Source organism: Talpa occidentalis, unplaced genomic scaffold (genome assembly GCF_014898055.3).
Source record: "Talpa occidentalis isolate TD23 unplaced genomic scaffold, MPIMG_talOcc4v2.1 talOcc4.14, whole genome shotgun sequence".
Taxonomy (NCBI): Eukaryota; Metazoa; Chordata; class Mammalia; order Eulipotyphla; family Talpidae; genus Talpa; species Talpa occidentalis.
Genome location: NW_023601433.1, coordinates 49,112,492 through 49,256,081, shown reverse-complemented (window position 1 = coordinate 49,256,081; position 143,590 = coordinate 49,112,492). Strand labels below are relative to the sequence as shown.

At 38.3% G+C, this 143,590-nt stretch overlaps 1 protein-coding gene and 1 pseudogene across 2 annotated transcripts; one reads left to right on the top strand and one right to left on the bottom strand.

The window, feature by feature from the left end:
• Positions 1–47,693: 47,693 nt before the first annotated feature.
• Positions 47,694–94,572, bottom strand: KIF5B (kinesin family member 5B). 2 transcript variants are annotated; one of them, XM_037510480.2, is made up of 26 exons: positions 93,999–94,572; positions 85,096–85,183; positions 78,434–78,507; positions 77,502–77,606; positions 77,048–77,096; positions 76,460–76,515; positions 76,281–76,368; positions 76,003–76,127; positions 74,404–74,508; positions 73,964–74,109; positions 73,186–73,334; positions 72,537–72,730; positions 71,671–71,739; positions 69,784–69,990; positions 68,023–68,166; positions 65,828–66,016; positions 65,102–65,219; positions 64,503–64,564; positions 64,300–64,409; positions 57,539–57,640; positions 56,228–56,288; positions 56,034–56,105; positions 55,769–55,873; positions 54,662–54,878; positions 54,002–54,152; positions 47,694–48,056 (listed from the first exon to the last, which is right to left on the bottom strand). In XM_037510480.2, the coding sequence occupies exons 1-25, from the start codon at positions 94,122–94,124 to the stop codon at positions 54,022–54,024; spliced, it is 2,892 nt and encodes a 963-aa protein (XP_037366377.1). In that variant the 5' UTR covers positions 94,125–94,572; the 3' UTR covers positions 47,694–48,056; positions 54,002–54,021. The 2 variants fall into 2 exon arrangements, with proteins under 2 accessions (XP_037366377.1, XP_037366376.1); XM_037510479.2 differs by having other exon boundaries at positions 54,026–54,152.
• A 23,204-nt stretch (positions 94,573–117,776) lies between these two features.
• LOC119245253 (polypyrimidine tract-binding protein 1-like) lies at positions 117,777–118,874 on the top strand (annotated as a pseudogene).
• The last annotated feature ends 24,716 nt before the right edge of the window (positions 118,875–143,590 follow it).

Sequence of the window (143,590 nt, the reverse complement as noted above, 5' to 3'; positions counted from 1 at the left end):
TGCGCCACCAGGGAGGCTCTGGTACTTTCTTTGGACTCTGAGATTTTTCAGAACTTCTTAACCAATTTTGGCTAATGAGATTTCTTAGGAACTGCCTATAAAAAATGGGGAAAAGCTGTATGTGTATAAATAGCCCTTTGATATAGTTTTGTGTCACTGACTCCAAGGAACACTTCAGCGAAACAGTAACCAACAACCTGAAGGTAAGTGAAATGAAAGGAGAAAAACACTATATAAAAGGCAGCAACAAATGCTAAAGGTCTAGTTTAGAAAATATTTAGTAAAGGCATTTCAAGTACCTTCTAAGAGGTCATTGAGCTTTTTATGATACTCATTTTGATGACTCTAACACTCCTCGGTAGTACATGCTAATCCCCCCAAAAGATATAGTAAATCTCACCAAAGTGAGATGTTTAAAAATAAAAACATAGACTCTGAAGGATCCTCTATTTCATTTATAGTTTTAATTCTTGAAATGGAGGGAAAAGAGGAACAGAACATATCCCTTCCAAATACTACCCCTTCATAAGCAAGTTCTCACATGTAATAATTTGTATAAACACTGCCACACATTAAGATGTCAAGTAATGCTTAAGGTATTATGACTTATTTCCTAAAATGTGTGTCTCTATAACTTTAAGAAAACTAATAAAACTTCTCATTTGTATTTCTACTTTGATATCATTCAGTTTAATTTTTAAAACACAATGAGCAACATCATCTATCAATCATCATTCACTAAAAGAAATACATTTTAAGAGATGAGTTGTATTGATATGTCTATCTAGTTAAGAATAGAACTTTTCCAATTCTTTAGATCAACTTTGCTACTTATTGAAGAATTTCAAACATTAAAATTATCGAGATTTTGGAAGGGGAAAAAAATTAAACTTTCAGGAAAGACTGTACTACGTCTGTTGATATTATCATGACAGCATTTAGGTAGCTGTCATGGCAACCATAATTTAATCCTCCATTAGTGTCTTGGAACATGCAGGCAAGGAGGGTGATTCAGCAGGCGGCACGCTCCTGTCCTTGTGAGTCAAGAAAATACCAATGCTCTCACTCAGCATTGCAAAGGCATCATTAAATGAGATATAAAATGCCATGATCTGTGACAATTTCCACAGAAGTAACTGTTGGCTTCAATATGTACTCCTCTAAAGTCTATTTTCACAACAAATTTTCATTTTGTGCTAATGTGAAGCCTTTTCTTTTTGATTCTCTTTTTATGCAACTCAGAACATTCTTCACTTCAATCTTTTCAGTGCAAGTTCTGAAGATAGATGTAACATTTTTTTTTGAAGATTTATTTATGCATACAAGAGCTGGGGTACAGGCCAGAGGTGTGGGGAATGAGAGGATTCACCAGAGACAGAGTGGGGAACAGAACAGGCAGATTGACCTAAGTACACTGCTGAGGGGAGCAGCGGGTGAGGCAGGAGAGGTCTATTGCGCCATGTGGGTCGCTCCCTGGCAGGCTGGGGATCAAACTTGTGCTGCAGTGGCTGCGGATAGCTTCATAGGCTGCGTCTTAACCCCTTGCACCATCAGGAAGGCCCCAATATAACATTTTAAAAAAATGCCTTACAAGTTTTATTTGAAAGTAAAAGAAATGATTGAAATCAATGGCTCAAATGAGATACTTTTTGCTTTCATTTCCTGGCATAAATATGACAGAATCTAAAATTGTCAGGACCACAGAATTCAAATCCTTAGTAAAGCTCCCATACGTTGCACATTCTATACAATCTGTGAAATCAGAGTGAATTAACCTGATAAACCTGAAACATTGAGTGTCCACAGTTTGTCCTAACAAAAGGATAAAATAGCAAATAATATAGCTACTTTGAAAAAGCACCAGAAAAGTTCTTGCCATGTAGAGCATTCTTGACATTTTTTCCTGTTGGTTAACTCTTTTTTACTAGTGTGTGTGTGTGTGTGTGTGTGTATGTCTAAACATATAGTAAATCCTAATTGGGTTAGGGGGAAATATATGAAAGAAATAAAAAGCTCTTTAAAAAGTTAAAGAAATTGGGCCTCCCTGATGGCACAAGGGGTTAGGCACAGCACGGTGAAGTTATCCACAGCCTCTGTAGCACAAGTTCAATCCCTAGCCATTCAGGGAGCTACCCTCATGGCGCAGCAGACCTCTCCTGGCTCACCTGCTGCTCCCCTCAGCAGTGTATTTCAGTCAGTCTGCCTGTTCTGCTCCCCACTCTCTCTCTGGGGAATCCTCTCCCCATTCCCTGCACCTCTGGCCTGTTCCCCAGTTCTTGTATACATAAATAAATAAATCTTTTTTAAAAAAAAGTTAAAGAAATTGGGAATGGGGGGGGCAATGGAAAATCCTCCCTTGATTTGACAAAGTTTGCCTCAGCTGTCCATCTTATAGCTTCACTAGCACCACATATTTGTATTTGGCCATTTGAAAGTATGTACAAATACATTTTCCCATAATTTCACACATGTAAGCCAACTTGCTCCCTGCCTTCTCAGTTTTTTTTTTTTTAAAGATTTATTTATTTATAACCACAATGGAGAGCTGTGTGGAGATTTCTTGACCTAATAAACATAGAGCTTCCATATAATCCAGCAATTCCACTCCTAGGTATTTACCCAAAGGACACAGAAATATTAATTCCAGAGGCCACCTACACACCTATGTTTATAGCAGCACTATTTACAATAGCTAAGCTGTAGAAACAATGCCCCAAAATAGATGACTGGATCAAGAAGATGTGGTACATATACACAATGGAATATTATTCAGCAGTCAAAAAAGATAAACACATGCAGTTTGCAGCAACATGGATGGAGCTAGAAGGGATCATGCTCAGCGAAATAAGTCAGAAAGAAAAAGAAAAATATCGGATGATCTCACTCATAGCAGGAATTTAGAAAACTTAAATAAGAGACCAGGAAAAAGACTAAACAATACAAAGTAAAAATCCAAAATCAACAAGCAACTATAAACCAGAGACATACTATGGGGGGAAGGCGGGGAGAGGAAGGACTAGAGTCAAAATAAGGGAGGGTTGCAATTGTATGGGGAATATAACCATAATGAAAATGCATACATTGTGCAAAGACGAAAAATAATGTAAAATAAAATAAATATAATAAAATATAATATAAAATTAAATTAAAAAAAAAACAACATTATTCTTGTATCACATGGGGAAAAAAAGATTTATTTATTTATGCATACAAGAACTGGGGCACAGGCCAAAGGTGTGGGGGGTGAGAGCGTTCACCAGAGACAGAGTCGGGAACAGAACAGGCAGATTGACTGAAATACATTGTTGAGGGGAGCAGCAGGCGAGTCAGGAGAGGTCTGCTGCCCCATATGGGTTAGTTTCAGGCTGAATTTATGCTGCAATGGCTGTGGATAGCATCGTAGTGCTGTGACTTAAACCCTTGCTCCACGAGGAAGGAAGGCCCTGTCTTCTCAGTTTTGATGAAGTTTCTCTGATATATTGATATTCAATTTCATTATTGCAATCCACATTTGTCACTGACTTTCACTTACATGATTAGCTAAAAAGGGTGTATTTTCTTAAATTGCAAAGATTCCAGAGACCTCTTCCTGAGCAGCTAACATGTATTTCTTCTCATGTTAATCTGTTGAAACAAGATTACATATTCTCTGTCAAACTGGTTCCACTTCATTTCCATGACCTTCGTTCCCTCCAGTGTGTTTGCAGTACTACACCAGCTGACAGAGAATGATATTGCTTTGCAAATACAAGTCAAAAAAGAGGCTTCAGTTTAAAACTTCCTCTCTCTTGTTTATTTCTTAAACTTTTAGATATATAATGTGTTACTCTTAAGTTCACATGTTGATGCCAGACAAATATATATACATATTTTAGGCTATTTAGCATATTTATTATTTACTAAGAACAAAATTTTAGCTCATAGAATAAGGGATACTGGAAATTTTCTATTAGAATTGATGAAGAAATAAAAGTAAATTATTTACTTGATAATGCTAAGTAACTTTCTACTCTCTGGTTGGGAGAAAGAGGGGGTGGAAAATTCTTTGAGGGAATTAGGAACTCCCGGGTCATTATTCTGGATGTCATTAGTTAGCAGTACCATCTTGTACAAATTTAGGATGATCTGTTACAGCCTCAGTTTCTTCTTCTGTTGAATGAGATTTGGCTTCGATGATTCCAAGATTCTGTTCATTTCTAATATTTCTTGATTATCTTTATGACCTCCAAATATTTGATCAAGGAAGTCATTTTTGAAGGTATACATATATAGATAGAATACAGGATAACTTTTTTTTTAAATAAATTTTATTTTTATATTCCCCATACAATTGCAACCCCCTTATTTTGACTCCAATCCCTCCCCTCCCGCCCCCCATCCCCCATAGAGTGTCTCTGGTTCATAGTTTTTTGTTGATTTTCATTTTCACTTTCTTATAGTTATTCATTTTCTTGGTTCCTTATTTAAGTTTTCTAGATTCCTGCTATGAGTGAGACCATCCGGTATTTTTCTTTTTCTTTCTGGCTTATTTCGCTGAGCATGATCCCTTCCAGCTCCATCCATGTTGCTGCAAATTGCATGTGTTTATCTTTTTTGAATGCTGAGTAATATTCCATGGTGTATATGTACCACATCTTCTTGATCCAGTCATCTAGTTTTGGGCATTTGGGTTGTTTCCAAAGCTTAGCTATTGTAAACAGTGCTGCTATAAACATAGGGGTACAGGTGCTCTTTGGAATTGATGTTTCTGTGTCCTCTGGGTAAATACCTAGGAGTGGAATTGCTGGATCATATGAAAGCTCTACGTTTAGTAAGTCCAGGTATCTCCACACAGCTCTCCATAGTGGTTGGACCAGTTTGCACTCCCACCAACAGTGCAGAAGAGTTCCATTTTCTCCACAACCTCGCCAACATTTGTTGTTGCTAGTTTTTTTAATATGTGCCATTCTCACTGGTGAAAGATGGTATCTCATGGTAGTTTTGATTTGCATTTCTCTGATTACAAGTGATGTTGAACATTTTTTCATATGCCTAGAATACAGGATAACTTTTATATATTTTCCTTGCATCAGAACTGTGTGCTAACAGCTGAAGCCTGGATCCTCCGCAGGAAACTGTAGTGAGTCTTTATGGGTCAATGAATTTTTTTGGAAAGATTTATTTCATTTATTTATGCATACAAAAGCTGGGGTGTAGGCTAGAGGTGCGGGGTGGTGTGTGTGTGTGTGTGGTGTGTGTGTGTATGTGGATTCACCAGAGACAGAATGGGGAGAAGAAAAGAAGGACTGAGTGAGATAACACTGCTGAGAGGAGTATCAGGCAAGACAGGAGAGGCCTGCTGTGCCATGTGGGTTAGCTACCTGGCCGGGGATTGAACTTGTGCTGCAGATAGCTTCATAGTGCAGTGACTTAACTCCTTGCACCACCAGGGAGGCCCTCAATGAATTCTTGATAGGAAGGGTTGGTGAACATGATCTCTTTCCAGACGTTTGTGGGTGAGACAGCTGTAGTTACTGATGATAGTATCAAACGTGGTCTTAGCAGAGCTGCCCAGGGGTGGGGGGGGGTGGGAAGAGGTGAGCATGGAGATCCTGGCAGAGGTGATCCTTATGGGTCACCATCTACAACTTCTTGGGACCCAGGGGGCAGGGATGAGGTGCACCAACACAGCTAGCGGCCAAGTCATCTTGCCAGGGACAGTGTGGGACTTGCAGACCTTTTTTCCTCAGTAGCCTAGCTGTATGGGAACAATGGAGAGCTTGATCAGGATAATGACACCTCAGATGGCAGCAGTTACCTCCTTGGAGCACTTAATACCAAGACCAAAGTATGTGTTATTGTTACGGAGCAACCCTGATATAAAACAGGTTGCCTGGCTGTGGGTCCTCACCCGCGCGCTTAAAAGGGACTTATTAATACTCCACTACAGGCACACACAAAAGGTTAATAAAAGGTTTATTTACAAGGGAAAAGGAATTAAGGAAATGTACAACTCAGGGAGAAAATAGGGAAATAAAGTCTTTAATGTGTCCTACCCGATACGCCGACCTGGAAACCCAAAGTCGCTCTCAGAGCTGGCCAGACACTGCGAGCTGGTGGAGAGTCAAAATGGGGGATCCCCTCCAAAGCCCACGTGTCTGGCTTTATACCAACCTGGCTGCTTAACCCCACCCTCAGGTCCCAGCCACCTTCCCTTTGGTGGTGATGGGATTTGGAGTTCCCAGTGTCTTTGGCTTTGGCCTGGGGTGGGGGTGGAGTCCGCAAAGCCTGTATGGAATTAGCTTTAGGACATCCTTTTCCCCCTAACATTATAACGCTCCATGACTACAAATGCCTTCAACCTGGCTTGTTGACCAGCTCGGATCTGCTTTTGCAAAGGCATAATTGTCAAAACTTCATCCTTGCTGGACATCCCCGGAAAAAAAAAAAATCGATGATCTCAGATTTCCTTGATGGCCAAAAAAAAAAGATCAACCTTCCAGGAACTTGATCTCCATGGCCTTGAAGTGGGGGGTTGTGGGGGGGGGCAGTTTGGTGGCGCGGGGGCAGTTTGGTGGCGGGGATCCCTGGCCTTCTGCCTTGCCTTCGTGAGCTGCTCAGCCACTCCAGGGCAGGATTCCAGGAGTTACCCAGTGAGACTCCCTCCTCCGCGGAAGCCAGGATGGGATAGCATTCCAAGCCTCCTCACCCCTCACTGCCCCTCCCCCAGTCTGGGCCCCCGGGCTCTGGGCCCTGGGGCTTTCCGCTCACCAGGGACACCAACATTATTCGCCTTTGGTGTGTTATTGGAGAAGTTTGACTTATCTTTTAAAATAAGATTTACTACAATGTAATAATAATGTTCTTCAACCTCAAAGTATTTTTGCCTTATTATCTTTTTAATATCCCTTGGATAAGAAGAGAATAATTAACCCCATTTTTCAAATAGGGGAATGTAAGGAGGTTTTCTTAATTAACCAAATGGAACAAAAGCATTTAGGGAGCCATTATCAGCTTTTTAAGGGTGTTTTGTTTTGTTTTGGCGTTCTAGTTGCTAAATCCTGCCATTGCCCCTAGGAGGCATGTATTTTGGGGTCTGGGTTACTGGTGCTGAGAACAGGTCTGCTTTTCCACCTTTCCTTCAAGGCCAGTGCATTTATGCTCCCTTCTTGTACTTAGTGTAGCTGTAGCTGTAAGAAAAATTATACACGGAAGTACCAGCCTTTCAGGAAGTGGCTACAGATTAAAGGATAACACCCCATGTTAAATTAAATTAAGTCATAATTAAATCATTTCAAAATATGTTCCTGGAATGGTAGCATTTTGTGGAGTTACCAGGGCTTCACCATGACTCATGCAGGATGTATCCCTGTATTATATACTATGTTAATAATATGTTGTTTTGAAAAGAGGTCAAAACTTACAAAATGCAGTGTAAAAGTAAGTACTGGGTTAAGAAAAGGAATAGAACCATTTACTACAGAAACATGAACTGTTGATTTGAGTGGAGTGCTTGATTTGAACAGCGAAGACAAATACATCACATATCTTCCTACTTTTCCTGGTTTCCGCTTCACATTGCTATTGGAATGCAGGGTCTGGAATGACTTGAAAGGGAAGGAATTCTACGACTCTTGCATACAGAGGGCATTTCTCTGGACAGTATGTGTTAGTCATCTTTGTAAACAGGGATAATAAAGACTCAAAGAGAACAGATAAAAGACTTAAGTAAACAATTCACAAAAGAGGAAATTCAGTTTAGCAAACAATAGGGAAAGAGTCCAACTCAATAATAATCAAAGATATGCAAATTAAATGCTACTGGGAGATCATTAAACAAAGTGGTTGTGTTTTTATGATAATACAATGACATCAGTGTGAAAGCTGCTTCCTTGTATATGGCTAGTAGCAGCATAAATCCATTTATCTCTGTTTAAAAAATATTGGCAGCAATACAAATAAAAAAGCATTAAAATATTTTATGCTTTTTGAACTAGTACTTTCACTCTTGGGAATCAATTCAAAGAGTGTTTAGATATGGGAAGTATTTTGTATATACTAACTTGTTCTCAGTGCTATTTGTCATACCCGAAAGGAGAAACTGAATATATGTTCAATGATATGCTAAGTATGACTCATTGTGAAGCCATTAAAATTATTTTATTTTTTCTAATCAGGAAAATACACATTATCATGTAATGTTGTGACAGGGTGGTCCTCAAGAAAAGGGGAGGTTCCAGGTTCCCTGCTCCACCCAAAAGGAGGGTGGAGTTGAGCAGGGAGAAGCTGGAGAGGAACCTGGAGAAGAAAGGAACCTGGATAAAGAACAAGAAGGAGACCTGGAGGAGGCACATGGAGCAGAAACTGCGCTTGCTTTTTGCGTAAAGAAACTGTGCTTGCTTTTTGCCTCTGGACTGGATGGGACAGATGTGGGTGAGAGACCTGTGGGGAGGTTAACAGTAGCAACTTTTACCTTATTTTTATTTTGCTCTTTCCTCCCAAACTTGTATAGCTGTTTCTGACCCTTTTCTAATGCATGGGTCCCCGCCGGAAGGTGCTTTAGACTTGTGGCAGGATTTCGGGTCTGCTTTGGGCCAATCCTGTTTGGGTGGACATTTACCCACGAGGGAATGGATAACTTCGGGTGCTTGATTTGGAAACTATATTCTTTGTCTTTTCTGTATTGCACACTAATTGTATTAAATTTCCTTTCTATTGGGGGCCTCCCCGGTGGTGCAGCGGTTGAGCTCTGGATTGCGAAGCTGCCCGCAGCCTCTGCAGCGCCGGTTCGATCCCCGGCTGCTCCCCGGCCACCAAAGGAGGGTCCCACATGGCCCGCAGACCTCTCCTGCCGCCTGCTGCTCCCCTCAGCAGTGTACTTCGGTCCTTCTGCCTGCTCTGCTCCCCGCTCTGGCTCTGGTGAATTCTCTCACCCTCCTGATGCCGGAATTGCCAGGCCTAGTCTCCCAGCCAGGAACGGATCTCAGGCTGCAGGGCAGCGCTGAGTCCCAGCCACTAGACCCCCCAGGGTTGGTGTCTCACGAAGCCGCAGCAGGAACTTCGCAGACGCTCAGGCAAGCAAGCAAGAAGAGGCAGGTTTGTTTAGAAGAAAAAGTTTATTGAGGAGAAAAAGAGCAGAAATAAAGTGGGACTCCCAGGCCAGGGAACCAGGCCTGGGAGGGGCAAGGAAGCCAAAGTGGAATTGTGTTTCAGGGAATATATACCTTTTTTCCCTCATTATTCTAAAACTTCACCAGTCTCTCTGTGATTGGTTAGTTCTCGGCTGTCTCACTTAATCTGCTACTGAGTGCGGGATCTTCACATTCCTTATCTAACAGCTTTCTCTTTTCCCATTTGTTGCATCTTTAAATTTATGGCCCAGTCTTCTGGATGGGCATCCCTGCATTGAAGTTAAACAGCTGCCCTTCTAATGTGACCATAAATTAAACCACTCTCCATTTCTCCAATCTCCGCCTCCCTTTACCACCTGAAGGAAACCAGGACCAGCATTAACAATGTTGTCCTTGGTCCTGGCATGTTTGTTTTTCCTAATGCAATTGGTTATATTTCTTTGGTTGTCCTTATCTCTGAAGCCTCCCTAAATTCTTCAGAGGTCCCCTCCTGCACTGTCCCTAAAACTGCCTAATAACCCTAGCTTGCCCTGTCTCACTCCCGCGCTTCTGACTGTACCCAGTGCATGTATAAACAAAAAAAAACAAACAAACAAATGAATGAATAAATAAATAAATAAAACATGCCTCTATTAAAAAATAAATAAATAAATAATAAAAGGAAAATTTGAATTCCCTCAATCCCATCTCCCACTAGCACCTCCCATTATTTTACCTTTGTGTTTTTATTTTATATACTGTCTTCACCTATATTAAATAGTTAATTATGTGTTTACCCAAACAAAAGGAAATGTTCCTGTTTCCTTATAAGTTTTTATGAATGTGCAATATTAAACAACTTTGTTTAAATTCTTTCCAGTTTAGGGGCCTCCCTGGTGGTGCAGGGATTAAAGTCTCAGCACTATGAAACTGTCACCAGCCACTGAAGCATGAGTTGGATCCAGGGTAAGGGAGCTAACACATGGCACAGCAGACCTCTCCTGTCTCGCCTACTGCTCCCCTCAGCAGTGCATTTCAATAAATCTCCCTGTTCTGCTCCCCACTCTGTTTCTGGTGAGTCCTCTCGCATGCCACATCTCTGACCTACACTCCAGTTCCTCTATGCAAAAAAAACTATGGAATTCTACTGTAATTGTGGAATATAGTACACTGTGGATTATTTGCATGAGGTAGTGTATCATTGGGTTGGATCTGTATGATACCACCTAAACTCAATGCCAAGTAGGTATACTCAATTAGTGAGATTTTGAAAGACCAGTGAAATGTCAGCAGAATTCCTGATGGAGACATGTTGAAGGGGAGCAGAAATGGCTTGCATCAGCACTTCCTGCAGATTCCAATCCTTCTCTTTTTTCTTAAAATACTTTCTGAATTTGTGATTTCTGCTGGGAACATACACATGTCTTTTGGGGCTGAATTTGATTAATTCCACTTTAATATCAATGACTTCACTCTATCAGCTGTTCTTTAACATATGATTCTGAAAACAAAAAATGTAACAAATGGTGCAGCTTATTTTATTCCTAATTTTGCAGTAATAAATTAAAGATGAATGTTGTGATCCCCTTTTCATGATGGTTGTCGTTAGCATCTAGTGTACCAGATTTAGCAACCCATTATTTGTTGTCTTCTGGGATTCATCATTTTTCCTTCATTACAGCATTGTGAGCTAACAGCCCTGTTAATGCTCACACCCTCTGTACATTCCTTTCATGCTGCTCACCCATTATGGGTTATTGCCATCTGCTGGAAAAACAGGGTTGACTACCAGATGGTAGTTTTGAAATTTCCGGAAGTAAAGTGAACTCATTTTTATCAAGGAGAAATATGCATTTATTTGTCTCATGCATATGCTGGGGTTCTAAAACAACAAACAATTTTTATTCCATTTCACTTAGGGGAATATACAACAAGAGCATTTGCTAAATAGATGAGAGATTTTATATAAAGATCGCACAGAAAGTTGGTCCACATTTTAAGTCACCGTATAACTATAAAGCAAAAATGAGAAAACAAACACAGCTAAAAGGTCTGCAATATTAGATATTTTCCACTTCTAAATTCTGTAATAGCACTCTTTAGTCATTGAGCAGTTTCCAGGTATTACTAAAAAGAAATTTATTCATATTCAAAAGTTAGCAGTCATCAAAGTGACAATATAACTATAATTCAAAAATAATGAGGAGTTTCTGTTTCCCAATTTTTTATAAGATTTACCAACTCTATCACAATTTTCAAAAATCTAAATGAGATAAGATAGCAGATCTGAATTCCACAAAACTGTGAACATTATAAAAGATAAAAACTGGAGAGGGATTGATGAGACATAGTCACCAAATTCTTGATTGGATTGTGATTATGGGAAAAGAAATGGATAATTAGAGAAATTTGAATTTGAGTTCTGTATTAGCTAATATTATGTATCAGTTTTAAATTTCTCAGGTAGGATAATGGTGCTGTGGTTATGTAAGAGAATGTTCTTTTCTCGGAAGATACAGGATAAATGTTTCAAAGTGAACCTTACTTTCAATTGGTTGAAAAACATATAGCATGTATATGTAGCAAAATATTAATAACTGGAGAATGTAGATGGGTTTATGGATATTCATTGTCCTTTTTTTTTTTTAGTTTTTCAATAGGCTTCACATTTTTCAAAATAAAAAGTCAGGGGGAAAATATCTAAAACTGAAGATCAGAATAATCTTTTTAAAAACTTTAAAGGATGATGTGGTTCTTTGTCAGCACATAATACAAAATGTCACTGATAACCGTGAATAATTGACTGAGTATATCATTCTAATCATAGGCCTGTTGGTTTTATTACTAGATGTCAGCTTATGCGTAAGATTATTTAACATGATCAGACAGCATTGAGCAGTTTCTGCTTCCAGCCATGATGATACAATAGGAACTGGATTTATACTTTTGTCTTTTGGACCAAATATGTGAAACTGTGATTTCCAGACATTGGACAATAGGAAGCTCAGGACAGTGTTCCATAAGAGGTGGAAAACAAATGTGGTGAACTTGGTATTATCTGGGCTTACTCTGTAGCATTTCAAGCTCAAGGAGCGGGGAGACCTAGAATTCAGGGTTCCCTGAGTTGAGGTAACAAGTAGAAATTGATGAGTCAGCTTGAAAGTGGTTAGAATTTGCGAGGCAGAGTACTGGAGATGAAAGAACACTACAGAAAAAGAGCTTCAGAAAAATGGAAAGGGTTCCCTCTTGTCTTTAGGTGAGTATTGATCAGCACACACCTGTAAAGAAATTGCTTGAGGCTAGAGAAATCTCCACTAGAAAGGAGAAGGCAGGGCAATCCTTAAAGATCAAACAGATTTCGGAATAGTTGGTCTTACCACCAGGCTGAATGAAAACCTTATAATTGTGACATTTTAGCAGTAGACTAAATTAGCAGTAGACTAAAGTTTACTTTGGTTCATTCTTAAAATCCTTTTTAAATATTTTTTTTTTTTTTTTGCATAGAACTGGGGTATAGGCCAGAGGTGTGGGGGTTAGAAAAGAGTGAGTTGATTCACCAGAAACAGAGTTAGGAGCAGAACAGGTGGATTTACCAAAATATATTGCTAAGGGGAGCAGGGGATGAGACAGAGAGGTCCTCCCTGGCCAAGATCCAACTCAGTCGAGGTGATAGCACTGAGACTTAACACCTAGGCCGCCAAGTTGGTCCCTCCTGTCTAACAAATTAAAGTAAGCTTTCAAAGAATCAAATGGTGGGCTCGGGGACCTCCTTGGTGGTGCAAGGGGTTGAGCACAGCACTGTGAAGCTATCAGCAGTGTCTACACTACGAGTTTTGCTGCAGAAGGCCTTGCTGCCCCAGCCAGATAAGACACTGGCAAGCAGCTAAGAAAAGGGTCTCACTCCGTGGGGCCGAAGACTTTTAAAGAGCCTCACACCGTGGGGCTGAAGATTCCTTGTGCCTCACACCCGGGGGCTGAAGATTGAACATCCCTTTGTTTTTTGTTCTTGGTTATAATAAGAAAGAACTTCTTAGTAAATACATTGGGCAACAAATTATATGTATAAGAATATGGTAAGTACATGGCATGGAGAATTATTTGCTTAAAAATTAAACACTGAATAATTTGGCCCACTTGACAATGGGAAATAATTATTGTGCAAGGGCATGCCTGATAAGCAACCCAGAGCTGGCCACAATATTCCTTATATGGAAGTTCCATAAAGAAGCCTTGTAATGATTCATAAAGTTGATTATGCTAGGAGGTTCTAGGTAGAAAAAAATTCTAATAACTGATAACCAGGAAGCAACTGGTCTCTAGCTGCAGGCCATGTAGATAAAGGAGTCTCCTGATTTTGTGGCCTTGGCAACAGGGATGTACCAAGGACTATTAGCTGTTCTAGGTAGTTGTTTAGGCTGAAATAATGAGTCTAAGTTTTAATTATCTATTAACTTTTAAGGTCGCTTCTTTTCTCAAAACACGTAGGCGCCAAAATGTCTATGGGAAAGGAATGTACTATTGTTTCTGTTTTGCTTCTATGCATAAGATGATGCAATCCCACCACTTGCCTTAATGTATAAATAAAGACCCCCTGAGACCCTCAGCAGGAGATTCTTTCACCAATATAAGAGTGTCTGTGTCGGCCTCACTCCTCAAGTGAGGAGCCCTCAAGTTTGGCCTAGGCTGTCTCATCCTTTCAGGGACACCTGACCCGACATTTTGTCAGAGCAGGTCTTCTACAGAGTTTGCTCCCCTGCTGGCCAGGGAGCAACCCACATGGTGCAGCAGACCTCTCCTGTCTCCTCTCCATGGCTCCTCTCAGCCATGTATTTCAGTCAATCTGCCTGTTCTGTTCCCCACTCCGTCTCTGGTGAATCCTCTTGCTGCCCACACCTCTGGACTATGGCCCCATTCTTATATGCATTAAATAAATCTTTAACAAAAAATAAAATAAGTGTGGTTAGAAAAGGGAGGCAGGGAGTAATAAATACAGTTTTATCATATTTGATGAACATTATATACTCTCAAGATCCCATATTGCTCAATGAACCCAAGAACAACAAATATAATAGTTTACAAAATTTTATAACTAATTGCTTAAAACCAGTAATAAAGAGGGAAAAAAATCTTAAAATCAATCAGAGAAAAAAGACACATTAAATATACCTCTCAGTGAAAATATGAAAACCAGAAAAGGATAGAGCAATATCTTTAACTTAACAAAAATTAAGGAAAAAGCCAACTTAGAATTTCTTTACCTGTTGAAAATATCTTTCACAATGGAAAGTGAAATAAAGGTATTTTGAGACATACATATAAACTCTAGTATCAAAACAGTATACTATGTCACTGACATATATTATATATATTATAACATATCAAAGCAACATCCTTTGATATGTTTATTTGTTACAATATTATCACTATTGAACTAATATTTATCATATTACATTATAATTCAATATTGCTTTCTTTAAAAAAAAGATTTATTTTATTTACTTATGCATACAATAACTGATATAGGCCAGAGGTGCGGGGAGGGGAGGGGGTGAGAGGATTCACCAGAGACAGAGTGGGAAGCAGAACAGGCAGAGCTACTGAAATACACTACTACTAAGGGGAGCAGTGAGTGAGACAGGAGAGGTTTGCTTTGTCATGTGTTTAGCTTCCTGACTGGGGTTCGAACTCATGCCCCAGTGGCTGATGATAGCTTGATAGTGCTAAGACTTTAAACCTTGCATCACCAGGGAGGCCTCCAATGTTGTTTTCTATTTTCATTACACTATTTATTAGATCTCTATGGCCTATTTACTACTTATTATAATTGACAAGCCAAAACACCACCAATCTTATTCCCTGAGCCCCATTAACACAGGAAGGAAAAAATGAGAATTTATGAAGCCCAATGTTCTTTTCCCATTAATTTTTAATTTTCTATTCATATTAACAATGAATAACAATAGTACAAATAGAATAGTGAGACAACTATGTCTACCCAATTGTATTTTGTTTATTTATTTATTTATTTATTTATTTATTTGGTTTTTTTTGTTGTTTGTTTGTTTATACAAGCACTGGGTACAGTCAGAAGCGCGGGAGGGTGAGAGAATTCACCAGAGCCAGAGCAGGGAGCAGAGCAGGCAGAAGGACCGAAGTACACTGCTGAGGGGAGCAGCGGGCGGCAGGAGAGGTCTGCGCGCCATGTGGGACCCTCCTTTGGTGGCCGGGGAGCAGCCGGAGATCGAACCGGTGCCACAGAAGCCGCGGGCAGCTTCGCAACCCAGCGCTCAACCGCTGCGCCACCGGGGAGGCCCTACCCAATTGTATTTTTAAGCTAAGTAACCTTATCTTGAAGTTAGTTCACTTTGTATAGTAATTTAGTGGAATGAATTAGGCAAAAACAATCTGTAGTGATGAAAGAGAAAATGGGTCATCTGGCATGAAAAACTTTTTGCACATTGGCAAGTAATTGTTAATATTCATCAGGTGTTCTTTGAGTATCAGTCACTGTTCTGAACATTTTACTCATTATCTTTTAAATTTTACAACACATTTAGGACTATGGATTAATATTATAAGCATTTTGCAGATGAAAACACTGAGGACTTGAGTAGATCAGCAAGTTGTCCAAGATCATACAATTGATTATTAACAGAACCAACATCATCCATGCATGGATCATTGAGATTTAACTATGAATGATGAAAACAATGCCACTCATTATCAAGGAATCTTAAAAGAAGGAATTTAAATATACTCTGAATCATAAGGGGTTGATTTTTGCTTCAATTGTTATTTTTCTTAAAGTTCTAGTATATAAGTAACTAGATGAATAAAATAAATACAGGGCTATTTCAAAGATTGTGCTTTCAAGGTGACAGGTTTGAACTTAGTAACATTAGGAAGATAACTTGCCATTTTTCTGTGAATGGAGGTAAATATTCCCACTCTTATTTCTCCTTTGAATTGATGTATTATTTGTATGATTTTTCTTTTTAAAGAATATTATAATGATTTGTTAAGAGTCTCCTGACTCTGTGTGTGTGTGTGTGTGTGCACAGGCAAGGTCTGGAGACATTTTTGATTGTCACAGTATGGAGGAGAGTGAGGAGTCACTGGCATTTAGTGGGTTGAAGCAGGATTTGTTGCTAAACGTCCCGTAGTGCATAATCACCCCATAACAAAGAATGGTAACCTTATTAAAGTGGATAAATCCTTGTGTGTGTGTATGTGTTTGTGTGTATGTCATATGTATACAAAAATCATTCTAAATATAGGGATAAAAACAGATGATAATTTTTAGATGACACTGTCACTGTTTTCAATTGCGACATTGACCCTTATTCATTTAATTATAGTTGATTACTTCTAAATTCTGGCTTGATGAGGGTCTGTAATTATATATTGAGGCCCTATTCTCTGTCAGGTACCATGCTAGATATGAGAGGTAGACATCATTTCTGCCATCATGGAACCTGGTATATTTTTCCAAAGAGACTTGAATGTTAATTGTTTTTTATTAGCTTAGTGTAGACTATTTCTAAATTTTCCAAAAACTAGAGAGTGTACTGTTAGCAGTCTTAGCTTAAGATACAAATATAAAATTAAATTAAAACAAATTAAATGAGATTAATGAAACTGGTCATTGTTGTTGAAAATATTGAAGAGGGGCCTCCCTGGTGGTGCAAGGGGCTAACTCTCAGACTACGAGGCTATCCACAGCCACTGCAGCACGAGTTCGATCCCTGGCCTGGGAGCTGATTCCAAGGCACAGCAGACCTCTCCTGTCTCACCCACTGCTCCCCTCAGCAGTGTATTTCAGTTAATCTGCCTGTTCTGCTCCCCACTCTGTCTCTGGTGAATCTTTTTTTTTTTTTTTTTTTAAAGATTTATTTATTTAGACAAGAACTGGGTACAGTCAGAAGCGCGGGAGGGTGAGAGAATTCACCAGAGCCAGAGCAGGGAGCAGAGCAGGCAGAAGGACCGAAGTACACTGCTGGGGGGAGCAGCGGCAGCAGGAGGGGTCTGCGCGCCATGTGGGACCCTCCTCTGGTGGCCGGGGAGCAGCTGGGGATCGAACCGGCGCTGCAGCTGCGGCGGGCAGCTTCACAACCCAGCGCTCAACCGCTGTGCCACCGGGGAGGCCCTGTCTCTGGTGAATCTTCTCACCACCCCCCACCCCCACCTCTGGCTTGTACCCCAGTTCTTATATGCATTAAAAATCTTTATTTTAAAAAAGAAAAAAGAAAAAAAAGAAAGAAAAAAATAAAATTAAATTTAAAAAAAGAAAGAAAATATTGAAGATATGAAACCATTGATTTTTCTCTTCTTTCCTTCATGGAATAAAATCTCACAGATGTCATTGCTGTTACTAAAAATAACCATCTGTTAGGACACAGAAGAACATGACATTTGAAATTTTTCAGTGGTCTTTTTTTTTTTTTTCACTACAACTGTTTTATTTTACAACAGTGTTTTGTAATTTGTAATATGCCAGCACTAGCCTTATGCATGGGTGAAATGAGTATAACAATTTAAAAGCATTCAAAATATTTACGCCTGTTTTGCTAGAAATTCCAGTACTTGAGAATAATTTCTTTGGGTAGGTATTATGTCTTCAGGAGTTCTTTATTAAAATGTGGTTACTTCAGAAAGAAAGGAGGGAACATAATAAAAAATAATGTTTGCAAAACATTTCTTAGATTTACTGCTTTGGGGGAATTAGAAAACCATTATGTTGACCTGGAAAGATGTGAAGATGGGAAAGGCAGATTGTTTACAACACAGTAGATACAATATTAGATATATATTAAATACACTTTGTATGTAATATGTGAGGGCAGCAAATACACTTTGAGCTGTGTGGTTGCAGATGATATTTATCATTTTACTTGTACAGACATACACATATTTTGTATTTTTTGCAGTTAACATGTCCTATTGATGACAGTTTTTTATGAAATTAAAAGAAAGTACTAAGTAATTCTCAAGTAGGTTTAACTGCAAACTACACAAAGTAGGGCCTCCCCGGTGGCGCAGCGGTTGAGCGCTGGGTTGCAAAGCTGCCCGCAGCCTCTGCAGCGCCGGTTCGATCCTTGGCTGCTCCCCCGCCACCGAAGGAGGGTCCCACATGGTGCGCAGACCTCTCCTGCTGCCCGCTGCTCCCCTCAGCAGTGTACTTCGTCAGTCTGCCTGCTCTGCTCCCTGCTCTGGCTCTGGTGAATTCTCTCACCCTCCCGCGCTTCTGACTGTACCCAGTGCATGTATAAACAAAACAAACAAATAAATAAATAAATAAAACATGCCTCTATTAAAAAAAAAAAAAACTACACAAAGTATTTCAGAGATCTGCGGTAAGGGTGTTTAGGTGAATATATTTTAGCATAAGAAATCATGTGTAAGGGCATCCCTGGTAGCACAGGGGTTAAAGACACAGCACTATCAAGCTATCGCCAGCCACTGCAACATGAGTTTGATTCCTTGCCAGGGAGTTACCGACATGGCACAGCAGACCTCTCCCATCTCACCTGCTGCTCCCCTCAGCAGTGTATTTCAGTAGATCTGCCTGGTCTGTTCCCCACTTAGTCTCAGGTGAATCCTCTCACCCCCTGCACCTCTGGCCTATACCCCTTCTATGCAAAAATAAATAAATAAAATCTTGAAAAAAAAACTTATATAGGTTATAATGCACAGCTAGAGATTGTGTTATGACTTTGCTTTGAGTCAAGGAGAGTTTCACCACATGAGAGGAAGAGAATGAAATTGTTTGCTGGGCAGTTTACAGTTGCATTCTGCTCAACATGTTCTGAAACACACAAGACATTTTTCAAAATTTATGACATACTGAAAAGGTTTCATGCTCAAAATAAGTAACTAAACCAAATGCACAGACACACGCCAAACAATCTGCAACATTGCTCAACAGGAAGACTACAAGCAGACATATAATTTTCTTTCCCCACTGGAAAATACTTTTTATTGAGATCCCACCAACTGCAGGGTCTGTTACTGACATTGATCTCCTTTTTCCTTTGCAATTTAGTCTTTCTTAAATAGTCCCATGAGGAGTGCGGCAAGACAGTGGCATGGTGAGGGCACCTGGCTTGCCTCCTTTGTATACTTACAACTGGATTGTAGCAGAGCAAAACCAAAACCCCCTAAAGTGAAAACAAATAACCACAGTGCATGCTAGGAGCAATGGTCTAGTCGAAAGGGATAGGAGACTCTACATGCACTGTGTTACAGAGATACAGGATACAGGTGAAGTACAACCCACACGAGGGAGTGTAAACTGCTGGCCAGAACCCCCTATCATGACTGACACAATGGCACAGCCCAACATCTGGGACTCTTGAATCCCAACACTGCACTGGATAAGGGGGCATACAGAGTTGGCACCCAGCACAGGCAATCTTGGAGAACTTTAGGGAGGGGAAGCAGTGTGAGGATTATGGCTTTAGCCTGAGGCTTTCTTTTTTCCTTATTTAAAGATTTATTTATTTATGCATACAAGAGCTGGGGTGCAGGCCAGATTGGCAGTGGGTGAGAGGATTCACCAGAGACAGAGTGAGGAACAGAACAGGCAGATTGCCTGAAATACACTCCTGAGGGGAGCAGCGGGCAAGACAGCAGAGGTCTGCGGTGCCATGTGGGTTAGCTCCCTGGCCGGGGATTGAACTTGTGCTGCAGTGGCTACGGTCAGCTTCATAGTGCTTCATCTTAACCCCTTGCACCACCACGGAGACCCTTTGAGACTGAGCTTTCAATACAGAACAACCTGAACTTGGAAGGGGACAGATTTAACACATTAGATTATCTGTGTCTACTCATAGGAAAGGCTTCCAAGAGAAACTGAGGCTGGGACATTCACAACACCTGCCACCTACTTCCCTCCCCTCCCCACCAGGCCCCCAAAAAAGGAAAACAAATGAGCACTTGAATAAGCCAGAGTTTATACAACCTGCTAACAATAGGAGCAAACACGCCAGGATAAGGCTCTGTGCTAGGAAAAAAAGAGAATAACTCCCACCGTGTGACACCTTTTCAGCTCTAGTCCATGCCCAGTGCTGCATGTAATGCTCTAAAACAGCCTAGAGTGGATGCTTACATGAGACTATATGAGCCACTTAGACCAAGGAGCTGCCTTAGAGGAGCGGATCACTGTGGGATGGACAGTATATGATTAAGTGAAAAATACATCGGGAAGACAGATCAATATATATGTACCAAATGAAGGAACATTAAAGTAGATAGGTCGATTACTATCAAAACTGAAATCAGACATTGGGAAAAACATACTAAGTTGTCCCGATCATTTTATGATCGGGTCTTGAAGGGTTTCCACATAGCCACACTGCCCACCACCACTATGAGCAAGACATCTCCACAATGGGACAGCCCTGCAATTTCCTTCTTGTCAAGTTGGATCCTGGCCACATCTCAACAATGTGGGCCATGCCATTCTTGAAGCTCAGGAAGGCTGAGGTGGGTGGACTTGATTGAATTATCCTTGGTGAAGCTCTTCAGCTTCACATGGTGCTGACTGTTGTGTTTCTTGGGCACAAAGCCCAGGACCCATATCTAGGAGAACTTCCTGTGTGACTTAGCTCCTTCAAATGCTGTAGTAGGAGCCAACAGATACACTTCTGACTAAACCATTTTTGTTGAGACCACTGATGATTGTGCTAATGACATGTTCAGTGCAAAATAAATGCAATATGAGAACTTTAGATGATAGAAATGTTTAAGTTATACCCTATTTTTGCAGATAACTTTATAAAATCCTCTAAACAACCAGTGAAGATTGTTCTGTTTCATTGTAGTTATATAAAGTGTTTCATTTCATTAAGCATATGTTGAATACATGCTGTTTCAACTATTTTAAATTTGCAGATTCAAAGATGAATCAGCTATTATCTGTGTGCATAGGGCCTAGAGTTCAGTGCGGGGAAGCAGACTGTATGGTGTGTGTATGATGCCAGAGAGCACAGAGGAGGGATGCCATGTGGGCGAGGGGTCCAGGGAAGGTTTAGGAGAAGATAATACTGGAACCAAATCTTGCCAGGCAGGTAGAGTGCAAGGGAAGGATATTTCAAACTGACATAAAATCACAAAAACATACAAGAGCCCAGCACTTTAAAACTACAAATAGTTCCAATGGATGGAATTGAATTTCCACTTCTGGTCAAGATAGAGTGTTAGGGACTAGATTTACTCTCCCAGCTGAAATACTTAAAAAAATCAAGAAAGTATAGAAAACAACTGTTTTGAGACACTGAGCTCCAGGAAGCAGTGGACAGTGATCCCTGCAAGAACGGAAACAAATGCGCCCTGTGATTGTTCTATTGAAACAGTGTTAGAAGGAAAGTGCCAAGACTGGGGGACAGGTCACTGTCTGTGGGTTCTTCTCTGTGTGCTCACAATTTCAAGAAACCATTTAGGTTCAGTGCTGGTTGCTACAATAACAGGGCTTATTAATAAAGGGGGGTTTGGGAAAAGGAAAGAGTTTGTAAGGCCACAAATGGCTGTTTCGCTCTCAGGTCTGCAGTGTTCAGTAGTGCAAAACGAAGGCCACTCATTCAAGGTGCCACAGTCCCAGGCCTCCCTGGTGGCACAGGGGTTAAAGTCTCAGCACTATTAAGCTATTGCCAATCACTGTGGCGTGAGCTCGATCCCCAGCCAGGGAGCAAACAGGCCTCTCCTGTCTCGCCCGCTGCTCCCTTCAGCAATGTATTTCAGTAGCTCTGCCTGTTTTGCTTCCCACTCTGTCTCTGGTGAATCCTCTCACCACTCCCCCTACCACATCTCTGGCCTACACCCCAGTTCTTACATGCATAAATAAAGTAAAAGTAAATAAATAGGGGGGTGGGGGACGGGGAAAGGAGGGATTGGGGTCAAAATAAGGGGGTTGCAATTGTATGGGGAATATATAAAAATAAAATTTATTAAATAAAATAAATCTTAAAAAGATGGCAGTCCCTTCCATGAGAGCCCGGGACTGGCAGCATGCAGACAAGCTGCATACCAAGGTTCAGCTCACGGTGGCAGCTGGATACTGTGCTATTAATATGGCATCACAGCAACCAGCAACACCTATTGGAAGGCTAAGCTGGTCAGTGCCAGCCACTGGACAAGACAGCACCAGAGGCAATAGCACCAGGAAGTGGTGCTGGAGGGGTAGCAGCCAGCTCTCAGAGGTAGATGGACACAGTGTTTGGCTACAGATCAGCAGTGCTGATGGTGCCAGAGTACAGTCACATGTTATAGCTCTTTGTGAGCTAACACCACAGCACTGGGCACAATGACACTAAATTCCCATGATAAAGAGAAGCCCAAGTAGGGAGGAATAACCTGAAAGTTGGTATGAACTTATAACAACAGGCAGAAAATATTAATTTGAGAAAAAAACAAAATTTTGAAAAAAATCTAAGGTACATTTTAAAGATTCATTTCCTCATTCATTCATTAAACAGTTATTGTGGATCTACCATGTGGGCAGATGTTGTGCTATATATGGGCATGAAATTGTCATTAAGAAGGCATTTCTTTTTTGAAGAATTTCCACACTTCCTCTATAGAGGCTAGATCAAGCTACCCAGCAATTCCACTCCTATGTATCTATCCAAAGAGCACAAAATTATTAAGAAGGAAACCTGCACTCCTGTTTTTATAGCAATTATATTTACAATATCCAAGATATGGAAACAACCTAAAACCCCCAGAACAGATATGTGGAGGCGTTCCTGGTAGCACAGGGATTAAAGTCTCAGTCCTATCAAGCTATCGCCAGCCAGTGCGGCATGAGTTTGATTTCTGGCCAGGGAGATAACCCACATGGTGCAGCAGACCTCTGCTGTCTCGCCCACTGTTCCCCTCAGCAGTGTATTTTGGTCAATCTGCCTGTTCTGCTCCCCACTCTGTCTCTGGTGAATCCTCTCATCCCCCCACCTCCCGCACTTCTGGCCTACATACCACTTCTATGCATAAATAAATAAAAATAAATCTTAAAAAAAAAGTAGTACATAAACACAATGGAATACTACTTAGCAATCGAAAAAGATAAATTCATACCATTTGTAGCAGCATGGATGGAACAGCAAGGGGTTATTCTAAGCAAAGTGGGACAGAAAGAGAACAAGAAATACTGGATGGTTTTATTTATAAGTAGCATCTAGAGAAACTGAACAAAGGATCAGACAAAGACAAATTGTAAAACTGACCCTTGAAAGCAGACAGTAGATCTGAGACACTCAGGAGGGGGTGGTGGAGGAAAAAGAGAGAAGGAAAGTAGGTAAGAGTAGGCCAGGAGAGCACAGTGGACCGTGTGGTAGGGCTGTGGCTCTTTCATGGTGGGAAAACTATGGTGACTACACCTGAGGGGAGAAATCCTATATTGTGAAAAAATAAACAAGGTTGTTTAAAATCAAACCCAAAAATTAATAAAAGGCATTTATCCCTTCTTTTAGAGAACTTAAATGGAATTAGAAGATATTCTAGGGGGGGGGGGGGGTGGGAATTGTATGGGGAATATAGCCACGATGAAAGTGCATGCATTCTGCAAAAATGGAAAATGTTGTAAAAAAACATAAAATAAAATATTTTTTTAAAAAGAAGATATTCTGAATCTTTAGAAAAGCAAATTGAGGATGAAAAAATGAAGTTGTTCACAAAATAAGAAACATGTGAGGCATAACAGTTAAGCTGATAAAGCAGAAAAATTTAAATATATGCAAAACAGTTAATCTCAGGGAAGGCTATGATGGTTTTGTTAAGGGAAGCTAGAATATTTGGGGCCACATCTATAACATCTGGATATGTTAGGACCATTTTTTGGGTAAGTGACAAAAACATAGTTCAAAGTATCTTAAGGCTTAACTGAGAATAGAGATGCAGGAGATGTCATAAGAACATGCTATGCTCACTCACGTTCCTCTCAGCTATGTTTTATTCTGTGTTGGATTCATTGTTGTTGTTGTTGTTGTTTTTTAAGATTTATTTATTTATGCATACATGAGCTGGGGTACAGGCCAGGGGATGAAAGGATTCTCCAGAGACAGATTGGGGAGCAGAACAGACAGACAGACCGAAAGCACTACTGAGGAGAGCAGTGGGTGCGACAGGAGAGGTCTGCTGTGCCATGTGGGAATGTCCCTGGCCTGCCAGGAATCAAACCCACATTGCAGAGGCTGCGGATAGGCTCACAGCACAGCGCTCAACCCGCTGCGCCACCAGGAAGGCCCTGTGTTGGATTCATCGTAAGAATTTTTTTCATATGGAGCTCAGGTGGTCTATATATAGGCATGGGAGAAGAAAGAAATTCCAATTCTCTATATTTCATAGTACCTGTGATCTTAGGACACCATTTTTCACTTAGCACTCAGGTCAATTTATGAAAAACGATTCTGAATGGCTCATCCTGAGCTCACTCGTGTGGCCAAAAAGTTGAAGTTTGTGACTGGCCAGGCTGGGGGGTACCACATTTGCTTACCCAAGAGCCAGGGTGGGGGTGAGTAGTGAGCTTCTCAGAACCACACAGACTGAGGAATGAGGAAATCATTTCCCAAACAGATGGTACGCATACAAAAAATAAGAACAACCATCTACTTCCTTTCTAGATGATCATAGACTGATTATGGTTATATTAGGGACATCCAAATAATCCTGATTCCTGTCTCCTTGTATTAACATCCTGTGTAATTTCCTCCCTTTTAATGTGGGCTAGAGTTAGTGTCTCACTTCTAAAGAAAAGATTATAACAGAAATGATGTTATGTCACTTTTGAGATTGGTTTATGAAAGACTTCAGTTTCCATCATAGATGCTTTCACTTTCTCTAGCTCAGATTGTTTATTCTTGGAGAAGCCAGCTACCATGAGTCAGTCAAAGTAAGTGAGTTTGGAAGTGAATTTTCTAAGACTGATAACAGCCAGTTATATGAGCTTGGAAATGGATCTGCCCCCAATCTAGTCTTTTTTTTTTTAATAGATTTATTTATGCATACAAGAACTGGGACACAGGCCAGATGGGTGGGAGGATGAGAGGATTCACCAGAGACAGAGTGGGGAGCAGAACAGGTAGACTGGCTGAAATACGCTGCTGAGGGGAGCAGTGGGTGAGACAGGAGAGGTCTGCTGTGCCATGTGGGTATCTCCCTGGCTGGCCGGGATCGAACCTGCGCCACAGAGAATGCATGGCTTTGCTACACTCAACTGCCTGTGCACCAGGGAGTCCCCAAATCTGGTCTTTAAATGAGACCACAGAGCAGGTTAACAACTCAACTACAGACTCATGAGAGATCTAAAGCTAAAGGCATCAGCTGGTCTGTGTCTATATTCTTTATCTACAGAAACTGAGTTTTATGCATTTTTGTTGTTATGTCACTAATTTTAGGGACAATTTGTTAAACAGTGATAGAAAACTAATACACTAGAGTTGGTATAATAAAGTAATATTTTTAAAAAGATTTATTTATGCATACAAGAACTGGGGTGTAGGCCATAGGTGCAGGGGGTGAGAGGATTCACCAGAGACAGAGTGGGAGCAGAACAAGCAGATCTACTGAAATACACTGCTGAGGAAAGTGGTGGGCAAGACAGGAGAGGTCTGCTAAGCCATGTGGGTCACCTCCCTGGCCTCAGATTGAACTCATGCCTCAGTGACCGGTGATAGCTTGATAGCACTGAGACTTTAACCCCTGTGCCACCAGGAAGGCCCCCTAAACAAGTAATATTTTTAATCTTATGTACAAATTACAAAAAATAGATAAATACATACAGGGTCATACAAATGAAACTGTTAAAGTGTCATATGTTATTTCTGTTATGTGTAAATACTTTCTGTGGTGAATGTGAAGAAAACTAACATTGCTCCTTAGATGAAACTATAGGAAATTATTTTTATCTGTGAATAGATTGAATACATAGAAACTGAATTGTATCTTCGTTATTAAATAAAAATCTTAAATCAAGATACAGCAATTACGTTTTGTAAGTAGCTAAGATCTAGACTACATTATTTGGTTATGTACTGAATTGTTTCTCTAAATTTTTAATTGTTCGGTTGAGGTTTTCAATTGCAATTTGTGGTTAGAGAGTCATTTTGCTAAGTTTTCTTCGACTCATGTTAAAAGATCTGAAAACAAATAAATAGAAGATCTGAAATGAATGACCATGAAGTAAAGGTCCATAAGGCTGATATGACTCTATCATGGAGATATGTTTATGTCTTTGTATTTGTAGGTTACCAAAGTATCTCTCCCTGATGGAAAGTCTAAAAAAAATTCTCCAAGGGAAAAAGAAAGAAGACTGAGTCCAATATCATAAGAATGTTTATTGTAGCCAATTTTCTTCAGCAGCAACTTTACAGTAAAAGAAAAGATATTTTTAAATTTACAAATCTATAAACGTGAGTACAAACACCAGACTAATGTAGTGCCATAAAAAAACACCATGTATAGTGTGCAGACCTCTCCTGCCGCCTGCTGCTCTCCTCAGCAGTGTATTTCGTCAGTCTGTCTGTTCTGCTCCCCACTCTGGCTCTGGTGAATTCTCTCACCCTCCAGCACTTCTGACTGTACCCAGTGCTTGTATAAATAAATAAATAAATAAATAAATCTTTAAAAAAAAAAAAAAAAAAACCATGTATAATCTCTGAAAACTGAGTAAGTAAGTAATAAAAATGTTGATTAACTTCACCTGAAGTTCTTATACCTGCTACTATCTTCAGCAGTGAATAGCTGCCCTAGGGCATTTTTAACTTACATATAACGTTGAGTGGGGTTTTTCTATGATGATTGCCCTAATATTTCAGCAAATCTTATTAGCAACTAATTACCATTTCACTCTGTCATCACACAGCCCTCATGCTGCTGATGCTGTAGCTTTATTTCTTCAAATATGACAGAGGGAGTTCCCAGCAAGATCTAAAGTTGCTTTTGATAATTACATAACACAGGAAACAGCACTACATTTGCTATTATTTCTGTGAGACATAACTGTATCCAGACAATTAGTGCTGTCAATGTAGAACCAAAACAAAGTGGATTTGCTTGTGTATATTAGGAGATGAGTGTCTCAAAGTCAGCCTATGAATGTCTCTCAGCTCCTTATAGACTCCTTTTTTTTTATAAGTTTTTTTTTTAATAGAGGCATGTTTTATTTATTTGTTTGTTTGTTTGTTTGTTTGTTTGTTTATACAAGCACTGGGTACAGTCAGAAGTACGGGAGGGTGAGAGAATTCACCAGAGCCAGATCCAGGAGCAGAGCAGGCAGAAGGACCGAAGTACACTGCTGAGGGGAGCAGCGGGCGGCAGGAGAGGTCTGCGCGCCATGTGGGACCCTCTTCCGGTGGCCGGGTGGCAGCCGGGGATCGAACCGGCGCCGCAGAGGCCGCGGCAGCTTCGCAACCCAGCGCTCAACCGCTGCGCCACCGGGGAGGCCCTAGACTCCTTCTTTTAGGGACTAGAAACTGGACCCTTTACTTGAAATTCAATGAATACTTATAATTCATTACTCATTAGCAGTTAACTCATTATTTTATTTTATTTTACTTTATTGTATTTTATTGTATTTTATAGTGGTAACATAGGTTTACATGATTGAGTTATCTCATTTTATGATGTGAATGTCTTCATCCTAACCAATTCTCATTCATGCTTGAGAAACTTCTATATTTTATTATCTATTATTTTTATTGAATTGGATTTTTTCGTTCTCTTTCCTTAAATAGCTTGGTATGACTGTTTTGAAGCTGTTTAATTTTTATTGCTTTTCATTCATTTGAAGCTTTATGAGAAAAATTGTATGAATACACACACATATACATAGTCATTAAATATGTCTCCTTTTTGCCTGCAGTAGTAGGGAAAAATCCAACATTATTGACCCCAAGGAACTGAATTGGTGTTTGTGATAATGGCTGCTTTGCAGAAGGCATATAACCATTCACAGGACTTGAAGATAAAACACAGTTGATGTCCCATCTTCTCTCTCAGAGTCAAAAACTTTGATACCTTAGCCCTTGAGTGGTTTATAATAGATTACACAGAAATTGAGTGATTCTGTGCACACCACCTTGATTTCACATTAGAGAGCCAAGGTTTTTATTAAATTCTAGATAAGTCCACAGGGAAATGGTTATAATGTATGATTAGAAGCCTATATAAAGTAAAAGACATATATAGAGAGAGTCCATAATGGTGAAAACAAATAATTTTGCTACAAAAAAGGGAAAAGTTTGCAAGTAAAAAAATATATACTGTAAAAAAACTGAAAGGCAATGAAAATAAAGGAGGGCATTTGCGAAATATATGACAAGAATTAGGGATAAGTTTTTATGCAGAGAGAGTTTTTTCCAACCACTATGAAAACAACTTAATTTCTGTTTCTTTTCCTATTCTGGGAATAGTGTCTCACAACAAATGGTCCTGTATTTACATACCACTGTACTGTAGACTACCCTGTAATACAATCTCTAGTAAAACTAAACTGTCCTGAGGCCCCGGTTAAAATTGTTTGCTTGATACAAAGACGAGTGCAAGAGTACCAAAATCCACATGTGGCATGTGTCTGGGACAACTTCAGGGGGTTTGTGCTGTTAGATCTAAAGTTCTTATGAGATTGTTGAAAGCAAAAACAAAACAAAATAAGGCATCTGGCACATTCATGGCTGTTGAATGTGTCCGTGACAGGATCAAGAGTTCTTTTCATATTGAGGAGCAGAAAATCACTACAAAAGTGTTGAAAGTACAAGCATAGAATAAAAAAGTTAAATTTAAAAATGGAGCTTTTTTCAATAATCAAAAAATCATTAGACTTGTTAAAAATTATTTCTCCTGTGGCTACATAGTTAGAAAATAGATTGGCATATTTTTACCATTTGGAGATATATTTGGGGTGATTTGACTTAAAATATAGCCTACATGTTATGTAAGGAATTTCTGGGGGGAAGAGTCTGTGGAATCCAAGGGAGGTGAGCAGTTCTACTTTGGAGCCACCAACTTGCTGTTCAACCTTGGGAATACCCAGTAAGCCACATGCCTATTACCATGGTATCAATACTAGCTGAAGCACAGTGTTATAAAGAATAATCTAGATAATCCCTGTAAAGTGTTGAACTCAATGCCCAGTACTTTCCCTAAGTTTCATTAAGTTTTTCTTCAGCTTTTTGTTGAGTAATTACTGTATACCAGGAACTCTGCTAGTGGTTGGAGATATATCAATAAACAAATCAAACATCAGTCTCAACCCTCTTGGGCTTAATTAGAGGGAAGCTAGAATTACAATGTAATACAAAATATGCCAAAATTAAAAATCAAGACCTATTTTTACCATTTATATTAGTAAAGGTTTTCTGATCAAGATAATTCTCAGCAGGTGTAGTACAAGTATGGGGGAAAATACACACTTTAATATATCTTTGGAGTCACTATAAGTTTTTTTTAAGATTTATTTATTTATGCATACAAGAACTGGGGTACAGTCCAGAGGTATGGGGGATGAGAGGATTCACCAAAGACAGAGCGGGGAACAGAACAGGCAGACTGATTGAAATACAGGGCAAGACAGGAAAGGTCCGTTGCGCCATGTGAGTAGCTCCCTGACCGGCCTGGGGATTGAACTCATGCTGCAGAGGCTGTGGACAGCTTCATAGTGCTGTTCTTCAACCCCCTGCACCACCAGGGAGGCCCTGGAGTCAGTATAAACTGATGCAAAATTTCAGGAAAATGGTGTATCAAAAGCCTTCACTTCTCCAATTCCATTTTCCTGACTTATCCTAAGAAAATATTCATGGATTACCTGAGGTTTTCCCCATGAGAAGGAAGTTATAGGGTTAGAATCTGAGCTGTGCAATTGGACAAACCTAGATTTCTAGGTTTGTTCTGTATCTATTAGCTGTGTGGCCCACAGGTTTATTAGAGGTTACCAGTGATTGTGTGATCCTAAGCAAATATTAATAATATTCATTCACTATGCTCCTTATCTATGAAATAATAGAGTTTACCACATGAGACATTGTGAGAAGTCAATGAGAAAATGCAGATGAAGCACTTAGCTTTAGGTTGATACACTGGAAGACTTCAATATACTTTAGCAAAAGAAATAAAAACAAAGGCCTATTTAACTCAGCATTATTTACAATGATAAAAAGTTAAATAGAAATCACCTAAGTGATTTACAATCATGATGATATACAGCATGAACAAAATAATGGGTAAAAATCACATGACCACATCAATATAGAGAAAAGATTCGAGAAGATCCATCATATATTTACGATGAAAATGTTCAATGAAATTGGGGCCTCCCCGGTGGCGCAGCGGTTGAGCGCTGGGTTGCGAAGCTGCCCGCAGGCTCTGTGGCGCTGGTTCGATCCCCGGCTGCTCCCCGGCCACCGGAGGAAGGTCCCACATGGCGCGCAGACCTCCCCTGCCGCCCGCCGCTCCCCTTAGCAGTGTGCTTCGGTCCCTCTGCCTGCTCTGCTCCCCGCTCTGGCTCTGGTGAATTCTCTCACCCTCCCGCGCTTCTGACTGTACCCAGTGCATGTATAAACGAAAACAAACAAACAAATAAATAAATAAAAAAAGAAAACATGCCTCTATAAAAAAATATATATATATATATATAAAAAAAAGAAAGAAAATGTTCAATAAAATAGGTATAGTATGAATGTACCTAAACATAGTAAAGCCACAAAGAAACCCATAGATAACATCATATCCAACAATGGAAAAACTAAGTTTTTTCAGACCAGGAACCAGACAACAAAGCCCATTACTATTCACCTTAGTACTGGACATTCTAGTTGGAGCAGTTAGGCAAGAAAAAGAAATAAAAGTATACAAACTGAAAAGGAAGAGGTAAATTTGTCACTGTTTGTGGATGACATGGTATTACACATAGAAAGTTGTAAAGACTCCACCAAAAAACTATTAGAAATAATAAAAAATGGGGTCTCCCTGGTGGTGCAGGAGTTAAAGTCTCAGTGCTATCAAGCTATTGCGGCCACTATGGCCTGAGTTCAATCCCTGGCCAGGGAGCTAACCCACATGGCACAGCAGACCTCTCCTGTCTTGCCTGCTGTTCCCCTCAGCAGTGCATTTCAGTAGATCCACCTGTTTTGCTACCCACTGTGTCTCTGGTGAATCCTTTCAGCCCCCACACCTCCTACCTTCTATGCATAAATAAATCTTTTTTTAATTTAATTTTATTATTTATTTAATTTTATTATTTATTTAATTTTATTATTTATTTATTTATTTTTAAAGATTTATTTATTTATTTATTTATTTATACAAGCACTGGGTACAGTCAGAAGCACGGGAGGGTGAGAGAATTCACCAGAGCCAGAGCGGGGAGCAGAGCAGGCAGAAGGACCGAAGTACACAGCTGAGGGGAGCAGCGGGTGGCAGGAGAGGTCTGCGCGCCCTGTGGGACCCTCCTCCAGTGGCCGGGGAGCAGCTGGGAATCGAACCGGAGCTGCAGAGGCTGTGGGCAGCTTCGCAACCCAGCGCTCAACCGCTGCGCCACCAGGGAGGCCCCATTTATTTATTTATTTTTTTTTGTGGGACACTCGCCGGTGGCCGGGGAACAAACCGGCGGTGCAGAGGCTGCGGGCAGCCTCACAGCCCAGCGCTCAACCACTGAACCACAAGGGGAGGCCCTCTTTTTTTTTTTTTTCAAAGAAAGAATAAAGGATACTCCTGTTTGTAGATTGAATTTACATTGTTATAATGGTCATTTTATCTATATCAATAAACAGAATCAATGCAGTCCCTATCAAAATCCCAATGGCATTCTTCACAGAAATAGAAGAAAAATGACTAAAAAATAAAATTAATGAACAAAAAATGGGAATTGAAGTTTGTTTTTAAAAGATTTATTTATTTGTGCATACAAGAACTGGGGTACAGGCTAGAGTTGTGGGTGGTGAGAGGATTCACCAGAGACGGAGTGGGGAACAGAACAGGCAGATCAACTGAAATACACTGCTGAGGGGAGCAGTGGGCGAGTCAGGAGAGGTCTGCTGCACCATGTGGGTTGCTCCCTGGCCAGGGATCGAACTTATGCTGCAGTGGCTGTGGATAGTTTCATAGGTTGCGTCTTAACCCTTTGTGCCACCAAGGAGGTCCGGGAATTGAAGTTTTAAATGAGAAAATAACAGATTCAGGGTGCAAAAAGCTCAATAGAGGGCCTCCCCGGTGGCGCAGCGGTTGAGCGCTGGGTTGTGAAGCTGCCCGCGGCCTCTGCAGCGCCGGTTCGATCCCCGGCTGCTCCCCGGCCACTGGAGGAGGGTCCCACATGGCGCGCAGACCTCTCCAGCCACACCCACTGCTCCCCTCAGCAGTGTACCTTGGTCCTTCTGCCTGCTCTGCTCCCCGCTCTGGCTCTGGTGAATTCTCTCACCCTCCCGTGCTTCTGACTGTACCAAAAAAAAATTAAAAAAAAAAAAAAAAAAAAAAAAGCTCAATAGATAAGATTTAAAAATTCTAGGGAAAGCTACAGAAGCAGATTACACCAAATAGAGATCAATTCAGTGAACTTAAAAAGAGTAATATGCAATGGATGAAAGGTGCAAGGTGGAAGAAGAGAAAAGCACGCAAAATTTAAAAAAAACAACAACAACAAAGAGACATTTAGAGAACTATCTGACTCTATTAGGAAAGGCAATATAAGGATAATGTGGTATCCCAGAAATGGAACAGAGGAGGGGGTGTTAGAACAAAGTGCTTATTCAAAAAATAGAGGATTCAGCAGCAAGATGGAAGCAGAGTGTAGAGACCAGTTTTGCCTCCTTCAGATACTCAACTAAATTGCAATGAAACAAAACTAAATCTTCCTGAGGGGAAAATGGACATCCACAGCACATACTAGGCACAATGTCACAGTAGGAAGGGGCAAGGCAAACATTAAATAACTTTGTTTATAGCGATAATGGAGCAGTAGAGCTTACAAGAGGGAGGCTGCTGTGCAGAGCACCCTATAGCTGTGGACTGGGGCACACAACAACAGTGGAGATTTGAGAGACCCAACTCTGCACTGGATGAAGGGGTGTACAAGTTGGCACAGGACAGAGGTTGCACAGTTAGAGATGTGCAGGGGTAAGGGTGCAGACCAAGGATTACTGACTAGAGCCTGATTCAATATAGAGCTCAAGGGGAGATATTCAAAACACCTGCCACACCCCACCCAGGGCTTACCCAAGACAAAGAAACACTTGAACAAACTAGAGCCCAAGTGCTGTCAATAGTAAAAGCAAACAGCCCAGGATAAGCCTCTGTGCTAGAAAATGGAATAACTCCTGGCTTGTGATCAGATATTAAATATAATCTGTGCTCAGCACAGCATCTAATGCTCCAAAATAGCCTAGAGTGGAAGTGAACACGAGACAATCTTATCGAACACGAGACACTAAGACCAAGGAGCTGGCCTAGAGAAGGGGATTACTGTGGACCCCCATCTCACAACTCTGGAGCAAGTTCAAATACCTGAGTTTATCTGACATGATCCTTTGGTGCCCTACAGTGTGGTGCTCTTTGTACCTACTACCTCTTGCTGGCACCAGAATACTACAGCAGATGCAAAGACAACAGTGTGCAAGTCTGTCCTATTACGACCCATAACAAAATTAAATGAGGTGACAGAAGAACACACTACATATGCCAGAGCAGACAACAACAAAACAAAACCTGGCAGTAGCCCCAACCCAGAAGAACTGAAGATGACAAAAGAGGAGTTCAAGGTAGCAGTTCTAACAATGCTTATGGAACTTAAAAAAAAAAAAAAGGCATATATAAAATAACTGAATAAAGAAAATATGAGGAAGCTACAATTAGAAATAGCAGGAGTTAACATACAAAACAACATAGTTGGCGGCCTCAACAGCGACAAACAAGCAAAGGAGATAATAAACATGAAAACACAATGTTGGAGAACACACAAATAGAAAAACATTGAAAGAGTATTATAAAAAATTAAAACAGGGCATCCTGGTGACGCAAGGGGTTAAGCACTGCATGATGAAGTTGTCCACAGCCTCTGCAGCACTAGTTAGATCCCTGGCCAGCCAGGGAGCTACCGACATGGTGCAGCAGACCTCTCCTGACATGCCCACTGTTCCCCTCAGCAGTGTGTTCCAGTCAGTTTGCCTGTTCTGTTCCCCACTCTGTCTCTGGTGAATCCTCTCACCCCCCGCACCTCTGGCCTGTACCCCAGTTCTTGTATGCATAAATAAATAAATCTTTAAAAAAAGTAAAGCAGTGTAAGTCCCCTGGGGACAACTTACAGAGAAATAACAGCCACATCATGGATGTCAGGAGAAGAGAAAGAAAAAGGCATAATTTTTTAAAAAAAGAAACAGTTACTGAAAACCATGTCAATCTGGGGAACAAATCAAATACTGTGATCCAAGAGGTCCAAAGAATTCCAAACAAAACGATAGCAGAGGGGCCTCCCTGGCAGCACAAGAGGTTAAGACGCAACCTATGAAGCTAACCGCAGCCTCTGCAGCATAAGTTTGATCCCCGGCCAGGGAGCAACCCACATGGCACAGCAGACCTCTCCTGTCTCTCCCGCTGCTCCCCTCAGCAGTGTATTTTGTCAGTCTGCCTGTTCTGTTCCCCACTCTTGTCTCTGGTGAATCCTCTCACCACCCACACCTCTGGCCTGTGCCCCAGTTATTGTATGCATAAAAATAAAATAAATCTTAAAAAAAAAATGATAGCAGGCACACAGATACACACACACCCCGAGACACATTATAATGAAGTGGCTGAAAACCAACAGTAAGGACAGACTATTGAAAACATCAAGAGAAAAAGGGGTAATCTATAAAGGAACACCAACCGTTAGCAGACTTTGGTAGAAACATTTTAAGCTCAAAGGGACTGGATGGAGATATTTTAATACTTCAAGAAAAATAATTACAGCCTGGAATCCTTATCCAGCAAGCATAAGATTTAAGACAAACAGTAAGGAGCTTCACTAAAGAGTAAAAACTATAAGAACTTATTACTACCAAGTCACACATGAAAGAAATTCTACAGGCGTTACTATAAAGCAGTGTAAGAATAAATATTGTGGGAAAAGACACCTAACCACTTAACATGGAGGAGGAAGAGGGGGAGACTAACAAGTCCTTCAGAACAAGTCAGAGTCCAGGCCATCAGATGGTCACACTCCTGTTATAGGGCAGCCCCGATATTGAACAGGTTCCTGGCTGTGGGTCCTCACCTACATGCTTACAAGGGACTTATTAATGCTCCACTACAGGCACACACAAAAGGTTAATAAAAGGTTATTTACAAGGGAAAGGGAAATAAGGAAAATGTACAACTCAGGGAGAAAATAGGGAAATAAAGTCTTTAATGCGTCCTACCTGATCCGCCGACCTGGAAACCCAAAGGCACTCTCAGAGCTGGCCGGACGCTGCGAGCTGGTGGAGAGCCAAAATGGGGGACCCCCAAAGCCCACGTGTCTGCCTTTATACTCACTTGACTGCTTAACCCCACCCTCAGGTCCCAGCCACCTTCCCTTTGGTGGGGATGGGATTTGGAGTTCCCAGTGTCTTTGGCTTTGGCCTGGTGGGGGGAGGGTGGAGTCCACAAAGCCTGTATGGAATTAGCTTTAGGACACCCTTTTCCCCCTAACACTCCTAGCCCATCAAATATTAATCCCAGTAGAATGCTCAAAAAATTAATAGAATTATCACATAAGACAATAGAAATGAAATTTAAACAAAACATAGCCAGAAATGCTCAAAAGTAAAAAAGATGAACCCAAGAAACAAAAAAATGACAGGGACTGCTTATGCGCAATAATCCCCTTAGATGTGAATGGTCTGGACTCACTGGTTAAAAACATGGAGTGGCTGAATGTATTTCAAAGCAAAGTCCAACCCTCTGGGTTTTTTTTGATTTGTTTGTTTTTTTATTGCTGTTTTACATCCTTGTTAATATTTTCACAGTGTAGGATTTCCCCCGTAGGTGTGGTCACCATGTCTGTCCCACCACCAAAACACACTGTTCTCACCCCTGACCCCCTCCCTCCTGTCCTTGGTGCCTCAGCACGTGGTTCTGCAATCTGAGCCCAATCTAGCCCTTAGACTGGAAAAGCAAGTCTTTCTCCTTTTGTTGCCACTGCAGAACCAGGTCAATCAGAGATGCAGTTTCTACTTCATTCTGCTACTTCTGGACTTGGATGAAACCACACAGCAAAGATGGGTTCTAACATCCCAAGTGACCACCCAGGGCAGTGATGCAACTTAGAAGTAAGGGGCAGGGGAGGTGGTGTCAACCCTGCATGGGGAAAGTTTTCTCTCACTGAATACTTCCTAAAGCCTTTCTCCCCCCACTTCCCCAAGGCTTTCTTGATGTGGATTATATCTATCCATATTTATATTAGAAATTAAAACTGAAAAAATGTTGACTATTAATTGACATTAAACAATAATTAAAAACTCATGACATGCAAACATATATAACATAGTTTTGTTTTTTTTTTTTAAGATTTATTTTATTTATAGAAGAGCCAGGGTACAGGCCAGATGCGTGGGAGCGTGAGAGTATTCACCAGAGCCAGAGCGGGGAACAGAACAGGCAGACTGATGAAATACACTGCTGAGGGGAGCAGCGGGCAAGTCAGGAGAGGTCTGCTGCACCATGTGGGTTGCTCTGGGGCCGGCGGGGATCGAACCAGCACTGCAGAGGCTGCGGACAGCTTCACAGCGCTGCGCTCAACCGCCTGTGCCACCAGGGAGACCCCATAACACAGTTTATAAAACAAATATATTTTCAAAAACAAGAAAAATTTCATTACATACTTTTGTAGGTCTCCCTAATATCTGATTTAACAGAAAGCCCAATTCTCATGTCTGCTTATACATTCACCCTGTTGGAGTATTTTGTTTTGTTTCAAATTGATGAAGATAATCTGACCTCAACAGATGTGTCATTGGGAAAGAAGACTTTTTTTAAGATACCTGGATATTCTTTGATATTTTGCTACTCATCGTGGCCAAAGCATCAGCAGCTCTGGTAACTTTCCAGGGAAGTTAGAAATGAAGATTACTGGGGCCTACCCTGTGGCACAGCGGGTTGAGCGCAGCACTGTGAAGCTGTGTGCAGCTTCTGCAGTGCCAGTTAGAGTCTAAGCTGGCCAGGGAGATACCCACATGGCACCGCAGATCTCTCCTGTCTCACCCGCTGCTCCCCTCAGCAGTGTATTTCACTCAGTCTGCCTGCTCTGTTCCCCAATCTGTCTTTGCATGTTGGTGTGGTACTTCGGTGGAATAAATTATTAGAATTGGAAGTGCTGAATAACAGGCTATACATATTTAAAATTTTAATAGATATCAATATTGATAAATTATCTTACTTACATAACTTACATACTTTCACCAATTTTATATAATAAACACTTACATAAAGTTTACTGTGTGCTTACCAGGCAACTGTTCTAAGGTTTTTACAAATTCTAACTCACTAATAATATATGAGAATACCTATTTCTATTTATATCTTTGCTAACTTACTTTATACCCTGGTCATCTGGTAAGCAGAAAATACCTTACTATTTCAAGTTGCATCTCTTTGATTGACATTTAAAATATATTGTCTTTATTTATTTACACACAGAAGAACTGGGGTACAGGCCAGAGGTATTGGGGAGAGGGTGAGAGGATTCACCAGAGAAAGAGTGGGGAGCAGAACAGGTGGATCAACCGAAATACCCTGCTGAGGGGAGCAGCAGGCGAGACAGGAGGATCTGCTGTGCCATGTGGGTTAGCTCCCTGGCCAGGGATCAAGCTCATATTGCAGTGGCTGCCGATAGCTTGATAGTGCTGAGACTACCCCTTGCACCAGGGAGGCCCAAAATATCTTGTCTTTAAATGGTCCATTTATGTCCTTGTTCCATTTTTCCTTATGGACTATAATCCTCCCTTTTTTTTTAATAAAATCTTTTTTTTTTCAGATTTATTTATTTATACAGGAATGGGGGTACAGGCCAGAGGCGTGGGAGAGTGAGAGAATTCACCAGAGACAGAGCATGGAGCAGGACAGGCAGACAGACCAAAAACACTGCTGAGGGGAGTAGCGGGCGAGACAGGAGAGGTCTGCTGCACCATGTGGGTATCTCCTTGGCCTGCCGGGAATTGAACCCACACTGCAGAGGCTGTGGACAGCTTCACAGCACTATTCTCAACCCGCTGCACCACCTGGGAGGCCCTATAGTCTTTCTTTCTTAGATTAATTTCTAAAAAATTTCTTTATCATATGTGTGACAAAAGTTCAGTTGTCACTCATATACAATTCTGATATCTAAAAACTCTGAAAAGTATGATTTTTAAAATTGGTGCAAACTCATCACATCCTATGACCTCAATTAACAAGAAGCTATTTCTAGTTTGTTTTTTTTATAGTCCTCTTAATGTAGATAGTGGTACATTTTGCTGAAGAAAAACTCTGTTTTATTAAAAGTAGTGGACAAGACCTCAGGTGGCATCACTTATACACTGTTTATTATCTTTTCTAAATTTTGAAAAAGAATCTCTAAAAATATTTGTTACTAATAGCTTCAGGTAAGAGACTTAATTTTATTTATACACAAAATATTTGTTGAACAAGTTTCACTTTTGTACTTGTTGAATTGCAGGTGACTATAGGGTCTTAAAGTGGAAATGGCCTGCATGCAACTGGATACATGACTTAGAAATTTAGGGGTGAGATTAGGGTTAGAGAAGCAGATTATGGATTTTTGGAGATAAAATTGTTAAAGTCATGAGAGTACGTGTCAGAAAGCACTCATTGCTAGATTGCAATGGGAAAGTGACAAGGTAAGTGTGAAGAAGAAAGCATAAATTAGAGCACAGGTATGATTCTTCTCGGTTGTGACCAATAACAGCATCATGCATGACACAGTGGCGTATGCTGTCTGTCGAATTCTCGAGGAGCTATTGTCAGGTATCAGATTGAACTGGGTCTCTGGAGTGTGTGTGAGGTGGGTAGGAAGAATCTTAGATGGTTGCCTCTGTGTCCAGATTCAGGGATCTAGACCTAGACACTCCTTAGTAACCAAATATCTTTTTATCAGCTCTCTTAAGTCTCCAGGGCTTCCCTGGTGGAGCAAGGGATTCAGTCTCAGCACTATGAAGCTGTAGGCTACAGTTTAATTCCTGGCCAGGAGCTTACCTACATGGCACAGCAGACCTCTCTTGTCTCACCACTGCTCCCCTCATCAGTGTATTTTTCAGTAGATTTGCCTGTTCTGCTCCCCACTCTGCCTCTGGTGAATCCTCACACCTACCCACACCCACACCCACACCTGTGGCCTACACTCCAGCTCTTGTATGCATGGATAAATAAAATACACCTTAAAAAAAATAACCTCTAGGTTTCCTCTTTTAAAAGTGCTGGTAGAGTCTGGAGCCCTTTCCTAGCCTATCAGATTTCTGTGGGCCAAACCTCCAGCATGTGGTCCACACCTTAAATGAACAAGGTACTCATTAGAGGTTGGTCCTCATCATGGATACGGAGCCACAGGAGGCCACAAAATGGAGGCTTTGTTTCTTCCTGTTTATTCTTTTACAAATAGGCCTTGTGTGGAACCTTGATACGAGTAGAAAGTATCCCATAGATAGCCACTTTCAAAGAGGGTACAACTGAAAGTTTAGGTCTGTTTGCTGTAAAATATTTACATTTGGTGTCCTGTTTAGGGGAAGAAAAATCCATTTTTCATTTTAATGTTCTCAGCCTTAAAATGTGTGCCTTTTGTTCATTCTAATTCGCCTACATCTGCATAAAACAAAAGTTCACTTTCAAAGTAGTATGGAAGGGAACTGTGCACAATTCCAGTTATTGTATAGAAAAACTATGTGTCTAACTTTTTATTCAGAGTGAAAACAATATATCCAAGATGTTAGCGTGGGTGTATTCTGCAGATCTCTTTAAGGAGAGACAAGATCGCTCACTCAAGAAACAATGGGCATTTGTTTGGGGTTGCTTAGACTTAGTTACATTATTTTTTAATTTCAACTATGACTCTCAACTATTAAGTGGGTGAAAAGATGAGCTAATTTCTTGAATATTTTAAATTTTGTCAGTTTCTAATTTTACCTACAGTGAAACATTTGGAAGTTTATGATGTTAACATTATTCCAGCAAGCTGATAAGAAGAACATTAAATATTTCAGTGTAGATCATGACACAAATTATCTCCAGTCCTGAGCTAATTTCGGTGGATCTTTTCTCTAAAAAACAAAAAACACTTCTGTTCCAACACTACTGAATAGTACACTTGAAAATGGTTAAGATGGTAAAATTTTATGTTTTACCACAATCTGAAACACTTTTAAATCTTTGAGTTTGGAAGCATTGATTCAATGAAGAAAGTAAACTTTCAATAACATTTCAGTTTGAGGCTTTTGGATATGTTCTCATATAAAGCCCGTGATCATGGAGGCTTAATTAAAAAAATCCTTCATGGGCCTCCCTGCTGGCGCAGGTGGCTGAGCGCCCCACTGTGAGGTTGTTCGCAGCCTCTGCAGCGCAGGTTCGATCCTGGCCGTCTGGAGAGAATCCCAGATTGTGTAGCAGACCTCTCCTGTCTCGCCTGCTGCTCCCCTCAGCAATGTATTTTGTCAGTCTGCCTGTTCTGTTGCCCGCTCTGTCTCTGGTGAATCCTCTCACCCTCCCGCGCATCTGGCCTGTACCCCAGCATTTGTATACATAAAATAAATCTTTTAAAAAAAATCCTTCAAATGTTTTCTATATTTTTTTCACTTACAGAATCATTTTACCTAAAAACATGAATTTCAGTGTCATTCTTGCCCAAGGACAACATTAATATTACTACTACTGTATAATACTACTTATTACATTACTACAAAATTTAGTAATAAGTACCACCAGAGCAACACTAGAAAAAATTGCTTGGCATCACGGAACTATGGGGCAAAGCAGGCCTAAGAGTCACCTTGAGCTTTTCAGGTATCTTCAAGGAAGAGTCAAGTACTTGATGACAATATAAAGCTGAATCCTGATGTTAAATATGCTCTAGAAAAATCAAAAGGAAAAAAGTGATCCCCTCCCCCACTTCACCTTGTTCTCTCTCCAGAGCAGCCACTTATTTTTGTTCCTCTCCAAATCTCAGCTATTTATTCGTTATTCAAGTTAAGCATATCAGTTGCCTTATTATGGAAGATGAGGATTGTGCCCTTTCACCACCGCCAAAACACACGCACACATAAATACACACACTCCTTGTTCCTCTTAATAAGGTCATATCATGAATTTGGTTAATGATCTGTTTTCATTATGATAGCAATGAAATATGCCAACCCAACTGAACCATGTAATATACAACATGGAAATATTTTTTCTTAGAACCTTTGTCAGTAATTTTTTTTTTTTTTTTAAGATTTATTTATTTATACAAGCACTGGGTACATTCAGAAGCGCGGGAGGGTGAGAGAATTCACCAGAGCCAGAGCGGAGAGCAGAGCAGGCAGAGTGACGAAATACATTGCTGAGGGGAGCAGCGGGCGGCAGGAGAGGTCTGCGCGCCCCGGCTCCCGGGAATTGAACCGACGCTGCAGAGGCTGCAGGCAGCTTTGCAGCCCAGCGCTCAACCGCTGTGCTACCGAGGAGGCCCTAATTTTCTTTTTTCTTAATGTCCTTTCTACCCATCATTTAGTCAGTCCTAAACTATTCAGTTATATAAAGCTTTACCTTCAAACACATCAATTACTCCATCCAACTTGTCTTTGAAACATATTTTGATGGCCATTTGACTGCCTCTAATAATGTACTGTAATCAAGAGTCATCTTGGTGAGTTTTCTTTTGCTGAACTTTTGTAGGACCCACCTTTTAGTTTAAGCCCTCATTTTGTTTGAACAATAGCTTCTCAATAAAGGGTACACAAGAAGTAAAATTTGAAAAATGAGCAGAGGATCTAAATACTTTTCCAGGGCCTCCCTGGTGGTGCAAGGTGTTAAGATGCAACCTATGAAGCTATCTGCAGCCACTGCAGCATGAGTTTGATCCCCGGCCAGGGAGAGATACCCATATGGCACAGCAGACCTTTCGTGACTCGCCCTCTTCTCCCCTCAGCAGTGTATTTCAGTCATCTGCCTGTTCTGTTCCCCAATCTGTCTCTGGTGAATCTTCTCACCCCCCACACCTCTGGCTTGTACTCCAGTTCTTGTATGCATAAATAAATAAATCTTAAAAAAAAAAAAATCTTTTCCAAAGTCACAGAGATGGCCAGCAGGCATATGAAAAAATGCCCAGCATCTCTTATTAGGCAAATCAAAACAATTATGTATTACCTCACACTAGATGAAATGGCTGTTATCAAATATACAATAAACAAGTGTTGAAGATGTAGAAAGAGGAAAACCCTTGTACATTGTCAGGAGAAACGTAAACTGGGGCAGTCATTATGCAAAGCAGTATGGAGGTGGCACGACAACAAAAATCCCGTGATATGACCCAATCATCAAACTTCTGGCTATTTATCTGAAGAATACAAAAACAACAATTTGAAGACACATATGCATCCCCATGTTCATTGCAGCATTATTCACAATAACCAAGAACTGGAAATAACCTGTTTATTGACAGATGAATGGATAAAGATGAGCTATGTATACACAGTGGAATACTATTCAGTCCACTCCAACTTCCAGAGGTATCTGATGATACACGCATGAACGATTTGGGATTCCGTAAGGGGAGGATATTGGTTTGCTCAGCATTCCCCACTGTTCGCTTAGGAGTTGCTTCTAGGGTCTAAACTGCTTTCTGGTTTCCCAAATGTTATGGCTCTTATCTTGTTCTTCGTGGCTTTACAAATTGTCAGCATTTTATATTATCACTGCACATTTGTCCAAACTGAGAAATTAACTGGTACTTTTAACAGGCTTCAACATTCTTTTCCCATTTTTATTGTTCCAAAATCCAAACAAGGATACCACTTTGTATTTAATTGTCATGTCTCCTTAGTCCCTTGATTTGTAAGTTTGTTTGTCATGATGATGAGTACTGGTTAGACATTTTATAGAATGCCCTTCCTTTATGTGGTTATTTTTCTCAGGATTAGATAGGCTTATTGGTTTTGGGGAAGAAAAACACAGTAGTAAAGTGACCTCATCACTTATCAGAGGTACATAAGCACATGAATCACTAATAATCATTTAAGGTAAAAAGTTCAATGATGGTTTTCTTTTGTAAGGCAGAGCTGTTAGGTAGATGAGGCTATTCCAGAACTATTAAACAGGTTTGCTGATAGCAAAGGGGATAACCTCCCTACCCCCCAACAAAGGCTTAACTACTAGAAAACAGATGGACACAATTATCATAAGCAGCAGGGCTGGATCTGACCCAGTTATGGATATGGCTAAATATTATGTTTAGGGATAACACAGATGGAAAGCCAACAAACATACTATTCACCTTTTATCATCAGAGTATCAATGATGGAAGACAAGGCAACAAAGACAATTGCTCTAGTAAAGTCGTAACTCCTTGCCCAGTGACCTGCTCCTGTTTCCAAACCCCGAACATAACAAATGAAGAGGTTGGGTCCCAGAGAATCTTGTGACAAGTACAGAATGTAACAATTTTCCGTCCTGTTCCAGAAGGAATTATATCCATTTACTTAACTATATCCTGTACCTGTAGAAAGAGAAATGACCAAGTATTTTGAGGGAGCATCTACTGGATAGTGAGAGTTGACACTGATACTGAGCAATGTGAAGCATCATTTTGGGGGGGGAGCACATGGGAGCACAGTAATAAATGGAGTCCTGAGTTATAAACATATATGTAAATGCTTGGATTAAAACTGCACAAACTGTCATTTCTGACTCTGTATATGTAACTATAGTTGAACATACTTGGTAACTGACATGATTCCTCCCATGCATCTTTTGGGACACAGGCTATTCTAGAGGACAGACAGAAGTCTTAGTGCTATATTCTCTCTTCCCACAACCACCAGTCAAAAGAGCAAACACTGTGCTCTTTTCAGACTAAGAGAAGGCCAAAAGCAGTTCACATCCACATAAAATAGGCAACACTCACACACAATTTTTTCCCGTGGTTGTTAACTCTTCTGCCTAATCAAAATAGTCTGATCAGAGATCAGAAAATCTGGTCATTCCACAGAACACCACTTTGCTGCTGTCAAACACACTGAGTTGGATGACAGAAATGTTCAGTGGAGACCCGGGTAAAGGGCCACTTCACTGGAGTGTGGGAAATTCGAGTTGTTTCTGTTTAAACTCCTCCAAAAAAGGAAAAAAAAAAAAAAAAAAACAACTGATTTGAAGGCTCACTAACACACTTTAAAGAGATAATAGCCAAAACAAAACAAGGGGCAAAAATATACAACCGGTTGCCAGCAGAAGATGGGGAAGCAACTCATTTTAAGGCTTGCATTAATGAGAATCTAGTACACACCCTGTTTTTCTGATACAGGCTATACCACACTTGGTAAACAAATAGAAGGGCATTTCTCTATTGCAACTACAAATGAGGGAATGAGTTAGCATCTCACCATTTTGTAACCTCTAATAAATTGATGAACCTATGCATAGATCATCAACGGTGGCTAATAATTCAGGAAAAAACTAGACATTATATGCCATCTGATGCAAGGATACCATCATTTATGTAGTAATATTGCCTCCCACACCCTGAAAAAACAAAATCTGAATCTGATTAAATATGTATCTAAAGCACAAAGGATAGAAGAGTATGTTCAATATCAAAGGGGTGCAATAAGCACAATTTGGGAAACTCAACAGGACATATAGCCTGTTTTCTTTATAATTACATGGGAAAAAATGGAGCACCTGTGAGAGTCTATTGCAATAAATGTATTTTAACTGGAACTTAATATAAATTTCTACAAAAATTGCAATTGTTTATTAGTAAACTATTGTTTTGGGGATGTGGTTAACAAAATCTGGTGTTTAATGAAGTTTATTTTAAAACATACACTAAAATATCTGAATAAAAGCATAGGATGTCTGGGATTGCTTGAAAATAATGTGGGGAAGAGGAGCATAAAAAAAGGTTAAGAATGATACAAATTAGTCATGAATTGAGTTTTGTTGTTTACTTTTATATGATTAATACTTTCTATAATAAATAATTTAAAGATTTTTTTTAAAAGCCCCAATTATCACTAGAGTTTAGGAACAGCCATTTTTTCCCTCCAGCTTAATGACCATTGAGAAAGCATTGAAAAACAAACTTTAATACTCCTTATATAAGTTAATAAAACAGACTCAGATGAACAGAACCATGTAAAGTAAAATAACATCGGTGAGACAATTTGTTTCCATTTCTTAATTCTTCAGCCTACATATTTGAAATCTGCTGACCAAAGAGTATGCAATACATTAGGAAACAAAATATACCTGAATATAATGACAATTAGTCACTGTTCTGTCAAGACAGAAGGCCACTTAGCTATATAAAATCAACCTGACACTTCACTGAATAAGTTTTAAGAAAGTCATTACATTTCAAAAAAATTTTCCTCTTTATTTAAACATAAAACACATTTACAGCATGCAGGTTAACTTAAAATTACATGGCGTCTTCCCAAACCAATTCTCTTTTACTATACTGTTAAGTATTGGAAATATACCATATTCTACAGGTGAACTCTTCTATCACCTAAAGTCAAATTGAGAATTACACACAGTGGTTTTAAGTTAGCAAATAATTTAATTGATCACCATGAATAAATACTACTTTATTTCATTGAGACTCTCTTTTGAACCATTTATCAGTATCATTCAGAGGAACATTAATATATTCAGTCAAAAAGACACTGCAAATTGAAATAAGTGTCAATGTTCTAGATGATCAGAAGTTTTCATTTATAAGAGTAAGTGCTGTGTTTAATGACCTACCATAGCAAAAAGAGCAGTTTACTGAAAACAAATTTATGAAACTCTTTGTACAGTTTGTGAAAGTTTGAAATTATAAATAGAAAAGAACTGTTGAAACAGTTTAAAAAATCTAACATTGTGTATTCTGAACCACATGCTAGTTATAATTCATTGTTTGCTACACAGCACCAATACCTGTGTGTGATACATCTTACAAGAATGAAACTACCATATTCAGGCAAAAGAGAAAAAAATTTCTGCTTCGTTTAAGAATATTGCCAAAGCATGTTTTCATTTGAAAACAAAATATAAATGTCTCTGAATGCAGCCAAATACTTCACCATTTAGAAAACTATATCCGTGAAATATGCTGTAGTGGTTTTTTTTTTTTTAATTTTTTAGTTAACTATAGTACTTCAATCTTGCCACACCAAGGTTTCATCTAAATTTTTGGAGTGTTTGTTTTGATCTGTCTTAAAAGCAAAACAATCATTTTAAAGGTGCAGACTATAACAGCAAGGATTTTTGACTGTTAAAAAAATAAATAAATTTATCTTTTAAATCAAAATTATTACAAAAGTGGAAATTACAATAGAAATAGAAAAATAAGCCAATTATGATTTGAGTCCTCTATGACTCCAAATTTAATACAAATATCTTGTGTATAAAACTTTTTCAAAAAGTTAATTCTGCCAGTCAGATCCTAACACAGAACTTCCAAGCTCTCCATGGACTAAGTCTGTAACCTTAAATTCCCATTCTCTGCATATTTCTGCTAACTTAGTTGCAATCACCACCCCGCCCCCCAACTGATGAAGCAAAAATTGAAATCTCTTTCCCTAATACTTTCATAGCTTCCTTAAACAAAATGTTGATCTGATTTTATCATGTGAGGAAAAAGTGTCAAAAATAGGGTTTATCAGTACTAACTACAATATTACGGGCTATAACCAACAAAATAATTTAAGGATTATTAATGACTTACAATTTACTATTCTTAGACAAAAGAAGAAATAAATTATAGTTTGACTTAGTGTAGCAGGTTAAAGACAATTCAGGGATTCCAGACCAAAATTTACGTACATATTCATAAATTTGTCCCACCCAATCATACTTTTCTCAATTTCCATATACAGATTATAAATTTAGATTAACCAATACAATATTAATAATATAAAATTACATTTAACCTTATAATATTAATTCATATTATCATATTAAGATGAGAAATTACTATCTGTCCAATTCTTATTAACTTTTATTAACTAGCAGGCTCAAGAGAATGAAGCAGGATATTCTCATTTTATCAAGCTATGTTGATTACAGAATCAAGAAGAGAAATATAATTCATTTTCCTCAACTGAGATTTGCTTTTGATAATGTGAAATAATCCTATTTCAGATAATTCAGCAACAGGCATTTCAGAGATAATAATTAAGCAGCCTTGCTCATTCTCAAATGCCTAGTTAGGCAGTTTCAAGGTTTCAGTGCTCAAATAGTTTTCAGAAGCAAACTCCAGAGATGATACAAATAATTTTAACTCTGAACCCATTTCAAGGAATTTTAAAGTACAGTACTGACAAGATATATTTTTGTGAACATGTAGTGTTGCAAGTGGTAAAATTTGAGACGTTTATCTAAATGTTCTATTTTCCCTAAAATAAGGAAGACATTCTAATAAGAAAAATAAGAAGCGGCAGCATTTAGGTAATTTAAAATGAGATTAAAAATAAACACACACACAAAAAACAAGTACAAAAAGCACAATCTTATATATGGTAGAGTGAACTTGGCACAGTGAAGACAAAAGACACAAAGATAAACTGTGTAAATAAATAGGGCCACAGTTGTAAACCGTCATTTTCCCATCCTAAGACGCCAAAATTGCACTCTAGTTGTGTTGGGAAGCAGCACAGTTTACAAGAAGAGTGTGTAGGAAACAGCTGTACAGGCCAGGTATAATTTATACATTAAAAAAAGTTATAATTCTACAATTCCCAGCGGGTTATACATTGACTGATTCTATTTGATATTATGTCCTCTTCATACTTCAATTACTTTCAACACCTGAAAATGGGAGAAAACAAAGAATATATTTGTATTTCTATAGAACTTTTGAGAGTATCACAAAAAGCAGGAATAAAATGAACGAATAGTTTAAAAACATTTAGCCAAGGGCCTCCCCGGTGGCGCAGCGGTTGAGCACCAGGTTGTGAAGCTGCCCGCAGCCTCTGCAGCGCTGGCTCGATCCCCGGCTGCTCCCTGGCCACCGGAGGAGGGTCCCACATGGTGCACAGACCTCTCCTGCTGCCGCTGCTCCCCTCAGCAGTGTACTTCGGTCCTTCTGCCTGCTCTGCTCCCCGCTCTGGCTCTGGCGAATTCTCTCACCCTCCTACACTTCTGACTGTACCCAGTGCTTGTATAATAAATAAATAAAATAAATCTTTAAAAAAAAAAACAACTCAGCTATCTATCTTTAAAAAAAAAATTTAGCCAATAGCTTTGACCATTTTCTCAAAAAATAAAAAAGATGGCAACATGATTTGATTTCTTCTTTTATTTACCTCCAAAAATAGGGCTGTTTATGAGCAGAATAATGTTTAAAAAAAGGCAGGGACATTGTTTAAGACAACGATTACTATTAGCACTGCTATATACATGACAGTTGTTTAACCAAAGGAGCGGGGAGGGGTGGAGAGAGAGGGATAAACAAGAGGTACCTTTGACAGACAGATGATGAAGCATCATCTTGGGAGGATGTGACCTAGAGGCATTCTTATATTAAACTGCCTAGTTACCTATGTGTTTAGAAAACTCAACTTGTTCAAAAGATTTTGCAAGCTAGGCCGTCATGTAAAATGAGGTACTGAGGATATTAATATTAATATACTGACATCTTTCCTCAAAACAAACTCAGTGTTTTGAAATTTTTTAATAATGAAAAATCTCGAAAAAATATTTCATTTTTAATCTATCACTTAAATAAACTCATATACTCCCCAATCATGGTTTAAGACTGACTGATACAAGAGTTAAAATAAAATCACTATCCCTTAGAGGACAATGAAATAAACCTGTAAATCATCATCCTCTTATAATACTTTGAATCTTGAAAACCTAGTTTATAGTTGGTTAGTTATCTCCCACATGAACGAAACTGCTGTCATTACAATGGCATCAGTATTCTACTTTTATTTTTATTTTTTAAAAAAGATTTATTTATTTATACAAGAGCTGGGGTACAGGCCAGAGGTGCAGGAGGGTTAGAAGATTCACCAGAGACAGAGCGGGGAGCAGGATAAGCAGATGGACTGAAAGCACTGCTGAGGGGAGCAGTGGGTGAGACAGGAGAGGTCTGCTGCACCATGTGGGTATCTCCCTGGCTGGCCGGGAATCGAATCCGCACTGCAGAGGCTGTGGACAGCTTCACAGCTCTGCACTCAACCTGCTGCACCACTGGGGAGGCCCTATTCTACTTTTAAGTTAAAGCTTAAGCTACACAAAGGACTTCACCTAGCCTTTCTGTAAATGAGATATGAATTCAAAGTTTACATATGAATTTTAATGTGAAGACAATATCCAAAAAGGATGAACCTTTATCTATAGCTGTATTTGTTTGCTGAAAAATTCCATTACCACCCTCCACTTCCAGAAAGGGCAGCTTATATCTACAAAATACCCACTCAGTACTAGGTAACAACATCTTAAACTTCTGTAATTCTCAAAAGCAACTTCCATTTTCCTAATAAAGGTGCTCAAAAAGTTATTTTACCAATGGGGGAAAACACAGTCACCTGGCAGGAAACCTAGCTATTGTATGGGCTAACCTATGTGGTACAATATTAGGCACATATTACCTACCATGTAGTCTTATTCAAAATGTTTATACTGAATCTAATACTTTCAATATATAGGGGACAGAGGAACAAATCAACTACTTATAGATACAAACCCATTTATTTATTTATTTTTATTTTAAAAAGTTTTATTCCGCAGATTTAGAAATTTGAGATTTTTTTTTAATAACTGCAAAAGAGGGCCTCCCCGGTGGCGCAGCGGTTGAGCGCTGGGTTGCGAAGCTGCCCGCGGCCTCTGCGGCGCCGGTTCAATCCCCGGCTGCTCCCCGGCCACCAGAGGAGGGTCCCACATGGCGCGCAGACCTCTCCTGCCGCCCGCTGCTCCCCTCAGCAGTGTACTTCGGTCCTTCTGTCTGCTCTGCTCCCCGCTCTGGCTCTGGTGAATTCTCTCACCCTCCCGCGCTTCTGACTGTACCCAGTGCATGTATAAACAAAACAAACAAACAAACCAGCAAACAAATAAATAAAGCATGCCTCTATCAACAACAACAACAACAACAACAACAACAAAAAACTGCAAAAGAAATTCAGTCACACCTAATGATTAACTAACAGAATGTAGTGGTGTATTATCTAAACAGAAATTGTGCTGATGTGCCATAATAAATTGTCTATTAGTAAAAAAATACACTTTAGGGCACAGCATTGTTGATACAAACACATTTAAAAGGTAGTTTCTTTTTTTTTTTTTTAATAGAGGCATGCTTTATTTATTTATTTATTTGTTTGTTTTGTTTATACATGCACTGGGTACAGTCAGAAGCGCAGGAGGGTGAGAGAATTCACCAGAGCCAGAGCAGGCAGAAGGACTGAAGTACACTGCTGAGGGGAGCAGCGGGCGGCAGGAGAGGTTTGCGCGCCATGTGGGACCCTCCTCCGGAGGCCGGGGAGCAGCCGGGGATCGAACCGGCGCCGCAGAGGCCGCGGGCAGCTTCGCAACCCAGCGCTCAACTGCTGCGCCACTGGGGAGGCCCCAAACACATTTAAAAGGTGGCAAAATAACTGTCCTAATCTCTTCAGTAAATCAGTCATTAAAAAGGGAGCCTATTCTAGATTAAGAGACATAAGGAATATAACCAAATGCAAATGATGGTCCTGCACTGTACCTTGGTTTAAACAAACCAGCTGTAAAGGACTTAAAAAAAAAAATTACATTGGCATTTTGTTAAAAGTATTTTGTTTAATGTGATTTACTGTGTCTACGAAGGAAAAATGTTTTAATTTAGTGATTAATAGGTTATGAATTCCTAATTCATTTTTCTGCTGAAGAATCTTAAAAGGAGTCAAAAAAATGGAAGAAATTCTTTTTAAAATGTAAACTGTTGAAGTTCATAAAAATAGAATTAACAAGGGCCTTCCTGGTGGTGCAGCGGGCTGAGTGCCACGCTGTGAAGCTGTCCGCAGCCTCTGCAGTGTGGGTTCGATCCCTGGCTGGCCAGGGAGAAACCCACAAGGCGCGGTACACCTCTCCTGCCTCATCCGCTGCTCCCCTCAGCAGTATCTTTGGTCAGTCTGCCTGTTCTGCTCCCCGCTCTGTCTCTGGTGAATTCTCTCACCCTCCCTCGCCTGACTGTATCCCAGTTCTTGTATAAATAATCTTTTTTAAAAAAATAGAAATAACAAGATTCAAATTTTGAAGCAATCCCAAAGTCCATGCTTCTTTCACCTCATAACTATCGTTTAAATCCTATACTGTGTAGAGGGCCTCCCCGGTGGCGCAGAGGTTGAGCGCTGGGTTGAGAAGCTGCCGGCGACCTCTGCGGCGCCGGTTCGATCCCCGGCTGCTCCCCGGCCACCGGAGGAGGGTCCCACATGGCGCGCAGACCTCTCCTGCCGCCCGCTGCTCCCCTCAGCAGTGTACTTTGGTCCTTCTGCCTGCTCTGCTCCCCGCTCTGGCTCTGGTGAATTCTCTCACCCTCCTGCGCTTCTGACTGTACCCAGTGCATGTATAAACAAAACGAACAAATAAATAAATAAATAAATAAAACATGCCTCTATAAAAAAAAACAAAAAATCCTATACTGTGTAGGGCCTCCTTGCTGGTGCAAGGGGTTAAGATGCAGCACTATGAAGTGATCCACAGCCACTGCAGTACAAATTTGATCCCTCTGTCCAGGGAGGTGACCCACATGACAAAGCAGACCTCTCCTGTCTCATCTACTGCTCCCCTCAGCAGTGTATTTCAGTCAGTCCTCCTTTTCTGCTCTCCACTCTGTGTCTGGTGAATTCTCTCACCCCCCAATATCTCTGGCCTGCACCGTAGGTCTTATATGCACAAATAAATAAATCTTAAAAAAAAATCCTATACTACGGGCCTCCCTGGTGGCACAGGCGGTTGAGCGTTGCACTGTGAAGCTGTCCGGAGCCTCTGCAGCACGGTTCGATCCTGGCTGGCCGGCCGGTGAGAATCCCACACGGCGCAGCAGACCTCTCCTGTCTTGCCCGCTACTCCCCTCAGCAGTGTATTTCATCAGTCTGCCTGCTCTGTTCCCCACTCTGTCTCTGGTGAATCCTCTTACCCTCCCACACATCTGGCCTGTACCCCGGTTCTTGTATAAATAAATAAATCTTTTTAAAAAAATCTTAAAAAAAAAAAATCCTATACTCTGTAGACAAAAAATTATGTTAAAATTATTAGATATATGAATTCTCCAGAAAACTGCTTAATCCTCTACTCAAACTGAGACAATGTTATATAAAATGTCTAAGTAAAAACAACCAAGATTAAAATAAACTGACTTTAGTTTCTGACAGAAACAGTAATCATTTGTTTTTAGCATCTCTCTATATATCTGGGACTTCCTAAGGCTTAAAATCTGAGCTCCTGTCATGTGATGAAATACTAACAGATTATTAACTAATATATCATGCTATACAAGAAAATGATAAGCTAGAATAGCAGAATACAAAGTAGAATACGTATAACAAGGATAGTATGTTATTAGATTATCAATAGTTTAAATCCTTGTATTAAAAAATTGTAATTTGTGGGCCTCCCTGGTGGCGCAGCAGTTGAGCGCTGGGTTGCGAGGCTGCCTGCAGCCTCTGCAGTGCCGGTTCAGTCCCCGGCCTCCGGGTGAGGGTCCCACATGGCCCGCAGAACTCTCCTGCTGCCCGCTGCTCCCCTCAGCAGTATACTTTGGTCCTTCTGCCTGTTCTGCTCCCTGCTCTGGCGAATTCTCTCACCCTCCCGTGCTTCTGACTGTACCCAATGCTTGTATAAATAAATAAATAAATAAATCTTAAAAAAAAAAAAAAAAAAAAAAAAGGAATAATCACACAGTCAGAGGTGAGCTATGGTGCTTTCCTTAAAAGAAAGAAAAAAATTTGTAAAGAAAGCACTCAAAATCTTCGCAATACATTCAAGATATACTGGATGATATCTCTGGTTTTTATCTTTGACTTTATGATATTCTTTATCACCTTGCAGGGAATAGCTATTAATTGTACAATTAAAAACAAATACAAACTCATAAATCTATTAGAAAGATCAGAGTAGGCAAATGGGAAACAATTCATTAAAAAAGAAAATATAAGTGGGTACATAAATATGATAAAATCTAACGTTATTAATAACTCAATGAGATATTTATTTGGAACTCATATATTCTAAGCTTAAGAACAATATTCAATGTTACAAAGGTAGAACAGAATGGATTAACCCTTGGCTAATATGAAATTTGGTGTAGTCAATCTGAAGAGCAATGTGTTCACATTTTAAGAGCACTTAAAATGCTCACTTTCCTTCTAATTCCAGTTCTGGGAAAATTCTGGAAATAATTTCAAAGGTGAGGGGCTGTAAAGACATTTCACACTTCAAATTTCATATATGGAAATTTCAATTTTGGGAAATTTCAAGTATGGAAAAATTAACATACTTAATTACATGCTCCATGAAGCAGATAGTTATAAACCATGGTTTGTTCAAAAGCTCTAAAAAATCAAAAAGTATGTTAGGTTAAAGACATTAAGAACACAAAATTAAATATATAATATGAGCTGAATTATGAAAATAGGTAAGAAAAAATTCTTAATTTTATAATCACATACTTAAAAATCATGGTACTAATGTGAGAATCCAAGAAAGTGCTTAATGACCAATGGTGGAACATTTCCATTTATAGCTATAACTCAAAAGCCAGATACATTACAAACCTGTAGGTAAAGTGTAAAGCTTACACTTGTTTGCCTCCTCCACCTCGTACTGCCACTGGCTGGCTATTCTGAACAAATGCACCTCCTCCGCGAATTGCACCTGGATGAGTTGGAGAAGCTGCTGGATGCTGCCCGGGACGAATGGGTTTAGCTAAAATGAAAAATAAAAAAGAATTTTAAAATAATCTTAAAACACTGACTGCAATGACTTTTTAGGTCTCTTTATTCACAATTTTCCAAATGTTGTTTTATTTTGCCTTTTTGTTTCTCAGTGAATTCTCTTTTCTTTTCAATTATGTATTTTCTTTAGGATCCATACAATCCTTTGCTTATTCAAAACCTTATTCCTGTTTCAGTGTTACTCTTGAGGACAAAATACTGTTTGATGACTTGCTTTCTTTGCTTTAATAACAATGCTCTATATAGCTTCTTCTGTCTCTAACCATTTTTACTTGCTTGCCTAGTTCTTATTTATTGAATCCTGTTCTCTTAATGTGGTTACTCCTCACTTCTGCCCTGCTCCAACAATAGTACTCTTTGCTAAATTAGAAAATAAAGACAAATGCACCATAACAACACATAATGAATCAGACTGCTTTCAAGTACATGACAATATTTAAACATAGGAAGGATTAAAGGTTTTAAATGTGTTCTACTAACCAATTTGTGCAGAATGTCCTCTTCGGGCCATATTCTTTGACCTGACTGCTTCCTTTATACGATCGACTTCTTGCTGATAACGTTTGCGATCACGGGATGCATTTTCTTTGGCTTCTTTCAGTGCTGACTCCAAAGCTTTCACTCTCTCTGCTGTAGCTCTTAGTCGCTTTTCCAACTTAGGAAGCTCACACCGAAGATCTGCATTGTCACGTACCAACTAAGGCACATCAAGAAAATAAAGATGCTAGCTTTAACAACATGATCTGAGAAAGCATGAACATTTCATAATTTCTCTTCAGAAAAGTAAATTTTAAGTTTTCCATTTAGATAGAAACATGCAATGGGGTGTGCGTGTATATATAAAATTGCACACATTTCTCACAAAGATATAATTTCACTTTTCTTTTTGGACATGGGCGAAATGTTCTTACCCTCTATGAGGCAATGATAGTAAGTTATAACACAGTGTTAGCTCTTTTCAACAAAACACTAACCTGGTGAAATGAGTATCATTTTATATAGTGAGACCCACTATATAAATAAACATAAACTTGGTAATAAGCTCTTTAATAACTGCTAAGAACAAAGGCTAAAACTTCTTTTACTTTATTCTAGTGCAAATATCAGGTTTACATTAGTGAAGATATAGAAAAACTGTATTAAGAAACACTGCAATTATTAAATCACTAAGTCATATTAAAAACAGAAAAGAAGCAAAAGCATTACTTTCTAAAAACTATGAATTGCTCAAGACATTTCATATTTGAGGCATTAAATGTAAAAATAAAAGTATTTTAACTACAAAGACTTGTTTAGCAGAGACAAATTATCATGATAAATTAAGAAAACTGACATAAATGAAATACTAGGAAAAAATACATTTTATTGACCTTAGAGTTATACTAGACAAGAACAAGCATGATAAGGTTTTAAAAACATAAACTCCCCTAAAAACTGTTGGTGGTTTCTTTATTTAGTTGCTTGATCAAACAATGGAAAGGCTCAGGGTATGAAAATTCCTTAGGACTCTGATTCAAATACTTGCCATTCCTCAATTCTTTAATTCTTACAATGTTGCAGCTACCCCAAAATAGCCTTTTTAATTACCTGTTTGTGCACTTTAGTGAGCTGTTCAAGATTATTTTCAAGAAAGGAGATTTTCTGTTTTTGAGCAGCACTGCCTCCGGTGTCATCAGAATCAATTTCAGCACTCTAGAGAAGGTTGATAAATACAATGAAAAAATTTAAACATCTAAAAAAACTAAGTTTACACAAAAATTGACAGTAAAAATTTATTATTTCACTTACAGTACAAAGAATTAGAGACAGCAAGCACAATTTATACAATTCCTATCCACTACAGTTGTATTACCTTTTTAACTCTGGTGGCGAGGTCCTGAACAAACAGTTTCCTAAGGTTATGTAAAGTCTGAAGTTCTTTTGCCTAGAATTAAAAATGGCAGTGATTTTGGAATTCAGAGTTCAAATTAGTATAACAAAGTTGAGGGTTGAAGGGGAATCCATTAAATGCTCCCCAATCCTATTGATTTTTCAAGTTTTCCTTACCACTGTCTCTTCCAAACCCTTTAAGTCTTGTCTTGCTTGTTCTCGTCTATCTTGCATAACTCTAAAAAAGTGAAAGAATATACAAAATATATTTTCAACTTTGCATAAAATCCTAGCTTTAAGCAGAAGAGTTAAGTCAAAATTTTTTTATTTGAAAGGATCAATTCTTTTTTTTAAAAAAAGATTTATTTATTTATACAAGCACTGGGTACAGTCAGAAGCGCGGGAGGGTGAGAGAATTCACCAGAGTCAGAGAGGAGCAGAGCAGGCAGACTGATGAAATACACTGCTGAGGGGAGCAGTGGGCGGCAGGAGAGGTCTGCGCACCATGTAGGACCCTCACCCGGTGCCCGGGGATCGAACCGGCGCTGCAGAGGCTGTGGGCAGCTTCGCAACCCAGCGCTCAACCGCTGCGCCACCGGGGAGGCCCAGGATCAATTCTTACATTCAAATAAAAAAATGTTTGCCCATGTATCTTTCAAATAAATGTTGGTCTTAGAAGCTTCATCTGTAATTTATTTATATTTTAGAATATGCCACATATAGCACATTACATATACAGCAAGAGTGCTGAGACTGGTTTTGATGACACTGGAGGTAGCATTTATCCCAAATAATTCTGACTTAACTGGGAATTACAGACACTAAAAATTATCAGAGACTAAGACATTTTACATTAAAATTATTATAAACAAAATTATGGTAAGATTTAGGAAAATCTCTGTAAAATCAACTGAGATGGTCCAGACTGTGTGACCATCCAATAATAACAGTTTATTTACAAAGTGTCTCTCATAAATCCAAGGTATGTGAAAAATTATGATCACAACATTTTACCTGCCCAGATTCTAGAAAACTGGATATATGACTATACTCTGTCAGTAAATTATAAAGAATGTCAAAAACCTGTGCTCAAAGGTAATATTTAATCAATAATATTCATATATATGCAAGCTCAAACTTGACAAAATTTCAATTTTTGTGGCAGATTCTGAAATGTAAATTATTTTAATATCAGGTTTTAGGATTATTTTTGTAATGGAGCTCAAAGTAATAGGGTAGCATAGAAGCAGCAAGCAGGCTCATAAACAAGATTCTGACTCTTGACCAAAAAAGAAATGAAAGACTTTGCTGTCACTAAACTACAAGAATGTATCACAAATGTTTGGGAATAAATCAACTCAGAAGTTTTAAGAAAAATATCATTTAGCAATAAAAAGTAAAGAGTGCATCCAACAGATTTATGAAAATCAATGCCTTCAATCCTGATTTACTTTTAAATTTTAAACCTGAATTACAGCATTTACTTACGTAAGTTCATGTAGTTTTTTGCTCTTTTCTTGATCTACACCTTTCAACTTCTCATGTTCTACTCTCAGACGTTCCTGCTCTAACATCATTTTCTGGTTTTGGCTAAAAAAGGGGAAAAAATGCAATATCAACATCATTATTTTCTGAAAGGCATCATTATGATTTTAGAGGTAGACCTCTAATTTCTAGAAATTCTGTGTTTCATGCATACGGTTATAGAGTAGGGAAAATGTCTTCAAGGTAAACTTGGAAAATGTCTATTAAAATAAACCCTATAATTTCCATTAAATATTTTTGTTATGAATATTAAAAAAAGGAAATGACGGAAATCATCTGGAGTAGACAGGGGTGTTCTTTTATAGTAGTGATTAAAGTTCTTTTTACCAATAGTTACATCAAAAGACCTAAGAAACATCTTTAAAAATTTAACCTTAGGGGATTAGTTCCCCAGCAACCTGTCAGTCCTGGCCCAGCCACCATGGCTACTGGACCCTGGCTCAGGTGTGTTTCTGGGGAAATCTCAGACTCTACAAGTCCCCAGTTGTTTACAACAGTGGGAAGGTGTGCCTACACACAACAGAAGTTCCAACTACAGCAGAGCAAACCAAAAACAAACAAAAGGGAGAAAGAAAATGGTCAAACAAGTCCTTAGGGGAACAATACACCAAAGACAGAGAACAAGAGTCCAGAACCCAATTACAATGACATGGAAGAGCTTCTATTCTTATCAGACACAGAATTCAAAATTGTGAGACTTAAGAAAATCAAAGAATTTGAAGAATACAAAGAAAACTCAACAACAATACAGAGATATACAAGAAAACTCAGTTATGAGGAACACAATCAAGGATTAAGATGGAAACTGAAACTTTAAGAAAAAAACAAACTGGAGGATGTTAAAAGATAATGGAGGAGAAAGCTAAGGAAGTGGAACAGACCAAATGGAAGACTGAATGATGATCTCAAAGACACAAATGAAGAAAGAATCAAGATAGAAAAAAAATGGACAAACTTCAAAATTATGTGACACCAGGAGAAAAAAGAAAGGAAATATAAGAATTAAGGTATCCCAGAAGGAGAGGGAAGGGAACTGAAAATCTATTTCAAGAAATGGAAGAAAACTTCCCAAACTTGCAGAAGAAAATGAACATAAAATACAGGAAGCTAAAAGAACACCAACTTACCTAAATAAAAAGAGACCTAGAACAAGATACACAATAGTAAAACTGCCAAGAGTCCGAGACAGGAAAAATAATGAAGCTAATGAGGGGGAAGAAGCAGATAGTGTATAAAAGAAGCCTGATTAGACTAACATAAGTCTTCTCTGAAGAAACACTATGGGCTACATCAAATTAAAGAGCTTCTGCACAGCAAAAGAGACAATAACAAAAACAAAGAGAAACCCCACCAACTGGGAGAACATTTTTGCATCCAACACTAATGATAAAGGACTGATCACAAAAATCTGCAAAGAGCTGATGAGACTCAACAACAACAAAGAAAATAATCGAGTCAAAAAATGGGCAGAAGAGCTAAAAAGAAACTTCTCTGAAGAGGAAATGCAAATGGCCAACAGGCATATGAAAAAATGTTCAACATCACTTGTCATCAGGGAAATGCAAATCAAAACTACCATGAGATACCATCTTACACCAGTGAGAATGGCACATATTAAAAAAACTAGCAACAACAAATGTTGGCGAGGGTGTGGAGAAAAAGGAACTCTTCTGCACTGTTGGTAGGAGTGCAAACTGGTCCAACCACTGTGGAGAGCTGTGTGGAGATTTCTGGACCTACTAAACATAGAGCTTCCATATGATCCAGCAATTCCACTCCTAGGTATTTACCCAAAGGACACAGAAACATCAATTCCAAAGAACACCTGCACCCCTATGTTTATAGCAGCACTGTTTACAATAGCTAAGCTTTGGAAACAACCCAAATGCCCAAAAATAGATGACTGGATCAAGAAGATGTGGGACATCTATACCATGGAATATTACTCAGCATTCAAAAAAGATAAGCACATGCAATTTGCAGCAACATGGATGGCGCTGGAAGGGATCATGCTCAGCGAAATAAGCCAAAAAGAAAAAGAAAAATACCGGATGGTCTCACTCATAGCAGGAATCTAGAAAACTTAAATAAGGGACCAGGAAAACGAATAACTATAAGAAAGTGAAAATCAAAATCAACAAAAAACTACGAACCAGAGACACTTTTAGGGGGGCGGGGGTGGGAGGGGAGGGATTGGGGTCAGAATGGGGGGGCTGCAATTGTATGGGGAATATAAAAATGAAATTTATTATTAAAAAAAATAAAATTCATTTTGATTGATAAATATTTAATTAATTGTTGAAAGCAAAATAGTAAATCTAAAAATCAATTATACAAAATAAAATCTACACTATTTATTTTGAAACTAAGGATCTTAGTATAATTAAAATGTATTCATGTTTTTATTGTTCAAAAAAAAAAAAAAAAAAGAAACACTATGGGCAAGAAGAGAAAAGCACTGACATATTCGACACAGAGGTAACTAACTAGTTAGATCAGAAACAGAATTCAACCATCTTGCTCCTTCTAGGAAATGCACCTAAGTTTAAAGAATAAAGACCGAAAGTAAAGGGTTGGAAAACAATTCTACAAGCAAATGGCACCCAAAGGAAGGCAGGAACCACCATAATTGGACTTTCTGCTAAAAAAAAGTAACAAGAGACAGGGATGGATGCTATATAATAATTAAGGGAGAAATACATCAAGACATAACTTTCAATATTTACTAAGAAAGGAACATAAAAATTCATCAGACAATTACTACTAAATCTGAAAACAGACAATGTGTGGTTGGAGACTACAATACCTTACTCTCACCAATAAGAAAAGAAAGAAAATCAATAAGAAAATAATTAAAGACACAATTGCCCTAAACAAAGAAATAGACCAAATAGGTTTAACAGACATAAATAGGCACTACACCCTTAACAAGCCAAATACATATTTTTCTCAAGTGCATGTGAATCATTCTCCAGGACTGACCACATACTGAGTTATAGAACAAATATCAACAATTTTATGAAGGCTGAACTCACAGCAAGCATCTTCTCTGATTATACAGGTATTAAACAAGAACTCAACTACAAAAAGCAAGCAAGGAAATTCTCTAATACATGGAGACTCAACAACCCATTACTACTGAAAGACCAATGGGGCCAGTGAAGAAATCTACGAATTTAAAAAAAAACAACCTTGAGACAAATGAAGAGAACAAAACCTTCCAGACCACAGCAAAAGCAGTACTAAGATGGATATACATAGCAATATAGGCCCACATTTAAAAACAATGAGCCCAAGGAAACAATCTAATCTCTCATCTCAAGGACTAGGAAAACAAAAACTCAGAAATCAGAAGGAAGGGAGCAATAAAAATTAGAGGAGAAATGCAAGAAATAAAATTTTTTAAAAATCCAAAAGCACAATGAAACCAAAAACTGGTTCTTTGGAAGAAAAAAAAAGACAAATTTCTAGCTAGATTCACAAAGAAAAAAGGAAAAAATCCATGCAAATAGGATAAAAAAATGAAAGTAGAGAAGTACAACAGATATGGCCGTAATCCAAAGGATAAGAGATAACTATGAACATTTCTATGCAAACAATTTCAACAATCTAGAGGAGTTGGACAAATTCTTAGAATTACAAAATCATTCAAAACTGAAAAGGGAATAAACAGAATACCTGAAAAAACCAATTCCAAGCAAGGAAATTGAAATGGTAATCAAAACTCTCCCCCAAAACCCAAAGTCCAAGACCAGATAGGGATTATAGGCAAATTCTACCAAACACTCAAAGATGAACTAATACCTATCCTGCTCAATCTCTTTCAATATTGAAGATAAGGAATACTTACCAAACACATTTTATGAGGTCATCATCACTCTAATACCAAAACCAAACAAAGAAAACACACAAAAAAAAGAACTAAAGACCAATTTCCCTAGTGAATGTAGATGCAAAAATCCTCAATAAAATCTTAGCATACTGAATACTAATAATACAAGAATTATATTAATGTGGGATTTATACCAGGGATATAAGGATGGGTCAACATTCAAAAGTCAATCAACATAATTCACCACATCAACAAAATATAACCATCAAAAAACAGCAACAGATACCAAGAGTATTTGAAAAACTTTCAACATCCATTTATGATGAAAAGCCTTCAAAAACCTGGGATAAATGGGACATATATTAATAAAAGTCACATATAATAAACCTACAACCAGCATCATTCTTAATGGTGATATACTGAGAGCCTTTAGACTAAGATCTGCTAAGTATGCCTGCTCTCAACAACTATATAACATTGAAGTTCTAGCTAGAGCAATTAGGCAAGATATAAAAAGAATTCAAATTTAGAAAGAAGTAAAGCTATCATTATTTGCAGATGACAGGATAATATAGAGAGCCCTAAAAAATCCACAGAAAAACTAATTACAATAATGAACTAGTTCAGTAAAATGGCAGGCTACCAAAAAAAAAAAAACCCCACACAAAAATCCGTTGTCTTCCTATATGTAAACAATGGGCTACAAGAGTTAGAAATTAAGCAAACCATCTCATTTATAATCATATCAGGAAAAAAAAGGATATCCTGGAGTAACCTAACAAAGGAGGTGAAGGACTATACAAGGAAAACTTTAAAATGTTGATAATGGAAACAGAAGACAAAGAAATGGAGACAGCCCTTGCTCATAGATCAGAAGACTAAAAGTCAAAATGGCCATCTTATTCAAAGCAATCTATAGATTGAATTAATATAGTAATAAAAATTTTAATGGTGGGCCCTCCCTGGTGGCATAAGGGGTTGAGTCTTGGTGCCATGAAACTTATTGGCAGCCACTTAAATATGAGTTATATGGCCAGGGAGTGAACCCAAATGGTGCAGCAGACCTCTCCTGTCTAGCCCATTGCTTCCGTCAGCAGTGTATTTCAGTCAATCCACCTGTTCTGCTCCCCACTCTGTCACTGGTGAATCCTCTCATCCCCCCACAGCTCTTGTATGCATAAATAAATGAAGTAAATCTTTAAAAAAATTTAATGTTATTCTTCAAAGAAACAGAACAAGTATTACTGAAAGCTATAATAATTAAAACAGCATGGTACTGGAACAAAAACAGGCACAAAGACCAATGGAATACAGCTGAGAAATAAATCCACACACACATTGACAGCTAATGTGATAAAGGAGGAAAGAATATACACTGGAACAAGGAAAACCTCCTCAATAAATGATTTTGGAAAAGTTGGAATACCATAAGCAAAAGAATGAAACTAGACCACTACATCACACCATCTACAAAAATCAACACAAAAGGGATAAAATACTTGGATATAAGACCTAAAACCATAAAACATACAGGAGAAAACATAGGCAAAATGCTCCAAGACATAAACTTCAAACATATCTTCATAGATTTATCCCCAGTAGTAAGGAAAACAGAAGAGACTATAAACAATTGGGACTACACTAAACTAAAAAGCTTCTGCACAGCAAGAGAATGTAACTGAAACAAAGAGACACTGCACAGGATAAAATATTTGCATAGCATACTTCTGACAGGGGGCTGATATCGAAGATTTACAAAGAACTTAACAAAAAGAAAATAAAAAACCCAAACAAAAAATGGGCAGATGAACTAAATACACATTTCTCCAAAGAAAATAGACAGGCCAACAAGCATATAAATAAGTGCTCATCATCACTTATGAGAAAAATGCAAATCAAAACAAAAATGAGATACTACCTCACACTAGTGAGAATGGCCCATATCAAAAAGATCAGAAACAACAAATGCTGGTGAAGGTCTGGAGAAAAGGAACCCTCTTACACTTTTGTTGTTGGGAATGTAGACTAGTCCAGACCCTATAGAAAGCAGTAAAGAAATTTCTCAAAACACTAAAACTGGATTTGCCATATTGACTCAGCAATTCCACTCCTAGGTATCTATCCAAAAAACACAGAAAACTCTACTTTGAAAGGAAATGTGCACTTCTATGTTTATAGCAAAACTACTTACAATAGCAAAGACAGGGAAACAACCTAAAGGCCCCCCAAAAGGTAAGTAAATAAAAAACATGTGGCATAAATACACAATTTACATATACACAATGGAATATTACTCAGCAATTAAAAAGATACCCACACCATTAGCAACAACATGGATGGAGCTGAAAGGGATTATACCAAGTGAAATAAGTCAGAAGGAGAAAGACAATTACTTCATGGTGTCACTGATGCATTATACAGAAAAACCAAACAAAGGATCAGACAAAGACAAACTTTAAAACCAACATTTGAAAACTAACCAATGACTTTGACTTTCAGAGGGATAAGGGGAGCGAGAGGGATGAAAACAAGGGAATGTAGCAGATAGAATTCAATGAACTGTGGTGAAGGAGTATGGGTGCTTTGGTAGAGGGAAGGTTACAGTGACTATACCTGTGTGTGAAATCCTATATGGTCAAAACACTACCCAAGGATGTAAAATAATGGTATTTCAAATACAATTAAAAAAAATTTAACTTGAAATTTAGATGAATATTCACAAATAAACTTATTTTTCACATCAAATATTATAATTTTAATGAAAAACACAGGCTTATAATATAGCTACATTGTCATCCTAAACATATTATTTCTTTCCTTTTGCCTAAGTAGTCATCTTTCTTAGTTTCTAAAATCTTAAATATATGCTTACTCTTGAAGATCAGTGATAAGTTTTTCTTTTGCTTCAACTTCATCTCTCAAACTGCTAATTTGTTTTTGATGAGTTTCTCGGTGACTCTGAATCTGTTGTTCAACAGCTTGCTAAAATTATTGAAGGAAGATGTTATGTTAGACCATTCAATATTAATAAAGATGGATTACCACCATTGAAATTTAATGTTACTGCAAACTTACCTTAACTTCATTTGCAGTCTGAACCTTATTTAAGTGCTCTTTTTCCATTTCATGAACTTTCTCTGTGGGTATGAAGAGGAAACAAAAGAAGAAATAAATCACTAAATTCTTCATATAAACCAAGAAGCAAATGGGTTTTGTATGGGTATATATTCGGGTTTTATATGGGGATACAGTCCTTAGCAGTACTTGACTTTAAATTATCCAAGTGCCATGTAGTAAATCTTGCCCTCAAATACAATGACAACTGACTAAGTACTCTTGGTTATGATATGTTTTGACATCATGATTCCCATAATTTATGTGCCTATCTCTGAAAACAGACGGGGAAGGGCACATTAGAGAAATAAGATAGCATTCCATATTCTCCATGTCAAGATTTACACACACACACACACCCTTAATTATTTTATGGGAAATTCTCAGATTGGGCACTTTCTTATTCAAACATATTCAAAAGTATGTTTCAAACTTACACAAAAACATTATTTGCTTCCTGTTCCTACCATTTGCAAACAGTGTAAGTTAACTATAATTATACTAAAGTTAAGAAAAAATTAACTCAAGGATATAACTCAGAAATAACTGGAAGCTAATACCTTGTGCTCGAAGCTGGACTAATTCTTCACCAAGGGAGTCAACAGATTCTTCCAACTGCCTTTTCTTTTGTTCCACATTTTGAAGGTATTCAGTCAATGATTTGATTTTGGCTTCATGCTTTTGGGGAAAATACATTAACATGAAAGTGGGAAAAAACCCTCACCCACACAATTTGTTGCTACTAAGTATATTTTAAAGTTTTATGGATATATCTAAATGTACAATACATTTAAGGGAAATGAAATATTCAGGGGCCAGATTTATAATAAAGAATTTAATAAATGAAAGGGTCATCTGTGCTGTTTATTACATGTGCAAACTAAGGTACCGAAGGCTAAAATATGAGATAACCTAGTCTTATTGTTACATCCATCTGATGCTACCTTCTACCCTTCATCTGTAATTCTCATCTTGGTGAATGGCTTCAACCATTCAATTTCCAAAGCCAGAAAATTATATCTGCAGTTTTCTCCAGCCTAGAATTCTAGATTCTTTAATGGTCACATCAGTCATATCTTTCAAATATACTTCAGTATTTACCATACATGTAACGCAGCTTAATCATTCTATTATTATAGTAAAGTAAGACTAGAGAAAACGGAACGAATTAACCTCCCATTTTGGTTTCCAAAATAACCTAAGGAATTGATTTTTCTTAAAACTTTAACATCGAATAAAATGTATATACAACCAGCCAAAAAATGAAGAAACTTCGTAAAACATACTTGAGAGATACGAAGCTGGCATGCTGCTAATTCCTTTTCATTTTCTTCCATTTTTTTGTTGCTCTCAGTCTGTGTACCTTCTAATTGTTTGCAGCGTTTTACCAGTGTTTTTACTTCTGATTTCATTTTGCTAATGTACAGTCTTGCAACAGTAAACTCTTCATCTATCATGCCAGTTCCTTCAGGCTGCTGTGAGAAGAAGCAAAATAAAAAACTGAAGACAAAAATCCCAGTGTATTTCCCAATTAGACTCTAAGGATCTTTAGATGGCATGGAAAGAATGACTTTTAAGTCACTTTATACTCCTTAAATATCATGTAGTCACTGAATTTTAAGTACAATATTCAGTGTCAAAAGTAAATAGAACTTGAGAAGAAAAAAAAACAAAACCACTATTTTTTATACAGAGGTCATGCTTGTTCGAAAAAAATAAAAAAATAAATACTGTATAACACTGGAGTATACAAGATAAACACACAAGAGGCAATAACTTTCCTATACAACAGCAACAAACAAGTGGAATTTGAAATTAAAAAGACACAATGCAACCTAGCACCATAAAAATCAAGTATTTTGGTATAAATGTAACATGACACGTGCAAGATGTATACAAGATAATTAGAAAACACCGAGGTAAGAAATAAAAGGAAGAACTAAAATGAAATATTCCAAGTTCATGGATAGGGAGATTGAATATAGTTAAGATGTCACTTCTTCCCAGTTTGATCTACAGATTTGATATAATCTCAACCAAAACCCCAGCAATTATTTTGTGGACAATTTGTCAGACAAACTGATTCTAAAAATTTATATGAAAGGTAAAAGATCTAGCATAGCCAACACAATACTAAAGAACAAAGTCCAAGGACCATCACTAACCAACTTCAATATTTACTCTAAGACAGTAATTAACGACGGTGTAGTAGTGGCAAAAGAACATTCAAGTAAGTCATTAAAACAGAAAAGAGCCCAGAGGAGTACTGCATAATTATATTCAAGTGATCTCTGACAAAGGGTCAAACTTAAGGAAATGTAGATAGGTTCTTCAACAAATCATGCTGGAACAAAAGTGGTCCCTTCACATGTAAACCAGTAATTCTGATAGACTTTCTACCTTTCAGAAAAACTAAATCCAAGTGGATCACAGACCTCCATGAAAACATAAAACTAAAAAACTTACAGGAGCTAATACAGAAGAAAATATGTTATTCAATCTAGGATAACATGTCACCTAATCTAGTTGACCTTGTGCTTGGTGTTTTCAAATAGAATGCCAAAAATACAACCCTTGAAAGAAAAAATTGTAAGTTGAACTTTGTCAAAATTAAAAATTTCTGCTCTGCAAAGATGTTATGAGAATGAAAAAGTAAACTACAGACTGGGCAAAATATTTTCAAAAGACATAGCTGATAAAGAGTTGGTAAATGGTAAATCCAAGGTTAATATTCTACTTTGTTTGAAATATTTCATAATGAAATTTTATTTTATTTTATTTTTTTTTAAAGATTTTCTTTTTTTTTTTTAAATTTATTTATTTTTTATTTATTTATACAAGTACTGAGTACAGTCAGAAGCGCGGGAGGGTGAGAGAATTCACCAGAGCCAGAGCGGGGAGCAGAGCAGGCAGAAGGACCGAAGTACACTGCTGAGGGGAGCAGCGGGCGGCTGGAGAGGTCTGCGCGCCATGTGGGACCCTCCTCCGGTGGCCGGGGAGCAGCCGGGGATCGAACCGGCGCTGCAGAGGCTGAGGGCAGCTTCGCAACCCAGTGCTCAACCGCTGCGCCACCGGGGAGGCCCTCATAATGAAATTTTAAAAGAATGAATTAGCAGAGCTCATCTTTTACCTTTTCAAACATTTAAAGCAACCACAGCCAATCTTCAACCAAACTAATCTTCACTATTGTTCCAGTTATAAACTTTTATGTATAGTAATTCATTAACGCAATTGCTAAATAAATTGTAAAAGGACAGAACAAGCCATGGGGTCTAAATACATGCTATTTACTGACTATACATACTTGAAGGTCCCTTATTTCTTTCTCTTTTATCTATTTACAATGAAGTTAAAACATGTACTACATATGGCTGTTGCAGAGATGAGAGTATATGAAAAGAGCTTTATAAAAAACCAGAACTAAACAAAAGTATGAGTTTTGTACAAATAATTATACTTAATATTTGATTATAACATTTACCTTCACATCATTATTTCCTACTGCAATTCCTATTTCTGCAAGGTCTTTCAGTAAAGATGCCATCATCTCAGCTGCTCGTTTTTTCTGGTGGTTGGTCATTTCCTTAAGCTTCTGAAGCTCAGCATCTATACTTGCTAAAGTTGCCTAAGAGAACCAAAAACAAAAAGCAAAGTTAAGTCTATTAAATAAAAGATGAATTCAAATATTCACAGGTATTTCAAGTTTTTACCCAGTACTCACAAATCCATTATTTTTCTAATTTCATTTACTTGAACTAGCTACTGAGTGGACTAGCAATTATTATGAGTTAATGATGAGTTTAAATATTGTAATTATAAAGTTCCAATAGTTGGTTACTAATAACAAAGTCACCACAATTTTGAAAACTCAAATCCAATAAACTATTTATTATGGCACAAATCAGATCCTGTATTTGAATACAATTTTTAGACACTATCTTTTAGTAAAGATTTTTTTGGTCATTTCTTTAACTTTCTGAGTATCAGTAAAGTGTGTTCACCCAGTTTAATATATAATACCAGCAATCTTTCAAATCTCAAATGTAATATGCTTCTACCATAAATGACTAGTTAGACATTTTCTCTATGAAAATGTAATACTGTAAGCATATAAACACATATGGAACACTGAGGGTTTCTAATTCCTATTATCAATATAGTGCTGATAGATTTCAGCTTCAAAACTGGAGCACAGAAACAACTGTCTTAAAAACCAAAATGAGTGACAAAGTACCAACTGAAAGCTTGAAGAGTATAAGAAACTCCTAATGTTCTTCCAATCATCTAATAGGCCTGCTAATAATGCAGCTTGTTATGCGTTATAAAGATGTCTTGATCTCTATGATATTAAGTCATAACTTCAAGCTAAATTTGGAAATTGGAAAAGGGAAAATTAACTTTTCATTAGGGCACAAAATCTTCTTAAAATGCTATTTTATCTATTTTTATTAAATAGGTGAACACTGAAATAAGCACTGAGCATTGATCCCGAGTCCAGCTACAGATACTGAATTCTAAACAAGAAGTAAGTAAAAACAGGATGATGCTGAATGCATCAGTAAAAATCAGTTTTGTACTATTTCTGGCATCATCTTTGAAAGATGGCTATCCCTCCTTGTAACCATGACAGAAAACTTGTAACAAACAGAAACCCTCATTTACTGAGGAATCACAAGAAAGATCCTACTACACTGTTTAGGTATCATTCCAGGTACTGGGAATAAAACAGAACAAAATATAAGTTATATGAATGTACATACCCATATGATTTTCTCTATTTTTATGTGCACATTTCTTAATCTGTACTTTGAATAACCACTAAAAACTTTACTGAGCAGCTAGAATCTAATTTTTCCCTTTAAAGTTATAATAGGGCCTCCCCTGGTGGCACAGTGGTTGAGCGCTGGGCTGCAAGGCTGCCTGCAGCCTCTGTAGCACCGGTTCATTCCCCGGCTGCCGGCGAGGGTCCCACAAAAAAAAAAAAAAAAAGTTATAATAATATGAGGAATAGCCAACATGTCTTAAAACAGCATTTTATTACATAATAGATCTTTAAGATCTAAAAAGATAACCCTCCACCCTCTACCTCTAAGGCTTCATATGTAGGAGGAAATGAAGTTGAGACTTGAACTCTTGAACAACTATTATCAATTTTACATTTATATAGCAATCAGCAGCTTGGGTAATTTTTCAATTATGAATACTTGTATTAAAGAATTAAGAAAACAAAACTATATCTTACTGATTTCTGATTCAGTTCATCACTAAGCAATTCATATTCTTTAGTTTTGTCTTCAACTTCCTGAGACTTCTGATCATAATTGACAGCAAGTTCCTCTAAGGCTTGTAAAACTTCTTTTACTTCTTCTTTAGAAGCATCATTTTCTGCTTGAAGGCGATTCAGCTCAGCTTGCATATTATCTTGATCCCTTCTGGTAGATGCCAGAAGCTACATGAAAAAGTAGAGTTACTAAACTTTTACCAAAAGTACACAGGTTAAAAAAAATGTATTTGTCCCACATTGTTAAGTACAAAGGGAGTGAAAAGTAGACATTCGTTAAGTGTGGCAACATTCATTCAATAGATTTACTCAATGTCTAATATGTACAAGTGAGACTAAAAATGTGGGAGACCGGAAGGAAATCCAATACCGTGCCCATGAAAAGCTTAGTAGAAGAAAAGACATGTATGTAATTAAAAGTAATACAAGAAAGAATGTGAGAGCTAAAGAGGAGGGACAAGAAAACAGATAAAATGCTTGGTAAGTATTTGAAAAGAGGGGATATTTCTGTAGGGTATTCATGAAGAATGTGGCGGCAACAGGAAGATTTTAGTCATGTGGAAATCAGTGTAAAAGAAAGAAAAAGGTGTAATGGATTCAGGAACAGTGTGCATAGAAAAAAGATATTAGTAAACGTCTATAAGATTTGCTCAAAAGTTCTGTTTCCTGGGCAACAAGGGATGGCATCTAACCTGTGCCTCAGTAAAATCTGGAATCAGCATATAAAATTGAACATGAGACTACTTGGCAGGATATTACCATCCAAGATCAGTGGCTTTTAGTTGAGGCATTTGAAAACTTTTGTGATTAATAATAAAGAAGCAGAATACTAATGTAACTTAGAAGTAGGGGTTAGAGGTATAGCTCAGGGGTAGAGCATTTGACTGCAGAGGTACTAACTAATAAGACAAAATATAATGAACAATCATGCACATCACTAGTGCTCCCTTGAGAAACAATGCTATAGTTAAATATAAAAATGATCTGATCAGGATCTGTTTGACAGATGGTGGCTCTCTCATTGAAGTTGTACAGTCTTGGCCACCCAACACCTACAGCAAACCTTAAGTTAAGAACATTTAAGAGATATCATCATGCTGTGCCAAGTGAAGTAAAATGAGAGTTGAAATTAAGTGACAAATCAGAGAAGAGAAATTTAGAAGAACTAAGATGAAAATATAGATGACAGACATGAATAAATTAGATGAAGACAGAAATGGTGAAGTAAAAAATAATTTCATTAATATTTTATTCTCACAATGAGTCTTACGTAAAATTATGCAATTATCAACAACAAAGTCAATGGGATTCAAAAATATTCTTTAATAGTCCCTTTATAACCTGTATTTCTGTTGAAGTGAATGAGCAAGAATAAAACATTTTTACATTTCTTCCTTCATTTTGTGTGTAAATACTTTCACTGAGAGGAAGTATTATAGTGACTTCAGTCTAATAAGTCTTTCTCAAGGATCAGTAAGAAGTCTTGAGAAAAATTAAACAAAACTACTATAATTCAAAGGCAGCAAAGTAGAAGACAGTTAAAGAAAATCAAATAATGTTTTTAAAGAACTGTTTTATATTTAAAAAATAAATACCACAAAAAGTTCTACCTTCCAGTTAGAACTCAAACTGAAAGCAAAAACCCTTAAGAAGTCAACCTTTGCTTCAATCCTATTATGTAGAGATCTCAACAGGGTATCTAGATTGAAACATGCACATATTCAAAAGAATTTAAAATGTACTACTAGTATATTCTGAGTTCTGTAGATTTTCTCATCTTTTATGTTTAAAGGATAATTACAAGCTACGAAGTTTTTCTGGAAGCAATATTGAGGGCATTCAGCTTACCTCTTCCTGATCTAACATTTGTGTCTTCAATTTCTCTACCAGCTGACTCTGTTGATTAATTTCTTCATCCTAGAATTTTAAAGAAACAAATTGAGAGTAACGCAAAACCTGGTTTCAACTGTTTTCTAAAACAAATTTTAAGATGAAATATTTCAAAACCATTTCTCCAAATTCAAAGTTTGTTTTAAACTCAATAATTCTGACTGGATGGAATTACAAGAAGAGGAGCTTATGTTTATGAAAGCTATTCATTAAACAACTTAATGAATGTTAAAATTAACATGTTTAAAGATGCTACTGAAAATAATATCCATGCATCCACTTTGAACCTGCCCTCTGGTTAAAAGTATGCAAAACATACCACCTAAAATTCAAACAAAAACAGAACTAGAATCATGTTCTTAGTTTCTTTATATTCTTATTTCCCTTCCTCTTTTCATAATTTGCTATTTTTTATAATACTAAATGATATAATTAAAACAGGAAAATATTTCCATTTTATTTTGTTTCCTCTAATCTCTTATACGAGCTTTCTTTACAGTCCTCCAAGCCCTGATTCTAAGAGGTCATTTTGCTAAGGTTCTCAAATGATCTAATGACTCATTTCCTTTAGGAATTTTCTTTAAGTTTAAAAAGTGGGGGGGTAGGGTGGGGGGGGGGGGAGAAAGCTATGCTTCATACATAGGTTTCTACAAAGAAACCGAAATTATGATACCATATCTTCTGTTAATACAGTGATTTTTAAAAGGCTAACAGATTTCAAAGAAAATGTACATAGGCAATGAGGACACCCTAGTATTAAAATTAGAAAATAAAAACACCCATGTTAATATTTCAAAATGAAAGAGAATATGACCAATATTTACTTTGTCATCAAGTTGTTTGTACAATTTAGCAATTTCCTCTTCACACTTTCTTCTTTCAGCATCAGTAAAGTTTCCAGTAACTCCAATTGTAGCTGCTGGTTTATCATTGGTAACAGTAATATCTTTATCCACTGCAAAAGCTTCCAAGTTGGCTTTCTCTTTGTCAAACTGTTCATCAATAGGCACTGTCTCCCCTAAAATAACAGAATGAATAATAATTTCAGAAAAAAAAAAAACAAAAAAACAAAACAGAATCATTAATAATCAAGAGTATTACTAACTTCAATTTTATTCTCTTTCAGGAGTTCTTACTTTCTTATCCCTGAGAATTGAAACATTTGAATAATCTTTGACTCTTCCCATCACCTAAATTCAGTCATCAAATTTTATAATTTTTGCTGCTTTCATCCTGATCTAGACACTTTGCCATCTTGTGACTTCTATAGCTTCCCAGTTGTCCTCTGTGCCATATTTATTATTTCAGGTAAATTCAGAATTTAAGGTAAAAGACTTTATTTCTATATGATGATCCCAAATGTTTAAAAAGTAGAAATGGATATACTTTGTAACTTTCATTTATAGTCTTATCAGATTTGATAGTTGAGTTGTTATTCAACAATCTCAAAATGACATATCCTTCAATAATTACCATTACGCCATCTGTTGAGTTCATTTTCAAGCCACTGAATAGTGTTCCGCAAGGTCTTATTTTTTTCTTTTTCTCTTTCATACTTCTTTTTCCACTGTTCTGCAGTTAACTCAACATTGACACAAACTGTATTCTTAATTGTTTTGGCCCTAAGAGAGTAATTGGGGGAAAAAAGGAATGTGACTAAAATTGCTTAACTTATTTTTGTCCATTATATCTTTGACTAATTACTGAGATTTGCAATTAGAATAGTACATATTCGCAATCCAACCAAATTTGGGTTAGCCTAACATCTGCAAATAGCTTTTTAAAAAAAGTAAATCAAAAACTTGATGAGAACAAAGAACGATGGCCTACATTTCCAATTCGTTTGTAAGGTTGAATTAGAAATTATTGTTGATCAAGTCATCCTTACTGATTTTCCTAAGGTAAACATTCATGTAGATTATCTGAACCTATTGCATAGGCCAACAGGTTTAAAACAGGATTATATTTGTAATCTGTCAGGCTTTTACTTTACTAATTCAAAGGCTTATTTCTTTTAATGCTGAATTAAAATTTCTAATATACAAAAGTTAATATGTGACTTTAACATGTACTAAAACTTAATTCACACAAAAAAAATGAACCTTGCTTGTATCATGTGTCTCAATTTAAAAAGTTGTAACTAGCACATACTAACAAATGCACTGATTTCACTAGTTATCTGACATTTTCCTAGATTTAACAAAGTATATATATATATCTACACTTAGATTTTATTTTCTTTCCAACAAACCTTTGGCCAAACAGCAGTGTAGATTTTGTTTCAGATTCATTGTATGATGATGGAGAGCAGCAAATTACAATAGTGGTTCTACAGTTGCCACCTAATGAATCTTGAAGGATTCTTGTCATTTTACTATCTCGATATGGAACATACGTCTACATTCAAAAACAAACAAAAAAAAAGACGACTAATGGGTTTCAATGTAACAAAATTTGTTAAATGTTACTTTAAACAAACTGAGATTTAATAAATAAATCACGGATATAAAGTTGTTTTAGCTAGGAACTAGGATATAAATACCAAAAAATAAACGCAAAAAAACAAGTAATTCACACATATTGACTCCAAGACAGTCAATCTTTTACTCAGTGACTCACACATACATACACATCTGTTTAAGTAGCTCTCCATATAAGTACATCAGGAAAATAGAAGACATGTATACTCACACTACCCTCAGCCAAGGCAGATATTACATTCCCAAGGGCAGAGAGTGATTTGTTGATGTTCTTAGCTTCATCTAGCACAGCACCTTCAGCTCCAGTTTTACTAACCTATGTAAGATTTCAAAGGAATGAATAAGTTTTATCCTTTTTTTTTTTTTTTAGAAAATTTCTCAAAAGTTTATTATTCTTTGAATAGATATACATGAAGGTAAGTGCCTTTTTGTTAAAATGCCACTAAGATGAACTACCACTCAATTCTACATGTGTGCTTAAATAAAGATGACCTATTTACTGGTTTTATGTGATATAGTCATCTCAAAAGTTTAGAGGCTATCAATACTCAGCAAAAAGAAAGAAAATTAAATGCTTCAAAACTTCATTTGCTGGGGCCTTCCCAATAGTGTAGTGGGTTGAGCACAGCGCTGAGAAGCTGTCTGCAGCCTCTGCAGTGCAGGTTCGATTCCCAGCCAGCCAGGGAGATTCCCACATGGCGCGCCAGACCTCTCCTGCCTCGCCAGCTGCTCCCCTCAGCAGTGTTTCAGTCAGTCTGCCTGTTCTGCTCCCCACTTTCTCTCTGGTGAATCTCTCACCCTCCCACACCTCTGACCTGTACCCCAGCTATTGCATAAATAAATAAAAATCTTTAAAAAAAAAAAAAAAACTTCATTTGCTGAATGTTTAAGGTACCAGTATTTCTTGAACATTCCTAAGAAACAGATCTAGTGCTAGTCATTTGACAAAAATGCGATTAAGGAGATACCAAATTTTATTTTTAGTTTGTGCTCTTGAAAATAACTAATTCCACATTTTACTAATTTTTAGTCCCCTTAACTACATTAGAAATGAAGAACTTTTTAAAATTTGCTAAAGCATAATATTGATGCAGTCAGAAAACAGACCTAGTTTATATACATGAATTTCTTTAAAAGAAAAATGTAAATGTTAAAGATAAAAAGTATTTATTTATTTGCAATGTTGGCTGAAGAAATGACCTCTCAAAATTCACAAAATTAAACAGGGTTTGAAAGATGTGTGTTAAGACTTGAGTAGGAGGGTATGGGTATGTTCTTTTAACCATAAGACACAAAGAACAAAAAATGCTAATTCCCGTCCAGTGGCAACAGAGGTCAATATTAAAACATTTTAACTTATTCTGACTTTGACATAAACGAGACTCAGATTACAGAGGACTGTATAATAAACAATCATCCAAAGGAAAGAAATAAACACAATCAAACCAGCAAAGAGTAATGGGCAATTACCAGTTTTCACAGGGAGCTCACTGCCAATATGGCTAAAGTAATTACCAAAAATTAGAAAAGGATATCTAATGAAATCCATAATGACATATGCTGAACAACTTCTCAGTAAGAAAAACAAAAAAAACTCCCCAAAACATTAAGTCAATGGAAATAACGGACTTTGGCTCAAATGGTGGTAATCTGCAATTTCTGTAATTATAAACTGGAGTCAATGTTTGTAACCAAGAAGTATTACCAAACCCAGTTTATTAAAACTTTTCAACACAACGGATGTGTTAAGTCCAAATTCAAGCTACTATGCTTATAAAAATACTAAGATATCAAAGTATAAAGATTTTACCTTTTCACTACCAGCTAAGTCAACCAGATAAAGTTTTCCACTGAGTTTTTGTTCCGTTTGTGTGTTCTCTTGCTTTACATTAATAAGAAATATACTGTGACTCCTAGAGCTGTGTTCATTCATATCTGCAATGAAATTACACAAACTATAAATAAGCATGGCTTTCCCTAATAGTTTGTAGAGCATAATTTTACACAAGACAAAAATTACAATTAATCAACTTGATAAAAGGTATTTTAAAACCTTTTTTACCTTGTGTTAATAAATATTTTACTTACTTGTAACTGCTACATGTCTGTTGGATTTTCCTTCATCTATGGTATCCATAACTTCATCTGGACTACAAACAAAACGCTCTGTACACCCCTGTGAAATAATTTTAAAAGAATGTCAATTACTTTTAAGGTACTTAAAAATGGCTTTGCAAAACAATCATTCTATATTATTTCATAAATACCTTTACATAGGGAACTCGGTTTTTATCTTCATGAACTGAAAGGTTGGTTTTTGAAACTGAAAAAGGAAAAATAGTAACATTAGAAACATTTTCCTGAACTCTAATGCTGATGATGAAATAGCTAATTCAATTGTTTCTTTCCCTGACAGCCTAACAATAATGGTAAACTTTCAAAAATATGAAATCATTATTAAAGCAAGATTCTATAGAAATAGGAAATTTAAATGTGGAAATATAAAATACAGAATACAGAACCTACATTTTGGAAATAAGTCAGAGTGGTTCAATGGTTTGCCAAGGACAAAATATCTGACAGCTAACAGAAAACCAGCACACAGACCTGGGTTCTCCAACTCCAGTCCAATGCTCTAATTACTATTTAAGAAGTATTCATAAACATGTACCTTTAAAAAAGTCATTCAATGTAGTAAAAGGCATTTAACTAAAACTTGAAAAGAATTTCTAAATGTTTCTAACAATTTAAGTCAATTTCACATAGATTACTAAGAAATAATGGTCTCATATCTGCTACTCAAAAAAAAAAAAACCTTGCTTTTGAAAATGATAAAAGAAAAATAATTCACTTACCATCTAATAGGTCCCTTATCTTATCCAAATATATTTCAAAATATGAAACCTAAAGAACAAAGAAATAAAAAGATGAATGAATTAAAATTAGAAATAGGCAACATTTAGGCAGGAGGACAGAGCTATTAACAACTCAGTCATATTTCATATTCTAAATAAACCACTTAATTAAAAAGCAATTTCAAACCTTCATTTAAAATGAATTAGACTAGTCATAGTAATAACCTTAAATTCTCTAGTAAAACTGTCTAATTTTACAGATAAGGCAGCTAAGCAAAATAGACTTGTTAAAGAAGGCTAAGCAAAAACTAACTTAAAGTCATCTAACTGATTTTTCAGCTACAAGTGTCCATAATTTTTTAAATATATTAAAAAAGGAAGACAACATTTATTATTTTGGGGAAAAGAATTATTCTAGATATAAAATACAGTTTTTTCCCCCAAGGATTTTTACCTTAATATGAAATTCCAAATTTTCATCCATGGAGTAAATATAATTAAAAATATCTTGCACTATCCTTGGAATAATTCCCATGCCTTCTGGATCATGAAGTTTACCCTAAAACAAAAATAAAGTCAGACTTCTTAAACAATAAAGTATGAACTAAAAACAAAAACTTTCAATCAATAATTTAGTCAATATAATATAGAAATTGCAATTGTTGCCATTTTTTGGTGAAAATAGCTCTATAAATAACTAAAAACCTAATGCAATTATTATCTCCTTTTCTAAATTACACATACTGTATGTCAACCTGAGTTACCAACTGATCTTAGTTTCTTATTAATTATTAGATTTATATTATCCACTCTTCTAAATGAGTGGATAATAAAGGAGAAAGTTTTAGTTCATTTTCCTATAAATCTATATTGTTCCAACCATTTTGAGTCAACTTTATGCAAATGTCAAGACTGTCCCTGTTCTCTATGACTTTATGAAAACCAGTAATACGAATTACACTAAAATAAGCAGTCATTTACTCAACAGTATGATGAAATAAACAATAAAAGCAGATCACAGAAAACTTTTGTTTTCTAGAAGCAAAGATTAAGCAGCTCTATTATTAATAGCAGCACTGATAATTTTGGAGACATTACTTCTTATCAAAGAGTGACTGGTATTTGGGACCAAGTAGAGAAGGAAAAAATTAATTGCTCTGAATAGAATTGAAAACACATAAACATTCAAAATTTCCATTATTCCTGTTTAATTGTAAAATGTTTCCAATTCTGTGGTTTGCTAACTGATGACACAAAGCTAGATATGATTTCAAATAACGTAATTTCACTAATCAAACTCACACAAAGAAATAATTTCACAAATAATGAATGGCTGTATTGTCTATTACTGAAAACTATATCCAAGCACAGATTATAAAATGTTACCTCCATTGTGTGCGTCTTCCCAGAAGATGTTTGTCCATACGCAAATATTGTCCCATTGTATCCCTCAAGTACATCTATAGGAAAAGAAGATATTTATGCTTCAAGGGATTTTTTTTTTCCTTAAGCAAGATTCAGATGAAATTACCTAAGAATGCCAGAAAACATTCTAAAAAAATTCATACACATATTAACCCTGTTGCTTATGTATGCATAATCAGCTGCATATTTGTGGGAAGAATTGCGAGGACTCAGATTTTCTTTACACTACATCAAAGCCTACATTAAAATCAAAGTTTAGTGCATGAAGGATTTATAAAGACATTAAAGAAAATAAAAATATATTTAATACCAATTTTCTTAGTGATAATTCATCCACAGTTACACTCTCTCCAGCCCAGATAACTTTCATGATCAACAAGAAACAAAATTTAAATTCTGTTCCTTAATACCATCTCTTATGTCAGTGTACATCTCAAAAGTTATTACATCGGTATTCCAAAGTTTTATGTGACTTAAGAGAAAAATAATGTTCTGCCAAACAAGTGAACTGCAGAATTTAATAAACCAACCTATGACACCTATGCAAATAACATTAACTAGAATTCAATATATTCCAGTTTTGTTCCTATGAGGTAAAATTTACATATGATGAAATGTACGTATCTTAAGATCTTCAAAAATATGCAACAGTGCCCATCAATTTGAAAATTCTGTCATCAGGTAAAACAGGCACTTTTTGACCTTGCTCTTTCTTTGCTTTGTCACAACATCTCCAACCATCCTTTGCCTCACATTACTTTTTTTATTGGTAAAAATGGTCAAATTTGACAATATGAAATGTTATAATTTTATATATATAATTTATATAACTTTTAAATCATACCATAATGTATCCAGTTCCCCAACATATAGTACTCTTCTCACATGAGCATGCATTAGCACAAATCATCTCTCTGCCTAGAAGATACACCTCTCCTTCCTACTCTATGTTTAGCCTTCAAGATCGGCTCAGGCTTTACTTCTTCCTCCACCTTATCTCTATAACCCATCCACAAATAAATCTGGGTAAGAGTACAATCCTACGTTTTTACAGCATCTGCATTTACTCATACTTATCACTGTAAATTACAAATGTCAATTTACTTTTCTGCCTTTCTCACCAATCTATAAACTCCTTGAGACCAGGACTGTGTTTAATTTCTAGCCTAGTGCTTGACATTTAGAATTCTAATGCTTGTTGAATGATTATCATCATCACTAATACAACAGCATCTCTCTAAAGCCTCCCTTCTCTTTTTAAATATACTTTCGCTATTCTTGTGAGCAACAGGGAAAGGCAGCATATGGAGAAATACTACATTTTTCCCCACACTTTGTAAATAAGAAAACCAGTAGCTAAGCATACCACCTTCTAACTTCTCTGCCCTTCACTTCCTCATCAGCAAAAATGTCTGCCTATAGAAAGGTTGTGAGAATTAGAAATCATTATATAAACTTATTATTGTTAACACTTAAGAGTGGACAGCATGCCAGGCTGTAACAACTGTTCATGTATTAATGCATTTAATTCTCACAAACCCTATGCAAGATACTATATTACCATTTTACAGTTGAGAAAACTAACTCAGAGAAGTTAAATAATTTGCCTATAGTTGCACAGCTATTAAGATGGATACAAATCCACGCAATCTTGGTTCCAAAAGTATGCTCTTTACTTCACTATATTCTCAAGGAACATAGGAATGAAAATAAGTATATGCACATAGTATCTGGAAAAACGAAGGATGGATACAGTGGTAGACAGTCCAGGTCCAGAAGCTATGGTGGGAAATTGGGGAGAATCTATGAAGGCTTGGTTCATAGCAAGTACTGAATAAAGGGTAACTACTTCATAAAGAAGAAATAAACTTGCAGATAATTCAGAACTCAAAAGAGAATTCAAATGGATAAGGCTTGTTCAAAAGAAAAACTCTAATAAATCTATAAAAAAAAGAAAGGTAGTGAATAGCCTTACACATTATGAAATGTGTAGGAAATTTATTAAACAATGAAACCCACTAGACTGCCAGGGCCAGGGAGTAGTAGCTGCTTTCAGATTATTCCTAACAGCTTGCTCATCAAACCCATATCACAGAAGAAATTATCATGACCCATGATTGTTCTGATCCTTCTCTACCAAGAATTTTTAACAATGGCTTTCCATCTACTCTGTTGGCCACTGAATTGTCTTAAGTCCAATCTACCATGTACTTAATTGGTTTCTAGTCTTCACACCTCACTTGGAACCCACCATTGACTCTCTTCCCCTGTTCCTTAAATCTCTGTATGTATTGGTAACACTGCCACATTCATATCCTTGATTAGGACAAGTTCTACTACCTACAACATCCCAGCTACCCAAAAAGGTACAGGGCATTTAGATAAAGATTAAAGGAAAAAGTGAGGGGCCTCTCAGGTGGCACAAGGGGTTAAGTTTCAGCACAATGAAGCTATCCACAGCCACTGTAGCCATTGCAGCACAAGTTCAATTCCCAACCAGGGAGCTAACCCACATGGCACAGCAGACCTCTCCCGTCTCACCTGCTGCTCCCTTCAGCAGTATATTTCAGTCGATCCGCCTGCTCTGCTCCCCACTCTGTCTCTGGTGAATCCTCTCACCCCCCACACCTCTGGCCTATACCCCAGTTTTTGGATGCATAAATAAAATAAATCTTAAAAAAAAAGGGAAAAAGTAATAGCCAGGTGAAAATTTTCCAATATATTTAATAAATTACAAAGCTGGCATAGATATGGGAAATACATAGGGCCTCCCCTGGTGGCACAGGTGGTTGAGCACCTCACTGTGAAGCTGTTCGCAGCCTCTGCAGTGCCGGTTCAATCCCGGCTGGACGGCGAATGTCCCACTTGGTGTGGCAGACCTCTCCTGTCGCACCCACTGCTCCCCTCAGCAGTGTATTATTTCATCAGTCTGCCTGTCCTGTTCCCCGCTCTGTCTCTGGTGAATCCTCTTACCCTCCCACGCATCTGGCCTGTACCCAGATTCTTGTATAAAATAAATAATCTTAAAAAAAGAAAAAAAAAAGGGAAATACATAATGACAGAAAGCTTCTATTATAACAAATACTTGAACTTTTAATTTTGTAGAGTGAAAATATCTTGGGCTATGAGGAATCCCAAACACAACTAAGGTTGAATAAAATTAAGAAAATAATTTTCTCTCTCAGAAAATGGAAGAAACAATTAGTAGTTCACAACTACTGTGTGCTTACTTTGTACCAGGCCCTGGGTGAAATACATTTTCATGGATCTATAGTAAAAAAAAATCCTCACAGCCCCTTATTCTGAAGAAGAGGAAATGGAACTTAGAAGGGTAGATAACTTGCCAAAAGTTACAAGCTAGAATACGGCAGACCCTGGATTCTAATCCAGGTTTATTTAATTCTAAAGCCTGTGCAACACAACTTGCAAAGAATGAAATTGCTATTCAGAACTCAGTTCTGAACTGTAAAAAAGAAGCAAAATTTTGAAAAACAAAAAGAAGTTTCAGCAAAAGAATGACATTATATTAGAATTTTAAACAGTAATAAAACAAAACAAACATTAGTAGAAACATGTACCCTTCAGGGAAATAAATTTCTAAGAAAGGTGGATATGAGATTTATTCTGAAGAGCCCCTATATCTGAGGATGTACAAAAGAGATAAACTTTTCTGTAACAATAAAAGAAAGGCAGGAGTCCAGGATAAGTGAGTCTTATAAAACAAAAACAACACTAAAAAGCCTTTAAAATATACAGAAAAACAAGTCAATGAGTAGACCTGTACTGCCTAGACTAGAAGACAAAATATTAACAGATACTCCTTTCATTACCATTGCCTACATGATCCTCAAAACGGAACACAGAATAAACACTATTGAAAAAGACTTTAAGGTTCAGGTAAGACAGACAGCTGAGGAGTGGTCTGAAAAACATCCATGTTTCTAGTTATTTAAGAGAATTACATTTTATAGATAAAAGCTTCCCAGCTACTAGGGTAAATTTCAAAAGCCACAGAGAATGAAGGTATGACTAAACTTGTCATTATACTCATTTTCGAAAAGGGAAAAATGACAGGATTCTGAGAACTACAGATAAGTATACCACCATTTCATGTAGGAAAAGCTACAACTGAACTAATCTCATTTTCTGTTTGGGAGGGTCACTTAACTGGTATTTGGGGACATATCAGTCATGTTCCATGCTTTCATAAAAGGATTCCAAGTTTTTCATCATACTTTTGTAGACATGTTGACTAAGAACTAGACAACTGTGTAAGTAAAAGTATCTGAAGTTCGCTGAATACCCACTGTGATTTAATTAACTACCAACAACCTTGCTCAGTTTTTAGAAGAAAAGACTAAGGATCATGGCCCAGTAAGCCTTTTACCAATGACTAAGAGCAGTACTTTTCAAACTTTAATGTCATTAAAAACAAACAAACAAACCCTTCAATGTCCTCAACTTCCCAAATATACTAATAGCCAAGATCTCTATGTAAGGTTAACTATAAAAACAAAACCCAAAATATGATCAAGAGTTAAAATGAACAAAATGAAATTCGCACTTTAAAGGCTTGCACTCAAGATAAAAACTCTTGATATTCAAGTGTGGATTAGGGTTTAATATTGACTGCACCAGATGTGAAAAAGATCTACACATTTGAATTGTTCATTAGTTCATGAATAATGTATTTAAAAAACTAATGTAATCTTAAACTGCACTGATATCAAAAGTATATCACAACTAAAAAGTGTAATAAAATTGTTCATGAGGGCCTCCCTGGTGGTGCAGCAGTTGAGCGCTGGGCTGTGAAGTTTCCCACAGCCTCTGCAGCGCCAGTACGATCCCCGGCCGCAGGCAAGGGTCCCACATGGCGCGACATATGACAGACCTCTCCTGCCGCGCCCGCTGCTCCCCTCAGCAGTGTATTTCATCGGTCTGCCTGTTCTGCTCCCCACTCTGGCTCTGGTGAATTCTCTCACCCTCCCGCGCTTCTGAGAGTACCCAGTGCTTGTATAAATAAATAAATCTTAAAAAAAAAAATTGTTCATGAACAATCATTCGGAAAACTATTTGATGTTTACAACAAAAGATGACAAGGCCTGTTCCTCTTTGCTGCAATCATTAACAGAACCACAAGCTCATTCTCCCTCACTTTATCAAGATTTCAGCATCTAATCCAATGTCTATCAGTAACATACCTTATATTCTTTTTAATGGTTTCAATATCCATGTAGTTAGATCACCTCATTAAAATACCCTGGCATCTGAGATCCTTAACACAATTTTCTCCATGATCTTGACCTTTACTCTTTATAAGATGCCAACTACATAGTTAGACTTTAGACCTTTTCAATACTAACAGCACTGCCTCCATAATCTTAATGTTTAAGTATCCATCTATTAGACCTGATAGTGTCCTGATCCCAACAAACCACTGACTCCACTGAGACTACAATACACTAATCTTAGCATTTTTTTCACTGTCCTTCAATCCCCCACCATTCTCCCATCTACCTTAAGATTCCATGGCTCACCATTATCACCACTCATAACTACCTGAATTCTCTTGTCCTTTCCCTCTTTTGTAGTCTCTGGCAAAACCCCAAAATGGGTAATTTCAATACTTCTAGGAGCTAGTCTCAAGTGGGTCCTAAATCTGCCTGGCAATACCGCCATTTTCCTTAATCCAGTCACCTCTATGCTACTGATAGAGGTTTTCAAACCCTTTCCTAGAACCTCCTCTGCCATTCTTACTCTCTGTGGTGATTTTGCTTCCTTAATGCACAGACAAGTCAGAATTAAAGAGAACATCTACATTTTCCCACCATCACATTAATAAACCTACTTCTGTCCATAAACTCCACCTTTTCTCCTGTTACTGGTGAGTTTTCTGTGTTCTTCCATAGAAGGAGCACTTTTTAACAATTAGAGGTGTCACAAAACAGAATAAATCATATCACGAAATAATGATTATTTAACTGTAAGATCCCTTTGATAAAAGGATTTCTATAGCAACTGAAAGTAAATCTAGATAATCACTTAACTGTATGCATTCTATGATTTTAGAAAATATAAAATAATCTATGATTTTAGAAAATGTAAAACTGAAACTATAAATTAATGGTATTAACTGGAACACACATACTTTTCTCACCCATGATAATCTATGCTAAATTCCTCAATGGTTTCTCTGATGACTACAAGATAAGTCTCTGGGGAAGAAATTGCAATTAGAAGACTGATGGACTGCAATTTTCAATCACTTTTTAGAAACTTGTCTAGCCATTTTGTTTTCATTCTCATGCTGCTGTATTTACAGAATTGCTACTTAGAAACTCTTCTGGGAATATCTAATAGAAATTCCATCTTCAAGAACAAGTGTATAACACTAAGTCTTATAACACGTTCACTAGATTCTGGATATGTTAGGTCAAGGAATTTGATAAAGGTATGTTTCCTAATTATATTTGACCATTTATTATTTGAACAACTTCTTTCTGCAATAAACTAAACACAAAAGGGCATTAAAATGAAAAAGAGAAACAGGAGATAAATGGCAAAGATCTGAAACATAATTTCATTTATTTATTGAGATAACTTAGCAGGTTAGATATATTTACCTTTAACAATCTTCTTTGCACAGTCATTATACACCTGCTCTTGAGATGTGTTTGACTGGAACACCCGATCAAATGCATAAGGCTTGGACTGAAAAACAAAAACAAAGGTTTCAACTACAAAAATGAATGGTGAATCAACATTCTTAAGCTCCTTTAAAGATGCCATCAATTATTTAACCTTCAAAACAGGATATCTTCTGTGCATTAATACATGTCACAAAATCTTTGTGGAATGTAACTTAGGGATCACCAAATACAAATCCATTACAATAAACTCCACAAAACCAAAAAGTCTGCTTTAGGCTTCGTTGTATTTCCAGGGCTTAGCAAAGTATTCAGCACTACTATGGTAGACACTCAAATATTGCTGTGTAAATTTTTATTAATTCAATGAGTGTCTACTCTGGCATAATATCTAATACCAGTATTATCTTGCAGATAAGGAAACTAGAATACTTCAGTATTCTAGTTACCAAAGTTGATAATGACAAAATTAAAATTCAAATCCAAATCTCCTATGTTTCAGTTCAGGGTTCTTTTCACCATTCTATTCAGTTTTTTTTACTTTACTGCAACAGCTTTTCACCATTCATGTCAATGAACAAATATTTACAAACTGTGAGACACCATGCTAGAATGATGACCAAAATTCACTCTGCTTGAGTGAGGCAAAAGTAACAGTGGGGCAGACATACAAATAATTAAATGACTCATGCAACTAAGTACTATGAGAGCACTTAGCAGAACTTGAATCTGGGGGTAGGCATAAATATATCAAGGAAACACTCTAGAAATGGTGTTTAAGAACTGAAGAGTAAGTAGCACATAGCTCCCTGTTGCTCTTTTCAATATTAGTCATAGGGAGTGTAAGCTATGGGGAAGTAGTCTGAGCATTAAGAATAGGATTCTTAAAGATCCTAAGACAGAAAAGTAGCTCCATAGCTTCAAGAAACCAAAGAAAGTTGTTTGAAATGTAAGGAGCAGAAGTTAAATGCAAATATCAATTAAAGTGAAAAAGGCAAATTTTTAGTGTTATTTTGAAAATAGTTTTGACCTTGTGGACTTCCAGAAAGGATCTTGGGGACTCCATCCTGGGGATGCATTTAGAGAACTGACGATGTAATATGAGAAACAGGGGCATAGAAGGAAAAAAATATCAAGAGTACAATGTCTATGTAAAAATCAAGGGAAAAATTTTTCAAGGAAGGAGTAACCATGTCAAACAGAGCTGTGAGGTCAATACAAAACTGAAAAGTACCCATCCAGTGACAAAGATCAGATTGGAATGGTTGGAAAAAAAAAAATGACAAAACAAAATTTTGCTATGGGTCTAAAAATTTTTTCTAAGAAAGATCTTTTTTTAAAGAGGGACAAAACAAGCTTAAGCTAGTTTAAGTGTTGGCAGGAATAATCTAGCACTAGTAGGGGGAAAGTCAGCATCTAAGAGGGTCAAGGGGATTCTGGGTATTCGCAAGTGTCAACCTGTTCTCTAGTCTCTTTTATTTTTTAATTTACTTAATTAATTAATTTATTTATTGTGGGATCCTCACTGGCGGCCGGGGAACGAACCGGTGCTAAAGAGGCCGCGGGCAGCCTCGCAGCCCAGCGCTCAACTGTCGTGCCACCCTCTAGTCTCTTTTTTTTTTTTTTTTTTTTATAAATTTTATTGTTATATTCCCCATACAATTGCAGCCCCCCCATTCTGACCCCAATCCCTCCCCTCCCGCCCCCGCCCCCCTAAAATTGTCTCTGGTTCATAGTTTTTTGTTGATTTTGATTTTCACTTTCTTATAGTTATTCATTTTCCTGGTCCCTTATTTAAGTTTTCTAGATTCCTGCTATGAGTGAGACCATCCGGTATTTTTCTTTTTCTTTTTGGCTTATTTCGCTGAGCATGATCCCTTCCAGCGCCATCCATGTTGCTGCAAATTGCATGTGTTTATCTTTTTTGAATGCTGAGTAATATTCCATGGTATATATGTACCACATCTTCTTGATCCAGTCATCTATTTTTGGGCATTTGGGTTGTTTCCAAAGCTTAGCTATTGTAAACAGTGCTGCTATAAACATAGGGGTGCAGGTGTTCTTTGGAATTGATGTTTCTGTGTCCTTTGGGTAAATACCTAGGAGTGGAATTGCTGGATCATATGGAAGCTCTATCTAGTCTCTTTTAAATGAAAGGAAAGCAGGTATTACAACAAAAGCAATTTGGACCCCAGAAAAAATTTCTTAACATTATAGAACACTACCTAGGTCTTAGTTATAAAAGGTCTTTTTAGCAGGGGGATCGAACTCCAGCTTCTGTACGCATAAATAAATAAATGTTTAAAAAATAATAAAAAAAGATCTTTTCAGAAACTATACCCCACAATCTCCCTTCCCAAACCTGAGATAACAAGAAAACACGCCAAAAGGGTTATCCAAAGCCATCCCCAATTCTCCTTTACCTAGCCACCTTCCTCTAACATAGGTTGGAAAACTATCCGATCTTTCCAACTAGTGGCTGCATGACCCAGTTCTGGATACTAAGTGGTGGTCTACTGGAAAGTCTCCAAAGAGGATTTTTGTTTTCCTGATAAAAGAGACCACCTCAGCTAAAGCTGCCCTTTCTCCTTTCTGCAAACATGACAAATATAATGATGAAATTTAATAGTTAGGATGACAGAGGGTAACAGAGCCTGGGTTCTTGAAGTAGCAGCAGTAAAGGTCTATCTCCAGGGGCCTCCGGTGAGGCAAGGGGTTGAGTCTTAGCACTATCAAGTTATCCGCAGCCACTGCAGCACTAGTTTGATCTCCAGCAAGGGAGCTAGTTCACATGGAGCAGCAGACCTCTCCTGTCTCACCTACTGCTCCTCTCAGCAGTGTATTTCAGTTGATCTTCCTGATCTGCTCCCTAGTCTGGCCTGCATGCCAGCTCTTGTACCCATAAATAAATCAATCTTAAAAAAAAAAAAAAAAAAAGGCCTATCTCCAGACTTTTGTTGCATGAGAAATATAAACCTCTTATTTATTTAATCTACAATTAGTTGCTTTCCCTTTCAGCTAAAAGCATTCCTAAAAATATATATTGTGCGGCCTTCCTGGTGGCACAAGATGTTAAGAAGCAGCACTATATCCCTGGCCAGAGAAGTGACCCACATGGCACAGCAGACCTCTCCCGCCTCGCCCGCTGTTCCCCTCAGCAGTGTATTTCAGTAGATCTGCCGGTTCTGTTCCCTACTCTGTCTCTGGTAAATGGTAAATCCTCTCACCCCCTGCATCTCTGGCCTGCACTCCAGCTCTTGCATGCATAAATAAAAAATATTTTTAAAAAATACTGTTAATGACCTCACTTTGGTGTCAACTGAAAGTATGCATCTAATTGTCTATTATTCTTTGAATAGATATACATGAAGTTAAGTGTCTTTCTGTTAAGATGCCACTAAGATGAACTACCACTCAATTCTACAATGTGCTTAAATAAAGATGACCTATTATTTTACTGGTTTTATGTGATATATTCATGATAAACAATTTAGAAAATAAATACAAGCACCAAAATAACAACTATCACCAACAGATAAACCATGCCAATACTTTTTCTATGCAAGATAAAGTACTTTTCTCTTACTTACCCAATAAACATTGATTTTGGATGTATAAAATATCAGTCAGTGATAGATGAGTAGCACAATTTAGTAATATTCAATTAGTCCAGATTGTATAGCTCAAATAATAAGAGAATAAAGCTGAGTAGGGTCTTGAACACCCAGTTAAGAAGCTGTATACTAGAGTCTAATATAAGTGATCAAGTCATGTTAACTGAATTTAAGTGGACAAAGCTTCTAGCCTTAGAGAACTCACAATTTGGCAGAGTCAAGGAGAGGTCACAACTAGTCAAAAGCTAAACAATCCTACCTTCCCTTACAAGAAACAAGAAACCGCACAGCAAAGGCAAACTACCACTATAACCTTACTGGGTAACAACAAATTATGAAGACAAGTGAATCCCTTCAAAACAACATAAATACTAAAAATCTTATCAAAATAAAAAATAGAACACACCCTGCCGAGTTTTTTTTTTTTTTTTTTTTAAGATTTATTTATTTACACATACACGAACCGGGGTACAGGCCAGATGCGCAGGAGGGTGAGAGGATTCACCAGAGACAGAGCGGTGAAATATACTACTGAGGGGAGCAGCAGGCGAGACAGGAGGGGTCTGCTGTCCCATGTGGGATTCTCGCCGGCTGGGATCGAACCGGCACAGCAGAAGCTGTGGACAGCTTCACAGCGTGGCGCTCAACCGCCTGCACCACCAGGGTAGGCCCCCACACTGCCAAGTTTTAAATCACATCCCCACTTTTACATCAATAAAAAAAAATTGAAAATATTTGTCTCACTAAGTGAGACATCAAAATAAAGGGTAACAGTGCTCAGAAGCCCTTTATACAGCTGTTTATAATAGCATTACTCCACAGCAAACAGGCAAACTACCATTACAATCTTATTAAGTAACAACAAACATAATTATTATGCTGAGAATGACCAATTATTTTAGAATTTATATCATTATCAAATAAAAAATTAATTTGCACTTAGCATTAACTTGATTCATTTTAGTCTTGATACTAAATTATAATTTTTATTAAGGCAAATGCTTTGATCAGAGATCTGGCAGTGATGAAGTTACTAAGTAACCACGGCTTTCTGGGAGGAAAAACTAGTATTATAGAATGTAAAAAATATTTCTAAGGGTCTTGAAACGTACATTATGTAGCCTTTATTTGTATAGATCTTCAGATTTCAATTTTGCAAACTCAAAGTCACAAGATACATTCACATCTAATTCAGGCTTTGAGGGGCAAAACCAAACAGGAGGAACAAGTTTATCTGAATTGTAGCCATACCTCAGATTTCTTAAGTGAAACGGTTCTTGTTTGAGTTTGTACAGAGGTTTAAGATCCAAATTTGGTTATGAGGGACAGACACCCTTGTAGGAGGGATATGCCTGTCTCTGGAATTCTAAACTGTGTTCTTTATATCTTATTAGGTTTTCCTTAGTTTGACACTGACTGTGGGCTAATACCCAATTAGAAAGGTATGTGATGGTTGCTCCTTCTTTTTAAAAATCTCAATCTTGGGCCTCCCTGGTGGCACAAGGGGCTAAGATGTAACCTATGAAGCTATCCCAACCTATGACGCTATCGGCAGCCACTGCAGCACAAGTTCAATCCCCACCCAGGGAGTGACCCACATGGCACAGCAGACCTCTCCTGACTCGCCCGCTGCTCCCCTCAGCAGTGTATTTCAGTACATATGTTTGTTCTGTTCCCCACTCTGTCTCTGGTGAGTCCTCTCACCCCCCACGCCTCTGGCTTGTACCCCAGTTCTTGTATGCATAAATAAATAAATCTTTAAAAAAAATTTCAATCTTAAGGTAATCAGAATCAAATCATCATTCACTTGAAAAGGCCAGTGTTGTGCTATGGGCAAGAGGAACTTGGCAAAATGATCTAAGTAGGTTTATTCTCAAATTTCAATGAAATAAGTACAACAGCTTGCTTTTGGTTCTGGCAACCTCTATGGTATACCCTATAAGGAATGATGATTAGTTACAACAATGTTTAGTAAAGACATAACACTTGGAAGGTACCTATTTTATGATATATAAATAGCTACAAAAGTAATTTTGTCAATTGATTTTTTTTCTGATGTCTTCTGCAGGGTCATTTGACTACATACTTTTTCGTGGATAACAAGTTCTCTTATTTAAAGCAAATAGATTCTGTGGGCCTTCCTGGGCACAGGGGTTAAGACTCAGCACTATGAAGCTATCAGCTGCGCAGCCACTGCAGCAGGAGTTTGATCCCTGACCAGGGAGCTGACCCACATGGCACAGCAGACCTCTCCTATCTGGTCTGCCGCTCCCCTCAGCAGTGTATTTCAGTAGATCTGCCTGTTCTGCCCTACTCTGTCTCTGGTGAATCCTCTCATCTCCACGGATCTCTGGCCCACACCCCAGCTCTTATATGCATAAATGAATAAATCTTAAAAAAAAAAAAGCAAATAGATTCTATTTGTATAATTTAAGTGTTTTCATAAAATACTCATTTTTCACTCAATATGTAAATTACCAAACAAAACCAACTGTATAAAAGGCTGCAAAACGCGCAGAGAAACACTGTAAGACTTGCCTGCCATGGGGGTCACATTATATTAAAATCACTGACTATATGAGTAATAAGGAAAGTCTGGACAAAGGATTGAAAACTGAACTTAACAGGGGACTGTGGTGATGGTGCATGGGTGCCTTGGGGAAGGAAATTCTATGGGAACTCAATTTAAGGGGGTGGGGGGAAGCAAATATTGTCTAAAAAATGATAAATGTTAAAATAAAAAAAGAAAACTGAACTTAGAAGAAAATAAAAATGCTTAAAAATTACTTGAAAAATGAAACCTCAAAAAAATTAATAACATATACTATATGTGAGAAATTTATTTAAAAATGAACTCAACATATCAATTTCCATTTCTTAAGGTTGCATCACTTAGCTGTAATCCATTTTTGCTTATATCCTGAAAATAAACTGGTAAAGTTCAACTAAATGTTCATTACTATTCAAAACTCAATCACCTATTCATTATTCCTAGTATTGTCAATTAACTTACTTATGTACATCACTAAGGAAACTTACACAAGGAAATTATACAACCACTGAATTTCTTTTCTTTTTTTTTTTTTAAAGATTTATTTATTTATTCATATAAGCACTGGGTACAGTCAGAAGCGCGGGAGGGTGAGAGAATTCACCCGAGCCAGAGCGGAGAGCAGAACAGGCAGAGTGACACTGCTGAGGGGAGCAGCGGGCGGCAGGAGAGGTCTGCGTGCCATGTGGGACCCTTGCCCGGTGGCCGGGGATCCAACCAGCGCTGCGTGCAGCTTCGCAGCCCAGCACTCAACTGCTGCGCCACCTGGGGAGGTCCAAACCACTGAATTTCTTTATAGTAACTTAACACAAAGGAAAAAACCTAGAATACATTTGTGCTTCCTGTGGCAATTATTTTTTAATTTTAGTTCTTACCCCGCATTTGATATCATATTGGGGCTGCATTTGTGAACCTAGCCTTAATACATTTTGTGAACCTTAAGTTCTAGCATTACAACAAATAAATTTTAGTGAGTGATACTTAAAGACTTGTGCAAACACACACAAAGTATCTCGGGAAGTAATACATTCTTCATCCAAGTCTAAAAGGAAAAGTTTTGATGTGTCAACCAGTGTTGAAGCTGAGTAATCACAAAAACTATGAGAAACTAGTGGCCTCATGTTTGCCAACTAACAATCCAAGCCTTGCAAATTTCCTCAGGTTTCATGTAAAATATTTCATTGTAAAGGAAAAGGATGACTACTTCTGTGCTTAACTTCTCCACCTTCCCATGTCACTTACAGCAGAGTTTATCTCACCAACATTAGTAACAAAGAATCAGCCTCACAAGAGTGACATGTTTGCCAAAAGCCTAAGAAATGTGGAGCCATGATATTCATTTTCTAAACTATGGAACCATCTGCATGAAAACTCTGAACAAGTTTAATACTGTCTTACAGGCCAATGCTTTTAATCATCAATGTCCCATCTGCTCTAACCTCTTTGTCGAACTTGCAAACTAAACTGCCCAAATATGTTAAATATGGAAAGTCATCAGAGAAAAAGTTAACCTTAAATTTTTTTACTATGACAGCAATGCAGAAAAAGTTCTGCCACATGGCATTACCAAGAAAGATGAAGTTATTTTTTAGGCACAATTCCTGGCTTTGTATACATAGCTTACCCATTTTAATCTCCCTGGCTTGGAAAAACTATTTACAGAGAGCTTTCAATATCAGAGACCAGACCTCAAAAAAAAAAAAAAAATTAATTTTACATACTGGTCTCCTTGACACTCATCAGCCAACTAGTTATGTAATTCTTTACCACAAAGGAACAATATCTCACAATTCTTGGGATCATCAAAACAATTTCCTTCAGGACAGATCCCAACTGTAGAAGTAGGAGCTAATACCAACAAAAAATATAGTTCACGCATCAAATTTTATCTTTACAAGTTCACTTTTGCAATATTTTGACATACACACAAAAAGTCCTAGACTCTGTCCTAGACTGTAACCCCCTAAAATCCATTAAGAGTGAGATTATGGCTCTTTCTAAGCACTTACTTGATTCAGTGTGAATTGGCTTGATCTGCTAGATTAAAAAAAAGGACCACTCCAATTTCAAAAGAAAACATTTCTTTTTCTAGTTCTCGATTCGCTATTCGTAATTGTAAAACATAAAAATTCACCACTCAAAAAAGTGGGAGGCACAGGTATTATTCATAGTTGTTCACTAGTTTTTCCTCCTATCAATACGTAGTAATTTTCTTTGAAAACCACGTCTCTCTTCCATTCCCAGTACCGTTAAGGCTGACCGCCTCACTCAATTTTCTTATAGAAACTTTTAACTTACATATTGAATGCATGGTAAATTTGGAGGCAGCCACAATACCAACAGCATCAGCAACCGTAACCTCACACACACGTAAACAAACACAAGCAAACAAGCACTAAACTTGCTCCCCGGACAGTTCCTCCAGCGCCCCAGGTGGGGGAGTGTCCCAGACGGAGGCAGGCGCCTCCCGTCTCCCAGCAGTGAAAACCTGCGTGGGGGGGAATCCGGGAACACCCGGGGAGCCGCGCAGGCTCCCTCCTCCGGGTTATCCCAACAGACCAGCCTCTCCCGGCGGGTTGAGGCCAACACCGCTCCCTCTCAATTCTGCATCCCGCCACTTCCCGTAACTCCAGGCCCAGCCAGGCCCGAAGGAGCTGGTCAGGGGGGCGGGGGGCGGGGGCCGGGGGGGGGTGCACGGGGCGGGGGTCACTCACCGCGATCATGACCGTGTCCTCTCCCTGAAACTTGGCGACGTACTTGTCGCCGCGGTTCACCTCAGACTCATTGAGCGGTCTGAAGCGACACATCACTTTGATGTTGCACTCAGCAGGGTCCGCCATCTTCCTCGCTGCCGGGGCCGGAGGCCGGGAGCCACTCCCCGCCGCTTAGTCTGAGAGGAAGCGGGTGCGAGCCACGGGCGTGGAGTCGCGCAGGCCTAGGGGGTCGGCAGTTGGCCGCGCTGAGCTTCTCCGGCGAACGCGCGGGGGGACCCGGACTCGAAGCACCGGCGCCGGCAGCCCTCGCCCTGAGCCTCACTTCCGCTCCATCATGGCAGCCATGGCGGCGGCGGCGGCACCGGCGCCGGGGAGCGTCCGCGGCTCCTCAAGCTTTCCCCCCACCGGCCTAGGCAAGCTGCGGGGGCAGAGGGGGGGTCTGGACCCCGGTAAGGTGGCGCCCTCCTTCTTCCTCGGAGAGACTGGGCCGGGCCCACCGTCTGTCCGCCCAGCTGTGGGCTCCCCGAGGTGCCGGTGCCGCCCGAGCGCTTCTGAGGCCGCAGACGGGCAACTGGGCGGCGGGATGGGCGGTGCGGGAGGAGCGCGGCGCAGGCGCGGTGAACCCGGCGCCTGCGCGACCAATCCGCGCGCGCGGCCGCCGAGCCGGAGACGCTCCTCGCCCGCGGGTCGCAGGTTCAAGTCCTACTGGGCGCTCAGCGACGGGAGTAGTTCTGGACGCCGCAGCCCTGCCAGCCACTGTCCTGCTTCAGAAATCCCCGAGAGCCAAGGCAGACGGGCTACCTTAGTTGTATCTAGTTGTAACTATTTTACATTGTAGTTTGTTTGAAATACTGTATTTCTATTAAGTGTTTGTTTTCTATACAGTCTGGAGAGAAAATTGATTCATAGTCCACCTTTTAAGAGCGCTTTGCCCCCCAAAAGGAAGATTTGAATAAAGGGTGGGGCATGGCTCTGGTTTCGGCAGTTGCTCTTTCCTGAGAGAGTGGGTTGGAGAAACAGGAATCAGAAAGAATGAAGGAAATTTGTTCTAAGGAATGAAGAAGGTTGCTGAAGAAATGTGGAGCACTAGGGTTGAGGTGCTTGAAGGATCGCATTGATTTTGAAAGTCCAACATCCTGCTACTAAAGATAGGAAACTCCCCAATCTCGACACTGAAAGAATGAACTGAAGTGTAAAGATGTCTTGAAAAGCATGGGTGTCTTTGTGGATTATGAGCCTAAATCATTCCACAGTTGATCTCACCACCTATTTTTAGAAAATGAATACCATAAAGGCTCTGTAAGTGGAAGAGGCTCTGAGGTGCTGTGGAAGAACTGCTAAAACAATTAGGAACAATTCCTCTGGCTCCCAGTATTCAGTTGTAGAGTGAATATCTCCACTGCCCTCTATCTTCACACAATGTTGCTATTACTTTTCGAAATTGAGCCATATTCTTTTTTTTTTTTTTTTAAGATTTATTTATTTATTTATACAAGCACTAGGTACAGTCAGAAGCACAGGAGGGTGAGAGAATGCACCAGAGCCAGAGTGGGGAACAGACAGGCAGACTGACGAAATAAACTGCTGAGGGGAGCAGTGTGGGGCCCTCTCCAGGCGGCTGTGTTACCGAACGCCGGCCTCAGTTTCCCTTAGCCAATAAAAGGAAACTAAGTTTGAGGAAAAGGAAAGCGGTTTTATTTGTCGACAAATGAGGAGGGAGGCAGACTCATGTCCGAAAAACCACCGTCCTGCTCTTTGGCAGTGGGCAGGGGTATTTATACAGGGGGAGATGGGTAGGCATCCGTGAAGGGGAGGGGGAAGGGGTCCGCACAGAGACAAGTGGGCGCCAGCTCAACAGGGAGATGGATGGGTGTCAGCTCATTCATCTTAAGGGAAGGGGAAGGTGTCAAGGCACAGAGACGGTGATCGCCAACTTGTTTTCCTTAGGGCGAGGGGGAAGGGTCTACAGGGAAACCGGTGGGCGCCAGCTTTTTTTTTCTTCCCAAGGGGAGGGGAAGCTGCAACAAATGGGAAAGACAAGTCATCAATCCTGTTAATGCTAGATAAGGGGAATTGCAAAAAATGGGGGAAAGACAAACTTGTTAACTGTATCATAATCCCCACTCTCAGTTATGACCTTCCATTTCTATGGGAAAAGGGGCGTCGTGTCATCTGGCTGCTTCCTGCTGAACAGGGTCGTCGTGGTGGGGGGGTTTACTATGGAAGGCCTGCACTTATTGGTGCCATAGTTCCCGACATAATGTTAAGGTCTTGGTGCTGGTGTGGCAGCGACAAGATATACAACACAGCGTAGTCCTAAATGTAAGAGGGATTACTTTTTTTCTTCCTCAAGATGATGACATTAAGGCTATAGCCCTCACTGGAGAGGACCAGAAAATAATATAGTTACGGAAACATAATTTTTCTCTACCCTCATCCCAATTCTGTAAAATAGTAAACCAAATCTAATTTTAACAATTTTCCCTATATTTGCATAAACTTATAGGGCAGAGTAAACAAGTAGAGTGTTGTTGGCTTTGTTGAAAATTCCACAGGCCTTAGCGTGAGCTTTTTAACATCCAGTCCATGCCGGCTTTATCAAAGTCACAGTCTCACCAATCTTCACCTGAGATTTCCTCTTCTCAAGGTTCCCAGGACTTTTTCCAGGGTTTTCCTCAGTCCTGTCCATGGAGGCAGCTTCCTCATTTTTCATGGAGGTCTCTGGAACCCAGTAAGCAAGGTGACAGGATCTTCTTGGCTCGCTCTTCTCAGCTCAGCACGGTTTATTCCCAGAAGAATTTCAATCAAAGCCTTTTAACAAAACATGTTTAATTTACCAGGTTAAGGAGAAATAAATAAAATTCCCTATTGAGATTATGCAAAGATAGACATTGTCCTGAGAAGTACAAATATTGCTTATAAATTTTTGGGATGAGACAAGAGAAAAGCAAATGCTTCAGTTTGTTCATAAAAAGATGCAAATTGTCATTGTTAAGATCATAGCCCAGCTTAAAGACAAGGTTTCTGGAGACCCAAAAAACCAAAACATTAAAAACTAATTTTTTTTTTAAAGTCATGAAATATTATTCAAATCTTCCTCAGTGTACTTTCCATATATTAAGTCTCCATCTTCTGTTGGTAATTTTCATAAATCAAATTTTTATAGGCTCAGTAGGTCTTTTCAGTTCCAAAACATATCTATATTGTCAGTCTCTTTTTGTGAGTTTTTTTTTAAAGACAAAGCTCAGCAAATAAACTTTAGAAAGAACAAAAACTCGAAAATGACCATACCTAAAATCATGGCTTAAGGTAAAAGACAAGGATGTTTGCTCAGTTTTGTGACAAACATACACATACATATTTCAGTATAATCAGAACCATCCAATAATATTATACCAGAACATACTAGGTTTTAAAAATCGCATATATTTTAGAACACTTTAATCAATTTTATATATGCTGAAAAGGTATAACTTTTTTCCTCAATGACAATTTTTATGAAGTTTTAACATTTCTAGATTGGTCCAATGTGTTTTAGCATTTTGCTATAAGGAAAATAATTTATTAAGAGTCCTAAGATGCATCAAATAATTTTACTTGATTCAAAAAAAAACTTTACCATTTTTGAAATTTGACTCCAAGAAAAGTTTCTTCACAGGCTTAATAATATATACAGATTTTTATAAAACAACACTAAGGTACCCAGAGTGATAACTAGAGGTTTTTAAAAGTAGATATATTTTCACAGTGCTCAACAATGCTGACAGGACTATATTTTTCAGTTTACCAAGTCCAAGGGTAAAAGAGAACCAAGATTTCAGATTACCTAAACAGTTTTTAATTTGTCATCAAGAACTAGTAAAAGCAGTTTAAGAATACTTGAGCCTTTACTGAAGATGGAAAAGAAATTAAATTTTGGTTTTACGTAAGTACACCACTGATAATAAATTTGAATATTCCTAAAGCAAGTCATTCTAGCACATAGCATTTTACTAAGATACCTCTCTCAGATCTGCAAAGCTTTAACACCTTTTTTTTTTCAAGATAGGTATTTTGTTTTGACACTAAATTTTTCAGACCTTTAGCATATTTTTTTACATACATATCTTAACACAATCTCGCTTTATTTGCATTTAGAGTTACAACATTTTAGTTTTTAATTTTTAGATTGTAAGACTGTTATAGAAGACTTTTGTCTTTATTTATGCCCACAGGCCCAGAGATCTTTTTCCAAAGTTCAAGCCCCCAGCAATTAGGCAATAGAGCATCCATTGCCCCAGCAGAGGCACATTCGCACTTTAAAGCAAGCAGGGAGTACTGAAGCTGGAGACTCCCAAGAGGTCATCTGGGGCACACAAGTCAGGCGCCTGGCCAGAGAAAGTCCATCAGTCACTCCCTGAAACTTTTCGTCCACTCAGGCCTTGTCCCAACAAAACTTCAGCTAATTAACAGGCAAGCCTCACATTTTTTACTTTAAGACATTGTTAGAGCTGTTATGCTATTATTCCTTTGTACTGGATAACTCATACATAAACACATGTTTTATTTTTTCCTGGATGATAACAATAAAGTTTTGTTTTCCTACTATAAGAAGCAAAAATACACCAAAAGCTCATCAAGCAGTCAACAAACTTTCATTATTAAACTTAGTAAATCCTTAGTTTTATAGGAAAAATATACCACCATTTAAATAATGATAAGAAGAACAGAGATACCAACTGTAGCTCTAGTTTTTCTTAGGATACGAAGTTCAAATTGCAGAGTTATAAATGAAACAAATTTATATACCAGAGGTTTTTCTTTTTTTTTTTTCCTTGGCTAGGACAAGGGAAGGAAAAATCAATTAAGTTGCTTACCTGGGGAACAAAGGTATTTCTTTCAAGGTAAATAAATAGCGGGCCAGTCTTTTTAGAAGAGAATTTTATCAAAAAGAAGTCCAGCTATAAACAAAATCACACTTATCTCTGTTAACATAGACCAGGTCAATATTTTTTTTTTTTTTTTTTTTGACCACTCCAAATTTTTTAAAACACATTTAACATACAATAAAACTTTTAACTCCCAACATTATAAATCTAAGACATATGTGCTTTAATTAAACCATTACATTTTGAACTAGTTTTTGCTTACCAAAAATTTTAGATCGCGATCTCAAAATTTGGGTTCTTTTCTATTAGAATTTATATAGGCGCCATTTAAAATGATTTTTAACACAGTAACCCTTCAGAGACAGAAAAACACAAAGGCAAAGACATAGACACAGAGATCTCTTTCATTTAGAATTTTGGCCATTTGCACTAATTTTTAGAGATAGTTATTTTACCAATATTTCTGACAACACTGACAACAATTATTAATTTGCTTTTTAATATATTTTCTAACTAACTCCTTCAGATAAGAAAACATTTCTCAAGTTATATTTGTAAGAATACCTCTTAGGTCCTAAAGAAAGTGGGGCATAAAATTCCCTATCAGTTTTCTAAGGCCACATATTCCTTTAAATTCCTAGAAGAGATATTGGATGGGTAGACAGTTTCACCAGAACTATATCCCTTTCAATACAAAGATAGACTAATTCCTAAAACAACTTAAGTTTTCAAGTTAAGTTGATATAGCCATCTAAGTTCTGTTGTGTTTTTTTTTTTTTTTGGTTTTTGTTTTTGTTTTTAATCAAGGAGGTTTCCAATAAGAGAGATGGAAGTTAAAGTCCTTACATGTTCTAATAAGCATCCCATTTTAATCACTTTAAAACCTCTAGAACCCAAGATTGGAACCATTTTTAAAGACAAGCATAGGAAACTCAAATTGCTTCACGGAGTCCTAGTTTCTGTTTGACCTCACGGATGAGGCCTGGTCCTAAGAAAGATAGAACATGGGCCATGAGATATACATGGGCCACGAGAAGGACAGCAGAAGAGGCAAATTAAGATCTTAACTTGGCAGCTTATTTGTTCTTAGATTCTTACTAGAAATTTGATAAGGAATATTATTTACAGAAACCTACTATGTAGTTTGATTAGTAAATTGATTATTTTAAGAGACTTAGATTTTCAAGGAAACCTAAAATTTTATGGTCAATAAGTTTAGAAATTTTCCAACCAACTAGCAAGCTTCCTTTATAGCTAACTAGAAAGTCCAAAGTAATCTTGATAAAACCATCTGAGCCTGATCCCAGAAGTCTCAGCACGTGATCAGAAAAAGCCTGCAAATTTAGAGGAAGAAAACACCTCCTTAAAGTGGAGAACACTCTCTTCAGCTTACTTTACATCCAATTATTACAGTGACTGGTAAATACTGAGTTAGGTATCTGACTAAAACATAAAAAGCAGAAAAAATACCAAATTTTTAAATTATCCAAGACCTGATTCCAGATACTTGCTTGAATTCCTTACACAGGCACAAAGATCAGATTCACAAATCTATTTGCATAAAATGGGGAAAAGGTAAGGTAAGACAAGAATAGAAAAACTGAAAAAGAGGTGTCCACAAGACCAAAAACCTGGCTCACAAAATGCCAAGAGCTGGAGGCCTGGGTAGAAGGGATTAGCATAGCCATTGACACAGGTATGGAAACCAAGATCCTCAGTCTCCAATGCCTAGATTACAAAGCATAACACCCAAGCAGGTATAAAGATATGGAGATTGGGCCTATTGCAGAATTGGGCCTATTGTAGAATCTCTGGTCACTTTCAGATTCTACATAATTATCCAGAATCAGCAACTAACCCGAAAGGCTCACAAGGGGCGAATCCCTCCCAAACAGAAGACAACTATATCCGTTCAATCTCTGCACAGGCTCTGGAGAGCACTCCGTCTGCCCACCTGTGCCTAAGTAGCTTCCTCTTTTCACCAACCCTCTCCCTCTGCAGGGCAGCAGCCTCCCTGCCTGCCCATGACCTGTCTCTCTGGGGCCTCTCCTCACTGACCTCCCTCAGCGGAGGTCACTCTCCTCAAAGCCACCCACCTGCAACCACGCAGGCCTCTCTCAGCAAACCTGTCCCTCCTGGGGCAGCTGTTCCTGCCCGCTTGTGTCTCCTTTACTTTCCTTGTCCCCTTTCCCTAATAAACCTGCCCTTTCAATATAACTAATGTCTCTGTCTCGTGGAGAAACTGGCCTGGGAAGCTTGCTGCAGGTCCCTGAAACAGGAGCTCTGGCAACACCTTTCCCATAGTGAACCCAAAGACCCCGCACTCCAGACCCACTAACTCCAAAAACAACATCAAGTAGAAGTCCTGGTCCAAGCCCAGTTATCTCTCTGGAACAATTACAGTCCTTCCAGCCATCTGCCAATGTCCTAGAAGAGTCAGAATAATCTTAGGTTGCCTAAAGCCAAAGCATCTGGACTGACACTGAATGTCAGGGTAAGATTTTAGCAGAGCATAGATAAAAGGAGCTCACAGGTGAGCCAGCCAAAGTGGAAAAGGAGAGTATATTGCCTGGCTCTTGTGCTAAAAAAAAAAAATCAGTCTGTTCCCCACAATCAGTTTTTCCTGGGCTCCTGCAGGGAAACCGTGATAGGGGTTGCTTCTTAGACATAGGTTTGTAGCTACAGGTCGACCACTTAGTTAATATTTTCCCCAAGGGGCTTTTAGATGGAACAAATACGGCACCTCTCATAAGTTTAACTAAATCCCTGGCTTCCAAAAACAAACGGGAAACTCCAAATACCAAATACCAAATAGATATCAAGTGACAAAAACACCAAATGTTTCCCAATTCCCACTCAACCGGGCCTAACACACCAAAGAGCGCTCCAAATTGAGGGAGACTCATAGACTCCCTCCCAAATGAGGAGACCTGAACTCCCTCCGCGAGGGGACTCAGATTCCTCCCGAATGTGTGAAGGCCAAGGTCTTGGCGTGCACGCCAGGGGAACTTACACCAAACGCCAGGGGACCGCGGTTTTCCATCCAGTTTCCATCTCCTCAAAGGTAAATCCAGGGTGCAGAGAAGAGCTGTGCCTCTCCCGAGGAGGACTTGGGAAGTTCCCCGGAGGAAAAAGAACTCCGGCAGCTGCTGGGACTCTCCCTCATCCTCCTGGAGAGAGGGCGCTCCCTCTCAGCAGGAGGGTCAGGATGCCACCCGGGATGCCCAGGCCCCTCTCTGACAGCACAGACCAGCATAGATAGGTGAGCCCTGGTGCGCAGCAGCAGGCAACAGCTCCGTCAGTTGGAAGTCAGAGTTGGGGTTGGGAGAGCCGAAGTGGCATCCACCTCCTGGCTGGCTCGCCAAAATTGTTACCGAACGCCGGCCTCAGTTTCCCTTAGCCAATAAAAGGAAACTAAGTTTGAGGAAAAGGAAAGCGGTTTTATTTGTCGACAAATGAGGAGGGAGGCAGACTCATGTCCGAAAAACCACCGTCCTGCTCTTTGGCAGTGGGCAGGGGTATTTATACAGGGGGAGATGGGTAGGCATCCGTGAAGGGGAGGGGGAAGGGGTCCGCACAGAGACAAGTGGGCGCCAGCTCAACAGGGAGATGGATGGGTGTCAGCTCATTCATCTTAAGGGAAGGGGAAGGTGTCAAGGCACAGAGACGGTGATCGCCAACTTGTTTTCCTTAGGGCGAGGGGGAAGGGTCTACAGGGAAACCGGTGGGCGCCAGCTTTTTTTTTTCTTCCCAAGGGGAGGGGAAGCTGCAACAAATGGGAAAGACAAGTCATCAATCCTGTTAATGCTAGATAAGGGGAATTGCAAAAAATGGGGGAAAGACAAACTTGTTAACTGTATCAGCTGGGGATGGAACCGACGCTGCAGAGGCTGCGGGCAGCTTCGTAAGGCAGCACTCAACCGCTGTGCCACCGGGGAGGCCCGAAATGAAGCCATCTTCTAAAAGATTCAAGTTGATTTATTTACTGTAGTAAGGGAGAGCTCACACCATGGCTTTGGTAGAAGTGTGGCCTGTTAAGGGGAAAGGATGTCCTGAGCAAACTTCACAAATAGGTTTTATGTACTCCGCCCCCACTCCAGACCAAAGATATCCAAGACATCAAGAACTACATAGCCCAGAATATCATCATCACTGAATGGAGGATTACTGGGAACTGAGGGTGGAGTTAAGCAGTCAAATTTGGTGTATAACCAGACATGTGGGCTTAAGGGGGCGTCTCTTGGTTTTTCACGGGCTCTCAGTGTGCTATAGGGATTCCAGCTCAGCAGAACTGGTAGGATGCATTCACGAATTTATCTCCCTCTCTTCTCCCTGAGTTATTTCTTCATTTCCCCTTCTTTTGTAAATAAACCCTTTATTAACCTTTTTGTGTGTGCGTGCAGTTGAATCTTATTATAAATGCCTTTTAAGTGCACAGGTAAGGACCCACAGTCAGGTAACCCATTTTATATCAGGGTTGCCCTGTAACATGGAATTTAGGTAAAATTTAAGTGAAGCAGAGCTGCAATGTCAGATCTGGACTACAACTGGACCCAAGATCCTGTTTCATTAGAAATCCCAGTTAAGATGGAGGTGGAATGTTGCCTTCAGAAACCCCTCAGCACCAGTCAAGTCTGCTTTGCTTTCCTCCCCGGGGAGAGTGGGATGTCTTATTCATTTTGATATCATTTCAAACAGTAGTTTCTGGTAGTCTGTGATTTCATAGAATAAAGTTTTCAGTGATTAAGAAAGCAGTAGTCTCTCGAAGGAAGTTTTGGCAGGTGGGCCACCAGTTTTCAAACTTTGCCTAAGGATCTCATGAAGTTTCTCTCTTCAGCCTTCTGCTCTTTTCTCTCTGGGCTCACTTCAACAATTGCTGGAAATTCTTATCTACAGCCTTGATCTTTTCACCTGTGGGACATTCCCATCTCTTCAGTGGTTTTGTAGTCTCTTTTGTTTAAGATGCTCTACCTTAACTTCAAAGGTTGCTCAAATTTAATGTTCCAAAGATGAATTTAATTATCTTCTACTCCCACCAATACTTAATTCATTACTCAACTTTCCACCTTTGATGTCTAATATCAGCATTCTCCTTTACTCTCAGCTACATAAACTCAAATAACCTGTGACTCCACTATGTCCTTTACCCCTAACATGGAGAAGAAAAACATAATAATATATGAAGTTTTTCACCTTCTACTCTATCATTCCCATTTGTTTCTCAACTCAGAAAATCTAAAGAATGATTGATCTAGAAGCAGTGATTTTCAGATTCTACTTCATGGAGTAGAGGTTCCAAATAGTTTATTCAAGAGATTTCATGATTTGGGGGAAGGAAAGGAGGTGGATTGAAGGGTCCAGGGATGAAACTGTGGGAAACTGATACCCAAGTTATTCCTGTTGCTTTTCAACTCTTGCCTTTTCCTCCTGCACAGTAAATTCTAGAAACTCATACTTCATGAAAACAAAATCCAGAAAGGGAAGTATCTGCAAGAGTCTTCTGCTTTCAGATTGACATACAGATTTTTCTGGACAAAGGTTCACAAACAGCCTGACTGCCTAGGACCAGGAAGGAGAAAAATGCTATGTGAAAAAATATTTCTAAAAATTGTCCTGTCAGATTAGTGATGAATATATCAGGCAATAGTGCTTAAGAAATACTTTAACAGGGAAACAAAAGATTGATAAACAAAAGTGGTTAATCCTAGCTTTTCTTCCAAATATAACAAAAATTATATAACGTTAGCAGTGAAACAGTAAACATATTTAGGAGTAGAGTTTAAGACCCTTAACATAACTTTTGCTTATGAAAATGTGACTGGTACGTTCACCAATACTAATTTAGAACAAATTTCCACTGTGGAATTTAGCTTTCAAAGATAGTACTCCAATGAACCATACCTACATGGATTCACACTGTTGTGTAGACTTTCTTCTTAAATCTGGCTGATCCCATGAATTCACTTGTAACCAGTATAAGGTGGCAAAAGTGTGACACTGCATTCTATCTAAGATTAGGTGAGAAGGTTTGTTGCTTCCCCTTTGATCTCTTGGAACACTCTTTCTAAGGGCTCTGAACCACCAGATAAGCAGACCAACTACCCTGAGAACATCATGCTGGAAGACCTTCTATATGTGGGCTCACTCTTCAATAGTCCCAGCTGATCCCAGTCTTCTAACTAACACAACCCAGGCACCAGACTTGTAAGGGAAGCCACCATGAACTGTCCAGCCCACTACATCTACCACTGAATACCAGCAAGTAATGTCAATTGACACCCTTGGAGCAGAAGAATCATCCTGCTGAAACCTGCCCAAATTCCTGACCCTTAAAATCATGAGATTGTAATAAAATGATAATTACATTCATTATGTTACTCAGTTTTGAGTAATTTTTTTACATAACAATAGGAGCCTCTAATAATCACCCCCAACTTGAAATTTAAATTTCCTGGAAATAAATTTGTAAAATGTTACTTGTGTATAATAGATATACTTAGATCGAATTGTATTTTAGATTAGTTGTAAATACTTGGAGGTGGTCTAATATCATAACCTCTGTTTATAACTACTATAAGAAAATTTATATTTAATGTGAAATGATTTTTAAATGGGTGTTTAGAATAGGAAATTATAATATTTGTCTTTTTCAAATGTGTACAAGAGACACCTGTTCCTGCCATTTCCACTACCCATTCCTAATTTAAGGCTTTACTTTTTCATTCCTAGATGACTGCAATAACTCACAGCGTCTTTCCCATTTGATCATTCAGTAAATATGAATGGAGTGCCAGCTGTGAGCTGGGCACTGAGATAAGTCCTAGGGATATAATAGTGAAAAAGACTAAATATTTGCTGCCATATCCACTATTTTGCATACAATTTTCAGTTTAAATTTCCTAAAACATTGCTCTTATTACATCGTATCAACAATTCCCTTTTATCTTCTCAAGTTCAAATTCCTCTATTTAGATCCAAGACTTTCTATCATTGGACTTCCCCATATCTAAATAGGATTTCCCCACTGCTCCACAACTTTCTTGATTCACCACTGGCCTTTTCCCTAAATTCTCTTTTAATTTTCTAATTTGCAAGGTCATTCTACTCCCACCCTGAGTATCTCTGCTTTATGTCTCCATTCAAATGCTATTTCTTTTTCTTCAAATCCCACTTTCACCAATTTTTTTTTTCAGAATGAAATTATTTCACAGGTCAGACAGAAAACCCTGCACTGTGTAATGCCATAAATTTTTAGATTATTTAATTAAAAATATGTAAGAATATATTTATAAGAATGATACCAGTTCACAGTTTAAAAGCAGAATTGAAACAATGAAAAACAGAGAAGCTCTTGCTCCTTCCTCTCCAAATCTTGTTTTATTATTCAGGGCAATAACTTTAATTCTTTTAGCTATTTCCTCTGGTCTTTACCTCCATATCTCAAATAATATTCTTGTACTGCTGCTTCTTGATTTAGTAATTCTTAATTATTATTAAATGAAGTTACAATGCTTTTATACTGCCTCTCAATTAAATTAGCACACATTTTCTTTTCCTTATCTCTCCAATAAATATCTATCCCTATTTTTAGTTAAATTAGTATATAGTTTTTACAGTCTAAACTCACGGTTTAGTCAAATGGTGCCTATCTTGTACATTGTCTATCTTACACAATTTTTTTTTCTGGAGTTAATAATTGCCTCATTCCAACCACCCAGTTGTTTACTATTGCCATGTCCTATATTTCCACCAGAAGTATAAAGTTACTCTTGATATTTGACGGCTTTTTGTTGCCATCTTATAGTTACTGTTGTTGTTGTTAAGAAGTCTGATTCCTTTTGAGTCCTGATCATTTGTATGTAATGTGTATTTTTCTTCCAGACTTCATGTTTTTCTTACTTTGCATTTCCTTGGTTTTCTGATTTCGTCTTTGGAAGATTCTCTTGAGTTTAGCTTTAACTCATCTGTGGGTTGTTATATAATTTTAAAAAACAAAAATTACAGATTTGAACATCTAATTGTATTTATTAAATGATTCATGAGTTGGGCAGCATCCCATCCAGATGCTGCAAGGGCTTACACAAAATGGAGAATAGTCATAGGCAGAAAGAGGGCGGAATAAACTTAGTAGCAAAAGAAAAGATAATTTCAGATAAAATCGTCTTTCTTGAGTGGAAGGGAGAGGGGATCTTGTCATGCAGATTACCTTACTGATGCTGATCTAGAAGCCCTATAATGATTGCTTTAGGTTTATACTTTTGGGAGAGGTTGAAATGACAATGAGATTAGATATTAAATTTGGGTGGGGACCTGGCATATATCACTCCATTTTGGATCTTTAATTTCGATTTTAATAGAAATTATTTAAAAAAATTTTTAAATAAAAATATTTTAATAATATATATTTAACACACATATGTATGGTAAAATTTCTTTGATATGCTAATTTCTTTAGTATGAGGGTCAGAATATATATACATATGTGTTTTTCTGAATTTTCTCTAAATGGATATTTTTAGTGAAATTTGTTCTTTCATAAAGCAATATCTTTTCTTATTCTGAGTATCTGTTTTGTTTTGTTTTTCAGTTTCCTTTTGTTTTTTAAATTTTCTCTATGGTTCGTTTTGGTCTCTGTCACTCAAATTAAAGTTTTCCTCAAATGTGTGGTGGTCCTAGGTATTCTAACATATATAAGTGAAAAACTAAAACACTTATTGGAAGCTTTGTGTATGTAAGGTTTATAGACTGATGGGTTTCACCTCTGTGTGATTGGGCAACAACCTAGCAATTTCATTAGGGAAATTTTAAATGTCACCTTGGGTAGACATCTCTTTGGACTGGTTAGTTTCCCCAGAGAGGAAATCTATAATTTCTTGTGAGGTGAACATACTTGTGGCAGTTTTCTTTGAGATAAATAGGACTGGATGATTTCAACATTTAGTTTATAAACTTTTGTTTAATCTCCCTGTTTTCATTGCGGTAACTCACCACTCCAACTTTATCTGGTATTTCTGCATCTCCAGCCTCTCTGGCTCATCTATCCAGAGAGTGAGACTTTTTACTTACACAGTGCAGGCGGAGCAGGCAATCCTCTTGGATTTTGGTTTGGGGAGACACGTCCCTAAAAAACTACCTACTAAATCTTCCTATTATCAGCTTTATCCTGTAACTCTGCCTCCTGATGTCTACAATTCCTCAGTCTTCCTAGTATTTGTGGATAACTGACTTACATCTTGGCTTTCTGCCCTGCAAGCTTAGGTTTTTGCATTCTCCAGACTACGTAGGCAGTTACACATTTCCAACATTTTACTGAAATCTTGTTTTCTAGTTTCCTTTATGAAACTTGTGACTTTAGCACTTTTTTTTTTTTTTATTGGAGTGTCAGGGGGATCAAAAATAAATGTGAGGGCCTCCCCGGTGGCGCAGCGGTTGAGCGCTGGGTTGCGAAGCTGCCCGCGGCCTCTGCAGCGCCGGTTCGATCCCCGGCTGCTCCCCGGCCACCACAGGAGGGTCCCACATGGCGCGCAGACCTCTCCTGCCGCCCGCTGCTCCCCTCAGCAGTGTACTTCGGTCCTTCTGCCTGCTCTGCTCCCCGCTCTGGCTCTGGTGAATTCTCTCACCCTCCCGCACTTCTGACTGTACCCAGTGCATGTATAAACAAAATAAACAAACAAATAAATAAAATAAAGCATGCCTCTATTTAAAAAAAAAAAAAAATTAAAAAAAAAAATGTGAATACTCAACCTACCATATATAATTGGCCACCATTAATTGGCCTCTGGCTGTTTAAGTGTGTTATAACCCTAAGAGTATAATAAGTTCCTTGAGGGCAGTAACTGCATAATTTTTTTTCTGACAATGTTTAGTTTAGTGTTCAGGGTCTCATAAGTGCCAATAAAACTTGTGCTGATTGAATTGCAATTCAGGGTCTCCCCGGTGGTGCAGTGATTGAGTGCTGGGTTGTGAAGCTGCCTGCAGCCTCTGCAGCACCGGTTTGATCCCTGGCAGGGTGAGGGTCCCACATGGCACACAGACCTCTCCTGCCACCCGCTGCTCCCCTCAGCAGTGTACTTCGTCAGTCTGCCTGCTCTGCTCTGCTCTCCACTCTGCCTCTGGTGAATTCTCTCACCCTCCCGAGCGTCTATCTGTACCCAGTGCTTGTATGTATAAATAAATAAATCTTTAAAAAAAATTGCAATTCACTGAGTGCATGTCAACGTGAATAATTACCCAATAAGGAGGTCTTAATCCAGTGTGGGAGGTTAGAATAAGTATAAATCACAGGGATAGATTCTATTAAATCAGTGCCACAAGAACACAAAGAATGAAAATTTGAGGGAACTTCCTCACTTTTTGAAGTTGATATCAAAGATGACAGTCAAGATCTTTTATAACAATTGTCAGATAATTTGGCCGAATATGCCATGGTTTGACCAGGTATGTTCTCGTTATGTCTTCCATTCCCCAGGTTTCATTATTATTCAGCAAGTCAATCCAAATTAACACTTAATTGTTTATAAAGAACTTGTACATAATTGAGAAAGCAGAAACTGAAGAGTCTCTCCTATTTATTCATATATTCTGTGATTTGGCAAGCTAGTTAATTTTATTTTTAAAAAGAAAGTATTGTATATATTCTATGATTTTTTAATTTTTTCAGACTCTGCTTTAGATTAGCAGAAATGTAGTTAAGTCTGTACTCTTATGATTTAGTAGACTGACCTGTAGGAAAACCAGTAGGAATTTTTTTTCCAGCTATCCATCCACTCAAAGAAAAGTAATAGAGCAATTCTAATCTATAGTTGTCTTTAATCCTACAAAAGAATGTTGCATTTGTCTTACATTGGATTTGATGATGAAAATCTCTGGAAAGAAATTTACCTGTGAGGGGTTAACTGGGGAGTCCTCTGGACAATACCGTTTGCCAAGGACATAAAGGAAGCAGAGTTAAGTAAGAAATTGAACTCCGATGAGGTTGCAACAGAGAACTGAACTGGTTTTATGTGAAAGAATACAGTGGAGCAGGAATTGATACAAAGGGCTAGTCATTGGATGCTGCCTGCCCCTGGGAAAATGGCATAATCTTAGATGAGCGGGCTCCCTTCCTCAGAGAGTAATTCCCAGGAAGGCTGTAAATCACCATCAGCTTTCGCTACAAATGGGAGACTTGAGACCTTAGGTGGTACAACATAGCATCCACTATGCCAATGTGGCAAGACACTTTATTGTCTTTATTGTCTTTATTGTCTATTTCTACGAAGTCTTGAAATGAATATATTGAGAATAATGTGCCTTTCATGAGCTATCTGGTCCTTTACCCAAACCACATGTCTGAATAGCTGAATTGAAAGGCAGACAACATGAAATTCATTTCCAGTGAAGACTTTCCTAAAGTTCAAATACTTCCAGATTTTCTAACAGGTAGGCACAATAAACTCCTTCTAAGTGCGTTTCTTAATGTTGAAGAACGTTTGGAACCTTGAACTTTGATGTGTCACTGCTGCCTTCTTCCTTTTCAGTTCTCTTCATTACTGTCATTCCACAAGATTAGATGTCAGGACAAAGCCTATTTAGAAAGGTAATGAAATTTTCACTCTTAGTTTGTAGGCGCTGAAGTATGGTAATTATCAAGAAGATAGTCTGATATTTTATGATAGACATCTTAGTTATACCTAGGATTAAAGTAAGAAATTCTTTAAGCTGAGAGGTGAAGCTTCTTTCATCCTAATCCTAATCATGTTGTAACATGTCTATTCTAGTTAAGTCTTTACAGGAGCATACTACCTTAATCAGGACAAGTGCAACCTCACCATCGGATTTCAGTTATACAGATATGTAAAGTACTTAAGTTGTATATACTATGGCACACGTTTACTATAAACACAAGTTTATAAAGATTTTGGACTTTTTCTAGATCCTGGAACTGTAAATATGGGTAGCAATTAAATAGTACTGGCAGTAAACTAGTGTTATAATGGCTTCTTTGCTATATGAACCCTTTATTCACTACATTAAAATGGATGTTATTGTTCCATGCTTTGAAAAGTGATTTGTACTCAGCACATTTGCGGTTGGTAGTTCTAATGCTCATGAGAATAAAGAGCTGCTTTTATTATTGATGAGTGAGGAAACCACTAGAAGGAAAATGTGTTGGTTCATTCAAATGAGCCATAAAAATAGAGATTTTAAGTAAGAGGAATCTTTATTATTAAGCATTTCTTTTCTGGCAACACTTCATCTTCTTGTTTGAAAGATTATTTCGATTTATGTATTGAAATAAAGGAATGAGTTACTATGCTATATATTAAGTATAGTAAGCACAGACAAAATGAACTAGTCTTTTTGTGGGAAGCATACACTTTTTACATTAGTTATCTATGTAATACAGAGTCTACATAACACATAGTAATATGAGGAATATTTGCCAAGTTTCATTTTACTTTATGTATTCTTGAGGAAAACCCAAAGATTTACTGAGCACTTTTATTTGTATTATCCCTCTGACTTTTAGTAGTCTTATAAAAAGGTAGACTATACTAAAATGTAAATACTAATGTTTATGATAAAGTGGAACAAAACACGCTTTGATTGATTCAGCAAGTATAAATGGAAACTCTAAGTAGGTTATCTATAATTCACACACAACTTTTCCATTTCATCACTGGTGTGCTGAGGATAAGCACATGACTTACCAGCATCAGAGTACAATGTGTGTCCTGACTACAAAATCTTCAAATCAATATGCACAAGTAGTTCAAGGTACCTTTTGCCAAATTTCACTCACTGTGAAATAACTTCCTCAGCTTTTTCAAGGATATAAGGGAAAATGTGTGTAAGGCTTGGATAAGTTCATAATACAATTCGTTTCCTATCTCTTTACCACTCACACACTATATAGAGAGGGATATGTAACATATATACATACACCTATCATGCACATATCTGTGATGTATATTTTATATGTATATTATCTGTTACTTGAGATCAATCTTTTATTTCTAAACATTATTATTTCCTCCCTGACTTCCTACCTTACATCCTGTTCTCCATCCCCCTTGTCATAGCCATAGGAAGAACAAATAGCCACAATTTCTGTTCCTATAAGTTTTGAAAGGAACTCTGTTAGCCACTGAATGAAGTCTAGACTAAATTCATAGTACTCATCATTGAATTTACTTATACGCAGTCAGGAGAGTTTACTTGTGTGCAGTCAGGAGTCAATGTGACAGTTGCTTTACATCAACTGACTAGGAACAGGACTGGACAAAGGACTCAGCTACCTGGCTCTTAATTGCTAATCCTTGGCAAGAGCACAGATCACAGGAATCCCGCAATGCACAGTATATCTTCCAGTACTGAAATCTTTATTCATATATGCTTCATTCAAAAATATTTATTGACCACCTAGTAGGCACCAGCTCCTTGGGTTACATTAGAGAGAAAAAATTAGACTTGTAGCAGCTCAGTGGAGGAGTCTAGTCTATGAGGCTAATTGAGTCAGGAATCTAAATTTTTTTTTGGTCTCTCTTCCCAGCACCACGTGTTAAATATTTAATTATTTCCACTACTTTATATTACACGAAGATTCCATATATTCATGGGTGTATTTCTGAGCTCTCTATGGTTAAGAATTACATTGATTTATTTGTATACTTCTTCACCTCTAATTTTGAAATTTACAATAAATTCTTAAAAATAAAAATAGAATTTTAAACTTATAGAAAAGTTGGAAAAATTTTATAATGAACCTCTGTATACCTACCACCTAGATTCTATATTCAATACCATTTCATTATACTTTCTTTATCAGGTATCTATCCACCTCTCCATTACTCTATTAATTTACCTTTTGGTGCATTTATAATTAAATTGCAGACATCGGTACACTATTCCTAAATACACCATTGCATTTTAAGAATTATTTTTATTTTATAGAAAGTTTTTAGTTTTATTATTTTCACAACTGATTTTTTCAATTATATGTGTCAGAAATTTTGACAATTGCCTACTAAAAATGTGAAAAATGAAAAAAGTTGACCCCTCAAAGACTTCCTTAGTCAAAAGTAAATGGAGCTTATGCTTATCTCATATGTGGGCTGCTGATTCTAGACCAAGTGGAGATTGGGGGAGTTCAGATAACTTTACCTTGATTACCTGCTTCCTGGGAGCTTCAAAACTGTGATATTTGTGAAGATTCAGCTTCATGTTGCAAGAGGAGGAGGCTTAAATTTATCTCTGAGGGAAAATGTCTCTTGTTCTCATATATTTTGAAAAATATGTTAATGGATTTTTTTGGTAAAGAATGATCCCATTTTATAAGAAAATGAAGAATTATGATATTCTGAGTAATATTTTCAATATTCTTCACTGTTGGAGTTACATCCCTGCAAATTATGATTTCTTTAGGGTAATATTTCTTAATATGCTTCTGCTCTTTTCTGTCCTTGAAAATTACTGATTATTCATACATATGTGCAGTGTTTCTGTGTGTTCATGTTTAAACTAAGATCAAAGTACCTGGCACATAATAAGTCCTCAATAAAAGTTAATTATTATTAATAATAAAAGTGCAGAACTATCATTCATACAGAATGATATCATTCATGTTTTGGCAGAAAAGGAAGTGAGCTTTTAGAAAAGTTGAGACATTAGATATAGCTGAGATATAGGTTGTTAGAAAACATTGTTGCCTTATCCACTCATTTCTGTGGTTAGTAAATTTCCATAGAAGCAAATGTTCACTAGTGCGAAATTATTGGATAAGGATTTCTGCTTGAGTTAGACAGGGAGACAAAGGAAAACTTTGATAGATGAGAGGGTGCTGGAAGTCAGAAAAGATTATGGGAAAGCATAATTTTTCTTGTTTTTGGTATCTTTTATTATTCTTTTCATTCCTTTTTGTTTTTATTTTTAATTGTGATCTACCAAGCCCTCTACTAGCCCATCCTACCTGTTTTAATTTGCTACGGTTTCTATAACAAAATACCGTACACTGGGTCGTTTCAACAACAGAAATTTATTTTCCCACAGTTTTGGAAATTGGGGGTGCAAGATCAAGATATCAGCCTGATTGGCTTCTTCTGAGGCATCTTTTCTTAACTTGCTATCTTCTCAGTGTGTTGTCACATCACCTTTCCTCCATCCCTGAGGTCTATGTATGTCCAAAATTCCTCCTCTTAGCTAAATAGACATTTCTCCAAAGAAGATACATAGATGACACAGAGGTACATGTGAAAAAAAAATGCTCATCCTCACTTATCACAGGGAAATGCAAATCAAAACCTTAATGAGATACCACCTCACACCTGTGAGAATGGCCCACATCAAAAAGACCAAAAACAACAAATATTGGCGAGGATGTGGGGGAAAATGAGGAAGGCTCTTATACTATTGGTGGGAATACAGGCTGTCCGGCTACTCTGGAAAACAGCATGGAGGCTTCTCAAAAGATTCAAAATGGATCTAGCATATGACTCAGCAATTCCACTTGTAGGTATCTATTCGAAGAATAAAAACACTAAATCAAAGGGATATGTTCACTGCAGCACTATTTACAGTACAGTATTTACACTATTTACTATTACAAACTATGGAAATGATCTAAGTACCCAAAGACAGAGCTGATCAGGGAGATGTGGTATATATACACAATGGCACACTACTTAGTAATAAAAAAGAGATAAACAATTGTCATTTGTGACATGGAAGGAACTGGAGACGATTATGGTAAACAAAATAAGTCATAAGGAGAAAGACAAATATTGGATAGTGTTATTTACATGTGGAATACAGAGAAACAATAGAAAGGATCAAATAAAGTCAAACCAATAACAAACTCTGGAAAACTTGACTGTAGAACTTAGGCTACCAGAGCAGTGGGGGGAAAGTGGGGAAAGATCAAAACAGTCAGGAAGCACATGGACTATAGTAGAGGATTATGGGTATTTTGTGGGTGTGGTAACACTGAAGGGGGAGATCCTATTCCTCTAAGTATATGCAGTGATGTAAACTGATGTTATCATAATTAAAAATAGCTCATATTAAGTAAAATGTAGAAAACAATGGCATATAGTATAAAGTTTGTGTGTGTATAGTTTATGTTCTTTAATTTGAATAAAACAATAAAAAATAAAAAATAATAAGACTTTAATAAGTGTTATTATATTTAATAATATACTTAATAATATTTTTTATTAGCAATAAAAAAACTTTCCTCTCCTTATATAGACATAAGTCAGGGCCTCCCTGGTGGTACAAGGGGTTAAGTCTCAGCACTATGAAGCTATTCACAGCCATTGAAGCAAAAGCTCGATCCCTGGCCAGAAAGCTAACTCACATGGCACCACAGACCTATACGGTCTCACCCACTGCACCCCTCAGTGGTGTATTTCAGTCAATCTGCCTGTTCTGTTCCCCACTCTGTCTCTGGTGAATCCTCTCACTACCCCCTGCACCTGTGACCTGTATCCCAGTTCTTGTATGCATAAATAAATCTTTTAAAAAAAATAAGGACATAAGTCAGATTGGATTAAGGTTTCTCTTAAAGGCCTCATTATAACTTAATCACCTCCTTAAAGACCCTATCTCCAAATGTTGAATCATTATAATTGACATACAACAGTATGTCAATTTTACCTAAAAATAACAACAAAATGCTATCTCCAAATATAATCATATGAATTTTGGGAGGGACATAATTCAAACCATAACATTTTCCAGTGGTCTTATCTTTCACTCTACTAGCCACAGTGCCACATTTCTCACACATTCATCTCCAAGCTGTCCCATGCTTGAATTAGGAAAAGTAAGTAAGTTAAGAGTGGAGTTTTCATAGTAAGGATATGGATTTTATACATATTGAGATAAAGTGTCATGGGGCTGTCCAAGCTTGTATAGTATTGTTGGCATAGTGAGCCTCCAGGACTGATGATAGAATTTGGGACTTAGGTTACAAAGAAGGTTCAGTAGAAGAAAACAAAGTTGAAGGTTGCAACTTCCATTGTCAATTTGTTTAAGAAAATGTCTTTCTGATTACATCAGGTTTGTGGTGATTGAATGTAATATCAAACTTTATCAGAAAAAAGCAAAATTGGAAATTTAAACAATGAAGTAACTCTTAGAATGATGTATATGGTAAATATATCCAAGGGCAACTTTTTGATGCTTAAATAGTTTTTTTTTTTTTTCCCACTAGACATTGTCTGTGATGGATTTTGCACTTAAAACATTCAAAAATAGTTACTTCTTTGAATAGAAAATTTCAGAATAACAGTTTGTAATTGATATAAAGAAGTAGTGGGGTGAGTTTCTATGATTTTGTTACCTGACATTTTGTCCCATTTAAGTGTACATGGGCAACCCCCACTTTCCATAGGACTATAAAAATGACCACAGAAGCTACAACCACGCAAAGTGATTTTAATTACCCATGGGAAAAAGTTGTTTCATGTTCTTAAAATATTTAGTCAAACATTCAAAACTATCAGTTATAGAGGTATAAAAAAGGGAAGATATTATAAAGCTAATTTAGTACATGACAATTTAACATGTTAGAAACAATAAATTAAAGTGTTTTATTTCTTTATAACAAATTGATTAAGAAGAGTTTGGATAGTGCTTGTCTTCTTGTCATGTTACTAGCAGTATGGAGCAAGCAACTTTTCTATGCCTTGGTAAATGTCACTTTCTTTCTGCAGTCTCTTCATGACTCTCTTTGGAATGAGTTTTTGACAACCTCACTTCCTCTGGGACACCTTAATCCTTTTCATCATGATCACTTTCCTCATTTTTGTGAAGGCACTAATGGCAGTTTGGTCACCATTTCCACTGTCAGCTATTTCTGCTATAACTCATATATACTCTGTTTAAATTTCACTTGTAGCATTCCCACTTTTCTTCTATTGCTGTAATTTCGCCTCCAGTTGATTAATTCCTTCTCCTCCTCCTGCTCCTTCTTCTTCTTGTAAAATGCTGTGAGTTTACCATTGAGAGACAAAGAAGCAACACAACCTGACATTTTGCTCTGTGTGCATGAGTGGAGTAACAGATAAGCACATCTGCTATTTATAAAATAATGTGGATTGAAGATCTAGTTGCAGGTGCTTTTTACAATCACTCCCTATATAAGGTATGGTAACTGAAATTTGAATCCTGTTGTCGAAAGGCCGCTGTTGTTTATCTAAACATTGGTAACTGAAATTCATGCACTTAAGAAATGTGCAAGGCGAAGGTTGCTACATATACTTCTATTGGAAAAACTTCCTCTTAGACAAAGTGTGTTTGGCCACTTTATGAGGTGTTTTGGAAAGCTCAGATTGAAATATTAAGAACTATGTCATGGAGTGTAAACAGACACCGTTTAGGAAGGTCTGAAATCTGAAGGATTAGACAGATCCTAATACACTGCTGGGTGCTCAGAAAACAACAGCGAAATCTATTCTACAGAACTGTTACACAGTCATTGTCATTAACACTTTCTTCCTAGGATCTGCCTGAGAATCGATGAGTATATATGGCACAGGCAGGAATACCCTAGATATTATTAACGACCGGAAGAGCAAGAATGCTTAACAGTACAACACTCCCGTTTAAAGAATCATGTATGAAATCGTGTTTTCTTTTTTAATTTAATAAATAAATGATATAGCTTCTCCATTGGAGTGATGATAATTATCCCTTCTCCACAGGTGAAGTTTTAATAATTAATAATTAAAGTAATAAATATAATAAAGTAATAATTAAATTATTACTATAAATAAATATAATAAAAATAAAAATATAACAGTTGGTGCTTAGGAATTTAGGAGACATAGAATTAAGTCTTCTCTGTCTTAAGTGGTTCCCAAACTTGGTATCAAAATTCCCTGAGTTTGATTCCTGCCTCCACTCTAGCCTCCTCCCTCTGTGAGCAATGAGTGGCATTGTCCTAGATAATGCAGTTGGTACCAAGAGGGGTTGGGCCAACTTTTCTCTACCTGTGTCACTAATGCAACTTTTATCACGAGCAGGAACTCAGCCTCCTGAGCAGAGGAAAATGGCAGCAAGAAGTTTAAAGGTGACAACAGAAGTATCTATTCTCCAGAGTGATCCACATCCGGAATCTCCGCAGCAACGTTACTGAGGTGAGGTCATCTCCCTGAGGTGGCTCTTTGGAAAAGGGAAAAACCAGGCCTGCATCGAGATGAACACAGAGGAGGCAGCCAACACCATGGTGAACAACTGCACCCCCATGACGCACGTGCTCTGTGGCCACGCAGTTCTTCAATTACACGGATCTCAATACCAACCGCTCCCCAACCAGGCACAGATCCAGGTAGCCCTGCAGGCATGAACTTGGTCCAGTCAGGAAACCTGGCCCTGGCCTCCTCAGTCGCTGAGGTGGATGCTGTCATGGTGACACCTGGCCAGAGACCACAGCTCAGCATCATTGTGGAGAACCCCAACTGCATGGTGACCCTGGATGTGCTGTATCAGATCTTCTCCAAATTTGGCACAGTTCTGAAAATCATTGCTTTCACCAAGAACAAGTTCCAGGTGCTGAGTTCCCAGACTCTGTGAGCGCCCAGCATGCCAACTTGTTGCTGGACATGCAGTATAGCTACAGTGCATGCTGATATTAATAGGTCAACTTGTCCTACCGGTAACGCCTTCTGAGCTAAGACACCAGAGTACAAGTTGAAGCTGGAAAAGCAAAAGAGGCAAGAACCCACATGTGTTTAGTTATAAGCCAATGAAGGCTATTTAACTCCTTCCTTAGTTCCTAGTGAGCCCTCATTCAGGAAGTCAGGTTCATGGCATCTGGGAGTTGTAATCCTTGGAGCCTGAGGTCTCTGCAGTGTGGCTACTGAGGTGGAGTCTCTAAAAAGATTAGGGGGTGGGGTTCATTAGGGACTTCATTCACGGCTCAGAGTTTTCTCTTTATTGTTCCTCTAATATGACCACCTATAACAATTAAATATTAAAGTCTTTTCTGCCTTGTGTGTGACCACTGGGGTGAGTAATTCTTTCTGTCCTATGTATAATCTTATCACTTTCTGGGACTTTTCCATAGTACTTTGTGTTCACCATATTTACTCACAAAAAGAGTCGATGCAAATATATATCCAATCTCTAGATGTAAACTTAATGTAGATGTAAACTTAATGAAAGAACAAACACATTCTCTCCTTTAATTATTAAAATCGATACAAATAAAACATATCTTCTTATAGTTACTGGTATTTTGTGCTATAATTACCTTTTGCATAATTTATATTGATACTTCTTTTGGGACATCATAACTCATGGCCTTTCATAGATACAACTTGTCCTAATTAACTATATGAACAATAACATTTACTATTCATTTAGGCTCTGTTTCATAATGAGTCTGTTTAAGCAAGTTGTTTTGCCCTTTAGCCCTGTTTCTGGCATTCTTTAAAGGATTTCTTGCTTTTTGGCAAGACATGATGTACCCAAACCATCTTAATTTTTCTTGCCCTGAGACATGGATTCAGGTCCCCTTCAGGAGCCCTTTCTTCTTCCAGTAGAAAAGAGTATAGGGATAAAAAGTGGTGATAAGTGAATGTGCACTGTTGCTGAAAGGCCAAATTTAATAATGATAGAACTAGAAAACATCTCTTTTTTAAAGCCAAAAGTTCACACTGATTTTCTCATTTTAATATATGTCACTATGCTTTCCTTATCTTTCAGTAGGGAGTTTCATCATTGTCTACTTGGGAAAAGTCACTTCTTATAATGAGAAGGAAAAATCTCATTTCAACTACTGCAAATTCAATTCAAAACCACACCCAGTGACACATTTAACATATTATTTATCTACATAAACACAACTAGAGCATTCTGAATTTTCAGGTTCAGAAGATCCTCTCTGAAATCATGGTTGCTATCTTAGTTGCATGAACCATGGTTTCATTCTTTTCACTCTATTTTCTAGGGACCCTTGGAACAAAAAGAATGATGATTTTTAATTACTCAAAGATTGTGCTAAGGACTCTCAATTCTCATTTAAAGTGTTTGTGCTGGGGAAAAGGATGTCCTGAACAAAGTCCACAAACATTGGTTTTATGGACTCCACCCCGACCCCAGACCAGACATCCAAGACACAAAGGACTACAAATCCCATAATGTCATCACCACTGAAGGGAGGATTTCTGGGAACTGAATGTGGAGTTAAGCAGCCAGGCTTGGTATGTAACCAGACAAGTGGGTCTTGGGGGTCCTTGGTTGTTTTTGTTTTTTTTTTGCCCGCTTTCAGCATGCTATTGGGGCCCCAGCTCAGCAGAACTGATAGGATGCATTCACCAATTTATAGCTCTCTCTTTCTCCCTGAGTTATTCCTTTCTTCATTTCCCCCATTTTTTGTAAATAAACACTTTATTAACTTTTGATGTGTGTGCCTGCATTTGGGTGTCATTATAAGTCTGTTTTAAGTGCATGGGTGAGGACCCACAGTTAGGCAACACATTTCACATTGGGGTTGCCCTGTAACACTTAGATTCATATGATTTTGAGTTTCTTGATCATCCTAATGACTAGATGCTCTGACTCATCCACTTGTTTCTTTCATAATATTGAAAATTGAACACCTCCATTTTTACAGCATGCAATTTACTTTTATTGGAATTTCTTGGGTAATCTCCAAATATTCAGGTTACGTGAATATTTAGTTACATTCTGAACTTGTGAGCTCTTCATTTCTGTGAGTTGACCAGATTGGGAACTCTACTCAGTTTGTCAAAACATACATACATTGAATTTTATTATACTCCCAGCCCAAGTATAAATAAGAAAAGGGTATTTGAAAGTGTAAATTGTACTTGTTTTCTTTAAGCCAAAAGTTAACCTAGCCATTCAGAACCAAGAATGCAGGTCCACAATATACTTTTTCTGGACCTACCTGGTAGTGCAAGGGGTTAAGTACCAGTACTGTGAAGCTATTACCAGCCACTGCATAAAGAGTTTGCCAGGAAGCTAACCTACACGGCACAGCAGACCTCTCCTGTCTTACCCGCTGCTCTCCTCTGCAGCGTATTTCAGTAGATCCACCTGTTCGGCTCCCCACTCTGCCTCTGGTGAATCCGCTCACCACCCCAAACTCTGTCCTACATCCCAGTTCTTATATGCATAAATAAATAAAATAATAAATTTAAAACTATACTCTTAATAGCTAAATTAAGACCCTGAATTTGTTGTTGCACATTCTCAGTAGGTGGGTAGAACATCCACCGCTTACAGAACCAAGAATGTAGAAAATGACACTTAAACACACTACAAAAAAAAAACACCCAAAATCACAGATTGTAAAGTAGGGATGGCTTGTAAACCACCAATGGATGTGTACAGAGGCAAAATCATTTGCCATATACCAGGCTTATTATTTATGTTTATAAAACTGGTGGTAATATTTAAAGGGAAAAGAATATTTAAACTTAAGGCTAGAAGAAAACTGAAAGAACTCAAGCTAGGGATAAAACGGCTTAAAATCATTGTTGAGGCCATGTTTGGGCCAAAAATACACCCACAAGAGAGAGATGTACACAAGGAAAAAGCAAACTTCTCAAGACTTGAGACAGAAAGATTAGGCCACATGTCCTGCAGACCTAATGCTCTTATGGTGACCAATGCAAAGAAAGTAACTTTGGGCTGGTTAACCATGGGTGTAACATGGTTAAGCATGTTGGGCACCAAACTGTTACAGGGCAACCCTGATATGAAATGGGTTGCCTGATTGTGGGTTCTCATCTGCGTGCTTAAAAGGGACTTATAATAATACTTAACTGCAGGCACACACAAAAAGGTTAACAAAGAGTTTATTTACAAAAGAAGGGGAAATGAAGAAAGGAATAACTCAGGGAGAAAAAGAGGGAGATAAATTTGTGAATGTGTCCTACTAGTTCCCCTGATCTGGAATCCCTATATAGCACGCTGAGAGCTGGTGAAAAACCAAGAGACCCCCCAAGGCCCACATGTCTTGTTATATCTGGTTATATACCAAGCCTTGCTGCTTAACTCTGCCCTTAGTTTCCAGCAACTCTCCCTTCGGTGATGATGACATTGTAGAATTTGTAGTCCTTGGTGTTTTGGATCTATTTGCTCTGGGGTGGGGGTGGAGTCCATAAAATCTATTTGTGGAATTTGTTCAGGACATCCTTTCCCCCCAACACTTTCATTTATTCACTAATTCACCTATTTAACAAATATTTACCAAGATCCTTATGTGCACATATCAGTAATTAAGAAGCATAGGGATTAAAAGAGCAAAGTATATTCTGTACATAGGTGACTTTAGGTGTTATATAATGTGACTGAATCACAATCTAGGGACAAGTCTTGAAGAAGGACAATGATTTTGAAGTCAATTGGAACAAAACAAAGGGCATGAGATTATTTACACAAGTTACTAACCCTGGATGATATGAATGTATCAGTCTGAGTATCAACTGTAACTAATTGTTTTTGTGACTTGGAGAAACATAATATGAAGTTATTGCAATGCTTTAATGACAGAAGCATTAACATCTGGGGAAAAAAGCTGGAAAAGACAGGGTTTTGCCAGTCTATCTTTAATACTGACTAGGGAAGAGGAAATGATAGACCAGCATTTCTTATCGACTCAGAGCTCTCCAGAGAGGTTAATAACATTTGCATAGTACTTAAGTTTAAAAGTAACTTTGTGTACATAATCTCTTTCAACATTCACAATTGCTGATAAATTTGGTGTCATTAGCATTCCTGTTTTAGTTGTGAAAGAAATGGAGTCTGGGAGGCTGCATGCAAGTCTTTCCAAGATCAAGCTGCCAGTGAGGGATAGAATGAAGAGTGAGCTGACTTTAAGGTGAGTGTCCTCTGCACTGCCCCTTAACTATATAACAGAAATCAGCGCTCAGTTAATGGGATACAAATGGTTTTTCAGCAACACCATTTTCTTCTTCTGACTCAATGATTTGGTCTCTTGGGAGAGACAAACCTCCAAAAAGTAATCATTGCACTCAGAACTGGCTCCATGGATGTGTAAGGTGTGGTATTTTCACAGGATAGGAAAGAACTTACTCTTCACTTAATGCTTTGTGGTCACTGTCTGAAACTTTTAATGATTTTGAACAAGAGGCCCAATATTTTCATTTTCCACCAGGTTCTACAAATTATGTTTCTGGTCTTGACTGCACAAAGGATGGCAACCAGCTGGGCATGGGTCTCTGGGTAATCAACCAATGCCTTGGGAATTTGAAGGGCATGTGGAATTTGGAAATTAAGACAGGAGAGGAAGTGGAGGACAGATTTGCTAGAGGAAACACTTTGGGGAAGGTAGAGTGATATGGAAACAAGGCATGTGTTCCAGAGTAATACCATCTTGCAAGTTTGCTCCCATTGGTTCATTCCAAAATATCACTTATGAAAGAGTTGTTACAGCAGCTCTGTATTTTAATCATTACATGTCTCCAAGGAAACCATGACTAACTCTTGGCCAAGCAAAGAATGTGGTGCTTGGGATTATCTTCATGTGACTGATAATTTTTATATACACTTTGAACAATGGACCATGCTATACTGGCTTGTCAATTGGCTTAGCACAAATCTCAAGTTATGATTTGCATATGGGTTCTTTGTTGGGGTCTTGATTTTGGTTGTCATGACTGGTTATGAAGTAGAATGTACCACTGTGGATTACTTCCTATAAAAGTCTTCAATTTTGAGACTCAAATGAACTTCCCTGTACACAAAAATTTCACATATATCCCGGCTAATTCTGTAAGAGAGACAGTGCTCCTATGTGACCATGGATGAAGAAGGACATCAGAAGTCAGTGCAGAACTTCTCTGTACTCCATTGCTGCACATCTATTCCTTGTTGTTTTTGTTCATCATCCTTTGCTGTAATAAATTTCTGCCCGAGTATAATCTGTCATTGAGTCTTGTGAGTCCTTCTGTCAAATCACCAAACAAAACACAGTCTTGGGCCTCCGTGGTGGCACAGGGGTTAAGTCTCAGCTATTGCCAGCTATTGCCAGTCACTGTGGCATGAGTTCTACCCCCCAGCCAGGGAGCTAACCCACATGGTGAAACAGACCTCTCCTGTCTTGCTCACTGCTCCCCTCAGCAGTGTATTTCAGACAATCTGCCTGTTCTGCTCCCCACTCTGTCTCTGGTGAATCCTCTCACCCCCTGCACTTCTGGCCTACACCCCAGTTCTTGTATACATAAGTAAATAGAAATAAATCCTTAAAAAACCACCACAGTCTTACTTAACTTCAAAAATAGTCTGTGTGCTATTTTCTGCTTTTGTGGTAATTAGAATCATGTGTTTTTGTGGAATATCTATTTCATAATACTAAAAACAGAGAATGACAATCATTGTAATGATAAATTCTAGTCCCAATATATCATTTTCCTTAAATTCTTTTCTAAATTAAAAAAATTGTCCATCTTACTGAAGATATTGGAGAGTCTGATGGGATTTGAAATGATGTTTAAAGATGATAATAAAAAAAAAACCTTCTATAATCCAGATGTCATTTGACCATTTGGAGAGTATCTTTCATTTTGGAGACATGTGCACTTGCTAAAATAGACTTGGAGCAGCTCATAGAGCACATGCCATTATGTCCTCTTGGATTGATTACTGCCATTCTTGCTTCTCCAACATTCCAGAGACACTGACTCATAGATTACAAGGGTTTCAAAATTCTATCACATACTTCCTTGCCAACCATAACTCAATTTTTATTTCTGCAAAAGCATTGCTTCTATGAGGTCACAGTTTTATTTTATAATCCACTTAGTTAAAAATAACTAGGGTTAAAATTCCTCTAAGTTGTATTTTTGTGTACTTAGTGCTTATAATACTGGTTAAGACATATAATTAGAAATAATTGAATATTTAGAAAATGCAATTAGAATTACTTATTCTAAATAAGAAAAACTTATTTTGCATGTCTTCAAAGTTAATTTCTTTTAATCCATCTCTTGAAGGATGCTCTTATTTAATTATGAATACGGTTATTTCATCCTTTTCAAACCTTTAATTAAAGTGTCTTATTGGCTCTATCTATCTATTCATCCTTGCCAAATATCTGTATTATAATTAGCTCTTATAAAGGTAAATTTCTGTAATGTAAACTTTATCTTTCATCATCCAACTGAGGTTTGTATAGAATGTCATTTTGTTTGATCTTTCAGTCTTCCTAGGAATCAGGCATTATGAGAGGGGAAGGAAATTGTTACTTTCATGTGATCATTTAAGGAAAAACTGAAGTTAATCTTGATACCTCGAAGTTCAAAAATTTTTGAAGGTTTTCCATTTCCAGTTAAATGAAGTTTAAATCAGCTTCTATGATTTTTAATATCCTTTATAATCTGCCCCATCCTACCTTCTTTACCTCCTTGCTTACTGTTTCTTAACATGGGCATTTAGCTTCTCATTGTGCTTAGAACAATGTTGAGTACATATTAAGTGTTCAATAAATGTACATTTATTAATGGAATTTTAAAACATAAAAACAAGTATCTTACTATATTACCAGTAAGATAAAGAAAAAAATATATTTTTTAAAGATTTATTTATTTATACAAGAACTGGGGTAAAGGCCAGATGTGCGGGTGGGTGGGAGAATTCATCAGAGACAGAGTGGGGAGCAGAACAGGCAGATCTACTGAAATACACTGCTGAGAGGAGCAGCAGATGAGACGGGAGAGGTCTGCCTTGCCATGTAGGCATCTCCATGGGCTGCGGGATTGAACTGGCACTGCAGAGGCTGCAGACATCTTCACAGTGCTGCACTCAACTGCCTGCGCCACCAGGGAGGCCCAAAGATAAAAATATTTTTAAGACAATTGGGAAAATTTGAACTTTGAGTATTTAATTTTAAGAGGTTATTGTTACTATCTTTGGGAGTATTAGTGATATTGTGTTTGTGTTTTTTAAAAAATCCCTATTTTACACTAAAATGTGCATCTGCAAAAGGCATTGAGACTGAATTTGGAGACAGGGTCTTCAAGTAGCTAATTAAGATTAAATGAAGTCATAAGAATGTTGTCTTAATCCAATAATGCAAGACAGAAAACCTTTGGACAATAACCACTCTACTCCAGTTACACACCACCAAGAAAACTGTGCTTTCAGCAAAAGAGACAATAACCCAAACAAAGAGAAACCCTACTGACTGGGAGAACATTTTTGCACACAACACTAACGATAAAGGACTGATGACAAAAATCTACAAAGAGCTGATGAAACTCAATAAAAACAAAGAAAATAATCCAGTCAAAAAATGGGCAGAAGAGATAAAAAGAAACATCTCTGAAGAAGAAATGCAAATGGCCAACAGGCATATAAAAAAATGTTCAACATCATTTGTAATCAGGGAAATGCAAATCAAAACTACAATGAGATACCATCTCACACCAGTGAGAATGGCACATATTAAAAAAACTAGCAACAATAAATGTTGGTGAGGTTGTGGAGAAAAAGGAACTCTCCTGCACTGCTGAGAGTTGCACTGGGAGTGCAAACTGGTCCAACCATTATGGAGAGCTGTGTGGAGATTTCTTGACCTACTAAACATAGAGCTTCCATATGATCCAGCAATTCCACTCCTAGGTATTTACCCAAATGACACCAAAACAGTAATTCCAAAAGGCACCTGCATGCCTATGTTTATGGCAGCACTATTTCCAATAGATAAGCTATGGAAACAACCCAAATGCCCCAAAATAGATGACTGGATCAAGAAGATGTGGTACATATACACAATGGAATATTACTCAGCAATCAAAAAAGATAAACACATGCAGTTTGCAGCAACATGGATGGATCTAGAAGGGATCATCATGCTCAGCGAAATAAGCCAGAAAGAAAAAGAAAAATACCGATGGTCTCGCTCATAGCAGGAATTTATAAAACCTAAATAAGAGACCAGGAAAAAGACTAATCAATACAAATTAAAAATCAAAATCAACAAGCAACTATAAACCAGAGACATACTATGGGGAGGAGGGGGAGGGAGGGTCGGGAAAAGAAGGACTAGAGTCAAAATAAGGGGGGAGGTGCAATTGTATGGGGAATATAACCAAATGAAAATGCATATTGTGCAAAGATGAAAAAAGATGTAAGAATTATATACAATAAAATATTTAAATAAAAAAACAGAAAAAAAAAAAGAAAACTGCTTTGCCTTCACTCTTACCAACAATGTTGAATAGGAAATCCAGACTTCCCAGGTTTGCAGTAATGAGATACCTGCTGGAGTGGTGTCACTGGAAGTTTGGAGAAAAGTCAGGACTTTCATTACTACCCAGAGGTAATGAGTCCTCCTCTCATGGTCTATTACAGGAGACATCTCCTGAGGAGCAGTAAAAAGGCCTCCCTGTGTTGTCCAGCCAGGGTGGTATTAGTGGAAATCTACAGGGAACTGGAACTTCCACGCCTGTTCTGCAGTAATAAGTCCCTCCCTCCCGGATGTCAGGGCAGCACAGTTAGAAACCTGAACTTCAATCCCCACCTGATGATAAAGACAAAATACCCTTCCTTCACCAGCAGAGATGTGTCAGAGAAGCCTGTTAAAATAGAAGATTTAAATAATATCAGAGTTCAGCAATATAAGATTCCAAATGTCCAGGCTTCAATTGAAGTGCCCCACTACCCCAAGCACCAGGAAAATCTCAACTTGAATGAAAAAAGACAAATAATAGCAAATATGACACAGATGTTAGCATTATCTGACCAGAATTTTTGAATAGCCATCAGACAAATGCTTCAATGAGCAATTACAAATGTGTAAATCAAATGTAAAAAAGAAGAAAAAAATCTAAGCAAAGGGGCCTCCCTGGTGGCACAGGAGTTAACCCCTCAGTGCTATCAAGCTATCACCAGCCATTGCAGCATGAGTTCAATCCTTGGCCAGGAAGATAAGCCACATGGCACAACAAACCTCTCCTGTCTTGCCCGCTGCTCCCCTCAGCAGTGTATTTCAGAAAATCTGCCTGTTTTGCTCTCCACTCTGTCTCTGGTGAGTACTTTCACCCTCATACCACTGGCTACACCCCAGTTCTTGTATGCATAAATAAATAAAACATAAATAAATAAAATTCTGAGAAAGAAATAGAAACTATAAAGAACAAAATGGGAATTTTAGAATTGAAAAATCAATATGAATGAGAACATGAATGGAAGGATTCGGTGATATAATACAGGGATAGAAGAAAGAATCAATGAACTGGAAGGTAGGAAAATAGAAATTATCCAATCTGGATAATTATTTCAAATACATTTTTTAAGTGAATATAGTATATACCATGATCACATATGAATGAAAGGCAGTAGATGTTCTTAAAAATTAGTTTATGTCTGGGCCTCCCCAGGTGGCACAGGCAGTTGAGCACAGCTCTGTGAAGCTGTCTGCAGCCTCTGCAGCACCAGTTCAATCCTGGCTGGCCAGCGAGGGTCCCACATGGTGCAGCAGACCTCTCCTGTCTTGCCCGCTGCTCCCCTCAGCAGTGTATTTCGTCAGTCTGCCTGTTCTGTTCCCCACTCTGTCTCTGGTGAATCTTCTCACCCTCCCACGAATCTGGCCTGCACCTAGTTCTTGTATAAATAAATAAATCTTTTTTTTAAAAATTAGTTTATGTCTTAATTAGGACTTTTTTGGTTGCAAGTGACAGAAACTTGAATGTAACCAAGTTTAAGAAAATAAGATATTTATTAGCTCATATAACTCCATGTTTAGTTTTGCGTCTCTCTCTCAGTTGTACTCACCTTATTTTGGAATAGTTAGATCTCCTCCAAGGAACATAGCTAAGGAGTACCAATCTCAGAGATCAACATCCAAGAACAGAGGAGTCTCTTCCCCATTTTTTAAATATAACATCGCAGGGAGGGTCACTGATTTGCCTGTTTTGTTTTGTTTTTTTCATAAGTCTGCCCCTGGGCCAATTTCTTTGAACAAGAGGTGGGGTGTTGTGACAGATAGCCTTGCTCTCCTTCTCCTCACCCACCAAGTGGAGTTGGAAAGGAATTTATGTTAACAGAAGATAGAAGGGATGCAGGGCAATCAACACATTCAGTGTCCACAGCAGAGCATCCAGCTGTCATGCAGGGATTATGGAAATGAAAAAATGATAGGATTTTAAAAGGAGAGAAAGAGCACAAAAGAACTAAATGGAAGAGGTAGGAGGGGAATAATCAGAAAGATATTTGTGAGAAGCGTGGCCCTTGGCCAAAGCTATTCCAAGTCTAGCAGATGAACAATGCAGCTTTTAGGGAGGTATTTGAATTAAGAGTCAAAACAATTTCTTGGAACTTTAAAAAACTTTTTTGAAAAGTCATATCCCCTTTTTAAATTTAGAAACCGTAGCAAATTGTAGGAGGATACTAAATATGAATGATTTAATTTCTACTTAGAGGAAAGACAGGATGAAAATCATAGGAAACTCTTTTTTGCTACTTCGCCCAATTTTCATAATAACAAAAAGCTAAAAGAGAGCCAACTGAGAAATCAGACAGATAAACAGGCAGAAAAATAACAACAAAAGGAAGAAACTGAGTGGGAGGTATGTCAATAAAGGGAAGATTTTTGAAGACCATCTCGTGTTATTTCAAGTTTACAGCTATAAACCAGAGACACACTACAGGGTGGAGAGGAAGGAGTAGGATCAAAACAAGGGTGGTGGGAATTGTACGGGGACTATAACCTAGATGAAAACGCATACATTGGGCAAAAATGAAAAATGATGTAAAAAATATATAAAATGAAAAAATGAAAAAACAAATTAAAAAAAAAGAAAAAAATTCTTGAATTTAGAAGTAACTTGTATCAGAGAAAATGCTACTGGACTGAAATCCATAGGCCTTTGTGAAGAGGCTGGGTGTGCTCCTTCTGGCCAGCAACATTCTTGTTAAATGGCTTGGTGGAAGAGCTCTAACTGCTTTCTCATATCTCCCAGGTGTGCAATACTCTGCTGTTAACAGGTTGCTATAAGGTTTCACAGCTATACGAAGTAATAAACAGCAGGGTCAATGGCTTCCTCTTAAATTTTTTTTTTTTTTTTTTGCTATGAGCTGTGTATTTACAAATACAAGCATAAATAACAATTGCCTATATGTTCTGACCATATAGCACCATGCTAGACCTTTTCATTTCACTACAACTACCCTATGAAGTGCATAATATTAGTATTGCCACCTACAGAGGAAGACACTGGACTGAAGAGACAGTATTCAATTATGGGTCTGAGTTCAAAGGTTGCATTCTTAACTTCTCCTACATCTTCTGCTGAAAAAGGAATTCTAGCTGTATTTCCCCAAGTGCACTGAATCTGGTATTTTACCTGTATACAACTCATATACAGGTGAGGGGTGGGGGTAAATAATTGTAAATTATATTACAATACATTCTGATATTTTCATTTCAAATACAAGTTAAAGTTCTAATGACTTGCTATTGGGTTATCAAAACAGAGATTAACAGTCTTGAGTCACCGAGTAATTTATTTCAAATTTGGCTCCAGCACCCATTGCCAAGTAATTTCAAAAGTGGGCCAACGGCGTGGGAATGGCTTGAATGACGTCATTATTAGGCAACATGATTCCCACCCTGGGAGACTGAGGCCTGGATTCAAAGGTGGTGCTTGCCTTTTGCCTCTTGCCACACCTCCACCCCATCCCACAGTTCAGATGAAGTGAGTTGTTCCTCGTTTTGAGGCTTTTATCTCCTGGCCACACAGTTGCCTGATGCATTCTCATCTTTCAGGCCGAGCTGCCAATTTTCCATTCCGGACTCCAGAATTAAAACAAAGACTCGCCCTCCAATGTGATGCCAGAGCTTTTATTTTTTTTTCCTCCCTTTTGGCATCAGTGCTTTTAATGGAAACCTGATTCACTTGTCACCAGAAAAACAGAGAGTGCTGCATCAGAGGAATTGGATTAAACCTCTCTGCTGGGATCCTATTTCTGGGGTGATCACCCTGCATATTGAGAAGAAGGCTTCAGAGAAAGACCAGGGAGGCAGCTCCTGACCTAGAGATTGGATGGAGCTCCTCTGAGACCCCAGGGGAATATTCCGAGACAGCTGATGTCCTGGTGCATGAACATGCTGAATTGTGTTAGTCCCGTGAGGTTGAAATTAGTATGAAACTTCCATAATCTAGTAATATCAAATATGACATTAAGATTCAAAATATTTTTCAATAACTAAATGCCATCTTATTATTTGTTCTCAGCAATGAATCCTGCCACTTACTAGCTGCAGGACAAACTGTAAAATGGGAAAGATGATAGTAAGCCCCACTTACTTCATGGTTTTGTTGTGGGGATTCAGTGAGATAAGGGGTGTAGATCAGGGACCTGGCACACAGGAAACAGTAGGATGAAGTAGTTAATGGCAGGGACTCTGACTCAATTATCTAGATTTAAAAAAATCTGTTACTATTGTTTAGGAGACAAGTAAACTAGTGTAAATTATTTTACCTGTCAAGACCTCTATTCTCTCATTCAAAATGGGGTAGTAGTGATAATAATAGTGTCCTAATAGGGTGGTTGTAGGTTTTCAATGAGCTAATATGTGTAAGCATCCAGAACCATTTTATCATTTGTGATTTATAATTGTGTTCTACCATTATTATAGTCAGTGTTTAGTAAATGTTTTGTGTGGCTGTATTATTAGGGCACGGCTTTACCTTTTTTAAAATCCTGCCTGCAGTCTTTCCTTCTTTAACCCTGAAAACTGGTGTTTAAATGGATGCCTATCGATGGCTTCAGATAGACAAGATGACCTTTGTCAGCACACAGAATAAATATATGGCTAGTAGCTGTGTGTTCAGGAAGAAAAATATAAATAATATTCACTAAGCATCTACTATTTTCCAGATACTTTACATATCTGCATTCATTTAATCCTCATAACCATGAGGATAAATGTATTATATGTGAGAACATGTGTGCTGAGAATTTTTTTTATCATTGAAGATGGAGACTCAGCAACTGAAGAAGAAATAAGTTTTAGTTATTCTTTTTTAAAGTTATATTTATTGAGGTAATATTGATTTATATTATAGTATGTCTTAGGGGTATAGGTTTACACCTCTTAAATTGTATGTAATTTCATCATACCCACCACCAAAGCCCCAGTAATCCCCCATTGGGGCTACCTATCCCCTTTGCTTGCATCCCACCACATCCCATTTCTGGTAGCCTTAGTCATAGTCCAGTAGTCCAATGTGCTCTTCCCCTTCTGTTTTCACCCCCTCCCACTCTCTCTCCCCTCTCTCTTACTGAGTAAGATCCCTTACTCACATCTATGGTCAGCTTTCAAGGTTTGTCTTTGACCTTTTGTTTTGTTTCTCTATATTCCACACATAAGTAAAACCATCTGGTATTGATATTTCTCCTTCTGACTTATTTTGCTTGATGTAATCCCTTCCAGCTCCATCCATGTTGCCTCAAATAGCATCAGTTTATCTTTTTTGATTGCTTTGTAGTATTCCATTGTGTATATATACCACATCTTCTTGATCTACTTGTCTGTCTTTGGGCATTTAGGTTTTTTCCCTGTCTTGACTATTGTAAATAGTGATGCAATAAACAAAGAAATGCAGATTTCCTTTCAAAGTAGAGTTTTTGTGTTTTTTTTTTTTATTTTTTTATAGAGGCATGTTTTTATTTATTTATTTATTTGTTTGTTTGTTTGCTTGTTTATACATGCACTGGGTACAGTCAGAAGCGCAGGAGGGTGAGAGAATTCACCAGAGCCAGAGCGAGGAGCAGAGCAGGCAGAAGCGAAGTACACTGCTGAGGAGAGCAGCGGGTGGCAGGAGAGGTCTGCGCCATGTGGGACCCTCCTCTGGTGGCCGGGGAGCAGCCGGGGATTGAACCGGCGCTGCAGAGGCCGCGGGCAGCTTCGCAACCCAGCGCTCAACCTCTGCGCCACCGGGGAGGCCCTGTTTTGGTTTTTTTTTTTTTGGAAGGTACCTAGGAGTGGAATTGTTGAGTCATATGGCAGATCCAATTTTAGTGTTTTGAGAAATCTCTGCACTGCTTTCCATAGGGGCTGGGTAAGCCTGCATTCCCACCAATAGTGTAAGAGGGTTGCTTTTTCTTTACATCCTCACTAGCAATTTTATTTTTAAATATAGGCCATTCTCAAAGTTGTAAGGTAGTATCTCATTGGGGTTTTGATCTGCATTTTCTTGATAATAAGTGATGATGAGCATTTTTTCATATGCCTATTGGCCATCTGCATGTCTTCTTTGGAGAAGTGTCTATTTAGCTCTTCTGCTCATTTTTTTTTTTTATTTGGTTGTTTTGTTTTTGTTGAGTTGTATATGCCCTTTGTAGATCTTTGATATTAGTCCCTTGTCAGATCTATGATATTCAGATATTTTTCTCCCATTTGGTAGGGTATTTCATCATTTTGGCTACTGTCTCTCACTATATAGAGCATTTTAGTTTGATGTAGTCCTGGTTATGTATATTTTCCTCTGTTTTCCTTGCTGCTTGAGATGATTCTGAGGTTTCTGAGGTTTATGTGATGGAGTACTTTTCCTATATTTTCTTCTATATATTTTATAATTTCAGGTCTCACATCTAAGTCTTTTATCCATTGAGATAGTGGTCTAATTTTATCCATGTGAGATAGTGGTCTAATTTCATTTTTTTGCATATGGCAGTCCAGTTTTCCCAACACCATTTATTGAAGAGATTTTCCTTATTCCAGGGCTTATACTGCTTTGCTTTATCATAAACTAGTTGTCTGTAAATGTGTGGTTATATTTCTGGGCTCTCAATTCTCTTCAACTGGTCTGTGTACCTGTTTTTGTTCCTGCACCATGCTGTTTTAGTTTTTATGGCTTTATGGTATAGTTTGAAGTCTGTAAGTATGGTATGATACCCCCTTTTTTCCCCTTTTTTGACAGAAAAGTTTTTGCTATTTGGGGTCTTAATATACAAATCACAAAGCAGGGAAAAGCAAAACCAGAATCTGCAGACAGATCTTTCTGATTCAAAAAGCACACATTTCCCCTTTCCTCCTACCTTAGGAAAGAAATAGGACCAGGGATACATCACCTGATATGCTGAGTAACACCCAATCTTACTTTAAGCAGGAGGCAAGATCTTTCATTCCATATTAGAATGTAGGTTTAAAGAAGCAAAAACCCTCCTGACAAAAATTCCCACTGAAGGATAAGCATGTGATAGATTTTGTTGTGTCAGGTACAAAAGGACACAGATCCTAGAAAAGGGAAGCCAGGTGAAATTTAGGATAAGCTTACTACTTTCCTGGTCAATTTTACTTGCTATAGATAACTTTAATTTTTAATTTCTTGTGAAGTTGCCAGACTTCAAAAAACAGCTATTCTTATAGTATAAGTATGTCCTGTGCGATATTTAGGACATACCAAAAATCATTTGTTTTCTGAATCTGAAATGCAAATTTAACAGGGGATCTTGTATTTTTCCTGACAAGTCCTATTTTCCTGACCTGTAAGCTTTCTATGATGTATATCATGGAGATACAGATGGGATAAATATACTGCCACTCAGCATCCTGATATAAGAGAATTTTTCCAAAGGCTTTATAACCCACAAACTTAAAATGAACTTTGAAATGCACTCAGGAATTTATGGCCTGGGTTTGGAAACAGCATTTTTTTGCAGAGTACTAAAAAGGACCATTTTCTAACATCTGAAAGTATAGGATGGGATGAGGAGCAGTGGGCAACATGGGGCTTCACACTGGGCTTTCGAACCCATGTGTGAGTTTTCTATTGCTGCCATAGAAAATTCCCACAACTCTGGTGACTTAGAACAACACCCGTTTATTATCTCACAGTTTCTGTAGGTCCAGGTAGACCTACAGAGCAGGAACTCTACTTAGAGTCTGAAAAGGCTGAAATCAAGGAGTGGGCCAACCTGCGTTCTTATGTCTAGGGGATAATTTCCATGTTAACTCAGGTTGTTGACAGAATTTAGCTCCTTGTCATACAGTTGTAGGACTGACCTTCTGTGCTTTTGCTGACTAGGTATGGAGAAAAGGGTCATTCCCAGCTTCTGGAAACCACCCACTTCATTGGCTTATGGCTTTCATCTTCAAAGCCAGCAGCAGTGTATCAATTCCTTCTCATGCTTCAAATCTTTCTGACCTCTGTTACAGCATTTCTCTAAGCTTCTGCCTTCCTCTTATTCAAATAGCACACTAGATTTCATTGGGCAATGCAGATAATCCAGGATAATTTCTTTATTTTAAGGTCAACGAATTGATAACCTTAATTATATCTGCAAAGTCCCATTTGCTATGTACCATAGTATATTCACAGGCATAAAGCCAGGGACAAAGGTCATAAAGTAAAAATTCCACTTACCACAATAGGCTTTGGAAGTTGACAACTTATCTGGCTAGGGTTGGATACCTTTCACAACAGAAGAGCAAGTTCTTGTAATATCAGGGACCACAGATGTTCACTTGTCCATTTCTGCTACTGGATGAACTCTTTTCTGATCCTAGGTCTGCACCTAAAAAATAAAGTGAATAAGTCACTGAATATCTTTGATTCTCCAGCTGCCTTACCTGTTCAATGTAACATATTGAGCTCTAGGACTTGGCCAAAACACCTATATGAGATCTTCAAACTTGACCACAGCTGATTATAAGGGTTTTCCCTGGTAAGCATTGTGGGGGCTGAGAGGAGGAAACGTCTTGGTGACAGCCAGTGCACTCTAGTCTCAGAAGGGAGTTGTAGTCAAGGACTCAGGCCCTCTGGATGGCCTACTTCCCACACAAAACATAATGCCTGAGCCAGGCTCCTCCACTTGGAGGCCTCTTCACAGGAAGGCTTTAGCTTTAGCCTCCCCATGAGGTTCTGCTAAAACCTCCTTCCAGAGGAAGGGAGGAAGAACATTGAAGACACTTTTTCTCAATGCTGACTTAGTGCTCTGTATTTTTCCACTCCAAGTCTTCCTCTCCTCTGTTCCTCTACCCCCATCGCTTCCCTGAGAATAAAATTGCAAGGATGTTTGGCTCAGGGCTTCTTCAATATTGAGACGTTCCTCCTGTCTGTGCTGCTACATCTGACACTTGTTTGGTGCTGTTCCATGGGGAAGATGGAGCGGGAGGCACTGGCACTTTGTCCAATTTAGCCTCTTGCTTAAATTCGGACAATGGGTGAGTCTTAATGGTTACTCCAACACCTGGGAGTTAAGCTTTCTCTAGCTCAGCAGAGCTCTTGTTAACACTGTACAACCTAGTTGACCTAGTAGTGACAGAAGTTACTTGGCTCATTTATCCAATGACTCAATAACATCTATTCAGCATCAGCTATGTGCTAGGAATTTGTTAGGAGCTAGGGATGCAAACTGAATAAGACTTATTTCCATCACCAATAGGAAAGTTACTTTCTGGCTGAGGTATGCAAATGTTTCATTATGGCACAGTAATGAATTCTTTCATCAAATATTTGTTGAAAGCCTAACTTCTTGCTTGAGCTCTCATCTAACCCTCACAATTATTTTTATGAAAAAATTTTATGATTATCTTTATAGATAAGTGAATCAAGGCTCAGAATAAAATATTTTTCTGTGGGTCTTACAACCGGTAAATGATGGATCAAGATTCAAACTCAGGACTTCTGACTTAACTTCAGGCTTTTTCTCTTTCATCCCTACTAGAGATAAGTTCAATAAACATGCAAAAAAAAAAAAAAATGGGATTGAGTCTCCCTGGATTAAAGAGGAGGGGGATACTGTAATACCAGAAACTGAAAAAAAATAAAATTCTGTCTTACGGTTACTGTTATTATCATCACTACCTTAATTTAAACTCTTTCTGTTTTTAATAAATAATGTAATAAAAGTCCCAAGTCTTTTGTAAGACATCATGAGAAGACCTGCTTTCTCTCTGAAGTGGAAATTCCCTATTGTCTCTGTCACTGACCTCTTTCCCACTCAGTTCCTGAGCTACACCCACAGCTTCAGACCATGGTACAAGTGGCCTTCTCCAAGAAGATTTTGGGAAAGTCTGTCTTTAGAGTATGACCCATTAAGCACAATAACTCTCAAAAATGCTGGTTCTTTAATGAGGCCATTTAAGGATCAGAGTTCTCCAGACATAAAGGAATCCATTTATTTCATCTCATTGGCTTGAAGGAAAAAGCCAAATGTGGGTGTTTGCAGAATGCTTGGGTAACAATACAGGGTGCAGCACTCAGAGTTGGAAGGAGAGCTAAAGTGAGCATGATGTAATCGCCTCCACCCTAAAATGTTTCCTCTCTGTTTCCAGGAGTGTAAAGTTGTTGGCAAATGTTTAAGATAAGTGCTCTGGTTAAAATCTACTCGCTGGTGCTCTCGAGCTATGTCCAGACAGAGAGGAACGCCAAGGAGCCCGGCCCTGACGAGTATCCCTCATTTGTTTATTTTAACAGCACCTGCAGACCTTCTCGTTCCCAGGTTCTTCACAAAGATGCAATGAACCATGTAGATCTCAGAGGACCTGACTCTTTTTTGACTTTGCATCTACTCTCTGAAAAGTTCTGCAGCCACAGAACAAATGCAATTTTCTCATCTCAGGTTTCCCTTAGATGAATGTCCATCAGCTGGCCCCAGTGACTAGTTATGATCCTCTTTTTCCTCCATAATACTGGTTCTTCCTAAACAATAGAGCTTCAAGGTACAAACAATGAAGAATAGTGTATCCATTTATTATCTGAAAATTTGTAAACTACTTTTAGTTTTTTGGACACAGATGCTAGAGAGGTACAAAATATCATGCTACTCTTGATAATAATAACTGGAACCCTATTCATTTGATTTCTTCTCTTAATAAACTTCTTTTGAACATGCACTGTAGCCAAGGCCCTCTGCTGGACATCCATGAGGTTACAGGGACACACTCTTTACAGAATTGAACTTCTTAAAACAAGCAAAAGAGAAAAAAACTAAAAGGTGCCCTTGGTGGTATGTCCTGATGGTTTCAAGGAGCGAATCACACAAAATTTGGCATTCTGAAGACCAAACAATGCTGACACAGCTGGCTTTACTCACGTGCCTCTTTAGCCATCTGAGAGGTAAAGCCCTGGCAAGCCCCCAATCCTTTCATTGGGCTTAATGCATGTGGGTGGTTTGGTATTTGCTGGAGGCCAACAGAGTTAATTTCAGCTATGTTAGTGGGTACTTTGAGGCTTTAAGTGCAGTCATTTTTAATTCATAAGTTTCAAAGTAGACACTGAAATAGTTGGCTCTTCAGCTTTAACAGGCTGTGAGCCTTGGGAGTGGAAGCATTTTGTAAGGATTGGTGGAGCCACACCTTAGTTGGAGCAGGGAAAGTGATGACTCATCCTGAGCCACTTAGGTTGGGCAGGAAACAGCTGATTCTTCTGTTGCTCTTTCAAGCTGGCCTGCATTCCCCTGGCGGACAGGTTGCATTAGGATTTTGGCCTGAGTTTAACTGCAGCTCTTTTGCTTTCTTGGGTTCTTCCTGGGGATTTGGAAAAGAGGGAGGAGCAGCAGGACAAGCTAACTAGAGAAATAGGAAGGAAATGGGGTGCTCTGCCAGCCCCTTCCCTCAACAGATGGAAAAGCAAACCTGAACTGTTGCGCCTCTCAGGGAGGTACTTGGAAGCAGGAGGAGCACATGGCAAACAGTCATCCTTTCCACAGTATTGGCACTGGAACTCAGAACTCCTGATGAGAAAAACCACAAAATTGTCATTTTCCAGGAACTGTCAGCAGCCTGGAGAGATCCGTGGGCATTGCTGAGTTGAACATCTCTATTGTCATAGTGGCATTAGTTCACATCCATGCTTTGTGTCTCAGAATCCTCATTTGTAAAATAAATTAATAATAAAAGTCATCTATAGGGTTGTTTGTGAAGGCTGATGAATCAAAACACATGAAGCACCTAGAGCAATGCGTGGCTATTTTGATGAGGGGTCAAAAGAGAAAGGCCAACAACTTTATAGACACTGGTTGCTAGTGTTCTCATTCACATTAAATGTCTAGACACCAAGTTTTGCCCTTTGAAGTCCTGTACTGGTTTATAGCTTGATGACTTCAAGGCACTATTTAATACTGGCTGGATCAAGAACTGTAACAGTGAAATATCCATAGAAAGGGGAGGTTCCAGATTCCCAGCCCCACCCAAGGAAGGGTGGAGCTAAAAGTGAGGGGAAGCTAAAAAGACTGGGAGGACTTGGGAAAGAAAGAAGGAAGGGAGAAGAGGACCTGGATGAGGCACATGGAGCAGAGAGACACATGAAGAAGCCATGCTTGCTTCTTGGCCTTGGACTTGTAGCAGGGACTTGGGGGACGTGAAAGGAGACATGTGAAATAGAGAGAAACATGGGTGAGAGGACTCATGGGGAAGCTAAGAATGGCAGTCTTTACCTTGACTTGTATTTTGATTTTGCTCTTTTACTTCCAGACTTGCTTGGCCCCTTCTGCCCCTTTCCCGTGGCTCCCCACCAGAAGGTGCCTTAGACTTATGGGAAGCTTTTCAGACCTCAGTGACCCTGCTTGGGCCAACCATGTTTGGCTTGGCATTTACCCTTGGGTGAGTTTGGGTATTTAATTGGAAACTATTTTAACTATATTCCTTCTCTTCTCTTCTCTCTATTGAACACTAATTGTACTAAAGTTCTTTTCTATTGCAGTCTTATACACTAAGACTATATTTTGTCTTTATGCGGTAGATGGCAGAACCCAGTCAGAGCAGGGAGGTTTGGAGGTCCTGGGGTATACCTCAGTCTGCTCACTAACAGAATTACCTCCTTCTTTGTCAAACTTCAAAGGTTAGACAGTAGGAAAAGCATCTTAAACAATGTTTTTTTGCAGAAGTTCTTCCTCTGAAATTTGGGTTTTTTTTTGTGATGTCTTAGGTTGCCAGCAAGAAACAGTAAACCAAATAAGACAATTCCATTTCAGTCTTGGCTTTCAAAATCCTTTCATCATCTATGCTTTTGCATCCTGCCACATAACTTACGTTGTATTCTGTCCTCTTCTTTCTGTGCAGCCTTCCATACATTCCTATTCAGAGACCAACCTCCAACAGGGTCAGACAATTCCTCATAAGCTTAAAAGATTAATGAATAAAGAACAGCTGCATACTCTCCCTTTGTAAATGGGGACACTTTTCCTGGGCAAGGACTCCCTAGGGGTGTGTTCCCTTCCATTTGGAGCTATAGTCACTCTTGTTCCCTGTACTGAACCCCAGACAGAAGGGGGTACTTCCCCCACCCAAAGCCACTGTGCACAAAGAACTATCTTTCCTTTTGGGTACACACCGGTGCCTGTGTATTGTCAGCGCCCGAGTCCCTGGCAACAAAATGCCTTGCTTGTGAAGGTGGTGCCTGTGATGGAAGCAAGTCACCACTTTATTTCTGACAACCAATGCCCAGAGCATTCTGGTTTGTCTTTGTGTCATAACTACTCAAGTTAAATTGCATTTTATCCCCAAGACAACACTTTCAATGTTGTGGTGCTTCATAGGCAGTAATAAAGCACAATATAATAACACTGCAGTGAAGGGATATTTATGTTATAATTTGGCGGAATGTTGATTTTTTTGGTTTGGTTGGGTCATAATCCTCAACATTTAGAAAAGAACAATAAGGAGCAGTTTCCTGATCTACTTGATAATAAATTCTGGGCCTCTACTCTCACAGTCCATGCAATTGAACTTAGGAACCTAAACACTAGGTTTAAAGAGAAAAGGATGCATTAAAAAAAAGGCAAAGATTGATCTGTTTTTAAAAAATAAAACCTGAAAACTTTACTTATAAGGAACACTGAGTATAAGTTGTCTTTTTAAAAAAATTTTATTTATGCATACAAGAGCAGGGCTACAGGCCAGCAGTATATGGAGGGGAAGAGGGTGAAAGAATTCACCAGAGACAGAGGGGGAACAGAACAGGCAGATCGACGGAAGTACACTGCTAAGGGGAGCAGAAGGAGAGTCAAGAGAGGTCTGCTGCGCCATGTGGGTTGCCCCCTGGCTGGGGATCGAACTCATGCTGCAGAGGCTGCCGCAGACAGCTTCACAGACTGTGTCTTAACTCACTGAGCCACTGGGGAGGCCCTATAAGTGATCTTTTATCACACTTTAAATCTTACTTTTATTTTTGTTTGGGGCAAGAAATAATCCAGATTTCTCTTCAGAACATGAATTAGACATCATTTGCATTCTCTTTCACCACCACCTAGCAATTCTGTTTTCTGTATAGTTATAATTTATGTACACAAAGAAGTTTTGTGCAGATTTTTGCTTACCAAGCATAGCTCAAGAAAACTTCACACCAAAACTGGCCTAAGAAAGCTACAATAATGTATATGAAAGACTTAAAACACCTTCATATCGTTCATTATTTTAATGAGAAAAAAAAAGACTGTCATGAACACAAAGCAAGAAAAGGACTTTACAGTTTAACAGAGAACAAACATTACATGAACATGGTGTTGTATTTGTTAATATTTACCAACCTGGTCTATAAATAGTACTAGAGTCTGTTGTTTTTTTTCTGACTCAATACCCACCCTTGAAATTCCTGAAGATCTGATTAAAATGCTTCTTTGTTAATCTCTCAGAAGTGGTGGACAGCTCTCAGAGGCCACTGGAACACAGAGTGCTAGTTACCTGTCAACAGTGCCTGTCGCCTGATTGGTCCATTCTACATCCAGGCACTAGATACAAAAAGGAAAATTTGGTGCCTGCACAGACCAGACCTGATCTGACCTCAGGGCAGGCTCAAAGGCTGGTCAACTCTGAGGAGCCATAGCCAGAGTGCGCCTCAGTGGGGTGGAGGCTCTGTGCACCATGCCTCTTCAATGGAGCGGGGTGTAACATTGTAAAGGGTTAGGGGTCCTGCAGCAGCACTGCAGGATGGACTTCACTGGGGGTCCTCCATGTTGGCCCAGGGCTCCATGGCCCTCTCCACTGCCTGTGGCTGGCTCAGTGGGGCCCCATATCCCTCCCTGCACCCCTGAATGAGAGGCTGTGGGCCTAGCCCTTATCTCCTCTGCCCAAGCTTGCTCAAGCACAGGGTAATCTTGCCTCTGCATCTCCAGGGAGGCTGCGTGACCTGGGGTGGTGTGGTAGGGGAACCACTGCCACCTGGCATCACTGCTGGCCTCTCCCTGCAGCCTGAGCCCCATTGGGCCCACTGGTGTGGGGGTGGGGGTGGTAAAATGCCCACCACCAGCTGTGCTTGCACTGCTTGAAAGCAGTTCTGGGCCTGGTTCTGGAGCCTCGAGGGGAAGGGATTCTGGTGCTCAAATAGAAGCCAGGTATTCTAGTAAGAACTTTCTTTAACTGGGTTATTCCTCAGAATGTATACCCACAACCCCTGGGTAATGAGACCCAAGGAAAAAGGAACTTTCCTGAGGCTCATGGTAGCAGGTGCAGACAGCAAATGCTGGGAGAAGGCTCCACTGGGAATATTTGTGGAGGGAGAGGGAACAGATCACCTGGTGTCAGCCTTTCTGGAGACTGTGTCCTGGGAGCCCTGCAGTGAGATATTCTGCAACACATGGATCATTAGAAATGTGCTGAGCACTGGAATTAATCTTAGGGCAGGAAGTGATAGTTCCCTCTCCTCCAGTTACAAATTTCCCATGACCTTTTGTTTTCTGTTAATTACACAATTCCCCTGCCTGTATCCCTATTCTTGGGTAGTGCAGGGAACAAAATAATCTTTGTCTGCTTTCTTATATAGATTCTCAGCTAGGGCTTTGTATCAAAAGACAATAAGAAAAACAACAGAAGTTATTTCATTTTATTTTTATCGAATATAATGACATATAACATTATATATTAGTTTCAATTGTACAAAATGATGACTTCATATTTGTATACAAAGCAAAATGATCACCACAAAAGGTTTATTTCCCATCTACTCTTAGCAATATTTCAAACTCGCAATGCTGTGTTATTGCTTATGGGCCCCATGCTCTACACTACATTTTCATGATTTATTTTTTAACTGGAAATTGTAACTTCTTTTTTTTTTAAGTTTATTTATTTATGCATATAGGAACAGGGTACAGGTAGAGGTGCAGGAGATGAGAAGATTCACCAGAGACAGAGTAGGGAACAGAACAGGCAGAATGAATGAAATACACTGCTGAGGGGAGCAGTGGGTGAGACAGGAGAGGTCTGCTGCACCATGTGGGTAGCTCCCTGGCCAGGATTGAACTTGTGCTGCAGAGGCTGCAGATAGCTTCACAGTGCTGTGCTGTGCTTAACCCCTTGCGCCACCAGGGAGGCCCAAAATTGTAACTTCTTGATCCCCATTACTTCTTTCACCCAACCCCCAAGCCTCCTTGCCTCTGGTAACCACCAATCTGTTCTCTGCATTTGTGAGATTGGTTTTGTTTTGTTTGTTTCTTTAGCATTTTAGATCCCACATATAAGTGAAATAATATAGTGCTTGTTTTTCTTTAACTGATTTAATTTAGCATAATACCACCCAGCTCCATCCATTTTATAGTAAATGCCAAGAGTTCATTTCTTTTTATGCCCTGTAGTATTCCTCTGTGTGTGTGTGTGTGTGTGTGTGTGTGAGAGAGAGAGAGAGAGAGAGAGAGGGAGGGAGAGAGAGAGAGAGAGAGAGAGAGAGAGAGAGAGAGAGAGGTGTTTAATAACATGTATATCTCATATAAACACTACGTGGTAGAAACTCAAGGATGTAACTCAAAGGTTAGCTAAAACTTAGGTTTATATAGCATATTTACAAAAAGAAATGATACATT

Coding starts and splice junctions, on each gene's coding strand:
- KIF5B (XM_037510479.2), bottom strand. CDS start 94,124: ATGGCGGACCCTGCTGAGTGCAACATCAAAGTGATGTGTCGCTTCAGA. Junction 74,509..76,002: donor ACTTAGCTGGTAGTGAAAAG/GTAAAATCTTTA, acceptor AATCTTACATAG/GTTAGTAAAACTGGAGCTGA. Junction 54,153..54,661: donor AGGACATTCTGCACAAATTG/GTTAGTAGAACA, acceptor TTTTCATTTTAG/CTAAACCCATTCGTCCCGGG.